General features: G+C 45.7%; 5 protein-coding genes across 6 annotated transcripts; 3 read left to right on the plus strand and 2 right to left on the minus strand.

The window, feature by feature from the left end:
• Positions 1–493: 493 nt before the first annotated feature.
• On the plus strand, positions 494–40854 carry AIFM3 (apoptosis inducing factor mitochondria associated 3). 2 transcript variants are annotated; one of them, XM_056859821.1, is made up of 19 exons: positions 494–581; positions 17423–17636; positions 19051–19160; positions 20334–20443; positions 20686–20730; positions 22942–23038; positions 23662–23774; positions 24469–24555; positions 25981–26072; positions 28021–28151; positions 29262–29377; positions 29500–29571; positions 30224–30287; positions 30667–30743; positions 31470–31587; positions 32786–32884; positions 33454–33529; positions 37138–37242; positions 40748–40854. In XM_056859821.1, exons 1-19 carry the CDS (start codon positions 551–553, stop codon positions 40785–40787), a joined length of 1797 nt encoding a protein of 598 aa, XP_056715799.1. In that variant the 5' UTR covers positions 494–550; the 3' UTR covers positions 40788–40854. The 2 variants fall into 2 exon arrangements, with proteins under 2 accessions (XP_056715799.1, XP_056715798.1); XM_056859820.1 differs by lacking the exon at positions 494–581 and adding an exon at positions 5242–5314.
• A 3906-nt stretch (positions 40855–44760) lies between these two features.
• Positions 44761–51142, plus strand: LOC130485887 (transmembrane protein 17B-like). Its single transcript, XM_056859035.1, has 4 exons — positions 44761–44878; positions 46196–46299; positions 49093–49206; positions 50846–51142. The coding sequence occupies exons 1-4, from the start codon at positions 44761–44763 to the stop codon at positions 51140–51142; spliced, it is 633 nt and encodes a 210-aa protein (XP_056715013.1).
• A 1064-nt stretch (positions 51143–52206) lies between these two features.
• Positions 52207–70297, minus strand: P2RX6 (purinergic receptor P2X 6). The gene is made up of 12 exons (XM_056859822.1): positions 70164–70297; positions 69203–69353; positions 66252–66323; positions 65519–65594; positions 64446–64539; positions 63740–63820; positions 62715–62856; positions 58883–58992; positions 57366–57459; positions 55991–56056; positions 54197–54274; positions 52207–52269 (listed from the first exon to the last, which is right to left on the minus strand). The coding sequence occupies exons 1-12, from the start codon at positions 70295–70297 to the stop codon at positions 52231–52233; spliced, it is 1137 nt and encodes a 378-aa protein (XP_056715800.1). The 3' UTR covers positions 52207–52230.
• A 2886-nt stretch (positions 70298–73183) lies between these two features.
• LOC130485888 (leucine-rich repeat-containing protein 74B-like) lies at positions 73184–86096 on the plus strand. The gene is made up of 10 exons (XM_056859036.1): positions 73184–73315; positions 74787–74937; positions 75778–75920; positions 78282–78414; positions 79473–79679; positions 81357–81466; positions 83666–83781; positions 84965–85043; positions 85123–85218; positions 85974–86096. Exons 1-10 carry the CDS (start codon positions 73184–73186, stop codon positions 86094–86096), a joined length of 1290 nt encoding a protein of 429 aa, XP_056715014.1.
• Positions 86097–92606: 6510 nt separating this feature from the next.
• On the minus strand, positions 92607–99240 carry SLC7A4 (solute carrier family 7 member 4). Its single transcript, XM_056859819.1, has 4 exons — positions 98247–99240; positions 96646–97325; positions 94039–94147; positions 92607–92851 (listed from the first exon to the last, which is right to left on the minus strand). The coding sequence occupies exons 1-4, from the start codon at positions 99226–99228 to the stop codon at positions 92655–92657; spliced, it is 1968 nt and encodes a 655-aa protein (XP_056715797.1). The 5' UTR covers positions 99229–99240; the 3' UTR covers positions 92607–92654.
• Positions 99241–108813: the final 9573 nt, after the last annotated feature.

Genomic DNA, 108813 nt, shown 5'->3' on the forward strand with positions numbered 1-108813 from the left:
GGTATTCCCATTCGTTACGAGGGAATGGGGAAAAATGAAAACCATTTTAATCGCCTAGGAATGCCTTTGTTTTCTGAGCCTTTAGCAAATGTTGTCTTATGCTTTCCACTGCTGCCAGCCAAGAGAGGTATGGGCTTTAGAATATGAGGTACTTATTTCCACACAAAATTAGAGGATTTTTGTGTGTGTACGTGTGTTTCAATCACAGAGATGCCTGGAACATATTCAACACTACCCTTTTTAAAAAAAAATATCAGAAGCTCCAGAGCGATTTTGACTGCTTTTGAAAAACATTAGCTACCATCTTAACTGAGTTTTTTATTTGATTTAGGTCATGACGCATAATGCTTGTGGTGACCAAAGTGGATGTGAGCGGCCATTTTTAGCAGAGATGTCTGCTGCCGCTGCTGCCATGAGGACTCTTTGTGGCTCCTGATTTGCGCACGCTCTGCCTTGGAGGTCCATGTCTTCTGGAGATTGGGCTGAAGTCTCCACTGTTTGATCTGCCCCTCCTCTTCTTTCGGGATTCCTTCCTTCTGCTTGGCTCATCATGGGAGGATGTTTTTCCAAACCCAAACCAGGTGAACCGCTCTTCAAAATGCCTCTTCTCTCATGGTCCCATGTTGCCTTCTAGTTAGGCACTGCGATTAAACTAGGTCAGGCCACTCCACAGGGAGAGCTCTGTGGAGAATTTTAATTCTCTTTGCTTTTACATGGAGGGATTAAAGCCATTGGTTAATCCACAGAAAACGTCGTTTCAGTCTGGGCACAGTGAATTGGGATGACTTTAATTAAACATTCAGAGCTTAGACACTCTGGGAGGTAACACCAGAAACATTGGAATTGGGGAGGGGGCTGAGCTACCGGGGACAAAATCCCTTGCTAAGAAGTGAACCATAGTAAGCAAACAGTACGGGGACTCATCTCAAACAGGTTTTAAACTTTGCAGTAGAAATGAGTTTGTATGGGGAATAGAATTTAGGGTGAAACTGGCGCCTGGCTCTACTGCCCTTTGAGAGCATGTTTCTTTGAAGCTTTCAGGCGCCCAGCCCCGAGTCACACTGCTTTCAAATTCCGACACAGTCTTTACATTGATTCTAGGAGGCAGGTCTTGCAGTGAAAATAGGGTTAGAATATAAGCCTTTCATAAAAATTCAGAACAGTTATTGTTTAGTAGCTGACCAGTCCATACATGCCTATGTAAGTCATTTGTGGCACACCAACAGCCTACTGAGAAATAAGGCCCAGCTCTTTTCCAGTTTGGAAAAGGCAACTGGTGGTATTTCTTCTGGTCTGCAAGTGACCTATTTACATACCCAAGTTTAGCGTGAAATAGGTCTAAGCCCATAAATTTCCCTATTCTTTGCTTACTTTAACATGTTATTTATTTATTTATTTGTGTTGTTTATAGTCTTCCTCTCTCGCTTAGGCCCAAGGTGGTTTACACAGAGTGAGTCAATATAATCTACAAGATATGATATTCAGTAAACAATACAATAGGATTAGGGTTGTAGAACCAATCAGAAATGTAAAAACAGAACTGAAGCAAAGCATGAGTATTAACATGACACATTAAACAATGCAAAAAGATTACTTAGTAGGACCCTAGTATCAGCCGGGCAGCAGGAAAAGAGGAAGACCCAACAAGAGATGGATTGACTCAATAAAGGAAGCCACAGCCCTCAATTTGCAAGATCTGAGCAAGGCTGTCAAAGATAGGAGACTTTGGAGGACGTTGATTCATAGGGTCGCCATGAGTCGGAAGCGACTTGACAGCACTTAACACACACACAGTTTCAGCAAGCTAAACACAGTAGTATAGACCACAGTCCCTAATAATTTATCCAAGTAACTTTGTGAATCATTTAATACAGTGCAACCGTATTGCCTGCATAGAAAAGCCCTTTTGAATAATTCAGTTTTGCATAGTTTGCGAAAAGCCAGGAGGGTGGGAGCCTTCCTGACCTCCTCAGGGAGACCATTCCACAAGGTGGGAGCCACAAGGGAGAAGACACGTGAACGGGCAGTTGTTCATTTTGCCCGTTTGCAGGTTGGCACCTGCAGAAGACCTTGCTCAGATGAGCAAAGCTGTCGTGGCGAAGCATAGTGGGAGAGACTGTCTTGCAGATGTCCAAGGCCATGAAGGGCTTTGTATGTGATAGGCAATACTTTAAATCGAGCCCGGGAACTGATAGGCAGCCAGTGGAGTGACTGTGGCATGAGAATAATATGTATGGTCTGTCTAGCTGCCGATAATAGCCAACCCGTGGCTTTCTGCACCAATTGGAGTTTCTGAATTTATTTTGATTGTTTGCTCCTTGTGTGGTAGGGAATTGTGTCATGATAGTGCCAGACTGAGGACAATGTCCTCCAACCTGAATTCAGGTTAAGACTGTGTTGCTGGTCCATGTTTGTTTATATATTTAGTACATTTTTATCCTGCCCTTCCTCCAAGGACCTCGGGTGGAGTACATTGATCTGGGCTCTTCAGTTTTAAGCCCTGTACAGCCTAGGACCACTATACCTTATGGACCGCCTCTTCCTATATGAACCTAACTGTACACTCTGGTCATCTTTGGAGGCCCTGCTTCAGTTGCCCCTGTTATCTGAAGCTAGATAGGTGGTGTCCTGGGAAAGGGCCTTCTTGGTTGTGGCACCAAAACTTTGGAATGCCCTCCCTAGCAAGATTTGTCTCCCTCCCTCTATCAGTGTCATTCTCCAGTAGGTGAAGACTTTTTTTTTGTTTCATCTGGCTCTGGTTACTGGCTCTCCTGCTAGTGTTGTTTGCTTGTTTTTTAAATTGAACTATTTTATATTTTGAACTGTATTTTTAATTGCTCAGACATTTTAATATTTTTTTGTGTTTGCTGCCTTGTGGACCCTGTTTGGGTGAAAGGCAGCATAAAAATGTTTAAAATAAATAAATGTTATCTTCACAGCAGCCCTGTGCGGTAGGGTAGACTGAGAACGAGTGACTGATCTGAATTCACCCAGCAAGCTTCTTAGCAGAGTGGAGATTTTAACCTGGGTCCCCCAGATCCTAGTCCAGCGCTCTAACCACATAAACTTGGGAGCTAGTGGCAGAGGAAGAAGAGCACAGAGTAGAGTGGAGCTGATCCCAGCATTTTGGATGAAGTTTCTTCCCCCCCCCACCCTTTGGGGATTTGTGCTGCACCAGCTACATCCCAGTGTAGTGACAGCTGAGGTGCTGAACTTAAATATTAAATATGACATCAACTCTTTACTTAGTGCATCAATGTATCTGCAATATTGTTAATATAAGGAGTCACAGCCATTTATGCATGGGAGGTTTTGCCTTGGATTTGCCGCTCTCTAGATGCACATTTCCCCCATCCAAATTCTCAAAACTCTGCATGGGGGCTTATTTTTGAGTTTTAAGAATTCGGATGGGGAAAATGTGCAGCTAAGAGATCGGCAAACCCAAGGCAAAACCTCCCCTGCATAAATGGCCACTGTGTTTTTCTTTTGCTTTAGCCCTGTGTTTGCCATTTGGTATCAGAGAGACATTTGATCAACTATTGGTTGTGCTTTGAATTGGAGTGCTTCCTCTTTTTCCCCTTTTTGCTTCTTGTTCCATCACACAAAGGGTGCAACCTGACTCTAGCCACACCCTAAGCCCAAAGCATTCTACACAGGATTCGGACAAAGAAACCTTAGCTTCATGGCCTGAGAATGTCCCCCCTCCCCTTTTTAAAATAACATTCAGCCTGATGAAAAATTGTACAGAACTTGAAAGTTTGCACATTGTCTTGTATTATTTTGATTGGGCTTAATAAAAGTTAATGCGTGCTTTTGTTTCCGGCTTTTTAAAAACTCTTTATTTTAAGTTTATATTATAATAACAGCAACAACAACAAAATAAAAATAGAACAACAGTAGGTTAAACATCGTGCAGTCGAGATATGTTTCAATACTCGGTTCCAATATATGTTCCAATATTATACATCAGTACTTTTTACAGAAGTCATACCATTTGTTGTATTCACTTAGCAGAACTTAATAAATGCAAATCATACGATAGTTTTGTGGGCATCGTTTACTTCGTGATGCCCCCTTTCCCACATAGTCTAGAAAAGGCAGCCATCTATTTTCAAAGTTCGTAGAGTGTTTCTGGCTTTTAAATATTCCTGTCTTCCGAAGAAAGTTCTGAAATTCCTTGGGCCCCAAGGGGGTATGCCTACAATTGTTCATGTCATTTGTTAATGACCGGTAAGGAACATACAGCTGGCTTTAATTCTGAATTCCAGCAGAACTGAACAGTTAAGCTTTTTAAATTTAGCTCCATGCCATTCACAGTAATTGCACATTCCCTGGCGCGTCAGCTTGCCTGGGCTCTGACATAGCAGCTCCCTGCTGTACCACTGCTAAGCACAAAAGGATTCTGTTATGGCTGAGAAGCATTAATGAGTATATGTTACTTGTTGTTACGTGATTCTATTCCCCCCCAGTGGAAAGCAGCTATTGGGGCTGCATTTCCAAGGGGAAACCAGCACAGGGAAGGCAGGGAGGGAGTAACTTCCTGCTCCCATTTTTACACTGGAAAAGTGGTGTAAGGGGGAAGTTGAAATACTCTCTGGCTCCACACCGGACTCCCCTTTAAATTGCAGTCCCAGCTGATGTTCTCTCTTCTCTGTTTGGGGGGAAGAATTACGGAGCTATGTTGAAAAGTGTTGTTGCGCCCCAATATTTTACTTACTTTCTTCATTTAAAGGGATGTTATCCCAACTTTCTGTTCATAGTTATATTATGTGGTAACCTTTTCACACAATAAAAGTTGACTCTAAATTGCCACGTCTGAAACATCCTCAAGGAGAGCTGGTCCAAAAAGCTGAAGCAAAGAACCCAAAGAGTCTCCTGTCCCAATAATGTAGTGCCCAAGCCACCAGAAAGTTTATCATAATTCTGCTGTTTGATTGGGTAGGGTTTCCCTTGTCCCCAAAGGTGCCTGTGGACCACGCAAACACACACTGGTCCATCAAAGTCAGTATTGTCTACTCAGACTGTCAGCAATTCCCCAGGGTCTCAGGAAGAGGTCTTTCACATCAGCTACCACCTGATCATTTTAACTAGAAATGCCGATGATTGAGCCAGGGACCTTTTGCATGCCAAGCAGATGCTCTGCCACTGAGCCCCAGCCCCTCCCCGTTGATTCTTCAGCAGATGTGCAACAAGGGTACGTGGAGTCGTTTGCTTTCCTCTCTTGGGCAGGGTAGTCCTGATTGCATGTGCCCCAAACCTACGCATCATGCGATGGCCTCTCATGGGAAGGAGCTGTGCACATGGAGAAGTCTTGGTAAATGAATCTCAAGTGTAGGGTTGCAGCTTCGGGTGCCTGGCGTTGGGTTGGCAAGGTTTGTGTTGTTACTTATTCATCTTGGTTGTCGTTATTTATTCATTTAAATGTTTTCTTAGCTCTGCCAGGCCTCTGTAGAAATGCAGAGGTGGTGACAGAATCCCTATGCTCTTACGCGCTTTAAAAAAATTGGAAGAGCCCTGATGGATCAAACAAAGGTTTGTTGATCTAGCTTCCTGTTTCCAGCAGCAGCTTGCTAGATTCCTCTGGGACAGTACGGAGGTGGTCCCCCTGTTTCTGGCATTCTCAGGTATACTGCCTCTAGACTTGGAGGTTTAGTTTTGCTAATATAGCTGTTGATAGGCCATCCCTACTTCTGTGAATGTGTATAATTATTTTTTAACGCTATCTCATCTTTGGTTCATGACAAGTTATGTACATGTGTTGAAAGAAATGCATATTTATTCTGAGGGGGTAAATGTCTTTCCCAGGGTTATTACAAAGTACTCTGCAACAAGCCAAATAGTTCACCCTCCCAGACCGTTTCCATTGGACAAACAGAATCAGGGGTGGTGATGCTGAAACTACATGCAAATCCCATGTGCAAGAAAGCTATAAGAATTAATAGCACTGGTAGAAATATGTTACCATTCTTTTACTTATGGCTTTGGGATGTTAAGGCATCCAAGGATTGGATGGTTTTTCTATTGGAAATAATATTTTCAAGTATGAAAGACTGTGATCATTAAACGGTTCGGCAATAGATAGTTCATGCCTTTTTTTGCTATTGCTGACTTGCAATTTCTGAAACTGGTATGAATGTCTGTAGTTATTCATTTTCCTAACATATTCCCTGTGGCATCCGGAATGTTTATATTCTGTCACACATATTATGTTGTTGTACTTGTGGTAATGTTCTTTTTAACGTATCTTTATTCTTCTCTTAAGATGACACTTGCCCATTGTGCATTCTGTAGGTGATGTGACATTTCATGATGATAGGTGGTTTTAGTACTCTCTGTTCTTACAAGTTACTTGCACAGACCAAGGGGTTACACTTCTTGATTATAAAGCAGCTGTTGGGAAATTCTGGGTCTGTTCCAAAGGAATATGCTGGCACCTTTTTGCAGAAGGTATTATCTAGAATACCTCTGGGTCTAACTGTACTTTACATTGTCTCCCTTCCCCGCTTCTGCTCAGGGACAGATGTGCACTAGGAGATCCACGCTTATAATTTAATTCAGGGTGTGTGGGGGCCCAATTCAGGTGGGGCCACAGGGTGAAGGGGAATAAGTCTTCCCACTGTGCCATTTTCCCAGCCTGAAACAGCCCCGGAGAGCCGCTATTTGGCCACATCAGTAAATAGTAGGTCCCTGAGGCTGTTTTAGGTTGAGAAAATGATATAGGGGGAGGCTGAAGCTCCTCTTCCTGTGTTCCATGATCCCCATGGGAATTAAGCTTCAGGCATGGAACTCCTCACTTAGTCTGGTCAACACAACATTGCAGTCATGGCTGTAGGGGAGCTGGGCACACAGTAGGGTTGCCAAGTCCCTGTTAGCCACTAGTGGGAGGTTTTTGGGGTGGAGCCTGAGGAGGGCAGGGTTTGGGGAGGGGAGGGACTTCAATGCCATAGAATCCAATAGCCAAAGTGGCCGTTTTCTCCAGGTGAACTGATCTCTATTGGCTGGAGGTAAGTTGTAACAGCAGGAGATCTCCAGCTAGTACCTGGAGGTTGAGCAACCAAAATAAACACCACTGTACTGTTACCAAAGGTTAGGAAATGAGCACAGAGTACGGCTGAAGGAACTTACAACTGCTATATAGAACAAAGTGTATTAAAGTGCATAAAGTGACCATAAATAAATAATTACATATATACAATTAAACTAAACAGTCCAAAAGGTACAAGTATCAAAGTTCATAGCAAGTAAAGTCTGGAACAATGTCTTCATATATAATTGTTGTTGCAGGGGAACGATCGTTTCATTTCTTCTTCAGCCCCGTTTCAATTAGAATCACTTCACATGCATGTTTCCTTATGCAGGATTTAAGGTATTTTCAATTCTCCCATCGGGATGAAAAAAGCAACTTAAGTATATTGATAGACTTCAGTTCCACATGGGATACATCAAATCACATACATAGTTGCACAGACGATTCTAACCGTTCCCAAAGGGATACAAATGTATGGAGTTGAGAGATTGCCGATGGATTACTGTGGATGGGCCTAAGAGTAGGAATTTGTATAAAAGGATACCTGATGGGGCCTGGAGATTTAACAAAAGAATCTTCAGTGTTCCTTTACAGGTGGTGGATGTGTCCCTGAACGCGCACTTCACTTGCAGACTTTTGTGGGACTTTAGAGTAGTGCTCTGTAGGGGATGTGCTGTGTAGGGTGAACGGACAGAGTCGAAGCATTTCTAGCTAGTATTAGCAGGAGTTGGAGGGGGGATCTCTTGTAGGAGGGCATGCTGGCCAGTACTTGTGTGTGCATGGCAGTTTTGGCACTTAAGGCATGCAGGGGGAAAAACAAGATCAACCGGTCCTCCCACACCATAGATCCGCCTCGCATCATTTTTAAATGGCCGAATTATTCTCTAAAATAGCATCAGTGTCCATGGGTCGGACCCATGGATTCTGTAACATCTACTTTGGCCCTAACATTCTTGACAAGTAAGAGATTTATTTTTAAAAAAATGTTTCTTAACTCTTCTTCAGTTCAGCTGGCAAGATGAAGCTGTCCTTGGACAGTGTTCTCTGAAAGGTTAAACCCTCTGCAAAGCTTCCGAAGGAAAATTCTACCCCTGGTGTGAATGCAGTTGGCAAGTGTTTAATCAAGAAGCATGTGACTGCTTTTCTGTGGTGGCCCCATGAAGTTCAATTTGTTTGAGGGAAAATGGAGCTTACCTACAACCCAGAGCCTCTTTCCAGTGCTAGCCCTGAAATCTTTGAAAGGAATGCCCCTGAGCATGTGCAGAGAGCCTTTAGTCATCTGTGAGCAACAGCAGAATCTTTAGAATTCTGTGTCTTTGTAAAGTATATCCAAATGAGCATTTATGACTGCAATGCACTGAGAGACAGCTTGGTATAAGGGAGGGGCTTTTAACTTAATTTTTCTCCTGTTTTATCAACTGGCAAAAACTAATAAGGGCCGGACCACATGTCACACTGGTGCTGGAGGAAGGAGCTGTAGTGGAATAAGACGGGCTCAGAAGGCCCTATAGTGGCAGAGGGCAAACCAGGATGTGAAAGTCTGGTAGAAAGAGATTGGGGAGTAAGTAGAGAAGCAGGAATGCTAATGGGCTAGCACCTGTGGCATCATGCATCACCACTCCCTGCCTCAGTTATGCAACTTTTCTTTTTAAAAGTTGTTGAGAGTTTTTAAGAGAGGAAATAAACAACCAATTGCACAGACAGAAGAAGAGTTGGTTTTTATATGCCGATTTTCTCTACCTTTTAAGGAGAATCAAACCGGCTTACAATCTCCTTCCCTTCCTCTCCGTACAACAGACACTTTTTGTGAGGTAGGTGAGGCTGAGAGAGCTGTAAGAGAACTGTGACTAGCCCAAGATCACCAAGCTGGCTTCATGTGTAAGAGGGGGTAAACCAACCGGGTTCACCAGGTTAAAGTCCGCTGCTCATGTGGAGGAGTGGGGAATCAAACCCGGTTCTCCAGATTAGAGTCCATTGCTGCTAACCACTACATCACGCTGGCTATGTGGTGCTATAATGCTGATTAGGTTGATATTGATTATGATGACTGTGGTCATAAGGAAGCAGGCAGTTGCTGAAGCACTGAGGAAGGGCAAGGCTGATGGTGACTGAGCCTCTGTGTACTTCTGTCATGTCATTTGTGAAGTCAGGCTCACACTAGCCCTGTTCACGCCTTACAGTGAATGCACGTATATCCTGCGTGCACATGCATATATCTGCTTGCAAGAAAGAGCCACTGTGTATTCACATTACAACTGAAATCAGGGACCAGTATCTGGATAAGTGTGAGTGTGGTCTCATTTGTTCAGCTGTACATGTGTTCAATGTAATATGAGAATTACCCAACACATGTATTAAAATAAGAATCAAGTGTGCATTCTACACAGATTGTATGTGCGTCCACTGTAGCTTTTGAACAGGCATGTGCGTGTGTAGAGAGAAGCACTTGCAATTTCTTTGGTGTTACGTCTTTCTTCATTATTAGTTATGTTAGGCCATTTATGCAGGGTCTTATGCAGGGTCAATTGTGATGCTCGCTCAAAGCTCTTTTTTTTAAATGCAACCTTTAAAATGCCTATTCATGGTCCCGATGCAAAAGGAGAAATTCCACCCACCCCCCACTCGCCTGCTCCTTCGTCCCTTCGTTTGCATAGCCATGAGCATCGCCAGTTGCATGGCTAACGTGCAGCTGAGATTTTGCATGCTTCCTTGAGGGGATTCTTTGAGGCATGGGCGGAGCAAACACAAAAGATCATGTGAAAAGGGCTCTTAAGAAATGCGAAGCAGGTATGCGCTGACTTCAGGCTTTGCAGTCGCTTTCTGAATGATGGTTCAGCGTTAAAAACTCAAAAAAATATGCAGGGCACTTCAGCCTGGAACTCGCTGCTAATTGCCAAGCATAAATGGCCAAAGAATTGTTAAAATTGGCAGTCATGGAAAGAAACAAACATACCTACTCAGCAATTATTTCTGCTTTGTGTTGGGAAATAAGCTTCAGAGGGTTTTCATATTTTGCAGTGCTTAACGTATTCCTACCACAGAAGAGATTAAGTAGCATCTACTAAAGCTGAACGTTTTTAAATCTGCAGGACCGGATAACTTGCACCCTACCGCTTTAAAAGAATTGGCCGAGGAGCTCTCTGCACCATTGAGGCTGATTTTTAATAGATCTTGGAATACTGAGGATGTTCCAGAGGACTGGAAAAAAGCTGAAGCCAGTATGTCAGTGTATAAAATGAGTAAACGGAATTCACTGGGTAAATATGAGCCAGCCAGCCTGCCTACCCTCAATCCTGGGAGAAAATGATGAATGGTTTAATTGAGGATTCAATCACTAAAGAATTACAGTATCTTAATACTGATAATTAGGGCTATGAACTGATTAATTAATTTTGGCAAATTGATCATCTGTATATTAAATGATTGATTAATTAATTGTAAGCAAAATTTGCAGATCACCAAAGCTTCAGTTTAGTACTTTTCTTGAAATAATGACAACATTTACCATTGAACAAACCAGTTATTGCATGTTGTCTGAAGGAAATTCCATCTTTATCATTGTCTTTTTTTCATTCCCTGTTCCATGCCAGCATCGAAAGAGATGCCAAAAATAAACAGTGTGTCTTTAAGATACAACCGTGGCAATTAAAATTTGCCCAAACTGCTTAAAATGGGCCCAATCAAAGCTTTAGTTAATTAACCTACCAGTTAAAAGTTTTTAGTACCTCTTAATAATGCAAATCAACCAGGTGTTGCTTGGGGAAAAAGCTTTCCCGTCCGCATTTTGTAAATACTTTAAAATGAAAATACAAATGTGGGTGATAAAGGTAGCTGTTTGAAATTATGACCACCCAGTAAGGGATGTTGAAATTGCTCTGCGCCCTACTCTGCCTAATGAATGAACAGTATGTGCAAATAATGCACTGTGCATCCCGTGGATGGTGGATTAGACAGCACCAGCAGATGACTGTCGAACAGCTTGTGATACTGCCTTATACCAAATGACAGTCTTGTCGGACCAAAATTCACATATGCCATTTAAAGCATTTCTTAGCTGTTCTGCTGGTGCTGGTGTGTAAAAACCAGGAAGGCAGTTTTAAAAATGCTTGCACTGGGTTTCTGAATCAGTCGGCTGCCACACAGGAAATGAGACTTAACAGTCACATTATAATCTTCCTGCATTTGATGATGCACATATGGTTTCTACCTTTGTCTTGTCTCCGCAAGAGTGGCAACAGTTTTTCTGGGACTCAAGCAGAGAAAGTTTTTTCTCCCAACCTGAGTTCCTTTTAGCTGGGGATTGAGCTTGGGACTTGTGGCATATATAAATAATGGGCTCTGCCACTGGGTCACAGTTTAGGGTTGCCACTCTTTAAGGACAGACATGGTACATGGGCAGAAATTTCTAAGGCCAGGTTCCAAAAGTCTAAAACTTAGTGTTTTTACAGTATTTGATTTTTTTTTTTTTTACAAATATGTAAGGTTAATAGCATGGGGAGGGCTGAAATGCCCAAACACAGTGCTACTGTTTAAAACAGCACCTCTCCCCCCCCAGCAAATCACACCGACCTCTCACTTCGTCTGCGAAAAGCCCGCTGCTTCAGTCCAGCTGCAAAACGCAGACTGTACCTCTTAGTGCCAAACTAGATGTGACTTTTCCCTTGAGTTGGATCTGGCTTCCCCAACCCAGCTCTCATACTTTTACAGTCATACTCTTAGAGTCAGATGGCAGTTGGTGGGAACTAAGGTACCAAGCTCCGCATGGCGCCAATTCTGATTGGGACCATGGCACGAGGGGAGAAGGGGCTTCAGCCTGACTCCTCTTAGTTCCATTTCCACAACCTGAAGCAGCCCTGGAGAGCATTTTTTATTTCAGTGTGGGTCGCATGTGCAGTGTTTGGTACCCAGACCTGGATTGTGGGGCAAAAATTGCTGACACACCTTTAAGCCCTTGCTAGGAAGCATTGACTTGGAAGTTTCAGTTGCTTGGAGTGGTCAACAGCTATCAATGGTCATTGGGTAAGCATCAAGCTAAGGCCAGGTCATCTGTTCACCTTATACAACATCACATCATTTGTATTGACTGTATGAGACCTGGACACGGTACAACAACATCATGTTCCACTTCTGCTTTGGTGGCAGGGGGCACAATGACGTGCGCAAACTCAGAAGAATCAGAATACATGCTAACAATCAGCCCTTCTCAAAGGCAGCTTTTAAAAATCATGTTTGAATTGGGAATACCTGTGGAATGTGGCTATGTGAAGACAGCTTTGGAGGCTTCTGTTGATACATGCAGCATCCTGATTAGGGTGGATCACCAGGAGAAAATAAAGCAGTCATCCGGTTCCCTGTTTCCTTCAGGGGCATAATGCAAGGTGTTGGCAATGATCTACAGAACCATAAATGGCTTGGACCGCATTTACCTCAGAGACTGCCTCTGTTTCTTTATTCTTCCAGGACTTTTAAGATGAAGAGCTCTTTTACATATACCATTTATGTACCAAGCCAGGTCTGCAAGAGTGCACAGAAATGAATCCTCTGTGGAATTTTTATCTTCTGGAGATTCACCACAGCCTGAGCCTGTGTATCTTCCCAAAGCAGTAAAGATGTTTTTATGCATACTGGTGGTGACCAGAGAGATGGGGACAGGGTAGATTAATTAGCATACAGTTGCCTGCCTCAAACCCTTGGAAAGGGACAGGTTGTATTCAGCTAAATAAGTTATGTAATTCATAGTTAATGTTACCCACCATCTTGAATTGAACCACTATTGCCTTTCTATTTTATTTGCCTTTTCCGGGAAAACCGCATTCGTCTCCTAAAATATATATATTAACCTTTCTCAGCATTTTGTGTGCTATAACCAACTAACTAACACAGAAATACATTTTGAGGTCTTCTAGAGAAGAGTCACCTTTTTTTTTAAACTTCACAATTTAGCTAAATGCAGAATGATTGTGAGGTTGTTCCTTCCCAGATATGAGCCTCATTGTCATTTTGAGGAAATTGTTAATTAGCAATGCCATATTTGATGATACACACTTTGATTCTAGGGACTGACTTTTATCTGACTGAAAATCATACATCTGCTGCTAAGGAACATATAGGGAATAGGAGAAGGATAATTATTGGAGATACATTTAATAGTTGCATTTGTTTGCTCTGAAATATTGCAATGGATTATACTGAAAAAAACTTAGGAAAGAGAGAGAGACCGTATGACGCATTTAAAACAAAGCAACTAATAATACAGATCAACAGCTTCATGGCAAAAATCTATTACCAAAACATCTCTTGCCTGTCTACTTAATAAGTTAAGTTGAGCCCTTTGATCTATATGCAATGCTTATTGATAAACATGTTGCATCCAGGCTGAGGCCTTCTAAATTTTACTGTTGCCAGCAAACCATGCCAGAGTTAGGGCCAGTGATGGTTCACTGTGGCTACTACCCTATGTCCAAAGTGAAGTCAGTGAAGTTTGTATGCATGTGTTAAGTGCTGTTAAGTCGCTTCCAATTTACGGTGACCCTATAATTGTCCTCCAAAATGTCCTATGGTTAAAAAGCCTTGCTCAGATCTTGCAAACTGAGGGCTGTGGCTTCCTTTATAGAGTCAATCCATCTCTGTTGAATCTTCCTCTTTTCCTATTACCTTCAACTTTTCCTAGCATTATTATCTTTTCTAGTGACTCTTGTCTTCCAATGTGAACAAAGTACGTCAGCCCCAGTTTAGTCATTTTAGCTTCTAGAGAGTGTTCAGGCTTGATTTGATCTAGAAACAACTGATTTGTCTTTTTGGCAGTCCATAGTATCTATAAAACTCTCTCTCAACATCTAATTTCAAATAAATCAACTTTCTTCCTGTAAGTTTTCTTCATTGTCCAACTTTCACACCCATACATAGTAATGGAGAACACTATGGTATGAATTATCTTGACCTTGGTCACTAGCGACATATCCTGACATTTAAGGATCTTTTCTAGCTCTTTCATGGCTGCCCTTCCCAGTCTCAATCTCCTTTTGATTTCTTGGTTGCAGTCTCCCTTTTGGTTGATGATGGAACCAAGGAATAGAAAATCTTAAACAGTTTCAGTTTCTTTGTCAGCCTTAAAGTTGTGAAATTCCCCAGTAGTCATTATTTTTGTCTTCTTGATGTTCAGCTGTAATCCTGCTTTGGCACTTTCTGCTTTAACTTTAATTAGTAGTTGTTTCAAATCTTCACTATTTTCTGCCAATAATGTGGTGTCATCTGCATATCTCAGTTTGTTAATGTTCCACTAGTTTTCACTCCACCTACATCTATATCTTGAAAGAGCCCCTTGCCGCAGAGTGGTAAGCTGCAGTATTGCGCTCACGACCTGAGTTCGATCCCAACAGAAGTTAGTTTCAGGTAGCCAGCTAAGGGTTGACTCAGCCTTCCATCCTTCCGAGGTCGGTAAAATTAGTACCCAGCTTGCTGGGGGTAAAGGGAAGATGACTGGGGAAGGCACTGGCAAACCACCTGTAAACAAAGTCTGCCTAGGAAACGTCGGGATGTGACGTCACCCCATGGGTCAGGAATGACTCGGTGCTTGCACAGGGGACTACCTTTACCTTTTACATCTATATCTAATCCAGCTTTCCTTATGATAAGACTAAAGAATTGCTAGATAAGGGAAGAAATAAAATCTAAACTAGAAAAAAAGAAAAAGAACTGACAGGTGCCTGAGGTCATTCTGCTACTGATGATGTTCATTCTGCATTTCCTTGGTATGAACTTTCCCCCACTTCATTTGGAGTCAGGCCCCGGCTGTAGGAGAAGGCACATCTTTCTTATCTCTTCCTTCTGGCCTTTGCTCTGGATTGGCTGATTACCTCCCTGCACATGCTGCCAGCAGGGTTCCCAGCATCGCTGAGCCAGCGAGGTTATTCAGTCAGGCAGCTGTTTTCACTGAGCAGGGTCCATTTCTGTTCATCATACCGAACAGCATTAAGGGGACAGTCAAGCCTTCTACAGGGGAACATAGCAGGCCTTTGCTGGGCGGTCACCTTCTTCAGGATGCCACGGGACTAGATTAACAAGAATTGCCTCCAGGTGACTGGGCTGGATATTATCTGTGAACCGGCCAAGAGTTCATTTTTTTTAAATCTTACGTGCTCACAATATGCCACAAATGATCAGCAGAAAGATAGATGTGTCATTGAAAGGGTAATTTGTAGGATTACCGTATGTGCATTGAAGATTGATTTACACCTCTGATTTCTCCCCCTCCCTTGTTTGCAACCTTGAATTAACTATTTTCTAGACCATGTCTGGCTGATAACACTGACGTGGGAGCAAGTGGATTAGCAGGTCTCCAGGACACACCACCAAAACTCTTGCTTTATAGAAAACAGTGTTGTTTAATTTACAGTGCACAAATACAAAAGACAAACCGTCACGTACACTTCTCTTCCACTACTACTTCCCAACCGCACCAACACAGAGTTACAAAAGCTTATATACATTCCCAGCACCTGATACCAATTAGGCCACCTGTAGACCTGGCCACAGTATTACATCACCTTACTGCTTTAAACTGGTTAGATGCAGTTCACCTGGGACCATACAAGGCTATTTCTCCCTCTTGCATCAGCGTAGATGTCCCAGATCTGACAGCTACCTGTCAGCTTTCTCTGTCAGATTATTATGATCAACTTGATACTCTGACAAACACTTCCACAGGCTGGAAAATAAATAGCATGAGCATCTCGCCATGCTTATTCCCTCATATTCTGTAGAGGGCTGATGGGGTGCGATTGGTCGAGAGCACGAGCAGGGAAGTCCCTAGTTCAAATCTTGCTATGAAGCTGTAAGTTGACCCTTTAGGGAAGCTACCTTCAGCCTTTTGTGATGTGGGGATAATAACACTTGCCTTACAGAATTGTTATCAGTTAAAATTACCGAGAAAATATATCTGAAGTATATTGAACACTTGTGTTGATCTTTCAAATGCATTGGATGCTTCATTTTATAGTTCCCTAATTAACTGCAGTGTTGGGTAGATGTGGCACGAGGAAGAATGATTATGGATATATTGGTGCCTAATGTTTTGCCACACTGTGATGTGATCACAAAACAATACAGACGGGGAGGAGGCTATGCAGGATATTTGGTTCTCTGTGGCTGAGGACATGAGGAACAGAGAGCAGATTTACCCCTCACCCAAACGGTGTGAGTGTCCCCCTTTTTCTAACATGTCCCTATGCACCAGTTGCGGTCCTCAGGTTGCCATCTGTGCTTGTTGTACCCCCCCTTAGGGTGCTCACATCTTCCCCTAGTGCCTGTGCCTTTTCTGTTGTAGCTCCACTTTGTGGAATGGTCTCCCTGACGACATGTGCTTGCAAGTCCATTTGATTTGCCAGGGCTTTTAATTGGGGGGGGGTATAGACTACATATATGTTAGAGGACACTTATTGGGGTTTTTATTTTATTCTGTATGTTTTAAATTGTGCTTTATAAACTGCCTTGGATCAAAGGGAAAGGCAGGATATAGATATTTGAATAAATAAATCAGTGAATGGGTGCACTTGGGGAAGCTTTACATTGAAAGCAAAGCTAGGCTTCCCACCAGGTAATGGGTGTCCTGGCTCTCACAAATAGGACCTGCAGCATGTGGTGATGGTTCTCTACGACCATAGTATCCCCAGGCACACTGGATCTCCCCCAGGAGTCCTTGCGACCGTCCCTCCACACCCCTCCTCTGAAAACCACTTATACATTCCTAATATTCATTCATTAAGTTTTTAAAATGTGCAGAAGAACAATGAGCATATTTTTCAAATATTTCTGATTATGGGAGCCACCCCACAGCAGTCTTCGCTCTCTTTTGCCTTGTGTGTCTATAATTCTGCAGCTGAAAACCTCAAAGTGTCAGTGGCTTTTAGAATTTGGAAAGTTTCATGTGATAGGACTGGAAACTGGGTAGGTGGTGAATCAATGGGTAGAGCTAGAAGAACAGGAATCTGGGGAGTCAGGAGGATATGGTATGTATGCAAAACAAGAGAGTTCTTGACTACTGGAAACCTCATCCTGTTTTGAGATGTTTAGCAAATGGTATCTACCTGGGATCAGGGTTTTCTTTGCAACTTTAGGGGTTAGAGGATTTTTTTTTTAAAAACGAATCCTGTTTATTCAGATTCTCTGGAAATGACTTCATTTTGCATTTGAAGATTTGTTATCTGAATTGTCATATGCTTATAACAATGTATATTCCTGCCCAGAAAAATCCCTGCTATTCTAGTTGCCCATTTTTTAAAGATTTCCAAATGAAGGCAAGTGTTACCTTTCCAAGAGGTGATTTTTGACTGGGGCCAATTTTGCACTGGAAGTTTGTCTGTCGGGTGTAATGAAGGTTTCTGTTTGCTCATGCAGTTGAAGTAAAAATTGAAGTAGTGCTGCCAGAGAAAGAGAGAGCCAAAGAGGAGATGTCACCCAATGGGAAAGCCAGCCCTATCATCTACAAAGCCAATGGGACTTCCCGGCATTATCAACTGGAGGAGCACCCCATTGCCATGAACCCATACCGGAACCTGAAGGATGTTGTTGAAGCCTCAGTTTGCCACGTAAAGGACCTTGACAATGGGCAGTAAGTGTAAAGCAACCTTTGCATGCACCCTGAAGATGTATTAACTAGCAATGTGCCTATCAGAATGGCTTGCTATGTGTGTCTGTGAAACAAGGGCTTGCATGTAGCAAGAAGCCCTTGGTGCGCAGTATTTCTCTGCACGTTGCACCCCCCTGAGAGATTTTGGTCAATGTGGCCAGGCGACCAGTGACAAGGAAAGAGGGCCGATATCTTCTTCACTGCAACGAGATTCCCCAAGTGCATCCCTTTCAGGAAGGGATGGATATTGTCTCCTCACGTGGAAGAGAGGCACCATTAAGGCACCATTAAGGTGGGAGCAAAGCCTTCTGCCTACCCTGGCTGTGACCATAGTTCTAGTGCGGTCCCTGTATTAGTCTGTTGCCGCAAAAGTAAGCAAGAGTCTCATGGCGCCTTAAAGAATAACAACATACCAAGTAAATTTGGACTTGTGGGTCACCTTACCAAAAAGCTTGGGAACCATTGGACTAGAGCCTCTTGCATCATGTAGCTTTTAAGGGCTGCTGTAACCTCCCCCCATCTTATTCTCAGCTCATGTACATGCCAGTCTGCCCGGATATTTTTTAACAAGAAGTGCAGGTTTGGTCAGAATGTGGAATGCAGTGAGGCCCGTTCCTTTAGCAGTGAATGAAAAACATATGGGTCTTTCCCCCTGAAACACATGCCGTAGTGAGATCCTTAGAGGTCCTTGTGCTTGTCCCTGCAAATAGATGGTGTATGTTTGTCATTGCCAAAGGTTTTGGCACTCAGAACCTGGGCTGAAGAACACACAAACTTGATTCAATAGATCTAGAGCCCAATAAAAATTATTTGCAAGTTTGCCAATTCACCAGCTGAGAAAGCATGGCTTGCCTCAGGTCATCGAGAAAAGTCAAAACCATGTTCACACATCCATCTTGAACTTGGCAATATCAAAAGTCTCCCTTTGCTGGCTGGGAGAGTTATGAGCTTGGAGGATATGCTGGTTGATGCTGTGTGTGACCCTGTTATTGGTACTGGCATTAGATACAAGAGCTGGGAGGCATCAGGGATGTATCAGTAGAGGAGCAGAACTTAGCTGGCATCTCTCAGCTGATGGTCCTACCACTGTTGTTGGCATAGCATAACATCCTGCAGGCAAAAGAAACCTACATTCTACCATGGGTGCATGCACTGAGAGGGGGGCCATTATTTTTGTAGAATTATATGGGAATGTTTTGATTTGTTTTGACTTTTAGACTTATAGGAGAATGTTTTGATTTGCCGCTATGCTATAGCAGCTCTTTGTTTAAACTCCATGGTCCAGAGTGCATTGCCACTCTGTTAGACCCTCTGCTAATAATGTTAGTTATACAGTTCAGTCTGTCCTTAAGGAAATATTAGAGCTGTTCTTTAAATTTGGTCTCTCTCCCTTTAGGATGCGAGAAGTAGATTTGGGCTGTGGGAAGGCCTTGCTGGTCAAAGAGAATGGGGAATTTTATGCCTTGGGCCACAAATGTCCTCACTATGGTGCCCCTCTGGTGAAAGGTCAGTTTGTTCTCGCCAGAAAATGCTACAGGTTCAATAATTCCCTTGATGTTTTACTCATCTGCAAGAATGATATTGAGGGGTTTTGGGGACTTGTAGTGTCTGCTACTGTTCTGGGATGTCGTGATTGTCTCCTAGACTCTTATGAGATCATAGAATGTGGGACATCAGAGGATAGTAGGAAGGGTGCTGGGGAAGGCCAAAGCCTCTTCCCACTCCCTGCTGTCATCCCGATCCAAATTGGGAAGGCGGGAGAAAAAGTCATCAGAGAACCATCCAACAGAGGGAAACTGAAGAGGCTAGAGAGGAAGGAGAAGCTTACAAAAAGATCTGAAGAAGAAAAGGGATATAAAAGGAAGAGAAGAGAGTGGATAGATTGGATATCTTAAGGATATCTGAAGGAAAAGCAGGTATGGAGCAGCAAAAGTGATTGACCAGAAGGGACTTCCTGTGACACCAACTGTCTACTACCCAGCTAATGACAGATAACTGATGGGGGTGGGGCTCCTCAATAAGACTGACTGAGATGGTCATTAACATCCCCACCTGCCCATCTTCACTGCAACCGCCTCCCGCTCAGAAGCTGGAGTAGCTAATCCTCCTTGCTTCTTTGTTTTTCCAGGTTGCTCTAAAAACAACCAATTCCTTCGTGACATTTTAGCCACCAGTTTGGTTGCCCTCACAACAGGTGAAAATACTGTAACGATGAGGCCTTTCACACAGAGATTTTCCCACAGGTTGGGCACTGAATTGCCGTGATGTTTCTCCCAGCTTTCTCATGACATTGTTGTCCATTTGTCTCTGTGGTTTCTTCGTTGTTTCTTTGTGCTTCCCCAAACCACATTTGATTTTGAGAAAGAATGGAGAAACATTAAGGAAGCCCCAGAAGGACAACAAATCAGTCAAAGTGCCATGAGCTTGTAGAAAAACTGCTGCACAGTTTGGCACCCAAACCACTGTGTGCCAAGATGTCAACATCTTCGTAAGTCCTACAGGACACATGCAAAGAGGGCAAAAAAGAACTGGCTATTCTAGTTCCCAGGAGAAGGCAGGTGCAGCAGAGGAAGAGAAGGCAGTGAAGTCTGAAGCTTGAGGATTTTAAATTGGCAGGTGGTTGAGGCAGTACAAAGGAATAACCTTGCTTCTTCTGGCTTTTCAAAAACTTCTCTGCAGGGGTGTTGTCCAAAGGACGAGTACGTTGCCCCTGGCATGGGGCTTGCTTTAACATTGGCACGGGGGATATAGAAGACTTTCCTGGCCTGGACAGTTTGCCAAAGTTTCAGGTGAGATCTCCAGGCTTTACTACCAAGTTAGCAAAGCATGTCTTGACAGAATCCCAGCAGGGTAATCTCCTGGTTGTGTATGCAGTAGGAATCTTCGAGCTTCATGTTTTTGGCAGCCCTTGGATGAGACACAGTCTGCGGTGCCCCCATTATTTGGAAGCTCACCATTAATAAATGCTCATTTTAAGAACAAGGGAAAACAAATGACCAAATGTGTTTTTTAAATCAATTTCTAATTGTAGGTAAAAGTTGAGAAAGAGAAAGTCTACATTCGAGCAAGCAAACAGGTAAGACTGTAATTCAAATCCTAGTGCTGGTAGCACATTCTGCATCATTATCCTAAAATTTTTTGCTCAAAAGGATATCCTACTGATATTAGGAGGACTGATTTCTAAGGAAGTATATTGCATCTTCGCTGTAGTGTATAGATCTGTCTGGCCACGTCCCTTCTGAATTTAGAAATCATGTGAAGGCCACCCTGCTTTGTCTAGTATTTGGACAAGATTTATGGTGATGACAGTTATTTTTCTGCTTTTTTTCTTTGTCTTTTTTGTGTGTGCTGAATGCTGGATATATTTATTTCTATTCTTTTTTAAATCTGCAGTTGTTTGCTGCTCTTTGTGTGTTATTCTTTTAAAATTTTTGTAACAATACAACTATGACAATATTCCTGAAAGGTGGTATATAAATGGTTGCCAAAGAGCCACTAGGATTGGAGGGAAGTATATTGGTGATGTTACAGACACTAGCCAACCAGCGTGCTCTCCATGGCCTGCTTTTTCCTAGTTCAAACCAATCATGCTAGAAAGGTACAGAAACTTTTTTTCTGAGCTTGTGCTTGGAGACAAAAGTTTGTATTGAATGTGGTGAGGATGCTTTTGGACCATTCATGTTGCTCTACAAATAATATGTCTATCAGGATATTTGAGAAGAAGCCTTGGGCCTACCCCACTGTAATGCCCTTGAGCACACCTAAGGGGTCTCTGTATGCCAGATTCTGTATCTAACATTTCAGTTAAGACTGACTGGAAAAAAAGCATATTATAAGATGGGGAAAAGTGCCATCAAGTGGCAGCCGACTTATGCCAACCCCCCATGGGGTTTTCAAGGCAAGAGATGAACAGAGGTGGCTTGCCATTGCATGGCGACCCTGGACTTCCTTGGTGGTCTCCCATCCAAATACTAACCAGGGCCAACCCTGCTTAGCTTTCAAGATCTGACAAGATTGGGCTAGCCTGAGTCACCAAGGTTAGGCCATGAGACAGTAGGTAGGCTGAAAAGAAAGGGAAAAAAACAGTAGAGGCTTGTTTGTAGGCACAATTTACTGCCGAAACACTCTGGTCATTTTTTCACGGAGGTTTGGCACGGTTTCGCCTTTGTTTTGCCCCGCTGCAAATTTTTGATTTTTCATGAACGCTTCGAGTTTTAGCAGAAAAACTGTGTCAACTCCGCGTCTTCTCAAACCTGTGTTGGTCCGTTCTTTGTGGTTGCTACGCGTTTTTTTTCGCTCCATGAAAAACGTTCCTGGGTTCGGACCAATTGTCCCCGCCCATGTCGGCTAATTTCTCCTCCCCTGTGAATGGCGATTGGCTGGGAGAGTTTCAAGCCTGGGGGACAGCCTCCCTCCAAGGCAGGACAGATCTCCCTCCTGCAAATCCAAGCCAAAACTCCCGTCACCCTTCTGAAGAGGGTCAGCCAGTCTGCTCTGGGTCTCCCTCCTGCCGGTGCAATCCTGTGTGTGTGTGCTGGGGGGGGGGCATCCTGAGAGCGGCAAATCCAAGCCAAAACTCCCGTCACCCTTCTGAAGAGGGGCAGCCAGTCTGCTCTGGGTCTCCCTTCTCTATCTGGATGGAAGTTCCTGGCAATGGATGGCCGGAGCTCTAAGGGGCAGGGGCACAATGATGACCGTCTGTCAAAGTCTGGGAAAGGGGGGCGTGGCCAAGTACGGGGGGGGGGGAACAGGGAGCATGGTAAATAGAAAAGTTATATAAGGAAACCGGAGGGACTGGTGCTTTTTTTGGCTGGGGCTATGTCCACAGAGGTGAACTGCACTGGGTAATCCGCTGGGCGGAGTTGGGGGCGGGCATAAACGATGAGCTTTTCAGAAGGGGACAGACCAACCCGTTGTAGAATACTGCTTGCTTTATTCCCATGAAAAACCAAAACTACTTCTGGATTGACAGGGGTATGAAAACATGAATTTAAATCGCGCCCATGAAAAATAAATTTAAATCACTTTTTTTTTTGCTCCGCGGCAAGACAGCATCAAAATCTTCTGTGAAAAGTGGGCCACTAAGTTCCTTCTGGGGGTGGCCATACCATAACATTAGAGGCTTTGAGCATCTCAGGTGATACAGTGCAGTGCTGTGTTCCTTAGTGAGAGGAAGCACATCATTTGATTTCTCAACCTCAGACCCCAAAATATCTTGGCCTTGTGAGATGTCGGAACAATTTAGGTGTTGAAAGAAGGTTGATATGATCTCCTGAATGGCTTCCAGGCTCTTCAGACGCAAAGACGGACCAAAGTGATGGCCAAGTGCATCTCCTTGAGCAACTATAACATCAGCAGCACAAATGTACTCATCATAGGGGCAGGTAAGATAATAAAGCATGTGCTAGTAAGATGATGGTAGCTCAGGGGTGGGCAGGCATGGACTTACTGAAGAGATGTTAAAAGAACATCAGTGTGGAGGTAGAAAGTGCCGAATTATGGCTATCCTATAGTTTTTTCAAGGCAATAAACAGATAGAAATGGGTTACCATTGCCCATCTCTGTATAGCAACCCTGGATTTACTTGGTTGTCTCCCATCCAAGTACTAATCAACCCTGCTTAGCTTCCATGATCTGACAAGGTCAGGCTAGCCTGGGCCCTCTGTCTCTCTGTGTATAACATTTTTAAGGGGTTTATGTCTAGGGTTGTGTAAATATGGTTTCTGTTGAGTGTGTTAGATGTATAGTAAACATCCTGTTTCAAAGAGAACCCCCTCAGATAATGTCTGTAATAGTATCAGAAGAACCAGTTTAATCTCTATGTTAAATAACAAGAAACTTCATTTAGCATGTCCCATTTATACCTGGGGGGGAATTTGCACCGACCTCACAGAACTTTAATTCCCACGGGGGACCACTGACAGTTAAATGAGTACAAAACTGATCTACGTTTATAAGGTAACAGTGAAGGGCACCTCAAAGCATATAGGCTTCATTTCTTCCATAGGCCCTGCTGGATTGGTATGTGCTGAAACATTACGGCAAGAAGGTTTCTCAGACAGGATTGTAATGTGCACAATGGACAGAAACTTGCCCTATGACAGGCCCAAACTAAGTAAGGTTTGTATTGTCTGGCATGTTTTCCATTCCCTGAGCTGAGGGAAAGGCATAGCATGTGCTGGCATGAATTGTAATGTTGAGCTGAAAAACAGTTGACCGGTCTGGCTTGATGCTCTTTAAAGAGGAATCGTTGTCATGTTTTTCATGAGGTTCAGTAAAACCTGCCTTTCATGGAGCTGGAAAGGGGTGGTCCTTTAAAAAAAACCCTACTTCTGTTGATTACCCTAGCTTGTACCTCACAACAATAGCCAGTACTCTGTACTGGAATGGGGATTATTTATTTATTTGCTTATTTAATGCCTTTACATGAAACCTTTTTCTCAAGACAGCGAAGGGGGTTTCCAATTTAACATTTGAAAAGATAAAATAATAAACAATAGAAATTGTCTTAGACCTTTGTGTGACTTCTCAGGAGTTGATAATATGAACTCCTTGGCCTGTCTATCTCTCCTGCCTTCTCCATGGGGCATAGGCCTTTTCAATATCCTGGGGAAGGTGGAATAAAGGCTGCCTCAGCTGGTTTCTTTCAGGCCATTGATGGTCTCTTCAGGAGCTGATGGCAAGAATTCCTTGGCCTGGGCCTCTGTTCCCTTAGAATTAGAATGCATGTCTTTTTGTGTTTTAGAAGAGTCTAAACATTTCTTTACCCTTCTACTGTTCAATGGCTGAGGACAAAAATGGCTTCTCATTTCAGTCAATGGATTGCCACCCAGATCAGATTGCTTTGAGACCTAAAGAATTCTTCCGTATGTATGACATCGAGGTCCTAACAGAAATGCAGGTAAATATGTAGCTGGAGAGTATTATTCAGGAGCAGGTTAGAGCAGATTCTTGAGCCTGTGGGCACTATAGGAATTTTGAGAACAAGGCTGGGGGCGGGGCACAGGTAACCCTAGAATGGCTGTTGGGGGGGGCAGGGGCTGATCATAAAATGTTGGGAAGTTCCAAGCCAAGTGTTTTCCTGTGATGAAGGCACCTATTTTTGAACGGAGCTCCTTGATGTCACAAGGTGATTCCTCCTGGGCTCTTTTGAAATACTTCCTGGTCTAGTGAGGTAACAGAAAGCCAAGGGTAGTTTTTTTTTTGGTGGGGGGGGATGGGGAGAAGAAGGCCATGGAAACTAGGAAATATATCTGCAGGCGGCATTTTAAAATGTTTCATTTATAACCCACCTTTCTCCCAAATGAGGACCTAAAGTAGCTTTCTAGATCACTGTCTTTGTCTCTAGAGTTTATCCTCAGAACAACTCCATGAGATAGGTTAGGCTGGGAATGTGTGACTAGCCCAATGTCACCCAGAAAACTTCCATGGCAGAGTGGGGATTGGAACCTGGTTTTGCCAGATCCTAGTGTGAAACTCTTACCACTTCACTGAAGTGGCTTGATGGTGTGCACAGGCACCATGTTGGATATCATAGGATAGAAGGCATATAATTTAGCCAGGTTCCTGAAGCTGAGCGGTATCAGTCTGGTCAACTCTTGGATTGGAGATCATAGAATCATAGAGTTGGAAGGTACCACCAGGGTCATCTAGTCCACCCCCCTGCACAATGCAGGAAATTCACAACTGCCTCCACCCCCAGTGACCCCCACTACATGCCCAGAAGATGCCCCAGATGCGTTCCCTCTCATCATCTGCTTAAGGTTATAGAATCAGCATTGCTGACAGATGGCCATCTAATCTCTTCTTAAAAACCTCCAGGGAAGGAGAGCTTACCACCTCCTGAGGAAGCCTGTTCCACTGAGGAACCGCTCTGTTTGAAAATTCTTCCTAATGTCTAGACGGAAACTCTTTTGATTTAATTTCAAGCCGTTGTGATCATGTAGGAAATCCCTCATATTTTCTGTCCATGATGGAAGAAAGGCAAAATGTGCATGTCATAAATAAAAATGGCCTCTTATCACAGAATAACCCAATGACTGACAGCCAAAATGGCAGCCAGTGCAAGATTCTCATTTTGCCCTTTCTTTGCATCTTCCTTAATTGTTTAGTTAAAGTAGATACAGGATGTAGCATCATGGCAGCCTGTCTTTCCTGGAGCAGAGGCAGGGAAACACAGGGAGCAAAGACATCATATGTGCTTTAAGGCAAAGTTACTAGGAGATGCAGGGAGGAGTGGCAGGGCAGTAGCATCCACACACTTAAGCTGACCTGGTCTGTGGCCTTTTTAAAGGTTCCCTGTAATGATCTTTAGAATTTGTTGCAGGTTGTGGCTATAGATATCAAGAACAAGACCGCAGTCTTCAAGGATGGATTTAAGATGGAATATAACAAACTGTTGCTGGCCACCGGAAGCACGTAAGTGCTCAACAGAGTGCGTTGTGCCCCCTGACCTATTATTTTGTACATAAGGAAGCTTGGAGGGAAATAATGGGTTGTGGGACAATCCATTACAGTGTCAGTAATGACTGTAAAGGTAGTCCCCTGTGCAAGCACCGGGTCATTACTAACCCATGGGGTGACGTCACATCCCGACATTTCCCAGGCAGACGATGTTTACGGAGTGGTTTGCCAGTGCCTTCCCCAGTCATCTACACTTTACCCCCAGCAAGCTGGGTACTCATTTTACCAACCTTGGAAGGATGGAAGGCTGAGTCAACCTTGAGCCGGCTACCTTAACCCGACTTCTGTTGGGATCGAACTCAGGTCGTGAGCAGAGCTTTTGACTGCAGTATTGCAGCTTACCACTCTGCACCATGGGGCTCTCTAGTAATCACTGTGCTTCTTGGAAATGATCGTATCCATACGTTGATGTAATTAGATCATGATTCCTCAAATAACCTCCGTTGGTAGCAGACAGGCAAAATAGCCTGGGGCCAATTCTCATGTTACGAAGTGTCTGCCATCAGTATTGTTGACAGATGTGGTCTGGGAGGTCCATGCTTGGAATTTCATTTCCAAGCATGAGAGATCCCAGTTCAGAGTAGGACCACAGTGCACAGAGAGAGGGGGTTTAAGCCTCCCCCCATGTCATTTTCCCTGGAGAAGCTGTTCCAGTTGGGGAATTTTATATGTAGCCCATTTGTACACACAAGTTACCCCAATGGAGCAAATCACGACTTATAGATCCTTTTTAGGAACTGCTTAAGTCCCTTCACATTATTTATTTATTTATTTATGTTTGAATTTATATCCTGCTGTCCCCCAGCCAAGGCTGTCCATGGTCCTGATCCAAATCAGGCCCAGAAGAATGAAGTTTCAAGCACAAAATTCACATCTGCCAATAGGACACATGAAGCACATGTGGAGACTCAAGAACTCTGCAATGTGAAAACTGGCCTTAGTAGCTTAGGGCCAAAAACAGAGGTGGCAGAAATCATGGATCTTTGCTAGTCTGTAACAAGTAAATTAAGTGTCCACACAGCTGTGATTTGCCTTGGGACCACATGGACAGGGAAGAGAGGATTTAACCCTTCAACCTTGGTCAGTCTTGCTAGTCAAAACGGCTTGCCACACAGTTAGCATTTTAAAGGGATAAAAAGATGTGTTGTTTAGAAACCTGACTTTTCCCCTTTAAAACAGCTGATAACGGTGAAAAGAGATGGGGTTTAATTAGCAAAGCCAAGCAAGGATTGAAGGGTTAAATCACCACTTTCTGTGTGGCCTAGGTCTAATCATGGCTGATTACCATTGGGGAGAAAGGTGGGGTATAAATGAAGTAAATAATAAATAGTAGCCCACCTTACCAAAAAAAAAAAGAACAGAAAAAAAAATAGAAAAAATAATCATGGCTGTGTGTATTAGAGAGACCAATTTATATTGTACAGATTGATGGGAGATCTGTAATCTCTGTCATGTGTGTTTTGATTCTCAGCAGCTGCACTAGGACCAGAGAGATGTAGGTCCAAATCTGTAGCTCTTTCATTGACATGCTGGGCAGCTTTGGGCAAGGCAGACTCTCCTATCTATAATGCTGTGGGAATCTATTATTTTGGTCAAGTGAGGAATTTATTACTTGGTGCAGGTTTGATTGTCAGACTCAAAAGGTTGCGGGAAAGAATGTGCCCCTCCCACTCCCTTCTGCAAATTCTGATGGTTAGTATTCTCTGCATATTCTCCACCTGTGCAAAATATTCTGCAAATTTTTGACATTTGGCATCAGCCTCTGACATCCAGAGATGTTGCATCCTTAAACACTGGACAAGATCTGACAGCTGATGTGAAGCAGCAGTCATTACTGAACAACATCTGACATTCGGCAACTGGTATTTAATATTATCTGATGGATGACTTTGTGTGTTTTCAGGCCGAAGACCCTTAGCTGTAAAGGTAAAGAAGTGGAAAATGTTTTTAATATCTCAACGGTGGAAGATGCCAATCGAGTGGTAAAGTTGGCCACCAGCAAAAATGCGGTCGTTGTGGGTGCCTCTTTCCTAGGTGAGCATTTCTGCACTGAAGGAAATTAAAGATTCCAGGGACTGGCTGTGCCCTCCTGGCCTGTCCACAGTTGCTTTCTCTTTAGTATGTTCTGAATTCCAGCAGACATAATGTGATGGGGAAACACTAAACTGTGTAGGACAGGGTTGGCCTATTCTCTTCCTTATTTTTAGTACTGGTAATTTTGCTGCAGCGGTCTGAAAGGAGTCAGCCACAGTTAAACAACAGTCTTCACACAGTTATTGCCTTTCCTTTCATTTCAGGCTCTTTTGACCAAAGGTCTTAAGCACAAATACATAAATACACAGTTATTGAGTGGTGCCAGCAGAACATTTCCATGAGGTATTTCCACAAGGTGGTTTATCGATTACCACGTGCCAGGTGCCACTAAAGATGATAGAAGTGGAGACAGAACAAGCCTGGGCCCACATATCCGAAGGATTGTCTTTCCCCTTATGAGACTGCATTCCAGCTGTGCTCAATAGATCTTTGTGTACGGAGGGTACTGTCCCTGTGGGCTACACTGGCCTGTAACCTGTTCTGGGGCTTTCTCCATTTCTGCTGCTCACTTGTGGAACAAACTTCCTTTTGTGGTCTGACAAAGCCCCTTATTGTTGACTTTTAAGAGGGGTATTAAATTTATTTATTTATTTATATTATTTCAAAAGACATTTGTCCAAGTGATTTATCTTGAGGAACAAACAATACCTGGGCTGCTGCCATTTAACTTTTTTTTTAATGTTATATTTTTATAATATGTTTTTGGTGGGATCATTGTTAGCTGCCTTGGGCTCTGATGAGGAAATGTCGGTTAGAAATGTTTTAAAACTAAAAAACACAAAACAAAACACAGATTTGACCTGAGGGGTAAAATCCACAGGTATTTCTCCTGAACAAGCCTCATGGAAATATGTTCAGGTAGGGGCTGACATAGGAGAATTTCACAGTGAATTGTGTTCTGTCTCTCTCAGTCTTAACGGAGCTGAAATTCTGGTTGCTTTTGCAACTGATCCATGAAGTCCACATCCAGTCCTCAAAGTTTCAATGTGGCTTGGAATTCACATGATAATTCAAGTGTTGCTATGGCTCATCAGTAGTTCTGTTTTCCAGGGATGGAGGTCGCAGCCTACCTGACTGAGAAGGCCCATTCTGTCTCGGTGGTAGAGCTAGAAGAAATCCCCTTCAAGAAGTTCTTTGGGGAGAAAATTGGGCGAGCCATCCTGAAAGTAATTACAGCTATGTAATTATGTCTGTCAGGGAAACATTCTGGGAGTTGATCACCCCTTCGACATTGTTCTCACTGGGCCAATTCAATGTTTGTTCTTCCTTTTTTGTTTTTCTTGGACAGATGTTTGAAAACAACCGGGTGAAATTCTACATGCAGACTGAAGTATCGGAACTGAGGGAACAGGATGGCAAGGTACTATACCCGTGACAATTTCTCTGGGTAGGAGCAGGGTTGTGTGGTGTGCACCCTGATATGGCAACTGCCCCTTTGAAACCTCCAGAGCAATTCACTGTGTTCTTGCCAGCTGAGGCTGATGAGAAAATTGGGATGTAGCTTGCCGGTTTCTACTCCTACATAAGAACAGTATTGGGAAGTGTACAATTTTCCTTTCCATATATTGTACTGCACAGAGTAGGAAAAAGACACCAGTGTGGGTATTGCCACTTTTGTTCACGGGAGACTGTTACTTAGTTACACTATGCATAAATGTGCACATCTAGAGGCACCTTAGTGGGTAGATCAGAGATGCTAGCAGACACCAGGAGCAGTAGAGACCAGGAGTTGGAGCTATGGAGATGAGAGAGGGGAGGTTCTTTGGCTCTGCTGTGGCCCATAAGGCTTGTTATTCTAAGGGCAGGAACTCAAATCCATGACTGGGGCTTCCACTGCTCCAAATGGTGCTACCTGTAGGCCAGACACAGTTGGCATGTAACAACTTTTCCATCTACTCCAAACTATGTTGTGACTTCACAGCATGGTGTACTCAACTTTGGTTAAAGAAAAAGTGATAAGACATGGATGTTGTGTGTTCTTTAATTTGCTGAGTTTTTTCCCCCCCTTAAAGCTAAAGGAAGTTGTGCTGAAGAGCGGCAAGATTCTCCGTGCTGATGTCTGTGTCATAGGCATCGGTAGGTGTCTGTGTTCACTGTGCAGCTGTATCACTGCTGGGGTTGTTCTTGAATGGCTTCAAGGGGCCCCAATGTGTCCTGTCCGCAGATGGTACATTGCTCACCTCTTTCAGCAAATTCCAGAACTCGAACGCATGGCCCTGTGAACTTGGGTTGATTCCTGAGTAGAAGGTTCATGAAAATTCATGATATGATTGGCTATCATGTTGTTTCAAAATTATAAGGATAACCCAATCAGAGGTGATGTTTCTCACCGGGATGTGTTCACAAGATCACTTCTGAATTGGAGTTGGTCCCTAAAATTGGGATCTTTGGGCCTGGGTGGCAACAAGGCAGGACGTCCGAGTCAGTGACAAAATTTCCATTTTCCTTTGGTCAGGTGCGACTCCCGCAACAGGCTTCCTGAAGCAGAGTGGCATTAACATGGATTCCAAAGGCTTCATTGTTGTGAATAAGGTAAATCCAGCTAAAGCAGTCAGGTAGGAAAGACTAAAACTAACACGAATGAGGTGGTGGTGGGTGGAACCGAAGGCAGAGGCGCTCTGAAGGAACTGCAACAAAATCTGAACCTGTCAGGTCTGTGTGGGCAAATAAGAGTACAATGCCCAGAGTATGATCTGAAGACACCTGGCTGAAGCCACACAGGCCTGGCTGTACTCCATGCCTGAGGAGGAGGAGAAGAAGAAGAGCTGGTTTTTATACCCTTCTTTTCTCTACCTTTAAGGAGTCTCAAAGCGTCTTAAAATCACTTTGCCTTCCCCTCCCCACAACAGACACCTTGTGAGGTTGGTGGGGCTGAGAGAGTTCAGAGAGAACTGTGACTAGCCCAAGGTCACCCTGCAGGCTTCATGTGGAGGAGTGGGGAATCGAACCCGCTTCTCCAGATTAGAGTCCACCGCTCATGTAGAGGAGTGGGGGATCAAACCCTGTTCTCTAGATTAGAGTCCACTGCTCTTAACCACTACACCACTTTGCACTGTTTTGTGCTCCTGGGAGGAGACAGAGGTGAAATATGAATGCATGCTTGGGCTTTTCTGGTGTTGCTTAATGTGAGTGGCAGATTCAGCTATATCCTATCACTGTTCTCAGTATCTTCCCATTCCTGCTCATGTTTGTGTGTGTGTGTGTAAAAATGTTGCTGTGTCATCTCAGTTGAATGGGACCTTTTTCTGTGCCTTCCAGATGATGCAGACTAACTTTCCAGGCATTTTTGCAGCTGGTGATGCTGTTGCGTTTCCACTGGCCTTGCGGAATAACAAGAAGGTGAACATCCCTCATTGGCAGATGGCCCATATGCAGGGTAGGTGCCGTTCTCGCCCTTTTCAAAATGCTGCCTTTAATAGCAGAAGCCCCTCTTTGCCATCACCCAGGGAATGAAGAGGCAGAGGCAGGGGGATTTGCATTAATGCATTTGCAGCTTGCTGTAGGTGATGATGATTGGCTAAAGCCAAACTAAGCTGCCCCATTTGTTTCACTGGATATCTACCCCATCCATATATTACATGCAGGGTGGTTTCAACTGACAGACAGTAGGGAGGTAAGATGGGTACAGTGAGACTTCAGCTCCACTCAACTTGCAGTCTGCTTTAAAAAGAGGAGCTCCCAATTCCCAATTGGTACATGAGTACCAAGGATAGTTGCCCAGCTACTTTTTACGCCCTCTATTTCTGTCCATGTCAGGCTATTGCTCTGACCAAGTCACACAAACAATTGATTTTAAAGCTTTTGATTTTCAACACTTCAAGTATTTCTTGAATGTGTATGGAAATCAGAGGTGGTGAAGTTTGTTTAAATGCTCTTGTAAAGCAGCAAGCGTATCCTAGCTTGTTAGTTGGTCTGGGTGCAAAATCAATCAAGTTTTGCAGGCGCACTTTGGTATAGCTCCAAATTGTGGGACCTTTGCAATATATTATCTATATATCTAATAGCAACCTGTGACCCCCATCTGTGGATACCTAAATCTGCAGATCAGGACCACACCGACACTATACAGATTTTTCTGCAAATTTGGGGTAATCCCTAGGTTTGCAGAAAAATCTGAAAAGTTTTTTAAAAATATATTGAGGGTTTAAATTCCCCCCATTTAAAAAATAGAGAGGACATCGGGATCCGCTTTGGGCCTGGCGGTGGGAGATGCCAGGAGCAGCCCTGAGCTACAGGGACCGGAGCAGAGCTTTAGGTTGGTGGTGGGGCCTAGACTGTGACAGGGGGGAGACGTGATTCCCCCTCCACAAGTCTCGCGGGCCTCCCACTTGTCAATCCTATTTTATCAGGGTGGTTTTAGCTGATGGGCAGCAGGGGCAGCTGCCTCAGGCCCCGTGCATACCATGAGAGCGAGCCGCCCCCTTTATGCCTGAATTCTAGTTTTCCCAGAGCACCTGCCTAGTTACCACTGGATGCAGACTGCTGTACGGAATAGAATTGGTCTGATCTAACATGACACCTCTTTATTTTTTGTAATGCTCTAGGCTAATGTTTGTTTTATCCCCACTTTCCAGGACGTATAGCGGCTCTAAACATGTTGGCCCATGGGACAGAAATCAGCACAGTCCCATGCCTGTGGACAGCAATGTTTGGCAAAAGCATCCGCTACACCGGTGAGGACAGAACTGGCTGCATTTTCTTAACTGAAAGATTGCAATGAGGAAACTACAAAAGCGTGGTTCTGTTGGAGGCGGGGACGGGGGAGGGCCAGCTGCAGGACACAGATGGCTATTGACACTGAGGAATGTTTGGCTAATCCTAAATGTGGAATGTCTGTTGAGAGCAAGTGATTGTTGCAGGTGCCCCAGAGGGCAGGAAACTCTGTGGTTTTAAGGGAACGTTCCTTTTAAGATACACTTGAAAGGGTCTAAGCAATGCTCACTGGAACGTCAGAAACCAAAATGACTGAATAAGCTTTCCAGCAACCAGGAGCAGGGCTTCACTGCGTTATGTAGTGGTTATGTACCTTTCCACAGCAGTATCAAAACCAGGATAAATTATACAGAATACTAAAATTGAAGAACAAATTGTGCAAATCAAAAGACATGCAGACTTGCATAATTTATACAGGTCATTGTTTGGCTGTTCTTAGCACATTTTACATGTAGTAGTAGTAATAACAGTATACATACAACCCTGTTGATACCTTCTTATCTGTCTTTATGTATTTATTTTTTTCCAGGCCATGGAGAAGGATTCGATGATGTGGTCATTCGAGGAGACTTAGATGAACTGAAATTTGTGGCTTTTTACACCAAGTAAGTGCCTTTCATCCTCTCTTAAGGTTGCTTCCACACTAGGACCGCTGACATTTGTTCATTCAGCTTTAACAGAGAATCCACATAACTTCATTGGCAATATGTTGCAGTTCAGTATTTTCCCTGTTACCCTCCAATCCTTTTTCAGACCTCATTTTGTATTGTTTATTCTAGTTTTGTTAATAATAAGGAGGGCAAGAAGCTATGCAGGGGCACAGCAGGCCTGCTCCTGAAAACATTGAGCAAAGGATTTGGTTACAAAGGGAAAAGTACTTAAAGTGTCTCTCCTGCCCACCCCCCCAAGATCTGATAATGAATGTTTGATTCAGAAATGCTGGAGCCAGATGCAGAATAGCAAGAAATAGTTCATTAAGATGGAAGCACAAAAAAAGGAGGAACATTGAAAGGGACAGTAGCACTGAGAAACCGAAAGAGTACTTTGATTATCCATATTAGACTGCCTGGCAGTTGGAACATGCCCTAGAATCCTCTGGGACACACTAGGGTTGCTTCTGCACAGATGATTTGCTCTGCCTTAGCTTCTTTACTGCTGCACTATTTTCAGGAGCATCCACACAACATTGTCCTCATTTGCCTTGCTTCCATAACTTCCCCTGCTTTGCTGCGGTCTTTCCCAAACCTGCTTTGCAAAGTGCAATTTTTGGGAAGAATCACAGACAGAATTTTTTGCAGCCATAAGGAGGGGAACGTGCGCTTATTTGCAGCTCCTGCCTGCATCAGCACCATTCCCACCACACACACACACCCCAGAGGGATTTTTCAGGCTTTAAAAGATGGGATAGTCACACACTTTTAGCAATATGTCAATTACCAATTTTTCTTTCAAAAGCCCTGGAAAAGCACTGAGGTCATGATGGCGGCCCCAGGGGATTGAGGCAAGAAAAGTGCAAGAAGAATCTTTGTTTAGAGGCTCCACTGCTGCAAATGCCTCCGCGTTTGCAACAGCAGTGGGAGGAATGCAGAAGATGGTCCCTGAGTGTAAGCTTCCTCAGTTTCCCTGGCAGATTTACAGATTGGGTTTGTTGCAGTTGGGTCAACACGGGGTCTTTCACAGTAGTAAGTTCAGTAACAGCTGCACTAGATCATAAAAACCCAAGTACAGACAAACTGCTGAAACTATGTGTTGTTCTGCTGTCTAGGCGAGTCCCCAAGAGATGGTCATTATACAATAAGGTGACCCCCTGCGTAGAGTCCTGGAGGTAACTTTGAACACTGTCTGCCCACAAGGACTAATCAGGCTCCAGTTCTTTCAGACCGGGACATGCGGGTTGCCCATTTTCTCATTCCCTTCCTCCCTTCCCCAGAGGCGCTGATGTGTAAATGTAACCTCTGGGATGATCCTCTGCTGTGTCTCTTCACTAGATCTTAGATGCAAACTAGGTGAAATTATATATCTTGTGTTGGATCCATTTTGGAGCATGCACATTTTTGCATTTCATGGAATTCTTCTTCATCCAGAATTGAAAACTGGCACATTTCAGGTGTGTTGATATGCGGATAAATCTGGTTACAAGTGACTGATGAAACACATGCCATCATGTTCATGCACAGTGCTTTCCAAATAGCTCATTATCAGCAACACCAAATGTTTTCCAGTATCTTGTATATCTGCTTATACTGGCCTGTCAAACAGATTTGTGGAAGCCAGAAAACCCGCTTGCTCCAATGCTGACCGACAACTGTCAAAGGATAATTTTGGTACACCCTTCTGTCTTATCTTTTGGGGCCAATCTGGCAGCTTCTATCTACTGAACATTTGATACTCCCGAGAGAGTCGCTTTGCTGTCCGGTTCTGTATGTTGGGAAGTAACAGGGCTGCGTTCTGTTCACCTTTGCTTTCTTCCACCATTGGCCTAATCTTGAGAAAGCAGCTTACCTGGCAGGTAGTGTGGGAAGAGACTGCCCTCTGCCTTCCTCTCTTCTCTGTCTCTACTTGGTGATGGCCTATTCCCCTGGACTGTTTTGCCTTGTTTAGCTGCGCAATTGCAGCTATCAAGACGTTGAAGAAATTGGTATTTTCAGTAATCAAATGACTGCAATGTTTTTTTAATGAGTGGAGAGGGGTGAAACGTCTGCATAACAGATGACGTTTAGAAAGAAATGGCCTTTCTTTCTCTGTGTGAGCTGGCTAGGTCAAGGGTTTACTTGTTCTTACATTGGGACCTGCTTGCTGAAAGAAAGATGTTCAAATGCTAGTGGTTGCTTGGGGGACCAAAAAGCAGCCATGTATAATCCGAGTCATGTGCCCAGCATCCTTTAATGTTGTACAGGATACTTGGCTTTAACTCTTGGCTTGAGCATCATGGCACAGATAACCAACTTCAGGGGTGGAAGGCACAGTCTTTTAGCCTGTTGATTTATTTGTACTCTTTCTCCTCAGATCCAACGAAGGATGAGTTTTGCATGGCCATAGTCTTTTATAAAACAACAACAGGGAACAGTTCTAGTCACAAACTGTTTAGTGTGTACAGTTAGCAAAGAGGAGTTGCAGTGTTAATTTGCTGCAGCAAAAGCAAAGGATCAAAGAGCCTTCCAGATAGCGCAACTCGATAGTTAGACTCTAATAAGCAAGCATCTGTTTCATCAGATGCAAGTTTACTCTCATATTGAGCATGGAAGAGTATGAAAGAGAATTCCTTCTCCTGAAAGCTTAACAGCAATTAGTTCTGTAGCTTGTTTGTCCTTTCTGGGACTTATTTGTGGGATCAGTGGAAGTGAAAGAATTACACTGGTGGGGGTTCCCTGTAACCCTCACCACAAAGCATGCAAGCTTATCCTGAAGGTGTGAAGGCAGATGTAAAATGAAAACAGAACTCACAGTGAATTATGAATATGTGAAGCTGCCTTATACGGAATCAGACCCTTGGTCCATCAAAGTCAGTATTGTCTACTCAGACTGGCAGCGGCTGTTCAGGGTCTCAGGTAGAGGTCTTTCGCATTATCTACTACCTGATCTCCTTAACCGGAGATGCTGGGGATTGAACCTGGGACCTTCCGCATGCCAAGCACAGTGGGCCCAGCTTCCTCCCAGCTTTGCAACTGAAATGCCAGGCTTAAATCCCAGCTAGCTGGAGGCTGGCTTGATTGCAGACCTATTCCCATGAGTCAAGCAGGTTGTCCATTTGAGGAAATTTTTTTAACATCACATGAATATTTATGCATTAATCTGGTCACTTGTCACTTTACCACTTTAGAAAAAAGAAACTTTAAAAAAATGTAAAACTGATCAGGCTTGAGGGTAAGGTTTCTTGCTCATAGGGGTAGTTTGAGAGAGGCCGGCCTGTAGCGTGCACAGCCAATGTTCTGCTTCAAGGTCACAGAACTGGTTTTTCCTGGAAAGGAATGGAGTTGAGCAAAACAAGGGTACTTCTCTATGCTCTAAAAATATCATGCGTTACCACTGCTTGGAGATGCTTGAAGCTTGCCTTGCCTTGGGCACTGGCGGATGGCACCTTAAGGCATCACTGAATCAGACAAGTGTCCTTCTGTTTCCACAGACCGAAAGGTTGTACATCTATGGAAGAGTTCCTTCCGGTCCTTCCCCTCCTTCCCCACTGCCTTTCAGCGTGTGTTATCTTTCATTTTAGGAATGAGGAGGTGGTTGCTGTGGCAAGTATGAACTATGACCCGATTGTCTCCAAGGTGGCTGATGTCATGGGAGCTGGAAGAGCTATCAGGAAAAGAGACGTGGAGTAAGTAGGAGCCCTGGAGTTGAGGCTCCCTTCCCCTCTTCCGCCCATGAGAGTAAAGGCAGTGTGCTCAAATGTGCAGTTTGGCACTGGGCAGAGAAGGTGGCTTCCTGAGCACCTTGTTATTTATATTCAGAGCTAGTTTTTAGTCTGGGTGCCTCTCCCCCTCCCCTTTGTCAGGGTTCTGGTACTTTTAGAAGCCATGCAGCCAGTGACACTTTTCCCAGCAAGCCAACACAGTGATGGGGGGAAACTTCACTTGCATGAATTTCCACTCTACTGGGGGTAGGGTTGCCAGGTCCCTGTTTGCCACTGGCGGGAGGTTTTTGGGGCGGAGGCTGAGGAAGATGGGGTTTGGGGAGGGGAGGGACTTCAGTGCCATGGAGTCCAATTGCCAAAGTGGCCATTTTCTCCAGGTGAACTGATCTCTATTGGCCAGAGATCAGTTGTAATAGCAGGACCTCTCCAGCTAGTACCTGGAGATTGGCAACCCTAACCGGGGAGGAGGCCCACCCCTGTTCACAGTGATTTGGGCAATACCTGATAAAATGTCAGGAGCCAGAGTGGTGGCCCCGGGATTTCCAAAGATGGGGCACAGGCTTAGTGTCAACAGTGTGTGGCTGTGACCTTGCGCCTGAGAATAGGATCAGCCCAGCCCAACAGGTAGAGATTTGACAGATTTTTCAGATCCATCTTGAGATCGAGGGTTGCATATCACTCCCGTTTTTCTCTCTCTCTGTGCTCATTCTCACTCTCTGCATCTGAACCCTGCCCTAAATCTCAAAACTGCCTCTCATTGCAAGTAGCCAAGACAGTAGGTGTGGACACCATTACCACCTCTGAAGGAACTACACATCCCATGGTGCACTGTGCAGTTGTCTACTAGTGAGGCCATTCCACTGATTAAATGAGGGGAAGCACTCTCTTTTAGAACAGAGGTGAATTTACAGCCTTTCTGTCTCCCTCTGCACGTTCATCCATGTGGTTGGGCTGGGCTAAAATGCCTTATGGGTATAGAGATGCCCCTCTCTCCAACTAACAGAACATATTTTACAACATGGAAAGAAATTACAAAGAGATTCAAAGTTTTCACAATTTATACAAGCAGCACAGAAATCCACTTTTCTTGGTGCAGATTTTTGTGCATCTTTTGTGTACGGTTTGTACACAGACCTACGTAAGGTTTTTGTTTTGCAAGATAGCTATCCAGTTAGGATCAAATGTTGATTCTCTTCTTTTTTCTCTTTCTCTCTCTCCTTTTATTGCTGCAATTTAAGGCTGTTCGTCCGTTATGGAACGTACGTATATTTGAGCCTGCTAACAGTGTGGAAGTGGCAGTTATTAGCAGAGGCACCCAAATTTGGATGTCCCAGGCTTTGTATCTGTGGATAGTTGAGCTTTTTGTCAGCAGTCACTGAACCACGATAGCACCTCCCCCTTTGTCTTTACCTTTTTTACATGCTTGGGGGGGGGGCTCCTGGGGAGCTGGGTCTTACCAAAAGGGAGGAGAAAGCTCCAGGACAATTTGAACCTGCCTCCCTTTCTGTGGACATCGGTCCTGTGGTGTATGCAAAGGCCTGCTTGAAAATAGCATCTCTGGTCACCTATAGTGAGGAAAAGGTATGTCCTGGTGGCCAGCTTGGTGGGGAGCAGACTCTATCAACTATGTCCTGGTGGCCAGCTTGGTGGGGAGCAGACTCTATCAACTAGGAAATGAGTTGACTTTTCTCTCTCTCAGTGTGCCACAAATGATGCCCATGCACTGTGGGCAGGGCAATTTATGTTGGCTATTCATTTGTATGGGCTTATCTGGAAGACTGGGCAACAGTGGTGCTGTAAATTGAGTTTGCTACCTGAACACAGTGATGGGAGGAGAAAGCCATGGTAGTGAGAAAGAACAGCGCTGCTAAGACACTCTGGAGCCTCCAGTGCGCTTATGTGGGAACTGTGAACATGCACTGACCCTTCAGATTCTGCATAATGTTCATAAGGGTTATGGTTTCTAACATGTAGTGTCAGAGTTCTCCCAACTTGATTTTGACTGAGACAGTCAGACACCAGGTGCAAGGCAACTCATTTCCAAAGTGTGCGCAGCCCTGACTTGGATTGGGACTGTGGTGCAGGAGGGCAAGTGGTTCCAGCCTTCCCTGTGGCACCATTTTCCTGACCCAAAATGGCCCCAGGGATATGTCACTTGCCCTGCGCATGTGTTGATGGGAACTCAGATGGTGCACGTTACTCATGGTCGCATGTGTTTTGACCCTAAGTGAGCTGGAGTTGTTTGGGTAGCTGATGGTGGGAGGAATAAAGCAGTATGTTAGGATAGGAGGACCATAAAGTGAAAGTGCGGAGAGGAAAGCGAGGGAAAGCTTTAAAGGTAAGAAGAAGTTCATGCTGGATAGGAAAGGGGATCAGGAGCCAGTGGAAGAAACAGAATGGATTCTGTGGCTGTTGCTAGCCAATGTCTTATGGCTTGTTACCCATTTAAGGGAGTTGAGTTCACAAACGAGACGGAGGAGATCCGCTGTAAGCGCTGTGTCAAGCCAAGTCCACGGACAGGATATTTACTAAGCCAATTTTGCAAGAAGCTGTTTCTTCTCGTTATGGAAAATATTGTTGGACTTGCACAGTAGCTCATTTGGTGGTGACCCACATTTGTATATTTGTATATAGTGTTTGTTTTTGTTCATCACCGATTTTTGTGTATGCATGCATAGTACTAGATAGGTTGTATTGCAATTTTGGATGTTGTTGTTCTCATACAATATATGTTGCGTTTGATAATTATATTGAGCCACGTGCTGTTATTTTGTTTGAGCTATTCTCATTATAGCATTTGGGTGTTTTTTCCTATTGTGGCTTGTGGAGGCATGGCGCACTTAAACAATCAGCTGTGACTTCTGCCCCGTCAAAATGCTTGTGTGGATTTGCCATCAGATGTGGCTTGAAAGAAGTTCTTTCACATTGTCTTTTACCACTGTTCAGACAGGTTTTGCAAGCGTTCTTGAACTACACCCCCCCCCAATAAAACCTATTTAACCAAAAGAGCATGAGGGCCTACACATTCCTCTGTTTTCACATCCACCCCGTGTTCTTTTGTATGATAAGTCCACCAGGAGTTCCATGTTTAGAGCTTACTTTTTTATTTTTTTGGAAATGTAATTCTCAGACGTGTGAGTGGCCTGATCTGGATTGAGATTATGGTACTCGGGAGAAAGGGTTTAAACCTCACCCCTTCTCCCCAGTGCTGGATTTCTAACCTAAAATGAACCCAGGCTGCTATTTGGCTCCTTGGGAAACTTGTGTACACTGGTTGGTCTACATCCAGGTTTCCTCAGTGGGACAAATAGTTGGTCCTCAGGGGTGTCTCGGGTCAGGAAAATGGTGTTGTAGGGTTTGTACTTCCCACCCTCCTAAAAATTGCCTGACTCAAGACTAATGTTAACTTGCTCAGGGGAAAGTTTAGAAAACCCTCCTACAATGAAGCTCCTTTCTGTCTTTTCTATAGGACTGGAGACATGTCCTGGCTAACAGTGAAAGGCTTATAATGGCCCTGTGAAATGCTGGTTCTCTACCGACTCTACAGTAGCCAGCGGGGAGATGCATGCCACACACACTTCCATGACTTCGATGAATCTGGCATCTTCTTATGAACCCCCCCGCCTTGGACTGTCCTCTTTCTGCATCCCTTCCCAAAGGCCCACTCTTGGGAGCATTCTTGACCAGATGAACCTGCACTTTAGTATTACAGAGTGGCTTTAAAAAGTCCTCTAAGCCAACTAGAGGGAAAGGTGGTGCCTTCTGTATAACCTACTTGTCGTGGCCAAGCTGAATTTAACACTGTCTGATGTGTCCTTTGGAAAGCTCTGCATTAATTCAGCAGAGCACTGTGGAAGAGGAGTAAATATGGGTGATTTGCACATTCCTGGGATTAGTGTAGCGTACAGGTGCCAGAAAGAAAGAGACCCTGAGAACTCCTCCTGGGCAGAGGAAGATCTCCATGGATTACTCCTTGTCTGGCTTCTTAGATTACTTCCACAATCCCATCATTCCTTCTCTCAACTCCATTCCTTTTGAGGCTCCATCTCCAAATGCTTGCATGCTTTTCCTGCAGTCAGGGCAGCAGGGGCTCAATTAGACCCTCCTGCAATACAGAGGCAACTAGCCTGGAAGGGGCTTCGGATGCACCAGGAACAGAGGAGGTAAGATGATTTCATGAGCAAGTGGGCCTTCCTTGCAGCGGCTGAGATGGTTACAGCACAAGAGGTATGATCACCCCTTTGGCATACATGCTGCACCTGATGCTTTCTCCTCCTGGCCCTCTCATCTTGCTCCCTGCATGCCCTATATATGGGGCTGGGTGTATGTGACAATGCTGCATAAGGAGCATGGAATATGGACACACAATCCAGTTTTTTGAGCATGTGATTTTTTGCTCTGACCTGGATGGCCCAGGTTAACCTGATCTCATCAATCTCAGAAGCTGGTTAGTACTTGGATTTGACACCATCGAGGAAGTCCAGGGTTGCTATGCAGAGGAAGGCAATGGCAAACCGCCTCTGTTAATCTCTTGCCTTGAAAACCCTACTGAACACGACAGCACTTTATACACCACCATTTATTTTTAAAGGAACACATTTTTAGCTTTCATAGTTATGTGGATGTGCTTGATAATGTGTGGACAATACCTTTGGGAATCTCTGATGGCTGGGGAGGAGGGAGGCTGAATAAAATTTTCATTCGTTGGTGGTGGGAATAGTCTCCTTCTCAGAATAAATTAGGCAATCTGTGAGAAATACACTTAATTTGCATAAATTCATACATGTCATAGAATTGAGTTTTTGTTGCAAAATTTGGGTTTTTTCCCTCAGCCTACGCAGTCCTGCCTACCAAGCAGCACAGCTTCTAAATGCTACGCCTCTCTGAATAATCATCCCTTCTGTTCCCAACCATCCTTACCTTGTACTGTCCGTATCACTTGTGAGGCTCTGAGATCCAGCAGATTCTTTTTGCAGAACACCTAAAGGAAAATGGAAGACCCAACATGAATCTCATAGGTTGCCTTTGGCACTATCCATGGCTTAAAGGTGGATTCAGTGCATCGTTGGGGCACCTGAGTTTTCCAAGGTACAGCTCTGGGAGATGCAACTGCTGAGCTTCCTCCATCTCCACACATAGATATAGCCCACCTCAGTCTTGTGCATCTCCCCTGCATTGACTTAACAGGGCTTCCACCATTTACCTTGCCTAGTTTTAGGACTTGAACATATGTTTCAGAAGGCAGAAACTTGCCACTTGCATCACTTCATCTTTATGCAGTTGAACACATGAAGCTGCCTTATACTGAATCAGACCCTAGGTCCATCAGTGTCAGTATTGTCTACTCAGACAGGCAGCGGCTCTCCAGGGTCTCAGGCTGAGGTCTTTCACATCACCTCCTTGCCTAGTCCCTTTAACTGGAGATGCTGGGGATTGAACCTGGGACCTTCTACATGCCAAGCAGATGCTGTACCACTGAGCCACTGCCCCTACTGATTGAATTTCTGCTTTTCATGCAACTGTAAGAGGCACCAAGAAATAGGGACTGTATTTGCCCGCCCTGCATCTCCTCTGTCCATACAACTTTTTCAGGCCAGTCTGAAATGCCACTTGCTTTATTCAGCCTCCTGCAAGATTAGCTGTCTCACAATGTGCGCTCTTTTTCTAGGTTGATAATAAACTAATATATTAAACCAAGCTCGAGATTGTGTTGTCATTGCCACTGTTCTGTACTGGCCCTGCGTCTGGGTGTTTATCACCCTCCTGACTCATAAATGTATCTGATAAAGCTCCATGCTAGAAGAAGCTTTACCTTGCAGATCTATTCTAGATGGCATCCTGTGTCTGAAGGTGGTTTGGGAATACTGATGCAATGTACTGCCCTCCTGCTTTGTGGGCATTGCTTCCTGTGCCCTCCCGGGTCCTCCTTTTCTAGCATCTCAGGTGCACAACTGCACGTTCCAGGTAGCAAAGCAGATTGCCAACTATTCAACAGGCCACTGTCTGCTTTTAACAGTACCCCGCTGCACAGGGTTTAGCAGGCTGAACCTGTTTATCACCGTTCAGTGAAAAGCTTTTGGAAATCAAGATGCTGCTGATAGGCATAAAAGCAGACCAGGACAGGGCATTCCTCCTGGTCTGTTGACACTCTTGTCACTCTCCTATTTAATATTTCTAGGGCTGGTCTAGCTTGCAACTACTTGAGAAATTTGTACAGAATGCTAGCTAGAATCCAGCATGGATCCTTCATAAGCATTAGACTGAGCAATCATGCCGTAGCTCTTATTCTCAGCATAAGTAAAACATACACCACTTGCTCCTATGCAAGTTTACTCAGAAGTAACTCCCATTTTGTTTAAAGGAGCAGGGTTTGTAGCCTGAATCACCCTGAGGGGAATCTAGCACAGCTCCCACCATGCAATGTTGTACCTTCAAGTTGTGGCAGCAGTCAGGGAGATCCCTTACAAATGGCTTCCTGCTTCCCCCCTTTTTTTGGGGGGGGCTGGTCTACCTGCCCATTCAACAGTAGCCAGGTGCTCAGGAGCTGAACAGGTAAAGCTTTCTCCCTTATTTATCTCTATTTCAGGAAAAGCACTGCTTGCTAAATTTCTGCTGTTAAAGCAGGCCTGACTCAACTTGTGGCCCATGGAGCTGAATCAATTGCCTGTCACTCATGGATTAGCATCCCAGCCTCCCGGGACTGCAAAGGCAGGGAGGTTGCTAAACCCCCTGGCTAGTGTGGGCTGCATTTGGTTTGCGGGGCACAAGAACAAGAAGGCTTATTTTGCTTTCTGTGCCTTTGGCAGCAGACTGAGCTGCAGATATACAGTGATAAAGCATCTGATAGCATGGAAACCACTAAGGTGGTTGAAAAGTTTGCATCCTCCTTTTGCAAGCTTGTGTTTAAAGGGAAGAAAAGGAGCACAGCCAGCAAAGAAGGTGGCAACCTCATAGAACCATAGAGTTGGAAGGGACCACCAGGGTCATCTAGTTCAACCCCCTGCACAATGCAGGAAATTCACAACTACCCCCCCACACACACCCATTGACCCCTACTCCATGCCCAGAAGATGGCCAAGATGCCCTCCCTCTCATGATCTGCCTGAGGTCATAGAATCAGCATTGCTGACAGATGGCCATCTAACCTCTGCATAAAAACCTCCAGGGAAGGAGAGCTCACCAACTCCTGAGGAAGCCTGTTCCACTGAGGAACCGCTCTAATTGTTAGAAAGTTCTTCCTAATGTTTAGACAGAAACTCCTTTGATTTAATTTCAACCCGTTGGTTCTGGTCCGACCTGGGGCAACAGAAAACAACTTGGCATCTTACCTAAGAAGGGTTGTTTTCTCCTTCCAGAGCCCCATTTTAATCTCTTGGGCTTTACGGCTGAGTGGCAGCTGGGCTGCCCAGTCAGGTAATGAAATTAGCAGATCACTGCCTGATCCAGCTCAAGGGTGGGGGAGTGAGGTCCACACTCAGGACTATGGCTCTGCACACTCCCCTGCCTCCCCATCTCCGGAAGGGTCTGACGGCATTCAGCGGCTCCCTCTTCATCAACAACAAGACTGGTGACTGTGACGTGACCCAAATCTACAACCCAGGTATGAAAAGTGCCAGGATGCTCTTCTATGGGATCTGGGAACAGGCCACTAATGCATCCCCTCCCGAATCAAAACATGGGCACTTGTTTATTTATTTAAACATTTCCATGTCCTGTTTCTCCTCAATGGAGACCCAAAGCAACTTAACAATACAAAAATACCGTGTAAACAAACCGGAGAAGGGAGGAAAAAATAGAGCAGGGCTCTTCCGGCATGCTCTCCTTCTGGCAGCATATCTTCCTTCCAGCTCCAAGCAAAGAGCTCTTGACTGGCTTTAAGAGTTTACCTGCAAGGAAGGGGTGGGGCAGAAGCTCAGCTTCAAGGTCTTAACAGCTGCTGGCTGCTGTTCCATTTCCTTCTCTTCTTGTACTTATAGTTCTGATTACTTGTTTCACAAGTTGGGTTGGTTGGGAGTTGGGCCAATTTGGGTCAGGAAAACAGCAGAAAGGAGCTGATGCCCCTCCTCCCCTCAGTGTAGGGTTGCCAGCCTCCAGGTACTAGCTGGAGATCGGCTATTACAACTGATCTCCAGCCTATAGAGAAAATGGCTGCTTTGGCAATTGGACTCTATGGCATTGAAGTCCCTCCCCTCCCTAAACCCTGCCCTCCTCAGGCTCCGCCCCTAAAACCTCCCACCGGTGGTGAAGAGGGACCTGGGAACCCTACCTCAGTGCCATGGTCCCACTCCAAATTGGGCCTCTTTGCAGCACGTGGGAACTTTGTTTGCAGTAGCTATAGTGTGCCTGTGGAGAATGTATAAGGTCTACTTTGGCCTTCAGAGGATTAGTGCTAGATTGTGCCATCCCATACCTACAAAGCCATGCTGCAAAAGGCCTGCTCTGCACTGTATTAATTTACTTTGCAATAGCCTCTTGTGTGTTGATTGTTAAAGTCTTTTCTTTCCAAGGAACTGTGATGAGCAGTGTAGTAACACACACACACCACTCTACCAGCATTGAGCTCCACGGGCCTTTTGTATTCATGCATACTGGAGTCAAAAAGCTGCATCTGCTCCCTTTCTGAGATCTGTCATCTCACATGAAAACAGATACCGGTACAATAGAACAAAAGCTGCCATTTTCTCCAGGTGAACTGATCTCTATCGCCTGGAGATCAGTTGTAAGAGCTCTCCAGCCATCATCTGGAGGTTGGCAACCCTATTTTATTTTAAAAATTGCCTACTTTGTACCTTACTATGGGCAATATTTTGAAAAGATGGTTCAGAAGAAACCACAGTTGAATAAAATGGAATAAAATAAAATCTGACAATGCTGGTTTTGACAGAAAACTATCTTGCTTGTTTTATTTCCTGGTCAGGACAGGAGGTGCTTTCCAGTTTGCCTCTGCAAATGATGCTGTATTTCAACGTCTTTTACTTCCCTTTCTGGTGTGTGTCAGAGGGACTCATGTTGGAACTTAAGGTAATGGCTTACCGTAGGCATTAACAGTCCCTTGCGGGTTTATGTGCTCCTTTTTGGGAGTATCTTCCAGTTGATGGAGTATCTTTCAGCTCCTTTTTTTGGAGTATCTTTCAGTTGATGGGGATTTTTGTTTGCATACTGGGCATCCCTTCTTTCTCCACTGAACTAGTAAGTCCAGTTTTTTTTTTATGCTCCTCGAATGTACTGTGTGTGGTCTGAGCAGTTCTGTGGGAATGCTGCAAAAGACCACAAACAGACACCTCTTGAATTTGATTATGCTTCATTAGCATCACCCAAAACTTTGAGCCACAAGTATCTGCTAGTGGTGTCAGCGTAGAAGTTAGAGTGTTTTAAGATCTGGGAGACCCAAGTTTGAATCTCCCCTGTGCCATAGAAGCTTGGGCCCAGTCACACAGTCTCAGCCTAACCAACCTCATAGGGTTATTGTAAAGATAAAATGGAGAAGAGTAGAATAATGCAGGCTGCTTTGGGTCCCCATTGGGAAGAAAGGTAAGGTATAAATGAAGTAAATAAATAGATCTTGCTGACCCATCACAGCTGGATACATGCAAGCTGATGTGGGTGGCTGGTTCACAGAGCTCCACCGTCTCCCTAATTTGGCTGATTTGCCCAAACTTGGAGGCTTTCATCTGGGGAAGCACTGAGGCATCATATGATCATAAGAAAAACCATGTTGGATCAGACCAAGGCCCATCAAATCCAGCAGTCTATTAACACAGTGGCCATCCAGGTGCCTCTAGGAAGCCCACAAACAAGACGACTGCAGCAGCATTATCCTGCCTGTGTTCCATTGCACCGACCTAACATAATAGGCATGCTAATTTGATACTGGAGAGAATAGGCATGCATCATGACTAGTATGCATTTTGGCTAGTAGCCATAGATAGCTCCATGAACATGTCCATTCCCCTCTTAAAGCCTTCCAAGTTGGCAGCCATCACCACATTTTGGGGCAGGGAGTTCCATAATTTCACTATGCCTCTTCATGCTGCAGCCAGAGCGTAAAACCAAGAGTGCCTGCTCTGGAACTCCATGAACACCAGCATGTGTGCATACCACTGTACACACAGGCTCACTCATTCATGTGAATGGAAGAGGCAACTAAAGGGAGAATCCCTTTTTGCACACACAGAGTTGTCCCTTCTCTAAAGTGAATGTAGGGGGAGGCTCCCTTTGTGAAGAAGCTAAGAACAGCCTTCTGGATTACACCAGTGGTCCATCTCGTCTGGTATCCTGTGGTCAACAGCATTGGAAGTCCAAACAAGCAGGGTGTAGAAGCCAAAGCCTTCCCCATTCTGTGCTGGGGAGGAAGAGACTATATCTGTTCTGTCAAATGTTTGAACTGGTGACCTGAAGAATCTCCAGGGGGTCCTGTCTTCCTCCTGGAAACCTCCAACAAGGAGATTTCAGAATCTTCCTGTTCTTTCTTTGGTTGAATGATGGACGCATTTCTTCTTGTTTAAATTAAGCTGGCCTTCCCATGGCTTCTAGACCTATCCAGCATGAGCATGGGGTGCTATGGTGCCTATTCTATGCTATGGAGACATGATAGAGGTCTATAAAATTATGCATGGTTTGGAGAGAGTGGACAGGGAGACGTTTTTCTCCCTCTCCCATAATACTAGAACGTGGGGTCATCTGCTGAAGCTGGAGGGTGAGAGATTCAAAACAGATAAAAGGAAGTATTTTTTCACACAATGCATAGTTAAATTCTGGAACTCCCTGCCCCAAAATGTGGTGATGGCTGCCAACTTGGAGGGCTTTAAGAGGGGAGTGGACATGTTCATGGAGGAAAGGGGTATTCATGTCTACTAGTTAAAATGGATACTAGTCATGACGCATACCTATTTTCTCCAGGATCAGAGGAGCATGCCTATTATCTTGGGTGCTGTGGAACACAGGCAGGATGGTGCTGCTGCAGTCGTCTTGTTTGGGGGCTTCCTAGAGGCACCTGGTTGGCCACTGTGTGACCCTCAGAGCCCTTATGGGTTGTGACCTTATGGGTTGTGACCCTCAGAGCCCTGGAGAATTGCGAGTGTGCATGCCCAGCGAGCAAGACCGCCGCATCTCCTGCCTCTCTCTGCATATACACTCAGAGGGGCAGTGGGACAGCCAGGTAAGGTCACTCTGCAGGGGAGAAGATTCCTTTTTAGGATAGGAAGATTCAGAGACATGTCTCCTTGCCAAAGCCCTCCTTTGTTAGTAGAAGATTCAGTAGAAGGCAAGGAGAAGGGGCTCTGGCTCAGTGGTAGAGCATCTGCTTGGCATGCAGAAGGTCCCAGGTTAAAGCCCTGGCATCTTCAGTTAAAGGGACCAGGCAAGTAGGTGATGTGAAAGACCTCTACCTGAGTCCCTGGACAGCTGCTGCTGGTCTGAGTAGACACTATTGACTTTGATGGGCCTTGATGGTCTGATTCAGTATAAGGCAGCTTCATGTGTTCATGTGTCTTCCTTCTCTCGACCCCACTCAGCACAACCTTGTAGAGCCACCCTTAACCCCTCAGTTTTCCAAAGCTCTTTGCACATATGCATTGTAGAGTTTTTCTCACCACCAGTGAAGTCATAATTCTGGCTCCTCCTCTTTGTGTTAACGGAAGTCAAATTATTTCCTGTTGCAAGCTTGCATGGGATTAACAAGTAGGTCCTGGAACTGCAAACGTTGAAGACTACTGTCCTAGACTAATGGGCAAAGAGCTCTTGAATTGTGTTGAGGTGATGTGGGGGAACTTTCTCTTTATCCTTCTTTTTATAAATCACAACCCCTTGTTACAGTACAACCTGCTGCCTACTTACTATCAGATCCTCCTCATCGGTGCATACCTGATGATTATCTTAATGGAAGGTTTGCGTCTGTACCTTGGGTACATTGGAAATTTGCAAGAAAAGGTAAGATGCTGTGGGAGGGGATCCCCATTGTCATCACAATTTTCTCTGAAGAATGAAGAAATTTTGGAGTGTTTACCTCTGTATGGGATTGCTAAACCAGACACTGCGGTGTCCACAGGTAAGACCCATGGATGCTGAGGCCATTTTAGAGCTGAACTCAGCCATTTAAAAATGCCACAAGGGCCCAATCCTGACTGGACATGCATCGTGGGGGGTGAGGGAGAGAGACCAGGCAATTTTGCCCCCCTGAACCTTTTCAAGTGCCGAAAGAGCTGCTCTAAAATGGTGTCTGCATCCACAGGTCACACCCGTGGACACCCTAATTTCTAGTTGGGCCCCTACAGTACCATTCCAAGCAGAGTTACACCCCTCTAAATCAGTTGGAGTCAATGGGCATAGAAGACTGTACCTGTTTAGGATGGCACTGTTAGCTGCACAAACACCAACTTTTGGGTTCCTTAACCATCTTAAGGGCAAAGCCAATGCTATGTTGGGGGCGTGTGATAAGATTTCCTGATATAACAGTCTATCCTTAAAAAAGTCACAGGAAGGCATTTCGATCAGTCATGGTAAATACTCCCTGGAGTTATTAATTTTTGAGGAAGTAAAAAAGCACTCAGATTACTAATATCAAAGAGGGAGGATTTCTATTGGAGGGTAAACAGGGAAAGGAAAAGGGTTACTCCCCTTTCCCCAGGGTCACAGTCTCAATCAGACGCTACCCACAGCTGTTGTTTAAGGTCCCATTACAGCTCCACTCCCGTATTGTTTGGAGTGATGAAAATGTTACTTTGGTGAGTTTATCGATTGGTGCTGAAGGGGAAATAAGGGTTCAGCTCCCCTCCTCCAAAAATGGTTGCCTCAGAGATTCCCCCAATCCATAAAGTATTGTTAATATGCTAAAAATCATTGACCTACAGCTACTGAAACCAGCTTTGCAGCCAGATGCCAAATCTTGAAATAAAATATATATAAAATATAAAATTATGCGTGGTATGGAGAGAGTGGACAGGGAGAAGCCTTTCTCCCTCTCTCATAGTACTAGAATGTGGAGCCATCTGCTGAAGCTGGAGGGTGAGAGATTCAAACAGATAAAAGAAAGTATTCATTCACACAACACATCGTTAAATTGTGAAACTCCCTGCCCCAAGATGTGGTGATGGCTGCCAACTGGGAAGGCTTGAAGAGGGGAGTGGACATGTTATGATGCATACCTATTCTCTCCAGTATCAGAGGAGCATGCCTATCATATTAGGTGCCATGAAACACAGGCAGGATAATGCTGCTGCAGTCATCTTGCTTATGGAGTTCATAGAGGCCCCTGGTTGGCCACTGTGTGAACAGACTGCTGGACTTAATGGGCCTTGGTCTGATCCAGCATGAGTTTTCTTATGTTCTTAGGTGCCAAATAGTTGGTGATTATTTGACCATTCAGAACTTAGCTGACAAATATTCTACGTAATCATTCACAGAGGAGAGTTTTGAGGAGCAAATTGGTTTAAGCTTTATTGCAGATTTGATTTCACTAGTTCAGTACAGCAAGTGGCTTCTGACACCCATGAAAGGTGGAAACTTGCATGAAGTGGCTCTTCATTTTGGACATCCCCAGAATTTGCCGATTCTTCTTTGATTCCTGCAGGTCCCAGAACTTGCTGGCTTCCTCCTGCTTTCATTCCTGATTGAGCTGCCTGTCCTGTTGTTCCTTCTGACTGATAAGGACACCATCAGGCTGCCTCTGGAGATAGCCACACATCTGATCCTCCTCCTCTTTCTCACCTCTGAGATCGCAGCTGGCTTTTTTGCACTTAAAGGGATGAGCAAACAGCTGGCAATGCAGTTCTACCTGAAGCAATTTGAAGAGGCGCCTCAAAGGCCAGGGAGAGTCCGCCATTGGGAAGAGGTCAGTTGGGGGAGTTTTGCTGCCCATCGATTCTGAACTTGCTCTGGCGTCTGCACAAGAACATTAACACACAGCAGGACTCCAGCTGAAACAGTCTGTCAATACCGAAGGTGGACTTCGAAGAGAATCTACAAAAACCACTGAAGCATCCTGTGACTCCCCTGTTCTAGTTTCCTCAACAGGAACAAAAAGTGCATTACCAAGAAGTGATTACTATGACGTACCAGAGACAAAGGTTACATTGGAATATCTTGGTGGAGGTTCCCAACGTGATTCTTGTGGGTGCCATGGCATCCCTCAGTGTGTTTCCTAGTGCCCACTTCCCCAAAGAGCTAATCCTGGTTTCTCTTTGCCTCATTGCAGCAGGAGGTGCTACAAAAGACCCCCCCCCCCGAAACATCATCTTGCATCTGCAGGGAACAGTCATTTGTTCATAGGAAGATGTTTGGCTTGCAAACTCCCAATCATTTTGTGATTGGGCCCAGCCCTCTATGGCAGCCCTCTTGTGGTGGCACCCATTCAAAATTCCAGAAGGACCTGTAGGCTCCAAAAGGCTGGTAAACCCTATCTATAGTGACAAACTCACCCATTTAGCCTGCTACTACTGATAAAGGTTCTTTAAAAACCCTTGAAATAGAAATGCTAGCTGGATGTCAACCTTATTTTAGGAATCCCAGTTTTGTGACAAGGGGCTTTGGGCAAGCTTATCCGAAATTCCAAGCAGAGAGTCCCCTTGAATGTTTGTCATGCAGTATGTCTCACTTCAGGTCCAGCTAGAAGAGATGGTGGTTGTTCTTCATTCAGAACTCCTAAGTGTTTTTGATTTTTTTATAAACAGCAGCCATGTGTGTGTGTGTGTGTGGGGGGGTCTGATTCAGGTCAGGACTATACCACCGGTGGAAGGAAATGTAACCTTTTCCCCTGCATTGACTTCCTGACCTGAAACTGGCACCCAGAATTGCTGTTTGCTCCACTGTGGTAAAAACAACAACCTGGCAATAGAGAGAGCGTGCTTGTATAATTGCACCAACTGGGTTACAAGCTCTGCAGGGATACTTCAAGTTGCTTCCGGTTGACCCTTGATAAGTGGGGCATCGTGTGTCTGCCCTCTCCAGTCTGTCATGCTATGGAGCTGCATTAACTGTGTCTTTTGGAGGCTTTGCCTGTAAAAACACAAGAGGGACTATGAGGAGGAGGAGGAATTGGTTTTAATATGCCAACTTTCTCTACCAAGGAAGAATCAAACTGGCTTACAATCACCTTCTCTTCCCCTCCCCACAACAGACATGCTGTGAGGTAGGTGGGGCTGAGAGAGCTCTAAGAGAGCTTTGACTAGCCCAAGGTCACCCAGCTGGCTTCATGTGTAGGAGTGGGGAAATCAACCCGATTCACCAGATTAGCATCCGCTGCTCATGTGGAGGTGTGGGGAATCAAACCCGGTTCTCCAGATTAGAGTCCACCACTTCAAACCACCACTCTTAACCACTACACCCTGCTGGTTTTGGATGCATGTCTATTTCCCAGGAAAGACTTCAGGAAGAGGAAGCAAAGTGTCCCAGTTTCATGTAGTTTGTGTGTGTAAAGTGCCGTCAAGTCGCAGCTGACTTATGGCGACCCCTTATGGGGTTTTCATGGGAAGAGACTAACAGAGGTGGTTTGCCAGTGCCTTCCTCTGCACAGCAACCCTGGACTTCCTTGGTGGTCTCCCATCCAAATACTAACCAGGGCTGACCCTGCTTAGCTTCTGAGATCTGACGAGATCAGGCTATATCATGCTTCCTTCCCCCCCACCCCATGTAGTCTAGAGAGGAGCAAATTCCAGAAACTCAACATCCCCGTCCCCAAAACTAGTTTCCAGGCAGGTTAGAAGTTGGAGTCTCAAGTCAGTAGAAGAAAAAGATAGGGAGTAAACTGATGTCAAGAAATGGGAGAGAGGAAAGCAAGGTTGATCGGTGGGAGAGGGGCTGGAGCCCCATACCTGTAAAACAGCTATCTTCCACCTTTAATCCCCAGGCAAGAGCATCGGACCCATGGAGTTGCAAACACACAACAGGGAGTAACATGACACCCAAGTCACATGACAGGAAGAGGAGGAGCCCTGCCTGTGCTAAAAAGGAATCTTTTCCATGCTTGAGTAACTTCTCATTGATTAGGGCTGCCAACCGCCAGGTACTAGCTGGAGATCTCCTGCTATTACAACTGATCTCCAGCTGACAGAGATCAGCCACTTTGGCAATTGGACTCTATGGCATTGAAGTCCCTCCCCTCCCCAAACTCCGTGCCCCTCAGGCTCTGCCCCCAAAACCTCCCACTGGTGGCAAAGAGGAACCTGGCAACTTTACTCATTGTCCTGCTGCTTCTTTTGTGTGCATGGGCACAGCATGCGATTCTCTTGCTCTCCAAGCACCTAGTAGCAGGTCCTTCTTCCCAACGCACACAAAAAGGCAGCTTATAAAAGAACAGGTGGGGCTCTGACCCACTGAAGGGTCCTAGCCCACAGGTTGGACCTCTGGGCTAAACCAAAGCACACTTACAAAAGGTACAAACCTCCCAATCCATACAGGATGGCTGTTCCTAACATGCATCCCCTATGCCTGTATTTTGTACGCAGACATCAGCAAAAGCCTGCTAGCCAGGCAATAACAGACCATCTGAAGCCCAGTTGCATTGACAAGCTAAAATCGGATGTTAAGAAAATGTATCGTTGTATTGGAATGTCAAATGTCTATAAAACCTCTTGCATTTGCCCTGCCTCGGTGTGACAGGCCCCAGAGCTGTTTGTCTGACTCACCCAGTTATGACTTCTTGGCCAATAAAGCAAGCTGTAATCAACCAACCTCCTGCCCTCATTGCTCTCATTGGACTCTACGAGAATGGGGGGAGCACAACAGTGCAAGGAGGGGAAGAGGACTATCTGAGCATCCTGCCATTCTCTGCACTGGGAAAGTAAATGGAGAAATTATGGATAAATAAGGATTGGGGGAGGGACTGTAGTATGCTGGCAAAATAAAGGCCATGAGTTTACAATGCAAGATCTTGTCGGAGGCCGAGGATTTTGCAGATTGGCACATAACATAGGTCAGCTGTTACCTCCTCATACTTCTCGCTCCAATAGAACTCCGCTTTCGTATCGAGGTACAGGAGAACCAGGTCGCAAACAACAGAGGCCTAGGAGGGTACAAACAAATATTTACTTTCTCTGTGTTGTTGAATGCAGCATTAGCTAACATTTGAAATGAGGCATTTGATTGCACTAAATATTTTGAAATGTAATTGTTCAAGAGAACTAATGAGTCCTAATTGGTACATGAGTCAACATACATGATGGGTGTGCTTGAAACTCTGAAAGTGCTTCGTGCGGACTCAGCAGCATTGATCAGGCAGGCTGTAAATGTGGATGATCTTAATTTCTCAAGTCAGGGTCAGCCTGAGGTTTTTTTAGTCTCCTGACTGAAGATGTCCATCAACCCCTTACCCCAGGTGTTGCGTCTTATTATGTCCTGAGCAGCAGAAAAACAGTACATCAAATGAGCAAGAGGTGACCAGGATATTTTCTCAATTCATTCTCCTAACAGTGGACCTTTGCTCTGGCAGAAATGCTGCTGCAAAGCAGAATTGTAGGATCCAGCCCATGGGTGTCAAACATAAGGCTCGGGGGCCGGATCCGCCCCCTCGAGGGCTGGATCCACTCCCCCAGCCCCGAGGTGTCAATTATCAAAGACTGTTAAATAAAAAGGAAATACTGTAAGAGTGCTATTATTTTAAGCATGTTTGTATTTTAAGTCAAGGCCCTGCAAGATCTTAAGGAGTTCCGCGGGGCCTGTAAAGCGGAGCTATTCCGCCAGGCCTATAACTGAGGACAGCCGCAAGAAGATCCATCTTTACTGGCCTCCCCATCCCACCCCCACTCTTGAAATCTGTGGGGGGCTGATCTGCTGGCATTTATTTGCTGTGGCACCTAAGTATAGTTATGGCCATCTGATTATGGTTTTAATGATTATGGTTTTAAGGATGCACATGATTTATATATTGGATACATTTATGTTTTAATTATTGTTATCCGCCCTGAGCCTGGCTCGCTGGGGATTAGGGTGGGCTATAAATTTGAAAAACAAACAAATAAATAAAGTAAAAAATATTATCATTAATTGGTTTTGCCTGTGTCTTCTATAAAGTGTGTATCTCCGGTACCTGGCATTACATTTTATGGTATGCGTGGCCTGGCCTGGCCTGACCAAGTGACATTTATGTCATATCTGGCCCTCGTAGCAAATGAGTTCAACTAGGGTTGCCAACCTCCAGGTAGCAGCTGGAGATCTCCTGCTATTACAACTCATCTCCAGCTGACAGAGATCAGTTCACCTGGAGAAAAGAGCTGCTTTGGCAATTGGACTCTATGGAATTGAAGTCCCTCCCCTGCCCAAACCCTGCCCTCCTCAGGCTCCGCCCCAAAAACCTCCCACCAGTGGCCAAGAGGGTCCTGGCAACCCTTCAACATCCCTGCCCTATGGGTTTGCCATAAGTCAGCTTTGACTTGACGGCTTTTTACACACACTTTAAACCTGGTTGAACGCTGTGTGAACAGACTGCTGGACTTGAAGGACCTTGGCCTGATCCAGCATGGCCTTTCTTATGTTCTTCCATACATACATCCCAGGCACCTAATACAGCACAGAATGCTCTTATTCATGGGAAAGTAACTAGCTCGGTACAACTCAGTGGCCTCTGTGTGTCTCATCCAAAAGTGCAGGTAGCATCTCTTGCCTTCTATGAGACATTTACATAGCCAAGAGAGGGAACTCCTAGAATTCTGGGAAACCAGGCAGTTAAGGGCAGGTACACTTGTACAGTGGCCAAGGTTTTTTGGGAATGGAGCATACTTACAGCACCAAGAAAGGCAGCCCCTGTTCCCAAGTTGACAGCTGTGGGCACAATGCTAAACTTCCCAGCCTGAAGGAAAGGATGAGAGAGCGGACGAGAGAGTGAGAATCACTTAAGATATTGTTGTGGGGTTTTTTTTTGCCTGATAACGGTGAGTGGCTTTAAAACTCTGGGTTGGCCTAAGTGACTGACTTGAATTGACAAAAGGCGGCGGAAGTTTTTTAATGGGAGTTATTTGTTAGGAAGCCCTGACCTGGATGACCCAGACTAGCCCAATTTTGTCAGATCTTGGAAGCTAAGCAGGGTCGGCCCAGGTTGGTATTGGGATGGCAGACCACCAAGAGAGTCCAGGGTAGCTCTGCAGAGGCAGGCAATGGCAAACCACTTCTGTCGGTCTCTTGCCTTGAAAACCCCATGAGCGGTTCACCATAAGCCATCTGCAACTTGATGCACTTTTCACCACTTGTTAGGAAATATCCTGCCCTGCAGGAGTTCCTCTTTCCTTCCCACTTGTGCTGTATTTGTAACTACTGCAACTTTAGAAAAAGACTTGCATCCAGAGGGAACCAACCCATGAAGTGCTGCCCCCCAAATCTCTCACTGTTGGGTAAACTGGGTTCATATGACTGGAGATTATTCCTGCATTTACTCTGTATAAATATTTGACAGAAGTTAAATATAAGGAGGGTATCTTGGGAGTATTCGGCTATAGAAACATACCCTGAAAAAATCAGATGGTAAAGTTAAGTTCGTCAACTGACCAGAAAAATTGCAGAAATCAATAGCTGAGCATTATTTTAATGGCACAGAGGTAAACGTTATTAGATGTTAATGTTTGGAATGGAAGCTCAAAGAGTGAAGATGCAAAGGGAGCAATTTATCACAAGGCAGATATGCTGCTATCTTTTTCCTGGTTTCTCTCTTCCTTCTCAAGCTCCAAGCTACAAGGCAGCCTCCAGAGGCAGCATCTACCAGTGGGAGAAGAAGCATTTTCTTTCTTTATATTACTGGCACAATGAAATCCTATTGTTCTCATTGCCTTTTTATGCCACTTTTGAGCCAAAAATTGGCTCTCAAGGCAGCTTACACCAATTTAGAACTGATATTTTAGTTGAACAGCTTTGTGTACTGAAAGCCGGGGGGGGGGGCAGGATGAAGGCCTAAAGTAAGAGTAATGGAGGCTGGGCAGCCAACTGAGATTGTAAAAAACAAAAAGCTGATGAAGGTATGATGCTTAGAGGGTTGGAAGGGTGGAGGAGACAGTTGGATAGATAGATGTGCCTGAAGTGTCTCAGGAGAAGCTAACATTCACATCAGCCATGGAGACTCATGCTGTCTTCCCCCAGCAGGACTCCTGTGGGGCAATTTGGGCACGTACCTGTCCGTGGACAGAAATGTCAAAGCGGATGCCGTAGAGTTTCAGCAGGCTCCTGTAGTGCTGCTTTAGTGGGTCCTGATAATAGAAGGCCGTTCTAAAAAAGAAGCAGCGTTGATGAAAAATGTATCTGCAACGTGTGCGGAGATGACTTACGGATGCAAAGGATCCACGCTGCATGTAGCCCCATTAACTCCTTTGAAAGAATTGACTTTCCTGTAACTTCAAATTGGCCTCTGGGAAGCCAAAGTGGTCGCTTGGGACACCAAATTGATAAGAGAAGTTGCCTCCCAGACCAGCACCATGGTGGGCTTCACAGCCCATTTGCAATCTGGCTTGGAGTGGCACAGTAGGAGGCACGCAGTCCCTCCCACTAGTGTTGCTGATGCCTAGCTTCAACAAGCTGCAGAGACCCTCCAAAGCCCACCTTGAAGCCAGCGGGGGCACTTAAGAAGAGATGCCTCCCCACTTGTGTCACTGGTTGTCTTGCAGCCAGGCAACATAACATCTGTAGACCAGGGGGCACCTTAGAATCATAGAGTTGGAAGGGGCCATACAGGCCATTTAGTCCAATGCCCTGCTCAGTGCAGGATAAGCCTAGAGAGCATCCCTGACAAGTGTTTGTCCAGCTGCTGCATGAAGACTGCCAGTGAGGGGGAGCTCACCACCTCCCCAGGTAGCCGATTCCACTGTTGAACAACTCTTAAAGGTAAAAAAGGTAAAGGTAAAGGTCCCCTGTGCAAGCACAGGGTCATTCCTGACCCATGGGGTGACATCACATCCCGACGTTTACTAGGCAGACTTTGTTTATGGGGTGGTTTGCCAGTACCTTCCCCAGTCATGTTCCCTTTACCCCCAGCAAGCTGGGTACTCATTTTACCGACCTCGGAAGGATGGAAGGCTGAGTCAACCTTGAGCCGGCTACCTGAAACCAACTTCCGTCGGGCTCGAACTCAGGTCATGAGCAGAGCTTGGACTGCAGTACTGCAGCTTACCACTCTGCGCCAAGGGGCTCTTACTGTAAAAAAAATGTCCCTAGTATTCAGCCGGTACCTTTCCGCCCATAATTTAAACCAATTATTGCAAGTCCTGCCTCTGCTGCCAACAGAAACAGCTCCCTTCCCTCCCCTAAGTGACAGCCCTTCAACCTTCTCTTCTCCAGAGTAAACATTCTCAAGTGTTTCTTCTTAGGGCTTGGTCTTCAGGCCCCTGACCACTTGTCGCTCTCCTCTGCACCTGCTCCATTCTGTCCACAACCTTTTTGAAGTGAGGCCTCCTTCTTCTGTGCTGGGCTCCCTCTCTTTGGGGTGCCAAAAAGATCGGAGCTGGCCCTGGGACTTGGACAGCAATCATGCAACACTGTCTTCTGGGCTCAAGCTCTGGCACTGAAAACTGATGATGGACCCGAGCCCCAGCATAAATTATGCCCTGGTCCCTAACATCTTGCTGGGATCATGATGGTGAGTCATACCCCCCCCCCCAAAAAAATAACCCAGCTACTTGCACAATGTTTCTCCCACCTGAAATTGTATTTCTTATTCAGTAGGCTGAAGGAATAGCGAGGTCTGCATTCCGAGGGAGGCTGATCCAAGTCACAGTTCCAGTCAATGCGCAGGCCAATGGCTCCCCCCTGTGTAGGATCAACAACACTGACTACAAATTCTAATTCATAGCACCCAAAGGGCAAATTGCACTGCTGGTTTGTTGTGTGTGTGTGTTAAGTGTCGTCAAGTCGCTTCTGACTCATGGCGACCCTATGAATCAATGTCCTCCAAAACGTCCTATCTTTAACAGCCTTGCTCAGGTCTTACAACTGAGGGCTGTGGCTTCCTTTATAGAGTCAATCCACCTCTTGTTGGGTCTTCCTCTTTTCCTGCTACCGTCTACTTTTCCTCGCATGATTGTCTTTTCCAGTGACTCTTGTTTTCTCATAATGTGACCAAAGTACGATAGCCTCAGTTTAGTAATTTTAGCTTCTAGGGCCGTTGTTTATTTTTATGAGAAACATTTTTATCCCACCTGTTTCCAGGGATTTACATGTGCTGCGACAGATAAAATGAGATCGACAGCTTGCTTCAATGTGATCCCCCTTTCCAGCACTGCAGAGGTACGGAAAGAACCCTGAGGTCACAAGAGAGTAGCTGTGTTACTGATTCTTTTGCACATATGGGATATTTTCATACAGAGGTTTCCCCACAGTTTGGGTGCTGAACTGCAGTGGATTTTCTCCATGCTTCCTCACTTGCTCATTTTCCACCTATTCTCTTTCTGTGTTTTCCTTGTTGTTTCTTCTTACTTTCTCAAATTGCATCAAAGCTGGTTTGAGACAGCATGGAGAAACAGCAAGGAAAGCATGGAAAGACAACGGAAAATGAGGAAGGACTCTTCTGCACCAAGTTTTTGCTCCAGCATGGCTTCTTAATTGCAGCTGTTTTTCTCCTCCCTTACACAGTTTCTCCTGTTTTTTCAGGTCATCACAAAACAAAGGAAAAACTGGAAGAAAAACAGGAGAGCAACAGCTGGCATATGATACTGTGTGTAAGAGAAAGGGAACAACGGATGCTGTAAGGAAGTCAAGCTGGAGAAAAACCTGGTGTAGAAAGGCTTGAAGTGGAAGCTCAGAGAAAAAAACACCGCAGTTCTGCCCTTTGGGGTATTCTTCACGGTGGATTTTGCTTCGGTTTCAAATCGGAGCAAACAATAAGCCGATTTAAATAGCTTTTTCATGGCAGCGCAGATTCTCCCCCCCATCCCGAGGCATTTTCAATTTTTCACGGGAGAAACAGCGCATTTCTCTGCGCTGCTTACGTCTGCTGCCACTCATGACTCACCGCTCCAAATCCGCCTAATCCCGCCCACTCTTCCCATGATCCTGTGTGTGTGTGTTTTTTGGGGGGGGCATCCTGAGAGCAGCACAACCAAGCCAAAACTCCCGTCACCCTTCTGAAGAGAGGCTGCCAGTCTGCTCTGGGTCTCCCTCCAGCCGGTGCGATCCTATGTGTGTGTGTGTTGGGGGGGCATCCTGAGAGCGGCAAATCCAAGCCAAAACCCCCATCACCCTTCTGAAGAGAGACTGCCAGTCTGCTCTGGGTCTCCCTCCAGCCGGTGCGATCCTATGTGTGTGTGTGTTGGGGGGGCATCCTGAGAGCGGCAAATCCAAGCCAAAACCCCCATCACCCTTCTGAAGAGAGACTGCCAGTCTGCTCTGGGTCTCCCTCCAGCTGGTGCGATCCTATGTGTGTGTGTGTTGGGGGGGTGTCCTGAGAGCGGCAAATCCAAGCCAAAACCCCCATCAACCTTCAGAAGAGAGGCTGCCAGTCTGCTCTGGGTCTCCCTCCAGCCGGTGCGATCCTATGTGTGTGTGTGTTGGGGGGGGGTATCCTGAGAGCGGCAAATCCAAGCCAAAACCCCCATCACCCTTTTGAAGAGGGGCAGCCAGTCTGCTCTGGGTCTCCCTCCAGCCGGTGCAATCCTATGTGTGTGTGTGTTGGGGGGGGGCATCCTGAAAGCGGCAAATCCAAGCCAAAACCCCCATCACCCTTCTGAAGAGGGGCAGCCAGTCTGCTTTGGGTCTCCCTCCTGCCGGTGCGATGCTGTTAGAGTGGCAACTCCCCCAGCCAATCACCGTTCTTGGGGGAGGAGAAAGGAGATGTCCTGGGGAGCGAAGCAAACGTTGTCTGTTCTGACTGGCAAGGGATATCCTGGGTCTTTCATATCACATCCAACCCAATCCTCTGAACTGGAGATGCCTTAGACTGAACCTTGGACTGTCTGCATGCAAAGCAGATGCTCTACTAGGGAGCCACGGTCCTCCCTGAGGTGGAGGAATGGATGCTTGAATTCCCCCAGGTTTTAAAAAAATCCTCATTGGACTTGCAAAATTAGTACATAAAGGCAAAGGTTCTCTCCTAGCCCACTTCCTGTTATGCTAAAAGAAGAAGAGTTGGTTTTTATATGCTGACTTTCTCTACCACTTAAGGAAGAATCAAACCGGTTTACAATAACCTTCCTTTCCCCTCCCCACAACAGACACCCTGTGAGGTAGGTGAGGCTAAGAGAGTGTGACTAGCCCAAGGTCACCCAGCTGGCTTCATGTGTAGGAGCAGGGACACAACACTCTTCTACTGGAAAGTACGGCTCAGAAGTGGTTTGGATTGCCTCTCTTTTAACCCGGCTTATTTTGCTCAGTGGGGGAAAACACGGATCTGGAGTGAATAACCAAAATTTGCCTCCGACGCAAATCAGCATCGAAACAGCAGCAAATCTCCATGAAGAATACCCCAAAGTGTGGGAAAACCTCAATGTGAGCAGACCCTGTAATCTCAGCAGCACCGTCAGGCTGCAGCATACTGCTGAGATACTGGGAACTCCTGAGGCCACATGGGGATGTATCGGCAATATAGGATTGCGGATTAGTTGACTGTGGAAGGAGTGTTTTTAGGCAGTCCTGTTATGAAGGCAGGCAAAGATGGGCTTCAGATCTCTGGCTGTCTTTCAAGCAACTAGTATAAGCTCCATCTCTCAATGTCTGTGGCTAATCCTAGCAGGGATGTATAGGCAGTTCTTGGGAGCCTAAGCCCCAAATAACTGTCTCCCCACTGCACATTCCTCAGGAACCCCAGGAACCCAGATGCCTTTGTACAAGCTGCAGGAAAATGGTTCAATGTACATCTCTCTCTCTCTCTCTCTCTCTCACACACACACACATCACATCAAACAGGAATAGTCTTTCACATACAGTTAACATAAACTGAAGAATGTACTTGTTATTGTTTGGGAAAATATTATCACATAATAACATATACCTTGAATTTAAAAAAAACACAGATCCTTAAATCAGGAAAAAGAAATAGCATCTCAGATAACAATCCAAGCTGCTTCCTTCTGAGAACTGGTGAATATGTAAAGATGGTCTATAGTTGTTCAGAGATGTTACCTCCCTCATGTGAAAACTCTGGATAAGCTCCTTTGGCACTCAGAGGTCCTCAGGTAAAAACTCCTTCAAATAGCCTGAGGCCTGTTCAACTGCCACTTCCATTTAAACATCGGACCTCCTTGCCCCTTCCCCTTAGGTAAATTAGAAGTTTCATGGAGGGTAGGTCTATCAGTGGCTACTAGCCCTGGTGGCCAAAGGGAACCTCCATGCTGAGGCAGTGAACCTCTGAATCCCAGTGCCAGGAGGCAATATCAGGGGAAGGCCTCAGCCTCTGTGCCCTTTGGTTGGACCTCTAGAGAAACTGATTGGCCACTATATGGGACAGGATGCTGAGCTCTTCTTCTGTTGTCATGAGCAGGCTAGCTGTTGACAGGACCAGGCAATTTACCACATTCCCAACCCTGCAATAAACCTACCAAGAGGGCGAGATCCGCAAAACTCTCTCCAGCGGCCTTGATCATGTCATGAATACGGAAGACTGGGCAATAAGGGCTAAAGTGGGCATCATATCTGCATCCCTTGAAGTAGGAGTCATCAGCGGTCTTTAATGTGTTAGTCCTACAAGAGATCAAGAAAAGAATTGATGTCTTTGTTTCGATCATTCACTGCTTGGTAGTGAGGAGAGACTTGGTGTCTGCAATAGACAGTTTCTTGTTTTTTCTCCAGGGGCCTGCAATTCCCAAGCAACACAGACAAGAGCATCTTTTTCACAAGATGTCAAAACAGATATTCTTCCTTGTATATTATTTCATGCTTGGACTATCAGGGTATGGATTTTGTATTCCTGTTATCACTTTCTTTTTTGGAACTAGTCCCAACCACTTCAGTGGGGCCTGAGCAAGAATTCAGTGTGCTCATCCTTTCACTCTGGAGCCCTTAATGATACCCAAATCCTCTGTCTGAAGATAAGTCACCTCCCAGCTGCATGTACATGTATATATATTTGGTAGGTATCAAGTTGCAGTCAACTTACAGTGGCCTCATAGTGTTTTCAGGGCAAGAGATGTTCAGAGGTGGTTTGGCATTGCCTGCCTCTGTGTAGTGACCTTGGACTTCCTAGGTGGTCTCCCATCCAAGTATTAACCAGGATTGACCCTACTTAGCTTCTGAGATCTGACAAGATCAGACCAGCCTGGGCTATGTAGACAGACAGACACATGCATACATACATGGTTGTTAACAGCAAGGTCAGAAGGTCATGAAATGCAAGTATAGGGTATGATATTCTCATGTAAAGTTCAAATGTAACCAAGGAAAGATTAATTCTGGCCCTACAGTTTTATACTGAAGTTTTTAGGTCAGCACCAGTTTTGTGGCAGATTGTCCTACTGGTTTCTAAGTACCTTAGAAAGAGGATTCGATCACTGATCTCTCCTCTACTATGCCCCACATTTTCCAGGGCTTTCTATCTCCAGCCTCCTTAAAGGATCTCAATTCTTACCTGGAGAAATTGAACTTAGTAAAGTTGACATGGTTTTTAATAAAGAGGGTAAAATTCTCCACTTCAGCCAAGAGTGGTTGCCTAGATGAGAAACAGAACCAACAGACCAATGACTAGAGGAGTTCCTAGTAGGGATAAGACAGTTTAGAGTACAGCCTGTTAGCTCTTTGCAGTTTGGGACAATAAATTAAGCCACATGGTCAAGAGAAAACTAAGGGACCATGTGGATTTTTGCTTCCCTAACACCACCATGGTTCAAAAGATTTTGACCTTAAAAAAATTAAAGACAACAGGCATATAGTCCGTTTAACTATTCATTTGGCTTTGTGATTCCTAAAGAGCCAACCAATCAGCTGCTTCTGGAAACTGGAAGAAACAGTTGCTCCCAAGTTTGAGTCACTTTGGAAGTTTGGCCTTCTGCCTAAAAAGGCATAGCTGCAGATCCACAGTGGTCTCAGCACATCTGTATGTTTCTACACTGCCCCAGAGAGTTGAAGGTGATTGGAAAGAAGAATTGCTGCTCATGGTGTGTTTACTCATCCCGTTTCTGCAACTGTAAGTGGGTTTCACAGAGAAGTGATGCCTTTCTTAAGTCATCACTTACTGTTTTTCAGTCAAAGGATTCTAGGTGGCTTGTGGTGGTAGCAGGCTGCCAGACAGAAAGTTTTTCTTAGGTAGGATGCTTGAAGCAAGATCAAGAACATACCGGGGTAAGGTCTGGTTTTCCACTGGGCACCACCCGTAGATCTCACAAGTGCTGTGGGAGTTGTTAAAACTGACACACCTCCCTGTTTTTATCCCTGCAAGAGAACAAGACTCCATCTCAACAAAACCTGACTGTGTCTTTGCATCCACCTACAAGGCAGCATCCATTCATGCCCGGAGACTGCAGATAAGAGGGGGGAAAGGGCACACTGTCACTTGTCGAAAGACTAAAGGCCACTGGAAGGCTGTAATACCTCCTGTAATACCCCATTGCAAGGGGAATATCAGTCTGGATCTGGCCATGGTGTAAATAAGAAGCAGAGGCATGGTGTTTTGGAAGAAACAGAGACAGCAAGATATGCAGGGGAGTTTACTTTTCCCCTCCCTGCTGGAAAGAACTTGGCTCCAACTGCCCTGAGAATGGAAAAAGACTCCTTGGTTTCTCTCTCCTACCAGAGGTCAAAGAGCCATAATTGAGTTCCACCCCTTTCACCCAAGCAAGACTTCTGGTGAGGAAAGATCAGCCCAGCCCGATTGTCAATTCTAATGAAAGTCTAACTGATTCCCCTCCCCTACCTTTCCCCTCCACTCCTTGTATGTCTTCTCTCTTTTTAGACTGTAAGCCTGAAGGTAGGGCTTGTCTTTCTTTATCAGTATAAGCTGCTTTTGGAGACAATGGTCAGAAAACCAAGTTATGACAACCAAGCATACATGCACACAATATTAAGGATTGTTAAATACCCCAGGGAACCTCAGGGATGACTCTTCATTCATAGCACAACAGCTCCAACATTCCCTTCCCTACTCCCAGCCCTCTTTCTGTCAGGCAAGCTTCAGGCTGAAGGTACCCATTAGGGAGGAGGTCTGAATCAAGGAAAGGTCTAACACAATGATGAGAACCTGTGGCATTTGGGAGAATCTTTAAGGTAGGGCAGGAAGGCAGGAAAAGAGGCACAGACCTACTAAAATGAGATCAGGTCTAGCAGGGAGGAACTCCAAGGCAAGAGTCAAAGTGATGTGAAAGATTATAGTGGGGTGGGAGGAAAGGACCAAGAGGTAAAAGGGTCCTCTTACCATTTCCATGGACCACTGGCTGTCCTGCAACACAGTCTGAATTCCCTCTGCAACTTCCATCAGGAACAGAAGGATGCTACAAAAGAGAAAAAAGTGCAACTCTTACTTATTTAGGTGGTTTATTACTTCTGCATACATTACACCCAAAGTAAAAAGAAAAAAAGCCATTGTGAAATTTAAAATAAAACCAACAAACCCAATATAGCCAACACAGAAGAAGCATAAAATAACACAGCCAGAGATAAGCCAATATCAGATAAAGACAGGAGCACAAAATAAAATCTTCCTAGCACGACCAGTGAGGCTGTCCCCAAACAAAAGGCTCTTTTCATGCCAATGCTGGTCGTATCTACATGCTTTTTGTAGAGTTTTACACCATATTAGCTCTTGTGGCTTCCCCCAAGAATTCTAAGAAAGCCTGATGTGGCTTGTGAACAATCTCTGTCCTTGTCCCCCCTCAAAGAATAACAGTTTCCCCCAGAAAGGCAATGACTGTTAAAACCAGTGGAGTTTGTAGTGGAGATACTAGCATAACATGGAGAGCAGCAAAAGGTCATTTCACCCACCCCACTGTCACAAAGGCCAACATGGAGCTACAAGCTGAGAGGAGGTGACTGGCAGATGATGCAAATGGCTTGTGATATCCCATGCAAGAAGCCAGGAAGCTGTGCGCTGCTGTTGAAAGAACCCATGTGCAGTGGAACTCTAATGCAGAATAGATGAGGAGACCTACCTCTGGACAGGATCCTTGTACTTGTTTTGGTGTAGCTATGAGATTGGTAACCACAAAGAATACATTTTCTCCCTAGAACATTTTTGAAAAATGCATTTTTAGTTTTTATACAAAGGTGTTTTCTGCATGAGAATGGGTTTGTGTGGTCTCACCATTACTGCTGCAGCAATATAACACAGCAGCTACAGAACTTCCACATGGCAGGTTTCCCTACATTTTCCCTGTCCAGACCCCATCAGCAGCTATTCCCGCTGCCACCAGAGGGCTTTTTAAAAAATGAAAAATATATTTCACGACCCATCGTGAGCGCCATTGGTTCCCCAACATATAAATTAGCTAGATATTTGACCACCCTCCTACAGGACCACATCGGAAAAACCACTCCTTACATCAAAGATTCAACTCATTTCATCAACAAAATCATACCGTTGAGACTCAATTCACAGGATATATTAGTCAGTTTTGATGTTGTATCCCTCTTTACCAAGGTTCCAGTAAAAGACACAATTTCATTGATTAACCAGATTTTTCCGGAAGATATAACAGCCTTATTTCACCATTGTTTGACAACAAGTTATTTTCTATGGGATAAAGAATTTCATGAACAGGTTGATGGAGAAGTCCTCTCAGTCCAGTAATAGCAAACTTTTACATGGAATATTTTGAAAAGGCAGCGTTAGAATCAGCACCTTACAAACCTACAGTCTGGTTCAGGTTCGTAGATGATACATTTACTATTTGGAGCCATGGTGAAGAAAAATTAATGGACTTTCTAAACCATCTCAACAATATCCATCCAAACATTCAGTTTACCATGGAAAAAGAAATTGAGGGTAAACTCCCATTTCTTGATACCCTTGTCATCCATAAAACAAACTTTCAATTAGATCACAGGGTCTACCGGAAACCAACTAACACAGATCGCTACTTACACAAAAACTCCAACCACCACCCCTGACAGAAAAGAGGAATAATCAAAACATTAATGGACCATGCAAGACGGATCTGTGAACCACAGTTTCTCAAGGAAGAAATTAATCATCTAAATCACGCACTGCTAGCAAACGGCTATTCCAGAAATGAAATCAGAAGGGCAATTAAACCAAACAAAAATCAGAAAACTCAGGAAAAACAGTCTCCCATAGGAAAGGTATTCTTGCCATTTATTAAAGGAGTCACTGATAGGATGGAGAAACTTTTGAAAAAACATAACCTACAAATAGTGTTTAAACCCACCAAGAAAATACAACAAATGCTAAAATCAGCAAAAGACAAAAGAGACCCCCTCACCTCTGCAGGAGTATATTGTATACCTTGCAGCTGTGGACAAGTTTACATCGTGACCACAAAACGCAGCATACAAACAAGGATAAAAGAACATGAAAGATACTGCAGACTGGGCCAACCTGAGAAATCAGCAGTGGCTGAACATGGACTGACACAAACAGGACACAGGGTCTTATTCCAAGACACTGAAAGACTGGACAATTCTACCAACTATTTTGTCAGATTGCACAGAGAAGCCATTGAAATTCATAAACATCAGCACAACTTTAACAGAAAAGAAGAGAGTTTAAGAATGAATAAGGCTTGGCTTCCTGTCTTGAAAACCTCCAGACTAACAAAGACTACAGTCAACAATAGCCATGCAGATTAGCTTTGGATTTCACACATTATCACTTCAGGATACAATGGTTGCATATTAACATACCACACCATCATTAGCTCATTATCTTGATACTTACAGGACAATGATTAGCACATTATCTTTGATACTTTTTGCAGGACAATGATTCAGCTCAACCCAACCCCTTTCTGACTATATATTACTCTTCCTACACACTTGACACTGACAGACACTGTCCTTCAGTGGTACTCCTCTGAAGATGCCTGCCACAGCTGCTGGCGAAACATCAGGAAAGAAAATACCAAGACCACAGTTACACAGCCCGGATAACCTACAAGAACCAATGAACTCTGACCGTGAAAGCCTTCGACAATATTCTGGTTTTCTGAATTCCCAGCTTTCATTTTTAAAAAGTCTCTATTGCATGGGAAAGGTAACCAAAGGGGCTAGAAACTTACTTTTTGAAAACTGAAAACCGAGAGTTCAGAGACAAATTGTTATAACATTATAATAATATAACAATATGCCAATTGCTGTTTTTTTCCTAAAAAACAAAGTCCACCAGTGGCGGATGGGGCAATGAGGGTGTCAGCCTGATTTTGCTGTGATCTTTCCCAAAACACTGCAGCAAAACAGGTTTGGTAAAGACTGCAAAAAAGACGGGAAAGCCCCTGGATGTGAATGGAAGCACTGTGATGCTATGGGGAAATGGGGTGGGGGGGAACATGCTTTCCAGTAGCATCGAAGCCAGGGCAAACTCATGCATAAGTGACCAAAGTGTTGCCACTGGACAGAATGCTGGAATGAGTTTTGCATTAAAAACTGCCAGCTATGAATTCACTAGGTGACTTTCTCAAGGACATGGCAATTTCAAAGTGGGCACTGTCATGAGCTGTCTCTTCAGGTGGCAGATTACCTGTGCCCTTATTATGGGGTAAGATCCGCTGAAAGTTCTCCTGTACAAGCCCCTAAGGTTGCTAGGTGTACACTATTGACCCAGATAGTTGAGTATTTTCACTGATTGCCCAGGAAAAAACACCGGACATTTAAACATCCCCTGTGTTTTTTCAGTTTTTCCGAACAGTCAGTGAAAATACTTTATTGTCTGGGTCAACTGACAACCTTACCAAGGCCTAACAGTGAAGCACACTGAACCAGAGCAATGTGAGAACAGGGGTTTCTGCAAATAAATCAAAAGGTGAAATAAGAACAAAAGTTACTGGTCCACAAGCATGTCAATCTCCAGATCTGGAGGCAAAACGCTGACTCGGGCCTGGCCTGATCAAGCCAGCCAATTCTGATGTTGTCTGAGGCAGAAGCATACCTGAGGAGGTTTCACATAATCCGCCACATCCCACAGCCGGTCCCCGAGCTCCTTGATGTGCGTGACTGAAATCCCTTTCAGTTTGGTGATCACAGAGATGTGAGGGTCTGAATCTTTCTCCTGGTAGCCCTTTTTGGCTAGAAACACCCACCTGCAAGGCAGGGAAGCCAACAAGAAGCCAACATGCAGTCTCATGCAAACCTGCTCATGTCTAAAATAATCTGATAAAATAATCTGTGTGCCTCGGAGGGCCATTGCTCAGCCAAAGAAGCTTCTCAGCTTGGCTCCTCTCACTCCTCTATAGCTTGAGCACACACATGAAGCTGCCTTACACGGTGTCAAACCGCTGGTCTACCATGGTAAGTATTGTCTACTGACTGGCAGTGGCTCTCCAGTGTCTGACACTGAGATATTTCACATCATCTACTACCTGATCCTTTTTAAAAAACTTGGGATACCAGGGATTTAAACTGGGACTTTCTGCATGCAAAGCAGATGTTGTCACTGAGCCAGAGCCCCACCCCAGCTTACTCTACATGACCTGGGAGAAGCGACCTAGGTAGCTGTATATTTTCTGCCTTTGCTGATTTTTGTTTTTGCCTCAGCAGGAATCTTCATATTTCCTTCAAATGTCACATCAGGCAAAAATTTGACTGGAATACGACTGTCAAACTGTTATTAAAAGCACAGGAGCTCTTTAAAAAAAGAGAGAAGGTGGCAACCCTAGATGTGGGTGGCATGCGTGAAGAAGTCAAGGAACTACTGCCCCCCACCTCCGTTCCTTTCCCTTCCCCACTCCTTCTGCCAAAGCTTCTGCCAAAAGAGTAGTTGAAACAATCCTTCTAAGACTGCAGGCTAGTCCATCACTCCAGGGACTGCAGTCCGCGGAGCTGCTAGTTAAGCCTGTGACTTGCAGTTTTGAAGCCATCCCTCTGCCCTGTCCACCGACCCTTCCTCTTACCCAAGGATATAGCCCAAGATCCCCAGCTGGATCAAGCGGTGCAACACTCCGACCTTTTTGTTCCTGGTTAGCACAAACTTCTCTGTTTTATAATCCAGAAGGCTCAGGAAGAAATTGCTCCAGGGATCCTCCATTGTCGGCTGGCTGTGAAAGACTAGCGGATGCTGAGAGCAGCAGACACCATATCTTGGCCCACTGCCCAGTAGAAGCTCAAAAGGAAAAGATGCTATTAAAAAAAGAAAGAAAAAGAAACCAAAGATGTTAAAATCTGTATCAGCATTTTCCAAAGCAGCAGGGAGGGAGAGGAAGGAATGTAAAGTCTGAGGATGTGGACAGGATTTGTGGAAGTTTGAGCCCTATCACCTGCTTGTATGACCCTTGCCCCTCCTGGCTGCTTAAATCTAACAGGAGTGATGGTGGTGAACTGGGCCAGAGAGACAGTAAATGCCTCCCTGAGAGAGGAGGGGGTTGTCCCTGCCTTGAAGTGGGCTGTGGTGGATCTACTCCGAAAGAAACCTACTCTGGGCCCAGGATAGGTGAATTTTTAAAAATCTTGGATAGTACTTTAAATGTGCATGTCTCATCTGTTCATATAACAACCCTGTAAGATGAGTCAATATTGTGATCTTAGGCCTATTGCTGTCTTTCATTCTGATCTATCTCATGGAATTATTGAAAAGATAAAATGGGATATTCCCATGTACTGTCACCTCAAGCTCATTGCATGCAAATATTAGTAAATTCCCATTGTACAGACGTATCAACTAAGGTTTATCAAAAAAAGCAACTTCCCTAAATTGTAGGTGAAATTTGGTGAATGTACAGGCAGGGACTAATTTTACATTTGAGGTTCAAATATCAGCTTGCATTATAATAAGATATTAGTCCTGAAGGACTGTGGTGTTTATGTTTAGGACAATGTTCTCAATTTCAAGGACAAATCCCAGCTCAATCCATGCTCCCATTTTCTCGGAGGATCAGGAAAGACACTAAACATAAGGCAGCAAAAAATCTGACTGGCGCATTGAGAAATCAAGAAAGTATATATGAAATGTCTCCATCTGGATGTCTGTTTGAATGCATCTGTTTTCAAAAGCAACAGGGGAAGAGGAAAATGCAACAACCTTGTAATGTGCAATTACCTGTTGAAGGCTGAGATGTCAAGTCAGAAAGCATATGCAAAGCACAACCACACATTTGGCAGAAGCTCCATCTCAACAGTTTCTAAGACGGCCAGGAGCAAGTGAAACATTGCACTTTAGTAGTATTTAAGTATCTGAAGGGTGGGCCCTGAATAACTGGCAGTTACTATCTATGTGATGGGCACAATGTCCTTCAGGCCAGTGCTTAAATGAGCCCAGAAAAGACAACACTACCCGGCTGGGCATCTTGGATCTCCTACTCAAGCAGGTGTTAAAGAGCACTTAGTGGGAGTTCCCAGAAATTGTACGTGGATAGTTGCTTGAGCACAAATGCCAAGCTTGATACACACCTTTATTTTTTCTAGGATAATTTTTAATGCATGTGATGGACTTGTGGAAATTTCCAGCCATCTTGGAGAAAATCTTGAATATGTTACTGCTCCAGGTCCTCCCTAACTTTCCTCTGGCCAGGTACTGAGGAAAACTGAAAGCAGTGTTACCCCCCCCCATTTGCCCACCCCACATACATGTAGCATGCTAAAGAGGCACAAATAGGGGCAAGTGGATGTAGTTTGGATGCTATGAAAGCTTTTAGGTTCAGCATCTAAGCACCTATCTAGTCCAGTATACTGTTTGCAACAGTGGCCAGGCAGCTGCTTTTAGGACACCCTCCCCGCAACTTGTTCAGAGGTATACTGCATCTGAACATGGAGGTTCCATGTAGTCATTATGGCTATAATTGGTAGTCTCCTCTTCCATGAATCTGTCATCGCCAGATGTTGAGGCATTGCTCCACTGCCCTCCTATGCAAAGTTACACCCTTCTATTGATTTCTAAGTGATTTAGAATGCTGTAATTTTACACTCGCACACAATTATCTATCCATCCATCCATCCATCCATCCATCCATCCATCCATCCATCCATCCATCCATCCATCCATCCCCTTCCCCCCCCCCCCAACCGAATCTAAAATGTAATGCCTGAAATCATTATATGCTATGGGGAATGTATTGGAAATGTATTCTTTGATTTGAAATATATTCTTTGTACTCAATAAAGTATATCTGCACTCATGAACATGCCACACTCAGCATATTAGAGGTGGCTTGTATCGTTACACCAAGCACTTGCATATGTTACAGGCCTCAAGTATAAGAGGCCCACTGTTGCTCCTTAGTTAGAAGCTAATTAAAGAATCCATAGAAGGCCTTAGTATGCTTGCATAAGCTGGTTTTCTAGAGATAAGAACCAGCTAGGAACCCTCTTAGTTAGCCTTGGCAGCTGCCAGGGTCCAAGATAAGAAGAACTGCAGTAATTTAGGATCAGAGAAGCACCGGACCATGAGGGTCTTCACTGCTCATTAGTGAGAATGAGATCACCGTTTCTATGTAATGCCTCCGAATCTCTAATAGGGTATTCAAATCCTTAAATATCTATTATTGGTTCTACGTATTGACGCCACGTATTTCGTCTTTTGTACCTCCCATTACCAAAGGTTATATCGGTGCTTGCACTCCTTTGATATGTGTGTGTGAATTGTCCTGCGCATTTGGGCAATTTTCACCCCTAATAAACAAACTGCTTTGAACTATCAACCTCCCACTGTGTTATTGTCATTGGGAATTGATACAATAATACAGGCATAGCAATAATTGCCAACGACGCCCCTTTTGTGCCTATCCAGAAGCCAAAGACTTGAAGCGCTCTTGCTGCCAATCACTTGATACGCCCCGCCTTTCCCTCTGCCTCCTCCAATTGGCTCCGTGAACCCTGGATGCGCCCGCCCCCTTCTCCTAGCAGCGTCGCCGCCTCCCTCTTGACAGTGCGGCGTCGTTGCCATGGCAGCCGCACAGCGGGTTGCGTCCAAAGTGCGCCGATGCCGAAGCTGCCACTGTCGCCAGTGCCGGAGCAAGAGAACGACGTCGGGGCTCAGCCACCCGGCAGCGGCTCTTCTTCCGATGCCAGCCAGAGCGGCAGCAGCTCTCCAGACTCTGCTGTGGGGGGAAAGGTTAGAAAGGCTAGGCCGCAGCCGGGCTGGCAAAGGGGATGGGGTCGCTGAGCTGGCCCCGGGGAACCTTGGGAATTGTAGTTCTTGGAAGAGGAAGCGCTTGGGCGCTGGAATCTCTCTCGTAAGGACGTATGGTGCACCACAGATCTGTTTAGCTCAGCATCCCGTTCTAGCCAAGCGCGTGCTGTTGCTTATCTGCAGTATCTCTCCTGTTGTTTATCTGCTGTATCTGATAGTTTGAGGTAGTCTGTGCCTGAGCATGGAGGATCCATTGTGGGCTATCCTGGGCAATGTGAGAGTCTCCCTCGGCATAAGAGCTGCTTTGCTGGATGGAACCAGGTGAATTAATCTATGACTCCAGCATCTAGTTCTTAACAGAAACCTGCCAGATGCCTCTGGGAGAGTGTGAAAGCAGCAGTTTCCCCGTGTGGTATGCCTCTAGCAGCGTTTGATATGCTGTCTCAACATGAAGATTCCTTTTAGCTATTGCAGTAGATAGCAGTCAATAGATTTCCTCCCATGATTGTATAATCTGATCCCCTTTTAATCCCACTGGAACTAACAGCAATCTGCTCTTCTTGTAGCATCAGGTTCCATAAGTTAATTATAGGCTCTCATGAAGAAGGATTTTATTTTATCTGTTCCTGGATGTACTGCCAGTCAATTTCATTGAGCGACCCTGAGTTCTGATCTTATGAGAGGAGGATAAATTTTATATGCACCATACATACCCTCCCTCCCCCCTGCCCCGACTTCACACTAATTCCCTTTAGTCAGATGGCACTTGCTGGGATCTAAATTCCCAAGTGCTGCAGTGGCCCAGTTTGGATCATAATTATGATGCTGGGGAAGAAGGGACTTCGGCCTCCCCCTTGTGCCATTTTTATGACTCAGAATGGCCCTGGGGAAGTATTATTTGCTCTACTGGGGGGGGGGGTTGCATGTGCACTTTAAAAATTGATCACAGTGGAAGTAAACATGCATAGAGTTACATTGTTAAAACTGCAACCGTTATACACATAGTAGAGAGTAAGGACCACATAGTCAAGCCAACTTACTTGATGGGACTGACTTCTGAGTAAACAAGAATAATATGGTCTGCAAAAGCCTTGAATTCTATCAGGCATCTTTGGGGAGCAGCCTTTGAGGATGGAGGTGCAGTCCAGCGGACCTAGCACCTAGATCCCTGTAGGATTGTTTGAAAGGGGCTGGGCCCCCCGGAATACCAGAGACACAGAGGTGTTCAGTGAAATGCACCAAACACTTCAAAATGGGAACACCAACTCACACATGCTAGTTCAATTGTTCTCAGACATTTCTAGTTCCATGTTAAATACCGGTACTTGTTTCTTTAATTCTCTTTGTTTCGTGAGGGGTTGGGTAGATGAACTTCTGCTTTGTCACCTCATAATGTGTATGTGAGCCTGTGTGCACATGCATGTGTGCAATTTTTGATTGCATGTTGTCTCAGGCTAGTCCGAGGTATGTTGCCAAACCTCCGGAAAGTGAAAGCTGCCATGCGGAGAAAACTGAAGATCATTCAGAAGAGGGGGAACATGAAGAAGAGATAAAGGAAGATGTTGAAAGTGAGGAAGAGTGGGATACAGACCTGGAGACAGAAGGTATGGAATGGTCTTTGCAAAAGAAGTCATGTAAGAGCTGGCCTGCTCATTATTTGGACTAAGGTGATTGCCCCGAGTGCCAGAAGATGGAGGGGCACCAAAAGAGGCTTTCCAGGGGCAAGCAGCAGCCATAAGTGGCACCTCCAGCCCCAGTGCAGCCAGCTGGGTGTATGGCATGACTTCCGCTGACTCCCACAAAGGAGGGAGGAAGGAAGAGCAGGATGCTTACAGCTCTACCTCCCCATGCTCTGTGCCGACCGGCTCACCAAGCAGCAGTGGCTCCTTGCCCTCCTGGCTCTGCATGTACCCAGGGTGCGATAGGGTGCAAGGCTTGTGGCTGGGGGAGGGAGACCTGGCTCACAGCCAACCTAGGGCACTAAAAGCCCTTGGGCTGGCCCTGGGCTGCGTGTCAACAGCTCCTGAAGTCTAGGTAATGGTATACTTTGTCTGAACACGGGCTTTTGTTTGTAGCAGCTATGCCGGGTATTGGTATGGTTACCTTCCATGTTTTTGTCGCCTCTGAGTTCCACTAGTGACTGCTGGAACATTCTAGACATTCTAGAGCTCTTTTTGTAGCTCTTTTTCATTTCATTGAGGCTCACTCTTGCTGCTGGCTTCTGTCCTTCATTTGTTTTTCTGACTGAGACAGAGGTGAGGGTATGTGATGCCTTGCTGTGCTTCGTGACTCTTTAAAATTGCAATGCCGTTGGATGCAAATAGAAAATCCAGATGTTAATAGGCTTGTTTTCCCACTGAATGGCTTCACTGTTCTTTATAAACTGTGTTTTCTTGGGAGTTTCATCTCTCCCCCTCTCTTTTTCATTCCCCCCCCCGAAATAGATTCTAAGAAGGTTTATGATCCAACGGGAAAAGCCAAATACCTTGAGATCTGCCAAACATATGGTGTCACTCCTGTCTCTTATTTTATACGGCACATGAAAGATTCTGAGCTGTCCCTGATGCACCATGGCCTTGGCCCAAAGGTAACAACTGGCGGAAATCCCTTTTCTTTGGCCCATCTGATGTTGCCTTCTGTCCTGTATAGAAGTATGCCAGCTGTGATGGTAGTCTGGAGGATTAATTAGGAGCTGTCTAATCAGGTAGATGGCAAAGTGGGTCAGCTGGGAAATCCTATTTCAACTCTTGCCTCTCCCATAAACTTTCTGAGTAGCCAGAGGCAAGCTGCCCTGTACTTCATCAGTATCCCTTCCCTTCCAACTGCAATATAAGGGTGGTGATGTTGGTCTAACTTACAGGGTCATTGTAAGGATTCTTAAAATAATGCATGTGAAGCATTGTGAACACTCTGAAGTGTGACAGAACCTCTAATGATCAGACACTGATGCAATCCAGATGCTGTGTGATATGGTTTACAAAAGGAGGTATAGCTCTGACCAGGTATACCCCAACCTCAATAGATCTCAGAAGCTAAGCAGGGTTGGCCCTGGTTAGTATTGACATGGGAGACCGCCAAGGAAGTCCAGGGTCACAACGCAGAGGCAGGCAATGGCAAACCACTTCGGTTCATTGCTTGCTTTGAAAACACAACGGGGTCGCCATAAGTTGGCTGTGACTTGATGGCACTTTCCACCACCAAAGGAGGTATTAAAATACAAACCGAGGCTCCACTCTAACAGTGCCATACTAAGCACAGCTTCTTCCTTCTAAGCCCATTGACTTCAGTGGACTTAGAATGGTGTAACTCTGCCTAGGATGACACTCTAAAGTGTTTTGTGTTTTCTTTGTCCGTTTTAGATCCCCTCATGTCAAACTCATTTAGTTTGCACTAGTCTTATAAAATTTTAATGAACTCTTACGAATATAAGCCATGTAATCAAATTTTAATGAACTAATTATTATAAAACATACTAATGGAGTAAAAAAATGTAAAATAATATATTATGTAATATATAACATCTGTCAACATGTATCCACTCCTTGACTTTTTATAGCTGGAGATGAAACAAATCTAAGTAAGCTATCCAGATACCAAGAAGGAAAAAGAGATAAAAACTGGCTGTGGAAAAGAATTTGAACCATTGCCCTATCCAAAGTTGTATAATCCCCAGAGGAAACAGCATCTATTTTATTTTAAGTTTTGATCTGAGTCAGTAGTGGTGCTTTCAGCCGACTGCTGATCGGGGCAGGGGGGTCATGGCTTTATAGGTTGCATCCATGCAGCTCAGAGCTTCCCAGTTTGGTCTTCAAAGAATTATTGTGTTGGATCCAGCCAGCTTCCTCACTAAACCTTGCCCAGTTCCCCTGCTTATTACAGCCCCTATCACAAATGGCTTTTGTTCCTGCAGGTTGCCCAATCCCTAGCATAGCTTTTTTTGGCTGCCTCACTTTTTCACCAGCAGGAAAGCTGGTTGGATCCAACCCATGAGAGGTATAGAGGTGGCTCCATTCTGTAGACATATTCAAAAAGCCTCCCTGACCTCGCAGGAAGATTGTTCTGAGAGTCACTCCCAGTTTGAAAACCCCATCCTCTCTACTCCTTCCTGCATTCTTCACATTTTCCCGTTGATTATTTATGTATTTGTTTGTTTGTTTTGGTTCCATCTTTTCTCCAAGGAGCTGAGGGTTGCATACATGGTCTCTCCACAGCCTGCCCCCTCTCCCCCATCTGATCCTTGTAACAATCCTGCAAGGTAGGCTAGGTTGAGAGAGAGAGAGAGAGACTGGCCCAACATTAGTTACCCATTGCATTTCATGGCAGAGTAGGGATTTGAATCTTGGTCTCTGCAATACTGATTTAACACTCTTGTCACCACACTGACTCTCCCAAGGCTAAAGTGGTGACTCTTATCCTGGGCAACTCTATATGTTGTGAAGGTAAACCAGAGACACCATTGGCTGTAAGGGCACAGATTTTAAAAGATTTCAAAACTTTACTCCCAGGGCAAATCACAAGGGAGCAGGCCTCTTGCCTTTATGCTTTCATGCCCTGCCCTTGAGCTCCCAGAGACATTCAGCTGGCTTCTGCTGGAGATGGAGGCCTAATTCTTTCAAGCAGCTGATGAGGAGATACAGCTGATCTGGACTGTACCACTTCAGACTGCAGAGAGGGGATCACAGGATTAAATGTCCTCCTTGCAAAAATATTCCTTTCACATTGGAAGCTAGCATGTAAGGAAGAAGTATTCCAATATAGCCTTTACCAGGGCATGCTAGTTTTCTATGCTAGGATTGGGGTGGGGGAACATTCCATCATGAGAACTCACCTACGTTGTCTGCATTAGTATAGACCAGGTACAGGTTTACCACTGCCAAGCCTAGACTGTTTGGCACTATTGCATTCCTTGCTGCTAGTTCTCTCACATCCCCCATGTTCCCCATTTTAGGGGGCCAAACCTGTTGCTCTTTCCCTGGCAAGCAATACATCTGTTCTGAAGTTAAACTTAAGTGACAATTGGCTGAATGGAGATGGGACAGCTGCAGTGGCAGAGATGTTAAAGGAAAATTGCTACATTTCAGGTTTGCTTCTTAATTCCATGAGTTTGAGAAATGCTTTAGGATATCAAAGTATTACCCATAAGACACATTTAAACAGATACTGAGATGCTTTTGCCTGGCTTATGGGTCCCTCTCAGTTAAGTTTCTAGAGATTATGCTTCACAATAAAGTTTGAGCAGGTAAACATGAACAAGGCTAAAAAAGGTTTTACTCTGTGTTCCATATTCTCTGTGTGGTTTTTTTGGGGGTGTGTGTGTGTTGTGCTTGCTTTCTAGAGTCTAGGAAGTATAGGAACTGGAGAAATTGGGGCGGGGGTGATTGAAGGATTGAATGTCCAGGAGATCAGTCACTTTGGGAGGAGGTCTTCTCAACTGGCTTCCAATTCTGACTAGTCAAGCAATTAACAGAAAGCTGTGGGAAAACCAATGAAACAGGCCTGAGGCCAGAGGAGGAGCTTTTTTGGGGGGAGGACTAAAGGCTGGTGTAGGAGCAGAGTGTTAAGCTGCAGTACTGCAGTCAAAAGCTCTGCTCATGGACCTGAGTTCGATCCCAACGGAAGTCTGTTTCAGGTAGCCGGCTCAAGGTTGACTCAGCCTTCCATCCTTCTGAGGTCGGTGAAATGAGTAGCCAGCTTGCTGGGGGTAAAGAGAAGATGACTGGGGAAGGCACTGGCAAACCATCCCATAAACAAAGGGGGATACCGCACTTTGTGTTCCCAGCAATGTATTAAAAGTTTGAAAATGTTATAAAAAACATCGCTTTAAAAGGGTTTTTGGATACCACGGCTTATAAATGGTTGGAAGATGTCTTCACAGCTAAAGGGGCCAAACAAAGTGCTAACAGTATTTTTTATAATGTTTTCAAACTCTTAATACATCGCTGGGAATACATAGAAAGTGCGAACAGTATTTTTTATAACATTTTCAAACTCTTAATACATCGCTGGGAATACAAGTGCGGTAACCCCAAAGTCTGCCTAGTAAATGTCGGGATGTGACATCACCCCATGGGTCAGGAATGATCTGGTGCTTGCACAGGGGACCTTTACCTTTTTAAAGGCTGGTGTTCTTTCCCCACAGATGTTGATTTATCTGAGAACAGCCTGGGGATGAAAGGGGCCAAGGCCCTGTCTGCTATGCTTCAGGAAAATACCACACTTGTGTCCCTGAAGCTCTCGGGAGATGAATTAAATGATCAAGCGGCCAAATATCTAGCTGGTGCCCTTTTGACCAACAATAAACTGGAATCTCTTGATCTGAGTCATAACGCCCTCGGGGAGTCAGCAGGTAAAAGTGTTTGGCAGTGTCAGGTACTTGCTGCGTTAAATGGATGGGGAGTGTTTAGAGGGAGAATTTAATGGAGACCAAGTGGTTTATGCACCAGTGGTTGTAATGCTCCGTCCAGGGCAGAGCTGGGAAAATTGGAATGATGCCACCTGAGTGGGCCAGCCACTGACCGCAACTGTTTTAAGTGTTTTTGAAGCACTAATTGTTCTGGGTGCGGATTTCATTGTACTATTATAACTGAGAAAAACAATACATGTACACTCTTTTAATTTCCATTCATTGCTAGTGTGTGGGGTGGGGGGATGAGTTACGCAAGAGAATTTCCCAGTGGATCTTGTTGTTTCGTGCATAGGCCAAAAATATTTGTGTTAATTAGGAGCTTAATTATGTATAGTTGTGAGGTCGCTACTAGCTTTCGTTTTGCCTGAAGAAGAGTTCTGTGCAACTTGAAGGTCTGCATACTCTTTCACAAACTGATGGGGAATCCAGAAAAGGGGCATCGCTTTGTTTTGTTTGTTTGGGGCCATGTGCTAACATTTGTCAATATTCTCTTCAGAATGCAGGTGCTGTGGTCATCTTTTCCTCCCACTCTGGATCAGCTTCATTTCTTTCCTCCGACTGTTCAGTGTCAACATCACGCTTGCACCTTGTGTTCCAAGGTCTACCTGCTCTCTCCATTTCATGCGCTTGGCTTCTCTCATCTTGTGTTTCCCTCGCTGACCAGCCTTGCTGCCGGGAGACCCCTCATGGGCCCTGTGCACAGAAGGAGCCTCACCTGGCTTGCAATCAGGTGTCCCTCTCCACCTTACCTTTTCATGAGGACACAGTGAGTTGATGGAAAGCAGGAAAAGAGAGAAAGCGTACCCATAAAAGAGGGATGAACAGCAGCACAGGAGCAGGTTTAGTGATAGAAGAAACAAAAGAAAGGGAAAAACAAAGGTAGGAGTCAGAGGGAAGAAAGTAATCTCCTAGGTATCTCTGTTGAAGTGGGGACGAAACAGCCCAGGAAAGGGAACCTACCACCACCACCCCTTGCCCACATCCACAACTCTGATAGCATTGCTGCTTTCCAGAAACCCAAGCTTGTCTGAACTCCCAATTCTGCACAGGCAGTTGGCCTCCAGAATTTGTCCAGCTGCAGCCATGAGGGCCAGCCCTAGAAACTCATCACCTGAGGCAGGCAGGTGAATCCCCTCCCTTCACTGATGTGGGGTATGAACCCATCTTCTTTGCAAGCCCCCTCCTGTGCTCATATGCAGCTCCTGTTCACTTCTGTGGGGCTTGAGCAGGAGAACTGCCCGGCAGATTGCACCCACCTCTCTGGCTTGGCTTGCTTTCAGGAATCCTTTTTTAAGTTGTTTGTGCTATCTGCCCTTTTCCTGCAGCACATCCTCTCTCTGCTTGTGGCTCCTTCTCACCTCATTCCTTCCCCGACTTCACCCCCTTCCTGTGTTCAGAATGTTGAGCCACCCTGACCTTGAGTGATCAAGAAGCCTCATTTTCCTGTTGAGTTCAAATATGACTGCAACCGTGCAAGTTGTCATAAATTGTTAGCAGAGTGCTTTGGGAAAAACTTAAAGGGAGGTCTCTTGAGTGTTTCTCAAGATCCTACTTGCCACCCTGACCTCCCAAGCCTCTCTTCCATTCCTTGTTTTCTTCCATATTTATTTTTTCCAGGTGAAGTGCTTGGAGCAGCCATAGCAGAAAATGCTGGCTTGAAAGAGCTCGATCTCAGCTGGAACTGCCTCCGGGGACAAGGAGCAGTCGCTTTTGCCAAAGGTTTGGGGGTAAGAACTGCACCCTTCCCATTGTTTCGATCCTGCTAAGTATGTCTTCATTGTGTAACACAGTTGCAATGGCAAAACTTTATGAGAGCGTTTGCCACTGATGGGGTGGTCTGGTTTGGAATTACGCGTCAGCCTGGCTATTGTGTCTTGGGAAGCATTCAGAGAATTACCATTTCTAGGGGATTTGTGTAACAGAAGGGTCGCGTGAGAGATTCTTAGGTATTGGGCTCAGTGTTCAGCACTGCTAATATCTGGATTTACAAAAGTCTTTTAGACTAGTCAGATTTCTGGGAAATATGAAGGTGTCTTGGGGGAATTGGTTGTTACCCGGAATTCCTTAATGAAAAAGTGGTCTGAATTTGAAAATCAGTACATTTTTTTCAATTCAGAAATAACTGGTAGCTGTGAACCCCACAGAAATATATTCTGATTAGACTTTGGTGTATCTCATCTGATACCCAGGAGAGCATCAAGTTTCATTCAGTGAGTACAGGCAAAGGCAGACACACTGTCAGAAAATTTGGCCTGGAGAAAAAATAGGTTCAGGGGACCTAATGAAAGGTATGAGGAGCTGATTTATGGGAAGCTGTCCTGGGTCGGCAAGGGAAGGGAACAGCCAGACCCTGTGGCTCTGTTGCTGGGACTGGGTGCTGAAATTAGGAAGTATGTGCCCCAGGAGAGTGCTCAGGTCTGGAGATAAAGGTTTTGACTCCGTGGGTGTGGCATATTAGAAGCTTCCTAACTGAGGGTGCTTCCTGCTCAAACGAGGTTGGGTGGAATCCAACGATCTGTGTGGCTTGCTATTGCAAATTCCCCTTGGATTTTGACACTCCCCTGCCACAAGTGAGGAGTGGAGGTGGTGCATCAGACACTTCTCCCGGGCAACCTTACTGAAATCAATAGGAGCTTTTTCATTTCAGTGGGGCTCGTGCAGAACTTTGCGGCAGCCTGTGCCCATGGGTCAGCTTTTTCTCCTGGGCCCTTAATGTGTGTGTAAAGTGCCATCAAGTCACAGCCGACTTATGGCAACCCCTTATGGGGGTTTCATGGCAAGAGGCTAACAGAGGTGGTTTGCCAGTGCCTTCCTCTGCATAGCAACCCTGGTATTCCTTGGTGGTCTCCCAACCAAATACTAACCAGGGCTGACCCTGCTTAGCTTCCGAGATCTAACAAGATCGGGCTGTACCATGCTGCCTTTCCTCCTGGGCCCTTAATAGCACCCCAGATTTGTCACCCAAGGTAGCAATTTCCATTGCCTCTGGCCAGCAAAGTGAGTTTGTGTTCAATTACCATGCATTTCATGGGTAGTGTCATCCAGCAGGTTCCCAGCACTGGGTCTGCTGGCCAACGTCTGCCCAGTGCTGCTGGTACAGTAGCATCATGTGCTATAAAGGGTGAGGATTAGAGTAAACTTTGGCCATTCGGATTGATGCAAAATGATGACATGCTGCTGTGGGGGGTGGAGCTTGCAGTATAGTAACACTCCCTTACAGCATCATGTACTGACAGAGCCTTTCTGGTAGAAAAGTAAGGACCGTGGTTTCTCCAGCTGTTGCAAACAGCAGCAGGAGAGGCATCAGGGCAAAGGAGCCAAAGGGCACAGTCTTGGTACAGAAGTTGAGTCTTGCAGGTCTTGCCAAAGCTTGATAAAAGCCATTTCCCTCCCCAGTGATGCCAGCAAGGCTGGCCTTCGGGGCAGAAGTCCAGGTCACTCAAAAGCAGGCGGTAGGTTTGCACTTGAAGTTCAGAGTGTACAGTGAGTTAACATAAGAACATAAGAAAGGCCATGCTGGATCAAACCAAGGTCCATCAGTTTGTTCACACAGTGGCCAACCAGGTGCCTCTAGGAAGCCCTCAAACAAGACAACTGCAGCAGCATTATCCTACCTGTGTTCCACAGCACCTAAAATAATAGGCATGCTCCTCTGATCCTGGAGATAATAGGTATGCATCATGACTAGTATCCATTTTTACTAGTAGCCCTCTCCCCCATGAACATGTCCACTCCCCTCTTAAAGCCTTCCAAGTTGGCAGCCATCAGCACATCCTGGGGCAGGGAGTTCCACAATTTAACTATGTGTTGTGTGAAGAAATACTTCCTTTTATCTGTTTTGAATCTCTCCCCCTCCAGCTTCAGCACATGACCCCGCGTTCTAGTATTATGACCATTAACCACATTATTTTTCTCTCCGTCTACAGGCAAACATATTCCTTCGCGTGTTGGATCTCTCCTACAATGGCTTTGGCAACAAGGGAGCTGCTGCCCTGGGCGAGGCCCTGAAAATCAACAACGTGCTGGAAGAATTTAATGTTGGGTAATAACATTTCAATGTGTGTATACCTCTTCTGAAGAGTTCAGAGCTTTTCTCAGTACTCCTTACAACAGTCTTGTGATGTAGGTCATTATTTCTGTCCCCTTATTACACATGGGCAGCCGAAGGGAGGGCCTCTTGATTTGCCAAAGAGCCATGAGTGTGTTCACGAGTGGGTTGAGATTTGAACCGCGAACATGTTCCACTCACAATGTCAAGATTGCATAATGCTGCTCTTTTACTGCAGAATTTGGATTTCTTTAGCATAGAATGTTGCCTCCCCCACCCTTTACAGAGACTTTCCCACAGCATCACCCAAGGCCAGGTCATCAGCAGCTCCTTGGGAATTTGACCCTTGGAATCCCCAATTCTAATCCAACACAATAGTTATGGCACCTTTCCTGTGCTCAAAAACAGCCTTTTCTACAACAGTGGCCAGACGTGCTGGAACAGAGCTCAAAAGAGTGCCTCTCCATCCTGACAGAGCAGATCAAAACTGTGCTAAAATGCAGAGCGGAGATCTGCAGCACTTGCTGCAAGGAGGAGAAACCCGCCAAAGCAATGAAATTAACATGCTACTATCACTGGAGCTGCAGCCCCCCAAGCGGCCGATCCTGGATCTCTTATAGCTACAATGCCCAATTGGTCTTCTGGAGCTTGACAGGCCACCAGACTGATATCAATTCCTTCCCCTCCTCCCTCATTCAGCTGGTCCTTGTACTGGCTGGCAATCAAGGACAATTCTTGGTTGAATTGAATGGGAGTGGCAGTTGGAGGTCTGGGGAGCCACATTTTGCCCAAATCCTCCTTCACTCTAATGAGCGATGGGAATATCTCAGGGCAAAGTGAATATCTGGGTGGCAGCAGCAGCAGGGGGAACCAAGACGGCTTAGGAATGGAGCTAAGGGCAATGAGATGCTTTTGCTGGAAGGCTGTTGCTCAGCTGAAGGATTCCAGGTGGAACCTCTTGGCCAGACCCCAGAGATCTGACTGCTTTGAATGGGTGTTGACCAGAGGGGAATTTGGTTGTGTCAGTCATCTCCGGACCACATATATATGGGCTTAGTTCTTGATAATCCCTCTTTCAGGCAGCTTAATTTTAGAGATGGCATTAAAACAGTTAAATTTAAAAAATACCAACAGGCGAAGAGCTGACGTTTATTTTCTCTTCCCCCTTTGTTCTCAGCAATAATCGCATTTCACTGGAAGGAGCCCTTTGCCTCGCTCTGGGCCTGAAAGAAAACAAGACTCTCAGGAGCCTCAGTGTGAGTAGCATTTCAGAGAAGGCTGGATCCTGACACTTTGGCATGGAGAAACAAATGCATTTCCTCTTGTGATCTGCAGGTGGCCAGAAACCCCATACAGAGTGAAGGCTGCATTAGGATTCTGAAAGCCATCCATGCAAATCCTGGTGCCGTCTTAGAAGTTCTGGATTTTTCAGTAGGTGTTAATGGGCGGAAGGGAGCAAGATGTAGTCTGTAAATGATAGGAGGTGAGGCAGGATTAGCAAAACATCTGTTTGTACAGTGGGACTTCAGCAAAGGTTTGTGGGTGCAGTGCGAAAGATAAATCGCACATGATTGTGTGTAGTTGAGGGCTGAGGGCTGGGGACAGGGGGTTCAGATGGGTGATGAGTTGGTTGCTTCTGTTTCACAAAACTAATAGTTAGCTAGTGGAAGTCATTGCCACTAGTTTGGATTAGACAAATGTGTGGAGGACTATCAACAACTATTAGCAATGATGACTGAATGGAACCTCCATATACAGAAACACCAAATGCTGCGGGCACTCAGTAAGGAAGGGCTGCTTTCTTCAGCACCTGTTTGCAAACCTACGAGAGGCACCTGGCTCAAATGCTGGAGAACCTGGACCTTGGTTTGCTCCAACAAGGCCAGTCTTACATTCTTCCTGCCCCTCCCCAATCTCTGTGGCCTGCATCCGCCATTTCTAAGCCTACCACAGATCAATGGAAGCTCAGCCCCTTCCCTTCTCCTTGGTATTAGTCATCTGTTTTGTTCTCTTGGAAGTGACATTTCCACTGATTTGTGTTTCATGTTGTGCTGAGTAGCTGCAGGAATGGGGACAAGAACTCTTCTGTAAGAACCATCCCTGTCTCTCCCCATCAGAAGGAACTTTTGGTTGTGTTTGCTGGATTCAATCCTTTATGTAGTAAAGAATCTTTTCTCCCTTTTTAGGAGATTGTGTTGAAGCAGGACTTTTCAGGACTCTGTGATGCTGTCCAGGAAACCTTTCCAGGCCTTCAGATCAAACATGATGGGAGACGACTCTCATTCAGAACAGACCAGTCCAAGGTGTGAACCCCCTCTTGGGGTCATGGAGGGAAAAGGGGTTGCTTAAATGGCATGTGAGAGGCCTCCGTGCCTCTTAGCCACTCACATCGCACTGTCACCTCTGATCATGCAGGTCTTGCCGGTTTTTACTGTATTGGAAAACTGCAGAACCTATTAGGCCAGAGAGATCAGCTAGGCAAAAGATGCAATACCTGCATCATACCCACTTCAGTGCTCTAAATGAACCATTGTCATCTGTCTACATCCAAACACTGCTAGAAACCTCTGTTACATGGACTTCCACCCTCCTAACAAAATCCCCAATGAGAAAAAAAACCAGGATGTACGCCGGGGTGGGTGGGAGACTTTTTCCTTCATGCATTTCAGTCTTCGCTAGAGAAACAGGCGATCAATTCTCCAGATGTTTTCTTTAGCTCTAAAAAGCAGGGGGAAGGAGAGGATTTGGATTGGGGCCATGGCTTTGGGGGAAGAGGGTTAAGGCTTGGCTTTAAAAAAAAATAACCTATGTGGCCAATAACAACTTTGAATGGGGAGAGTTCATTTGTGTGTGTGGGGGAATTCAAAATTGCCAATGTGTGGTTCCCTTCAGAGGCACCACAAGATATTGTTATTGACACTACCTTGTGGCAGTGTGGTGATGCCAAAAATAAGAAGCCCCGTGTTTTGAAGGAGGAAAGAAGTATGCTGAAAACGTCAAGGAATCTTGGGATGGCATCTGGGTGATGAAAGATGTGTACTGGGGCAGCAGTGAAGGAACCCAAGGGACATTGCAACTGTGGCTAGAACAGTCTGGCTCTTGTGTGCACAGAGATACATGTGGTTCAAGGAAACACTGGCTTATACAAGAGCAGTGTCTCATCTGGCTCGGCCCTTGGGGAAAGTCCATGGTAGCAAGAGCAGTTTCAAGAGAGTTCTGATTGATTCTGGGTAGTGGCTTATATTTTTAGCTTTTTTTTTAGTTTTTAGATTTCCTGAGATGATTTTGAACGCTACATGGCCCAGTGAATTCCCTGATGTCCCCTTTCTAGTTACTGGTATGAATGGTGAGAGTGGAATCGATAATCATGTTACGATTCCAAACCTAAGTGTGGTTGTATGCTTCTTAGGTGAGATGGTCTGTGCATCTTGGTTTTTTGCATATATTGGGATAACATTGGTCACAGGCAATAAAGTTTAACTATCTGACTCTCCGTTCTCCCTTCATTTAATAGAGAGGCAGGCCTTAGAATTTATTCTTCATCCCTTGTCTGTTAATGCTGCACCGTTCGATCTAATATTTAATCCTGTATTCCCCAAAGCATTGATAGCTAAGGGCGACATTGCATGGTACTCTGTAGTCATGATTAATGTCCTAAAAGGTGTTGCTTCACCTTAAAAAGCAGTCACAGGGGAGTATGTGAATATGAATAGGGACTGCAGAGCTGGAGAAGGTTCCCCCCAGCCTCCCTTTTGTTCACCATTTTCCCCTATTGAAATTGAGTCTCCTAGGTTGTTTATAGCCCCAGTAGCTTCTCTCTCCCCCCACACCATTAAAAGCAGCACAGGTGTTGTACAAACATAGCCTTCCCACTGCTGTGGTCCTGATCTGTATTCCCCCCAGTGATTGCTTTTTAATGCTAAACTGTATGTTGGGGGATCAGATAATAGAACCCGAATGTAACATTCAGTTTGGCCCTGAGGTGTGCTGCCAGTTTGGCTCACTTCCTATTTGCTAGTGGTGATAAGGCAGCCAATTTGCAGGAGTGGGCTGGAGTCAGCTTCTGATTTCCTCCTGGGGAAATTTTGCCTTGTACTCAGCAAAGTTTTTTAGGGTTGAGATCAGCAGCTGACTCTCAGCTGATCAGCTGGAAGTTCTTCTGGTCTCCCATCCTGGAAACTTTGCTGCCTTCCAGACTTGCTGAAATGTAGCAAGTTGGGGTGGGTAGGTGGTCAGAGGTCTAGCTGATTTCCCTTCTTTCCACTGTAAACTATTGGCTCGCCCTGCAGAGAAAAGGAACAGAGCAGAACGTCATGTGGATGCTCCTGAAAACAGTGGGACACTAAGGTAGCTGAGGTGAAGCAAAACATCTGTGTGGAAATGTCCTAGGAAAAATGTCCTAACGATAAAATCAGTCGGCAGTGGAACCAATTACATGGGCTGGGGTGGGCGTTTCTCTCGAGTTCTTTAAGTGGAGACTTGCAGGTATGGAGCTAGAATGCGCAGGTGACAGACGGAGCAGTCCACGGAAAGGAGGAGTGTGATAAAGGAAGGTAATCTGGAAGATGCGTATACTGCAAGAAATACGGGGTGGGGGGGCTGAAGGGCAAATAAACAGCCAAAGCACCCAAAAAATGTTGGAATGCAGCATCCAGGATTGTATACCCTCACAATGGTACAGCAGAGGGCTAAACAGACTACCCACATACCACGTCAGACCCGTAGCTGATTATCTGTCCTGAGTGGCAACAGCTTCTCAGTTCACAGTAGAGGGCTTCCCCATCCTGCCTTCTGGAATGTGGAAAGTGATAGCCTTGCATGTGTAAAGCTCTCTGTGAGGAGAAAACGTCACTTTTGGAAAATGAGAAACAACTGGCTTTTGAGAAATAAGGATGTGTTCATGTTCTTGTGGAATGACGCAACACCTATGATCAGGACCCTCCTTTTAGAAAAGTTCTGTCAGATTTTGTAGCAAAGGGAGAGAGCTGAGCTTTAGAATGGCTGCCATGCTAGCTTTAAGGATACCCTTTAGGAAACGATCCTTGGTTACTGCTCTGCTTGTATTGACTTGCCCCACAAACAGCTCTCTTTCCATGGGCTGACTGCAGGAGGCAAGTGGCGAGCACACACACACACACACAAAGATCACAGCAACTCAGAATCAAGGAAGGACAAACCTTTTATCAGCTTCATTGCGACAAGCCATTGCACGGAGCAGAGTGGTAGCAAGGCAGGGAAACACAATTACTGACAATAGGACTGCCCTGCCTGCTTGGAGTCCAGTGGCAGGGGGGAGCAAGCGTAAAGCAGTCTGAATAGAGTGAAACAGCTTGCATGAACAGGCCAGCACTTCTGGAGTCCACAGACAGCAGTTGCACGCCAGAAAGCCCGGCATGCAATACATTCTGTCCAGCATGAGGGCCTGAAAACCAGGCTGGAGTAGCCACGCCGCATCTATGAAAGGGTGGGACAAAGTAAGCACAGACTTGTGGGAGGGGTGGCCTTGGCATTTCTCTCTCTCCAAATGCACTGCAAGTGGGAAACCCAGATGGTCTTCAGAAATTCCACAGGAGGCTCCTTGACCCTTCCTCCGACCAGCTGTCCCTAACCCTGCCATTTCCCCTTCCCTTTAAGCTATCTGGTCTTGTGCTATGAAGGTGAACATGCCCGAGGGAAAGGGGACAGGAGAGCCAACAGCAGAACCTGTGTGGCGAATTGCCAGGCTAGAACGTAGGAGGCTCCAGTTCAAAACTCTGCTCAGCCGTGAAGCTCACTCGGCCACTTTGGGCCAGTCACTTGGGCCCATTCAGCCTAGCCCACCTCACGGGCTTGTGGTGAGGATAAAAATGGAGGCAGGAAGAACCACGTACACCACACTGAGCTCTTTTGAGGGAGGGATCAATATGTGGCAGATAAAAGCCTGCTGGTTCCCACCACTTGCTTAACAGCTGTGCTCAAATGGAATTTGTGTTGTGCCTGCACAGTAGTGCAACTAGTGAATTCTCTGGCAATGGCTCGCTGTTTAAGGTAACACAGGTGGTGTGGGTGTGGGGGAATGGTTGTGCTCTAATTGATGTAAATAGTAGGGTGAATGCTCAGCAGAGATTCATCTGACAGCAAGGGCAGGGGAGAACAGAAGTAACAAAGGCACGTAAGGGCAGGGAGGCCATCTTGGAAAGCATAAGCTGTACTGTAGAAGAACTGGGTGCTGAGGCGTGTGCTGCTTCAGGATCGTGCCCCACTGAGTAGTAATGTTACCTGGAGGATGGCAGTACAAAAAGGTAACGGTCCCCTGTGCAAGCACCAGGTCGTTCCTGACCCATGGGGTGATGTCACATCCCAACGTTTACTAGGCAGACTTTGTTTGCGGGGTGGTTTGCCAGTGCCTCCCCCAGTCATCTTCCCTTTACCCCCAGCAAGCCGGGTACTCGTTTTACCAACCTCGGAAGGAAGGAAGGCTGAGTCAACCTTGAGCCGGCTACCTGAAGCCGACTTCCGTCGGGATCGAACTCAGGTCGTGAGCAGAGCTTGGACTGCAGTGCTGCAGCTTGCCACTCTGCGCCACGGGGCAGTATAAAGCCTTTTAAATAAAGCTCTGGCGTTTTCTGTTTTATCGGAAGGCTCTAGTCTCAGTAAGTCCCAAACTGTGGGCCCCAAGGAATAAATCAGTTTTTTTTTAAAGAAAGGGTTTGTCTGACCCCTCCTTAAAATGAGGCAGCCCTACTGCCTTGCTGTACTCTGTGCCGCTTTGGCATCACCTCCTTGCTGTTGACCTTCCATCACCTGTCGCTGGATGATCCTCACTTCCACCTCAGCAATGCAACATAATGACCAGTCCAGAACAGAACAGTGATTCACACAGAGATACAGGGGCAGGCTCCTTTGCAGGAAGGCAGCTCTTACAGGCGCTAACAGCAAACCTTTTGGTGTGTAAAAGAATATTTCAAAATTTAATTCGGGAAAAGTGTGCATCGGTTATGTGAAGCCTGGGACCGCTTTCCCAGCTGTACACTCCACCGGCTTCTAACTGCTGAGGCGGAAGGAACCATTTTTGTAGGGTTGCCAGGTCCCGCTTAACCGGTGGGAGGTTTCTGGGGCGGAGCCTGAGGAGGGTGGGGTTTGTGGAGGGGAGGGACGTCAATGCCATAGAGTCCAATTGCCAAAGCGGCCATTTCCCCCCAGGTGAACTGATCTCTATCGGCTGGAGATCAGTTGTAATAGCAGGAGATCTAGCTAGTACCTGGAGGTTGGCAACCCTACATTTTGGGCTGGTGAAAGGGGAGGCTGTGGGGACAGGCTATCTTGGGCCAGGAAGGGTTGTATGCCAGTGCAGTGTTGACGGTATTGGAGTAGGGTCTAGACTCTAGGAGACCCAGCTTCAAATCCCCACTGCCAGAGAAGCTTGCTGGGTGACCTTGGGCCGGTCACATTCTCTCAGCCAAATCTACCTCCCAGGGTTGTTGTGAGGATGAACATGGAGGAGTGAAGAACAATGTAAGCTGCTTTAGGTCCCCATTGGGGAGAAGATGGGGTATAAGCGAAGTAAATGTATACAAAATAATGGAGGGGGGGGGATCAACTTCTTGTCCTAGCATGTGATTTGAGAGTTCATGGCCTTGCCAACTGCAGCACTTACTGCTGTTTACCTCTTAAGAAGCTACAAGGGAGAGTTGCAAGAGATGCAGCTTCTATTTTGAGCAGGGCAGAGATTCTGAACATGCTGGGGTTCCCTTGGGACGTGGCTCTGAAAAGAGGGATGCACCTTGGGTGCAGAACGAGGCCAGGACATTTTAGTGCCTCAGGTAGAGAAGTCAAAGGATACACTCCTCCCACTCAGGAACTTAAGGTCTAATCCACAAGGAAGGTCTCCTCTGAGGTCTCATTTAAATGAACAGGGACTGCATGACAGATGTTCTGGAAAGCTCCCAATCACTTGAGCAGGACAAGCACACAAGAAGGTTGTGGGGGACTGGGCCCTTCAGTTTGATGCCACCGACTAAAGAGGCATCCCTCTGCTTGGGTGGTCCTGATTGTAAGCTCCTGGAGGGATCTGCTCTGTTGACCCCAGCCTTTCTGCCCACCTCAAACAATGGGCAATTTGCATGTGACAGGAATGGTGATTTTGGAGTACCTGCTGCCTGTAACATGGATGGCAGAACTTGCACTAGCTGCAACGTACACTCAAATTGAGTGAAAAACATCCAGACATTACCCAAAGAGTGCAAGGCAGAAAAACTCAAGTGTCTGGAAACGCCCAGTTTCTTGTGCCACCCAAACTTGCCGATGCTGCTGACCACAGCCTGTATTTGTGGTGGACAGAAAAAGGATCCCTTAGCTCAGAAAAGGTTCTTGCCTAGTCATGATCTTGGGGCCAGCATCTCAGCCCTCTTCTGGAGGAAGCCCATTTAGCCTGCCTTGGTATGAAATAAAAGACAGGTGTCTGCCTGCAACCACAATCCAGACCACATTTGCACAACTCAAACGGGCCACTTCCCTCCATCGCTGACCGAATCCTTGCTGCAGGAAGGGCAAGGAGTCGTTCTACCTCCACATTAGAGCAAGGTCCCAGAGGAAGGTAACATGAACAAAGTAGGTAACAGAGGTATGTGGCCGCAGAAAGGGAGAAACCTACCACAGATAGAAACCCAACTGCAGGCCAGATAACAGAAGAGAATGGGCAGCCATCTTGCAAAGGGAAAGGGGGCGCAAGCAAGGAACTTAAAACCATGGCTCTCTGCCCCACTGAGAGTAACTGGCCACTCCCAAAGGCTTCCTGGCTGGGTTGGACGAGGGCTGTTTTATCCACAGAGCAGTGGGCTGTGCTGGGCGGGGATGGGGGAGAGTCTCCTCTCATTAGCCCTCTCCCATCATCTCTTGGCTTCTTCTTCTTCAGCTGTTTCATCCAACCCCTGAGATGGCTGCGTGCTGGGCTGAACCGTCTGGACTGTCTCTTCTAGGCTGCTGCTGGGGAAGACCACGTAGCGGGCACTGATGGCATGCCCCTGGGCCTCCCGCAGGTTCTCTTTGCTGTGCCAGATGCCATACCCAAAGTAGACCAGCAAGCCTAACACAAGGAGAAACAGCAAGAGTAAAAGCAAACCCAAACATGTCAACATAAGTCAAAAGCACACGATGATCCCTTGGTGCAGGCCCGTGGCTAGATAATTTATGGTGAGGAGCATAAAGATTGCCAGGGGGGAAATAATAAATTAATTCAAAATAGTAAAAACCCTGTAAGTCCAATATTATTATGCTTAAAGATAAAGGCAGTCCCCCATGTAAGCACCAGGTCATTACTGACCCATGGGATCACGTGCTTGCAAATTATTAATTTGAATTTAATTGGATTTTAAGTGCGAGGTGTTCAAGTGCTCCTTGGGGTAGGGTTGCCAGCTCTGGCTGCAGGGCACGCTCAATAGTTGGGTACATTTGACCATGTTCTGATGCTGGTTTGAAAAAAGTGTATAATAAACTTTATTTTAACTGTCAATTTAAGCAGAACATCTGAATTCTTGATTTTGATGTCCAGTTTCAATTCTGCAATTGCTGGTGTAGCGTTTACAGTATCAGAGTATGATCTAGGACACCCAGGTCTGAATCCCAACTCATTATGGTTACCAACCTCCAAGTGGGAGCTGGAGTTGTCCTGGAATTAAAGCTGATTTCCAGATTAGAGATTATTTCCTTTTGAGTACAGACTCTGTGGCATTACAGCCTCACTCTGCTCCCTCCCCAGGCATTCCCCCGAGCTTCAAGAATTTCCCATGCCAAAACCGGCAACCCTATCTGCCATGGAAGCCCACTGGAGGACTCTCTCAGCCTAACCTACCTCACAGGGTTGTTGTTTGTATGATAAAATAGAAGAGAAGGCACTTGTAAGCAACTTTGGGTCTCCATTGGGGAGAAAAGTGGTGTATAAATATCTAAATAAACACATATTTTGAGATAAAAATGGAAGTTGTTAAATGTGAAAATTCATCACATTCAGAAATTGCATTTCAAGCTGTACCATGGACACGACCATCTTCATTTCCATAGTCTTGTTCACAGCAGAGAGGAATGAAAACAAGCCAGTCCATACTGTATTCGGTGAGCTGCCTCTGCACTCCTCCTCCTTTGATAGGAGGGTGGGAGAAAAGAATTTCCCTCCCCAAAACCTCAGCAGAGTGTCCTGTGAGCCTCCCCCCCGCCCATTCTTTCTCAACACTCATTTTCAAAGGGTAGAGGTACAGGAGCCGCTTCCCAACTCACCTACAACCAGCCAGACAGAAAAGCGCAGCCAGGTCATGTAGTTGAGTTTCAGCATGAGGTAGATATTGAGAAGGATGCTCAGGGCTGGAGTCAAGGGTACCAGGGGTAGCTAAAGAGGAAGAGAGGAGACCAAGGTGAGATGGACAGACTGTACCAATTCATGGCCTTTTCAACAGGGTTTTGGCTGAAAGAAGATGGAGCCCTTCCCCCAGTTGTTGTTCTAAATATCTTCTCTGGAAACGCTACATGACTCTTTTCCAAACTGAATGGTTTTTGATGTCTGAGAGCTACTTCCCACTGCACTAGGGGCACATCTCATTTGCTGAAGGAAAAGGTTCAACAGATGGTATTAAGAGATGGTCACCTTTGTATCAACCAATCAGACATCACCATTAGGCCATGTCATAAATTTACAGCAATAGCCTGCTTCCTGATATGTCATTTAAGTGTAAAGAGAGGGTTCCATAGTAAGTGCCTGCTACCCTTTCCGCAGTTCCCAAGCCAAGATGAAAAGCTTGTGATTCCACCTTGCATATCTAACTTGAACTGCCATCAGTTAGGTGGTCAGATGCGAGGGGGGAGTCTTGCTCCTCTTTGAGAATCATCTTTGGAATCACATCCTTGATTGGCTTTCAGTAGTCAGGGGATCAGTGGTCCAGTCTCCTATGAAGTAGTCTATAACCATCTGATGGGGAGAGAGTAACAATGCACGACCCTTTTGCCATCAGGAACAGCAATTGGTCTGAGACCATCTTGTAGCAGCATCTCATACCTGACACTTTGACTTATATTTACTAGCCTTCATGTCTGTAAGTGCATGTTAGGAAGTTAGATTTTGTTGTTTTAATCCACCTAATTGCTTCTCTTATATTTAATCAAAACAACAGCACACTAAATATTCATCAAATACAGTGTATTAATAACAAGATAACAAGAGTCAGAAGAATATCTCACTACCTAAAGCATGCAAACGTACAAATACAGAATGCAAGATACAACAGATACTGAACAACACAATCACTAGAAATATATACAATATATACAATGGAAAAGCGAACGTGGTCCCACAATTCACTTGTGCAAAATCAGTAGGGGAAAAAATCTTTTCGACCCGGAGTAGAACAATATTCACAGGTTTAGTTGGGAGCAGAGAAGCCCTCCCTTGGTTTCACTCACGGTCCTAAGGTCGAAGTAAATCCCTTAAAAGGGCAATGTAAATCGTGCGGTGGGGACCACAGTCCAAATATGGTTCAAATTCACAAGCAGTCGTTCAGAATCTCAAGACAGAAAGTAGATCCCGGATAGTCTTTGCGTTGTCCAGAAAGATGCAAGATTTGTTGGCTAAGATTTTATTATTTAATTCCATTTGGTTTACAGGAGGTTTACCATTCTAGTGTTTACATTGTATATTTGGTAATAAGTTAGGTTATATCCTTTTATGCATGCAATTTGTATTTTTAGGCTGATGAAGCCTTTTTGGTGAAACGCAAAGATTATCCGGGATCTGCATTCTGTCTTGCGATTCTGAACGACTCCTTGTGAATTTGAACCATATTTGGACTGTGGTCCCCATCGCACGATTTACATTGCCCTTTTAAGGGATTTACTTCGACCTCAGGACCGTGAGTGAAACCAAGGGAGGGCTTCTCTGCTCCCAACTAAACCTGTGAATATTGTTCTACTCCGGGTCGAAAAGATTTTTTTCCCCTACTGATTTTGCTCAAGTGAATTGTGGGACCACGTTCACTTTTCCATTGTATATATTGTATATATTTCTAGTGATTGTGTTGTTCAGTATCTGTTGTATCTTGCATTCTGTATTTGAACGTTTGCATGCTTTAGGTAGTGAGATATTCTTCTGACTCTTGTTATCTTGTTGTTAATACACTGTATTTGATTAATATTTAGTGTGCTGTTGTTTTGATTGAGTATCTCTCAATACAGCACCGGGTGATTGTTATTTTGGTTTGTCTTATATTTACCATAAGCCTGAACCTTTTCTACAATCCTTTTAATAAAGCCTGCTAATTTTTAATGCTGTGTTCTACTGTGTGTGTAAGAGTCCAAACCCAACCTCGATAAGCTACCAGAAGGGGATTTATTCCAGGGTCCCAGGTCAGGGACAGGGGAATTTAATCACCCTGGTGGGTTGGAAAACCTGGTTTCTTGACAGCTGGAACACAATTAGTGAAGAAGACCAAAGTCTGTGTTTTGGAAGCTGGGTGGCAAGGAGGTAGTGTGTGTGTGGGGGGGGGAGGCTTTCCAAGGGCATTCTGTTTCTTTTGGGGGAACTGATGCTGCTTTACAGACCACACCACCAGCATCCTGTCTGCCACCTTCCTACTAATGAACACGGCAGCTTACTGTTTCCCACGGTTAAGTTTTGGCAAAACCAATATGTGGGAATCTGCACTTGCACCGTGCTTGTGGCAAAGCTGTCCTATGTCTGCCTTGCCAGAAACAGACTTCATGACGAAAACACATCTTTCCCACAGTGGTGGCTTGAATTTGCTGCTCGGTAGGAGAAAAGAATGGACCTCCCCCCCCACAAAGTATTTAGGGGTCAGATATCTTGCAAATCCCTTATCAGGCTTTGGCCCCAGTTACCTGGAATGTCTGGCTGTTCTTTTGCTGCTCGTGAACCCCGATAAGGAACAAGCTGACAACAAAGGCCAGGCTGAACAGCACGATCAACAAGGCATAGCTCCAGGTGGGCAGGTGAAGCTGGTTCTTCCCAAACACCAGGATGGAGCACAAGCAGAGGGCTGAGACCATGAGGATGATAACAGCCACTGTGACCACTTCTCCAGGGTAGAAATCACTGAGGAAGTCCAAATAGGGATAAAAAATGGCTTTGAGCTGCCCTGGTTCCCGCTGGCTTTTGGCCTTTTCCTTGTCTACCAAGTTCAGCTTGTCAGAGAAAGACTCATACTCTTTTGGTTCGCTAGCTCCAATGGTCTCTGCAGATGTTGGTGGAGTATTCTCGCTCTCTGCAGATGGGTTTGGAGGGTGGGACTTTACCCGCTGGAAGCGCAGAACGATGACGCTGGCTGCTACAAAGGTGTAGGCCAAGAGGGTACCAATTGACAGGAACTGGACTAGGGCCTCCAAGTCAAAGATGAAGGCCAGCACGGACATGAGAGTGCCAAACACCAAAATGGCCACCACAGGGACTTGCGTCCGGGGGTGCACACGTGAGAACACTTGGAAAAAGAGCCCATCCTCTGCCATGGCATAGACAATCCGCGGCAGAGAGAAGAGGTTGCTGAGGAGAACTGTGTTCATTGCTGGAAAGAAACAGGAGAGAAACATGTTCAGAAGGGCCACCCACTCACCCTTCCCACTTCCGAGCTGCCTGAGATGAAGAGGGACAAACCGTACAGTACCGCGGCAGAACATAAGAGCTGTTTGTTGGATCAGACCACACAGAAAAGTCCTACCCCTTGTCCCTGTCAAATGGCCCATCAACAGCTCGGCCCTATTCAGTCTTGGGGCTGAGCACCCATCGATGGGCAAGGCAACAGCAGGGTCAAAGGCTTTGCCAGTGTGGTGTAGTGGTTAAGGCATCGGACTAGGATCTGGGAAACCCAGATTCAAATCCCCACTCACACCATCGAAGCTTGCTGGGTAACTGTGGGCCAGTCGCACACTCTCAGATCTGACCCTGGCTAGTATTTGAATGGGAGTCCTCCAAGGAATACCAGGGTGACAGGAGGCAGGCCATGGCAAACCACCCCCAAAGTCTCTTACCTTGATAATCCTATGGGGTCTCCATAAGTAAGCTGTGACTTGATGGGGGGAAAAGTTCTCCCTACTCTACATTGTTCCCTACTCTACATTGAATGAGGAAGAGGAAAGGGAAAACAGCTGACAAAATGCTCATATTAACACATGAAGCTGCCCTATACTGAATCAGACCATCAAGGGCCATCAAAGTCAGTATTGTCTACTCAAACCAGCAGCGACTCTCCAGGGTCTCAGGTAGAGGTCTTTCACATCACCTACTTGCCTAGTCCCTTTTACTGGAGATACCAGGGATTGATCCTGGGACCTTTTGCATGCCAAGCAGATGATCTACCACTGAGCCACAGCCCCACCCAAATGGCAATAAGGGAGGGAAGATTCAGGCCTCAGGTGGCAGTGCAGGTGATGAGAGGCTAAAGTAGATTAAGGAGAAGCCCAAACCCTGGGCCTCAGCCCATACTCACCACAAATGGACCCAACAGCCACAATGAAGCCAGCCCAAGAGTAACCCCTTTGATAAAAGGCATCAGCTAGGGCAGAGTCAGGGTCCAAGGAGTGCCAAGGCAACATCAGTGTCAACACCATGGAGACCAGGATGTAGGCCCCTGTGGCGAGGCCCAGTGAGATGGCAATCGCTCTGGGAACAGCTTTCTGAGGGTTCCTGGCCTCCTCGCTAGATGCGGCGATAACATCAAAGCCCACGAAGGCATAAAAGCATGTGGCTGTCCCAGCCATGATGCCCGAGATGCCAAAGGGGGCAAATCCCCCTTCGGCTGCCCCCCAGTTTTGGGGCCTAGCCAGAATGAATCCCATCACAAGGATGAAGAGGATGACTCCCATGCTGATAGCAGAGAAGACATGGTTGAGCCAGGATGAGACTCGGGCCCCAAAGGAGATTAATGCTGTTGCGATGAGCAGAATTCCTGATGCCAAGAAGTCGGGGTAATGTGCCAGGAATGGGATATTCCAGGTGCCAACATGGGTCTCGGTGAAGGTCTTGATTTTGTGATCAAAGATGGCGTCCAGGTAGCCGCTCCATGCTCGGGCGACAGCTGCCCCGCCTATCATGTACTCAAGAATGACATTCCAGCCAATCAGGAAGGCCCAAATCTCACCCACAGAGATGTACGTGAACATGTATGCAGAACCTGTCTTGGGCACACGAGCGCCAAACTCAGCATAGCAGAGAGCAGCCAGCAGGGAGGCAAAGGCAGCAATGATGAAGGAGATGACGATGGCAGGTCCCGCAGTCTCCTTGGCGACGGTGCCAGTCAGCACATACAAGCCAGAGCCCACCATACCCCCGATGCCTAGCAGTGTCAAGTCAAAAGTGTTCAGGCAGCGGTTGAAGGAGGTCTCCATCATGTCATCCTCCAGAGTCTTCACTCGATTAAGCTTCTGGCAGAAGCGGGTCAGGTCCGCCGAGTGAGGCAGCCGGCTCACCATCTTGATAGGAAGGTGGGGGCCTGGCCTTCAGCACGAACAGTAGGAGGGTAGAACGCTTCCTCCTTAGTCTTCTGCTCAAGTGTCTAGCAAGGAAGAGAAGAAGAGTTGGTTTTTATATGCTAACTTTCTTTGCCACTTAAGGGAGAATCAAACCAGCTTACAGTCACCTTCCCTTCCTCTCCCCACAGCAGGCAACTTGTGAGGTAGTTGGGGCTAAGAGAGTGCTGAGAGAACTGTGACTAGCCCAAGGTCACCCAGCTGGCTTCATGTGGAGGAGAGGGCAATCAAACCCGGTTCTCAAGATCAGAGTCCACCGCTCCAAACCACTGCTCTTAACCACTACACCATGCTGTGTTGTGTCAATAGCCCAGGGCTTCTTAAACTTTTTCCACTCGCGTCCCCTTTTCACCCAATAAATTTGTACGCAACCCCGGGTATATAGGTATATAAAATAGGTACGCCAACCAAACATTTACTGATAATAAATAATAAAGAAATTTATTTTAAAACAATTCTTTGGTATACATATTATTTTACCATCATGAGATGACAAGTGTCACTGGAAAAGACAGTCATGCCAGGAAAAGTTGAGGGCAGCAGGAAAAGAGGAAGACCCAACAAGAGATGGGTTGACTCAATAAAGGGAGCCACAGCCCTCAATTTGCAAGATCTGAGCAAGGCTGTCAAAGATAGGACATTTTGGAGGACTTTCATTCATAGGGTCGCCATGAGTCGAAGCGACTTGATGGCACTTAACACACACACACATTTATTAAAGATTAAAGCAAATTTGCATACTAATTTGCATACTGTTTCCAATTTTTTCGCGACCCCCACATTCAGTTTCACGACCCCATAAGGGGTCACAACCCACAGTTCAACAAGCTTTGCAATAGCCTACCAGCACTGATCCAGTTGTACCAGCATTTAAACAGTGGCTTGTGGCAAAAATACTGGTTGGAGCACCAGTGAAGTAGCCGGGAAACAAAGAAAAGTGACACTCAGTTTCCACCTAGCAATGGCACGGGTAGAAATTCTACCCGTGATTGAGGGAAGTGCCTGTAGAACCGGTTTAGCGAAAAAGACCCGCTGGCTGGCCGTCCCTTATTTTATGGAAAGTTTCTGTGAGTCTGTCATGCAAAGTCTGAGTAGGGTGGGGCAGGTGGGGAGGCCCTTCTGCTCCCTTCAGATTTCCCGTTCACCAGGGGCTGACCTGGAATCTGTTCTGATATTATTTATTTATTTATTTATTGCATTTATATCCCGCCCTTTCCCGGCAAGCCGGGCCCCGAGTGGGTCACGGGTGTGTCTGGCCTTCAGTGCAATCAAAATAAAGAAAGACGTGCATCCGAGTATACACAGAGTGTGTTTCACTGGTCACTCGTTTTATCGTATTTATATGTTGATCTTCGACCCAAAGTAGTGGTGGTGAAAAGTGCTGTCAAGCCACAGCCAACTTACAGCAACCCCCATAGGGTTTTCAAGGCAAGAGACAAACAAAGGTGGCTTTCCATCGCCTGCCTCTGTTTAACACTCCTAGGGTGAAAACGCATGGTCGCTTTAGCCTCCTTTATTCCCTGTTTCAGCCAAGATTCAGCCAGGATCGAACGCATGCGTTTCGCCAAATGTGCGTTCGATCCTGGCTGAATCCTGGCTGAAACAGGGAATAAAGGAGGCTAAAGCGACCATGCGTTTTCGCCCCTAGACTTCCTTGGTCACCCCTAGACTTTCTTCGCCCCTAGACTTCCCATCCAAGTACTAACCAGGGTCGACCTTGCTTGGTTCCTGAGATCTGATGAGATTGGGCTAGCCTGGGCCATCCAAGTTAGGATGTAGTTTACATTTTTTTTAGAAAGGCCAAATGATTCAAATAAGAAAAGTTACGAGGGGTGGTGGTGGTCCTCAACTGGAGCGGAGTCTTGGCCCAATGGGGGGAGGATGCCTGCTGCCATCTCCCCCTCTCTTCCTTACCACTACTTGCACACCTGGGATGAAGCTGGACTCCCATGTCTTTCAGTAAGTCCAAGACACTTGGCTTCCCAGAAGGGGCTGCACTACTAATATCAGAGAAGCCCCTTCTCCCTATCAGTTCTATAAGCGGCAGGATCTTGCCCTCCTGCTTAAAGCCCCATGGGTGAGACACCCAGGATCTCAGGCCCCTTGAAAACTGACCCATCCTACTAGGGCAAGGGTCAGCAACCTTTCACAATACAAGAGTCAAATTAAGAGCAAAATTCTGAGCGAGAGATCAACAGAAAGCTAACATAAGAAACCCTAACTGAAAATATGCAATTTAACACTACTGAACCTTGGCATGTTGATCCAAAAAGTTTTTGCAGCTCAAACAATGGTTGCTGCAGCACATTCTTTAATAGGAAAGTGGCGCACACACTGTCTCCCAATGAGTAATAAATATACACAGGAGCACCCTGTGGAATTGTTTTTGTGCTCTGGCATACATTTGGGCAGTATTTACTTCTAGATTACTGGCCACTTTTCATCTCTGTCATTTCCCTGTTTGCAAAGCATCTCTAAGAAGCATTTTAGCCTCATAAAAATCTTTGCCTGCCATTCCCTTCACATACTAGTTATTCCAGCATCTCACCTCCCCCCACCCACACTATATCTTCATTTAAAGAGCCTTATTTGGCCACATTCGTCTTTCTGAGCCATAGGTTGCAGATCTTTGCTATTTGAGAGTAGCTCTCCCACACATCTTTCAGTGCTGGAAAATAAGAACAGCTGCCTGCCTGTGGTTCGGATACCTCTTTTCTTATGGCATCATTGCCAGAAACGGCTCCCCATACTCCATACCACTCAGTTCTCTTTTCCAACAGCTTAATGCTGTAGTTATGGCCTTTTCAATGGCCTATCCTGCCCTACCCATTTAAATAATTAAAAAAATACATCTGTTCAGAACATTTTAGAAGCACGTTCGGCTTCACAAGCAGCTTGCCACTACATGGCACCTTGGTTTGCAATCCTAAGAACATTTCCTGGGAGAAAGCCCCATTTAATAAGATACAACCTACTGCAGAATAGATCTCCTTAGGATTTATCCTTTAGTGTTCCTGTGAATGTGTTTACATGAAGTCAAGCCCACTGCTGTCCCCTTCTGAAAAATTAATTTCTAGAGGCCCTGGGATGGGGGTAAAACTTGCAGAAGAATTCTGAGGCATCACTTTTTAAAGACCATATCCCACCAAAACCAGAAGTAGAGGTAGGAATTGTCCTGGGACGTGTATCAGAAAAGCAGGGCAATCCCTGAAAGTTAGTGTCACTAGTGAGAAGGGTACCAGCAGCTGCCCATACCTACATGTTCTCTGTTGTGGCTCCCACTTTGTGGGGTGGCCTCTCTGAGAAAGTCAGGGAGATCCCCACACTTCTACAATTCCACAGAATGTGGAAAATGGAATTGTTCAAGAGAGCATTTTATTAGAGGAAGAGAACTGTAGTACACATGAACACATGAAGCTGCCTTATACTGAATCAGACCCTTGGTCCAGCAAAGTCAGTATTGTCTACTCAGACCGGCAGTGGCTCTCCAGGGTCTCAGGCAGAGGTCTTTCACATCACCTACTTGCCTAGTCCCTTTAACTGGAGATGCCGGGGATTGAACCTGGGACCTTCTGCATGCCAAGCAGATGCTCTACTACTGAGCCACAGCCCCTTCCAGTAAAACTGGAATTGTTCAGGAGGATGCATTTATTTGTTTATTACATTTCTAACCCACCCTGTCCTCACTGAAGCAGGGCCCAGGGCAGTTAAGAACATAATGGAATACAATTATATATATTGCATATAATAGATTTACATAAAATAATTAATTTTAAAAACTTAATAACCTTAATAAAAACAAACCTAATGATGGCGCCCTTAACAAAGGGACAAGGGCTGTAGCTTATGGCATTGTTTATTGTTCACATTATCTTGTTCTTACTGCATTGTTTTCAAATTTTTGCAATCCAGTTTTTGCATTTCTTGCCTGCCATGTGCTGTTCTATTGCATTGTTTCCTGGCTTTGTAAACCTATCTTATTATATTGTTGTATGTCTGATACTGCTCCTATTGCATGGTTTTAAATGTTGTAATTCACCTTGAGTCTCAGTGAGATATGTGGGCTATAAATAAATAACACTCCTCACCCCAGCAACACAAACTTCCTGAGGGTAGATATTTTGGTTGCCAACACCTAAAAGGAATCTCACACTCGATCTCAAACCCAGAATATTGTCTTGTTTTTAGTCTATTTCCTCCCTTCTCTTGCTCCAAAAGGAGCTGTGAGTCAATTACTAATCTCAAAACAGGGGTCTAGGAGCATCTGGGCTCCTCCATATCAGTGGGGCGAAAGAAAAAGGCAGAAGGGGGGACTGGACTTTTGTTTCAGATCATATGACTTGTCATTATGGGGTATGTAAAATGTTCTTAAAACGAATTGCTGTTTGAACAATCTAATTTTAATGAATGCCCAGTGCAGGATCTCGATCCTTGCTGCAATCTACCCCTTCCCCTGCCTTAAAAAATATGAAAAGTTGGCCCTAAAGGGTGTTCCTTCCCCCTCTTTGCCTTCGGGGATTTCTCCTGCACAAACAACAGAGAAATCCTTTTCATTGGAAAAGTGTAGGAGGAATAGCAGGAGGCTGTTCTCAGGAAAGACAGCTCTCTGTGGTGTGTTGGGGGGACTAGAAGAAGGATGGCAAAATCCCAATGTTAACTAGCTGGGGGTGGGGGCCCCACTCAGTTTGCTGCCTCTGAAGTCACTTGAGCTGGCTCAGAGGTACTTGAAGCTGGGGGGTATTCTGACTAAGAGCAGGGATGATTAACGGGGGGGGGGGGTAGGTGGGCTTCCTTATAAGGAACGGGTAGTGGGGTGGCCAAGCATTTTCCACAAGAAAGAGCAGATGGGGTGGAAACTCTCAGCAGCCCCTCCATCCCAGATGTGCGAGTAGACTTCGTTACAGTCTTTCGGCTGAAGGAAAGGAACTCTGCACATTCTCAGACACACATTTCCTCCGCACGCGACTCAAAATACATTCTAGGCGTACATTTCGATCCAATACAAGTGCGTTTGACCCTCTAAAGCAGCCAAGAGCATGGGATAAAGGAAGCCTGGAAGGGGATAGTCGAAGAGGAACATTGAGGACAATGAAGGGTTGGAACCAAAGGTTGGGGGAAGGCGCATCTGTTTCTTGGGCCTGGACTTGGGCGTTCACCGTGCCCGCACGCACACCCTCGCCCTGGGAAAAGCTCTGCCCGTGCCCGCCGCTGTGGACAGGGTGGGTGGCGGAATCAGCACAGGCCCCACCCTGGACAGCTCCCTCCCAGCCCCGAAGGCGGGGGACGCAGGGCCAGGAGCGCCCAGGCTGCAGAGAGGCCCTTTTCCCCGAAGGCTACCCCGGGCACCTGCAACTGGCTGCGTGGCAGGTGGCCTCAGCCCGGCTCCCATGGGCTGGGCTGTTTGCTCTGTGCATGCAGAGGGAAGGCGTGCAAGGGAAGGGGGGCCGCGGAGAGCCCGGCTGGGACCCCTCCCTACCTCCCCCACCCCCCGGGGTTCTGCTTACCTGCCGGGGTGGCCGAGCCTCCAGCCGATGCCAGCCGCGCACCGGGCCTCCCCTCCCCTCGCCCGGCAGCGCTGCGTCACGGCCCTATGGTTTAAACATGAAGGCAGCAGGCAGGGCGGCGGGGAGGGGGGAAGGAGCCGCCGCGCTAATCCCCAGGCAGCAGCATCGCCGGCTCGAGGGGCGGAGGAAGCGGGAGCCAAGGTGGGCGGGAGGATGCTCCAGCCGGAGAAGCCAGAGGGGCACGGGCTGCAGAGGCGGCTGGCATCTCCTGGCGCGGGGCAAAACGCTCTTTGACTGCATACATAGCACCTCCCTTCTTCTCTCCACCCTTCGGGGGAGAAACTCCCGCTACTGGCTTACCGCTCCCCCACCCCCAGCATTTTACCAACGGCTGAACTGGTAGAAATCCAACCGGTGCAGCTTTCCCCGTATAAACGGGTGCAATGACAACAAGTACACCTGCTTAGATTTCTGCCTGTTGTGAGTGGGATTTGCAGACACAACATGGCTGGTGATCTGCCCGCCAGTTTAGCTGGCTCTAAAAAAGGATGAGACCAATTCGCAGATTGAGGAGAAAGCTGCCAGTGTCTGTTGAGTATGGTGTTCAATGGAACCTCCTTGTTCAAAGGCAGTATGCCTTCAGATACCTGTTGCAAATGAAGACTGCTGTCATAGGCTGCTTGTGAGCTTGCTAAAAGCATTTGCTTGGCACTGTTAAACAGAATGCCCGCCAAGATGGATTATGCCTGCATTCAACTTTGTTTATACCACAGATAAATTGGGGGGGGGGGGAGTGAGAGCATCCTCTTTCTTCTGTGACATCCAACCCTCTGCTCAGAGAAGTCAGATTTCTGCTTAAAAAAAACATACTCACATTCTGTCCTTGGAAAGTCTCTGGTTCTAACCAGGGTACCTAGAGAGGCTACAGTGGTGACCACCAAATTAACAGCTCAACCAGCTTCTCCACTGGTATTTGTTTATTAAATCATTTATACCCAGCATTTCTTTTTAGCTCAAGACAGTGTACAAAAAGTATTTAAACACTACAAATTAAAACCAAATAGAAGAGTTGGTTTTTATATGATGACTTTCTTTACCACTTAAGGCAGAATCAAACCGGCTTACAGTCCCCTTCCCCTCCCCACGACAGACACCCTGTGAGGTAGGTAGGGCTGAGTGTGACTAGCCCAAGGTCACCCAGCTGGCTTCATGTGTAGGAGTGGGGAAACAAATCCAGTTCACCAGATTAGCGTCAGCAGCTCATGTGGAGGAGTGGGGAATCAAACCCAGTTCTCCTGATCGGAGCCCACCACTCCAAACCACCGCTCTTAACCACTACACCACGGTTGAACACCTTCCCTCCTTAAAAAAAAGAAGAAGCCTGTTCATAGTCCACTAAAGCCCTGGCAAATAGTGCAGTGATTCTTAAAGAACTCCAGTGAGGGGGCTCCCTTCACTGCATCAGGGAGCTCATCCCAGAGCGGGAGCCACAGTGGGAAAGATCCGGGCTCTGGTTGACAACAGAAAGTCTGCCGGAAGTGGGGGAACAGCCAGCAGGTGGCAGCCTAAAGGACCTAGTTGGTACACGGGAACACACGGGAGACAGATGTGTGGGCCCCAGGACACAAAGATCATAACCAGCACCTTGAATTGAACTTGGAAGCAAACTGGCAGCCAACGTAGCTGTTTTAAAATGGGCAACATACATCCCTATCAGCTAATCTGGCGGCTGCCCACAGTTTCGAGGTTGTCTTCAAAAGTAATGCTATGTAATAATGAAAGGGGCAGAAGCACAAGAGAAAGAACCTGCACTCAGGATTAATGGCTGCAATCTGAAACACAGGAGAGCCTGAATCTGACTGCAGATGTGCCCTGGTGTGGGGCTGTATACAAACAAGGAACCATGACGGGGTGTACATTGTGTTTTGTCTTCAGACAGGCATTGGAGCCTGAAAGGCCACTGCCCAGCCTATGCCGGATGAGCAACACACATGTACCTGCACTGGTACATATTCACTCCCTCTTATTGTAGTCTCTTCATCTGTTGAAATTTAGACTGTAAGCTCCTTGGGAGCAGGGACCTACTCCATTTGCTTCCAAACTGCATAATGTATCAAGTGCATTGACAGGAATAAAAATAAAAGTTTGTGATTATTGAATGGTATAGGGGAAGGGTACTCTAAACATGTTCCAAAGCATCGAGCGGAACCTGAAAACATCCAACAGGCTCCAGGCTGAAGCTCTAGAACAAGAAGCTCTTTCGTCATCTAGTGGGCACAGCAGAATTCAATCATCTGCCCAAGAACCAACTGACTCACAGAGCACTCACATGCCAGCCTTCTTCCCATCCTCTCCAGCGCTTAAAATTCCTCACTCCGGCTTCATGTGATATACAACCAATTAATTAAAGCCTCCTGCAAGCCCAAAGCAGCTGCCCACAGAGACAAACTGTTGCAGACCTTCTCCCGGGACTGGTTCCTGCAGACCGGAACTCCTCCGAAACTGGTGAATGCCATTCTTCTTGGGTGCCTTGCCTGGATGACCAAGCATTTTGATAGGACATTCCTTTCCTTAACCACAATGGAAAGCTCAGGAGATATAATGCACTCAATGAACAGGAGGGAGAGGAGACTCAGGCTCTTCTAATTCACACATGCTTCTTGCCCTCCCTCCAAGCTGATGGGAGGGCAGCTTGCTGCTAGTCGTTCCATTACAGCATTTACAGGCCCACTGTAAATTGAAAACCAAGGTGGATTGTGAAGGGCTTACAAGAGGATCTTTCTAAATTGGGTGAGTGGGCAACAGTGTGGCAAATGAGAAAAAGAGTTGGTTTTTATATGCCGACTTTCTCTACCACTTAAGGAAAAATCAGACTGGCTTACAATCACCTTCCCTTTCCCTCCCCACAACAGACACCCTGTGAGGTAGGCGGGGCTGAGACAAGTGTGACTAGCCCAAGATCACTCAGGTGACTTCATCTGTAGGAGTGGGGAAACAAATCCAGTTCACCAGATTAGCCTTCTCTGCTCATGTGAAGGAGTGGGGAATCAAACCTGTTTCTCCAGATCAGAGTCCACCGCTCCAGACCACCGCTCTTAACCACTACACCACACTGGTCAATATAGGTAAGTGTAAGGTCAGGCATATTAGAATTTTTAAAAATCCTAATTTTAAATATATACTGAAGGGGTCTAAACTTGCTGAGACTGACACTGAAAGAGATTTGGGGTTGCAGTGGAGACCCTGATGACAATGTGGACCCAGTGCGTAGCAGGGGTGAAAAATGCAATTCCGTGTGCAATTCTGGTCACCATATCTCAGAGCTGGAAAAAGTACAAAGGAATGCAACCAAGATGATTAAGAGGCTGGAGCACATTTCCTATGAGGAAAGGTTGGAGAGTCTGGGACTTTTCAGTCTAGAAAAAGTCGGCTAGGGGAGACATAATATGCATGGGGTGGAGAAAACCGGTAGGGGGAATCTTTTGTCCCTCTCCCCATAATAGTAGAACTTGGGGGCACCCAATGAAGTTGCTGGCAAATATGTTCACAAAAGACTATAGAAAATATTTCTTAATGAAAAAGGACAAGAAGAAGAGTTGGTTTTTATATGCCGACCTTCTCTACCACTTAGGGAAGAATCAAACCGGCTTGCAATCACCTTCCCTTTCCCTCCCCACAACAGATACCCTGTGAGGTAGGTGAGGCTGAAAGAGCTCTAAGACAGCTGTGACTAGCTCAAGGTCACCCATCTGGCTTCATGTGTAGGAGTGGGGAAACCAACTCGGTTCACCAGATTAGTATCCACCGCTCATGTGGAAGAGTGGGGAATCAAACCTGGTTCTCCAGATTAGAGTCCACCACTCCTAACTACTATACTACGCTGGCTCTCCAGTAATTAAACCATGGAATTCACTGCCAGGAGAGGACATGAGCATAGCTTTAAAAGGTTAGACAGATTCATGAAAGCTAAACTAGCCACAGTGACCAAAGGAAGCCTCTATGTACAGAGGCAGCAAAGCTCTGG

The sequence above is a fragment of the Euleptes europaea genome, chromosome 13, assembly GCF_029931775.1.
Source record: "Euleptes europaea isolate rEulEur1 chromosome 13, rEulEur1.hap1, whole genome shotgun sequence".
Classification (NCBI taxonomy): Eukaryota; Metazoa; Chordata; class Lepidosauria; order Squamata; family Sphaerodactylidae; genus Euleptes; species Euleptes europaea.

Coding starts and splice junctions, on each gene's coding strand:
- AIFM3 (XM_056859820.1), top strand. CDS start 5,245: ATGTGCCCCAAACCTACGCATCATGCGATGGCCTCTCATGGGAAGGAG. Junction 24,556..25,980: donor AGGTCCTAACAGAAATGCAG/GTAAATATGTAG, acceptor AATTTGTTGCAG/GTTGTGGCTATAGATATCAA. Junction 29,572..30,223: donor TGAGGGAACAGGATGGCAAG/GTACTATACCCG, acceptor CCCCCCTTAAAG/CTAAAGGAAGTTGTGCTGAA.
- LOC130485888 (XM_056859036.1), top strand. CDS start 73,184: ATGCCGAAGCTGCCACTGTCGCCAGTGCCGGAGCAAGAGAACGACGTC. Junction 85,044..85,122: donor AGACTCTCAGGAGCCTCAGT/GTGAGTAGCATT, acceptor TGTGATCTGCAG/GTGGCCAGAAACCCCATACA. Junction 85,219..85,973: donor TAGAAGTTCTGGATTTTTCA/GTAGGTGTTAAT, acceptor CTCCCTTTTTAG/GAGATTGTGTTGAAGCAGGA.
- P2RX6 (XM_056859822.1), bottom strand. CDS start 70,297: ATGGAGGATCCCTGGAGCAATTTCTTCCTGAGCCTTCTGGATTATAAA. Junction 64,540..65,518: donor GCCAGTGGTCCATGGAAATG/GTAAGAGGACCC, acceptor GTTCTCTTGCAG/GGATAAAAACAGGGAGGTGT. Junction 58,993..62,714: donor TTGCGGATCTCGCCCTCTTG/GTAGGTTTATTG, acceptor GATCCTACACAG/GGGGGAGCCATTGGCCTGCG.
- SLC7A4 (XM_056859819.1), bottom strand. CDS start 99,228: ATGGTGAGCCGGCTGCCTCACTCGGCGGACCTGACCCGCTTCTGCCAG. Junction 97,326..98,246: donor GGCTGTTGGGTCCATTTGTG/GTGAGTATGGGC, acceptor GTTTCTTTCCAG/CAATGAACACAGTTCTCCTC. Junction 94,148..96,645: donor AGAACAGCCAGACATTCCAG/GTAACTGGGGCC, acceptor CTTCCTCTTTAG/CTACCCCTGGTACCCTTGAC.
- LOC130485887 (XM_056859035.1), top strand. CDS start 44,761: ATGGCTCTGCACACTCCCCTGCCTCCCCATCTCCGGAAGGGTCTGACG. Junction 46,300..49,092: donor GACTCATGTTGGAACTTAAG/GTAATGGCTTAC, acceptor CCCTTGTTACAG/TACAACCTGCTGCCTACTTA. Junction 49,207..50,845: donor TTGGAAATTTGCAAGAAAAG/GTAAGATGCTGT, acceptor TGATTCCTGCAG/GTCCCAGAACTTGCTGGCTT.